At 54.2% G+C, this 110,919-nt stretch overlaps 1 protein-coding gene across 1 annotated transcript; it reads right to left on the reverse strand.

Moving 5' to 3' along the window:
* Positions 1-3,735: 3,735 nt before the first annotated feature.
* On the reverse strand, positions 3,736-62,324 carry Abcg1 (ATP binding cassette subfamily G member 1). Its single transcript, XM_076868227.2, has 15 exons — positions 62,208-62,324; positions 56,137-56,380; positions 26,794-26,911; positions 24,624-24,756; positions 22,446-22,496; positions 17,826-17,971; positions 16,444-16,567; positions 16,098-16,212; positions 14,392-14,540; positions 14,141-14,242; positions 13,208-13,376; positions 12,380-12,480; positions 12,125-12,283; positions 8,586-8,704; positions 3,736-7,483 (listed from the first exon to the last, which is right to left on the reverse strand). The coding sequence occupies exons 1-15, from the start codon at positions 62,247-62,249 to the stop codon at positions 7,255-7,257; spliced, it is 2,001 nt and encodes a 666-aa protein (XP_076724342.2). The 5' UTR covers positions 62,250-62,324; the 3' UTR covers positions 3,736-7,254.
* Between the last annotated feature and the right edge of the window lie 48,595 nt (positions 62,325-110,919).

A 110,919-nucleotide genomic window follows, 5' to 3' on the forward strand; every position in this document is an offset into this window, starting at 1 on the left:
CCCTTAATTTCCTTCCCAGCAGATCCGACTCCGTCTTAACACCTAACAAGGGATCTGCTTCCTTAGGAACAAGGGCACATGTGGAGGAACCACCCTGCTGCTCTACCCGACCTGGGCTCACTCCCCCAGCAGGTCTGAGCTCCCGTGAGTGGAAGAGAAAAGAGGGAGAAGTAGAAATCTGAAAGTAACAATGTTTATTTGGTGTATGGCGCATTTCCATAACTGGCACCTAATTTCAGAAACCAAGAAGTTCAAGTCTGCAAAAAACACAAGCACAACTCTAACGAGAGACAGGCGGGCAGCCCTGGGTGCGTCAGAACACTCCCATCCCAGGTCTGTCCTGGCTCAGCGTACCCACAGAGTGTAACAGCTAAGGGAACAAGTGCCCCGGGGAGCCAATGTTATTTCTGAACATATAACATGTCCCTGTGTGTGTCACTCTTCTAACAGTGCACATCTCCTGGTGGGCAGCCGCTCTATATCCTAAGGTAGCATGGCTAAGTCCAGGTAGGGCTCTCCATGAATCATTATAAAAACAGATAAATAATTACCCATTAGGATCATCAATCACAGTTCACACGCTGTCTGCAAAGTCGCTTGCATTGACGTTTGCTTTGGGGCAGGAACAGGGGAAAGACTAGAGAGGGTGTCCAGGGATAAAAGGTAGCGATTCTCCTCCACTGGGCTACGTTCAGGCACCTACAGGACTACGGAGTGCAGAGAGGCCAGGGGAGGGGAGGCACACCTGGCAACTTCAGCCCCGGGGGAGCATGGCACTGCCAAACGGTCCACTGTATTGGGAATCTGCTGATGGATCTTCTGCCACTGTTTCTCACTTGGCCAGTGAGTCATGATGAGATATTTATGATTAAGTTGTGGACGTCCATATTCAAAAGGTCATGGAGAAGAGACCCCGGAGATCACAATGACAGAAGTGTAAAAAATGAAAAGTTCTAAGAAGCAAATTGCCACCATTGTCCATTAAAATATTTTCAGAAAAACCAAACTGTGGTATCATCCGATTCAGAGGCACCCTAGGACCTCCACAAGCCGTCATCTCCTAGCTTCCCGCCAACCCCGGGTGCGTCCACCACCTGGAGATGTAGGTCCGGCTCCCCTAAGATGCGAGCTGTTTTGGCAACTCCTGCCGTGGACGAGCCTGCAGTTCCCCCACTTGGCAGTTTTCGTGAGGCTGGAGGAGCCTGCTGGGCACACTGCCCCGCTAGGACAGGGCCCCAGGCGTGCCTGCATCTGGCAGGTGGAGCAGAAGTGAGGAGCCAGCCCGAGCACCAGCAGGAAGGGCCTGGTCGAGTGTCCTTCAGGGGAGACTCGGGGCACTGAGGAGGCCCCCAAGCAGGACGCGAGGGCGGGTCCTGCCTCACTGCTCCCCGCCGAGCCTTGTCAGCACCTCTGCCAGCTCACCACGTCAGGGTGAGGGGCTCCAGGTGTCCAGAGACCAGGTCTCATAATGTCACTAGACACAAACACCATCTCTGGCTGTGGGCATGTCGAGGTACAGACCCGCGGCACCTGAAGGGACGGGCAGACCCTCTCTTATGTTCATTCAGCGGAGACACTCGCAGGAGGACGGGCCACCCAGCAAGAGGAACCCTCCCCGGGTTCACCTTCTGTATAGTGTGGCCCGGACTCACACCTCCCCCAAGGTCTCAGGGGCAGAGAGGCTGTCCCCAAACCATGATCCCCAGTGACAGCAACACCCCTGCACCTGTGCCCACGTCCTGGCTGTGGACCTGAAAGGGGTGACCAGAAAGGCGAGAGGCTGGGCCAGGGAGGCCCTTCAAGGAGCAGGGCGAGGCCCAGCTGAGGCCCAGGGTGCTTTGTGCTTCCTTCCCGTCCTGCCTCTGCCGCAGACCGTGGCCACCAGGCAGGGGAGCCCGGCTCTGCCCCAGTGCCGGGACTGCCTCACCTGGGGGACGCAGGAGCCCGTGGGCGTGGGTGGGGTCTCCTTTTGATGCCAGGGGACTATTTTTGAGGACAGGAGGCATCCCAACCCTGGCCCCTGTCCACACCATCAGCCTCACACTCCTCAGGCCGGGCGTGCTTCCCTGCTGGCCGCGGGCACGCTGGGCGGGCACCGAAACCTGCTGGAGGGACGCCCCGAGGGGCACGTTGAGAGGCCACAGGAGGAGGAGCTGCGGCTGAGGAAGACAGAAGGGGAAAGGGGAAAGAGAGGACGGCCGGAGGCAGACTCGGAGGACGGACTGGGCCTCAGCCTCCTCCTGCCGGGGTTCTTTTTTTTTTTTTTTCTTTATTCTCCTATGTTTGTTTGCTTGTTTGTTTTTGTGGTCCTGAGGATCCAACCCAGGGCCCCACACATGCTAGGCAAGTGCTCTGCCACTGAGCCCCAGCCCAGCCCCGCCCCATGGAAGCCTGGATCTTGGTCCGTGGTCCCCCCTCACCAGGCTTCAGTCCACACTGCCACTTACCCACGGCCAGACTCAGTGCAGAGATGCTGAAGACATTTTGAGGGAGAGAACATGTTCACAAGGCGTTTGGGATGGTGCACTGATACGATTGTCCTGTTGTTGGTTGTTAATCTCTCACTGTGCCTAATTTATAGATAACTCAACCCTGGGGGTTCATGGTCCTGTATACAGGGTTCTTCTCACGTGCAATGTCAGCCACCCTCTGGGGGTCTCAGAATGTACCCCCTGGGACAGGGGGTGCCACGGTACAGGCTGAATCGAGCTTGCAAAGGTGAAATCCGAATGCGGTAGGGGTGTGGGGCCTCGTTCTTCCCTGCTCCCAGGGAGTTTCCCAAGGAGGGGCAGACCCAAATGCAGGCACCAGAGGCCTTCCGGGTGGCGGAGGGGGGCTATCTGTGATGCAAAGGGCTGAAGGGACCATGACTGCAGTGTCAGGGCAGAGGGGGAGGGGGCAGCAAGCTGAGAGCCACGTGCACACAACTTGTGTGCATCCACCTGGGGCGCTGCCCTTCATGCCCACGTTCCCTCCCTCCCTGCCCTTAGAGGGCTGCACGGACCCCTGTGTGTGGCTGCCATGACCTTGCCCAGCCTGCTCTCTGTCCTAGAGGTGGGAATGAGTCCAGTTTGAAAGCCCCGGCGTAAGCCACTGCTGCCCTTGGAAAGTGAACATTTCAGGCACATCATCTGGACAACATGCCAGGAGCCGGGAGCTAAGGCAGCACCTCCCCACTCCTGGTCCCGCTCACCCTGACTTGGGGCCAAACCTCCCAAGGGCTGCCTCCCCCCAGCAGCTTCTTAGCAGAGTCTGGGCCTGAGCAATGGATTTCCTGCAGCACTAGAGCAGCCACCAGGGATGTCCTCTGCTGGAATGTCCCTGGGTCCCGGGGGTGGAGACCCTGCAGTGGTGCAGAGGACTGAGGGCAGGACCAAGGGGCAGGACAGCTGGGCAAGCCCAAATGGGCTGCTGCGTGTAGGACCAGCAGCGGCCCTCATGTTACCATCGCTCCAAGCCTGGAGCTGGTCTGGCCCATTTTGAGGTTGGAGTCACGTGGACACAGCAGGAGATGTGGGCGAGGATTCTGGGAGGACAGTAGGAAATCTCACACCCACCCGGGGCAGTCCACGTAAAACCTGTCCTGAGGGGGAAAGGGAACCACAGCAGAGGTGTCGTCAGGAAATGAACAGAGCTCTCACCAGGGAGCAAGGAGATTCCAAACACAACCTCAGCCTCAATTCACTTGGCAAAACCCAACCAATCACCTGAAACATTTGACACTGAATGCAAGTAAAAAGTTTTATACAAAATATTTTATTAGCAGTCTTTATTCCTTAAAACTATCTGACTTTCTCTTCATACACTCTACACCTCCCTCTGCCCACTGGGTTTTGTTTGACGTCCTGTCCCCTGACTTAGCTGGCGTCAGACAGAAGCCTCGGCAGGTCAGGACCACTCTCCCCACCTGCAGCAGGCTCAAGATGAGAGAAAGCTCCCTTTCCTTTTGGGGTGGAAGGCAGTGAGGGCTCAGAGACCACCTTGCTGCTGAGATGAAGAATGCCACAGAACAACACTACCAGACACACACCTGGAGCAGGTCTGCACACCAGCATGTTCCCGTGCACACATGTGCACAGATGTCTGTAGACACACACAGCCACATCAGCCCCGTCGAGCCCCAGTCCCTGCAGGGGTGCTGTGCAGGGACAGGCAAGGGCAGGATGGTCCCTCTCCACTGAGACAAGCTGACAGCAGCCCCAGGCCAGCCAGCAACGCCCAAATGGGCACTGGATATAAGGCCCTCAAAGGAGAGAGATGCAGACCTGCCTCCCCTCAGCCATCTGCTTGGCAAGATGGATAACTGAATGAGTATCTGCTGATGTACTATTGCACTTATACTTGCTGAAGGGTCTTCCGTACATTTGCACGTGACGAACAGGAGGCAGCAGAGCAAAGTAAAAGGCGGGGACATGGGGTTGGCCCGGAGTTCCAGCTCCCTCTGCTCTTCCTAGCTCCAGGGCTGCAGCACAGCCTGGCCTCTCCAGCCTCAGCTTTCCTCACCTGCAGGAGGGTGGAGCCTTAAGGCACAGCCCGGGGTGGCCTGGAGCTCCCTCGGCCAGACCCAGGACAGCACCAGGCCGTGGCTGGATCAGGGGAGATTTGATGAAGGAGCAAGGGAACAGAGGGACCCGCAGGGCAGCTGGCTCAGCACACAGCACCCTGTGCTCTGCCCTCTGACACCCACGAAGGTGGCTGCTACCTCGTGGACACCGACCACGCCTGACCTCCAATGGGGAAAACCACCCTCTGTGGGCTCCTCACATGAGTTTTCACCTAAAACCCTCATGGTGCCTGTCCTGGTCCTGAAGGTGCCCCCAGGTGGCGGGGTCGTATTCCAGCCCCAGCTCTGTCAGGTGCTCCAGGGCTGCTCCCCTCCCTGGGGACAGGCCCGCCCACTCAAAGGAACTTGAGAGGGGCTTAATTGTCTGCTAGTGTTCAGCAGAGTACAAGTGGAGAAGTGGGGGCTGTGGACTCTCAGAGGAGGTGGGGAGCATGGGAGGGATGTTACAGCCAGAAGTCACCAAAGGCATCAGACGCGGGGCGCTGTCTGGGTCACATCCCGGCACAGGAACGAGCGCTGTCACGCAGCTTGACGGCCATGATTTAGAAACGCAGCTGGCTGCTTGGTTACTGTCCTACCTAGCTCACTGGGACCGGTATTCACAAAGCACCCGGGAACACAAGGCTGAGGGAGCCACCTGCAAACCACGCCAGCAGGGTGACAGGGAGACCCACAGTACCAGACACGCACCTAGAGCAGGTCTGCACACCAGCACGTTCCCGTGCACGTATGTCTGTAGACACACAGCCACCCTGGGAGAGGGCACCGGGAGGGGGTGGAAGGCCTCTGGCCTGCCTGGCTGCCCTCTCAGGACTGCAGGGGAGGGGCCAGCAACACTGTGCTGAGGGGTGGGTGCCTTTAAAATAACCCTGTCACAGTTGGCATGTGCCTTCCCTTCCAGCTGCGGACAGCCCGAGATCTGTCCCAGAGATCTGTCCCTTGGAAGGACCCCAATCAGATCCTTATTTATTAAGGGAAAAAAAAATCTGTCACAGTGGAAATTGGAAATGGGGAAGCAGAAACTTCTAGGGGGAGAATCCCTTTAGAGAGCTTTGGTGCTCTTGGGAAACAGATTCTAAATCTAGAGGAACCTCAGGGTCCCTTCTGAACTTGCCGAGGTGTGGCACTGCAGTCTCACGCTCTGCAAGAAGGGAGCTGTCTTTGGAGCACATGTCCTGTGGGCCTATGGCGCTGCCCCTTGCAGGAAGGCCCATGAGCGCCGGGGGTGGGGGTGGGGGTGGGGACTTCTGGGCTGGCCCCGCCTGGGGGTCTCTGAGGCTCTACACAGGGCTTTCGCTTTTCCAACTCCATTCCCAGGCCTCTCCTGTGAGCAACGTCTCACACTTGAAATCAAATGAAGACTTTTATAAAGGCAAAGTTTGACCCTGGTTACAAACTGAATCTAGAAGGCCATATCTGTATAGAAGAAGCAAACTTAAAACTACACTTTACTTGCATTTCCATTGGATTTACTAAAAAAGATCAAGGAGTGAAAAAAATAAAAAGACTCTCTAAGCATTTTCCAACCAGATGCACGTGGAAGTAAAATCCAGACACGCTCCATTCTCTACCAGCAGGGAGTGAAAGCTTTGGGGCCACGAGCGAGGGACCTCAGAACCTTCCGGATCTGGAAGGGACCTTGCGCATGGTCTAGTGCAATTATTTACAGGCGAGGACACTGGCTCAGAGAGGTTAGCGACCTGCCCACGCAAAACACAGCCTTCACAGGAGAGGGCTCTAGCACAGGTGTTCTGGAAAAAGCAGGGTCTCATGGCACCGCCCCTCTGGTCCAGCTGCTCCCCTCACCAGCTGCTCCAGCTGACTCATCTCCCCAGCCCACAGCTGCAACTCCCCTAAGCTCAGCTTCCCAGGTTCTGCGGAGGTAGATGGTGTGGGAGAGGAGCCAGGAGGAGACCTCTTTAGAAATCAACAGGGGTTATCTTCTTTCTTAGGAAAAATGAAGGTGGTCAGAAAGTTAGGAAGAAAAAATAAGAAGCACATGGGAATGAAAAGGGCTTGCAAGAGGTGGCCACTTGGTCCTACAGCTGTGGTCAGCTGGGCAGTGCTGCCTGGGGAGTGGGGTGGTGTGGAGCCACTCCTCCTGCAGTGCTGCAGCACCTGCACCTTTCACGGGCTCCCCCTGCAGCGGACCCACTCTGGCATCAGGCTGAACCCCTGTACCTCTACACAGAGTGTGGAATTTACCCTGGATAAGTCCTCAGCAAGTGCTAAAAAGATACAGTTTCTTAAAATGAATGCAACTTATCAACTTTTGGCTGGAAAAGTGATTCTGATGGAGAAGAGACAAACCTCAGGAAGATGACCTTAGAAACCGCAGTCCTAATGTGGGGTCCTGCCCTTCGCACTTCCTGCCCCAGGACACCCAGCTCCCAGGCAACCTTCAGGGAGGACTAGCGTCACTGGGCCTCAGGAAGAGCCTTACCGCGGAAGCCCCTTGTCACCAGCTGTGGCGGTTTTAAATCCTGTGTGTAAAAAACAAACCTTTCTACATCTTCCTAGTTACAGCTAGAAAAGGTGATGGAGAGAAGAACCGGCCCAGCCGGGCGGAGGAGCAAACTCAGAGCCCTCCAGCCCGCATGGTCTCCAGTCTCGTCTCGGGCGCAGGCCGCGCGGCGACTCAAGGCCCTTGGCCACACGTCTTATTCGCTCCTTGCAGCCACGCGGGGCTTTTACCTCTCTGCCTGGATCTTGTACCGCAGGACAAAATACGCGATGAGGCGCAGGGAGATGAAGAAAACCCCAAGGACGATGAAGTCCAGGTAGAGCTTGGCGTTCTCCACGTCCAGTTCGCGCAAAATGGCCTCCGACTTCTGGAAGTGGCAGGTCTCGTCGATGTCGCAGTGCAGGTCCTCTCGGTCCAGCCCGTAGATGGAGAGGATGACACCCTCGAAGCCGTACCTGGGGAGGAAAGCGCCCGCATGGGGCCGCCCGCCTGCTCAGCCGCTCCCAGGCCAGTCTGCTGCCCGACGCCCCGCAGGCCTCCAGACCCCCACAGCTTTCTTTCCGGAAGCTTCTGAGCTTCTCAACAGTGCCTTGAGCTGAGCCCAAGAGACAGCCCCACTAGGCTTCCTCCCAATTTTGTTTCTTTCAGCAAAACGCAACGGGATGAGCAGATGCACCCCACTTAGTGGCGAATGAGCTGACGGACACTGGATTCCTTCCAACACTGCGCACCTTTTAATGGTTAGATGTGACCGGGGACTGGACACCCTGGCCTGGACATACAAGCACTGGGAGAAAACGCCGTGTGCCCTCTGTGCTCTGTGCCCGCCTCGCCCAGCCAGAACAAAAAACACTCATTTTCAGGATACAGACCAGGCCTCTGGTTTGCTCGGCTGCACACACGTGTTTGGGGAAAGCCTTCTGCGGGGCTTTGTGTCGGCTTCCTTCTCCTGAACCACGCACCTGGGTCTGGGCTGAGCGTTCAGAAGAGCCGCACTTGTGCCCAGCTCGGACTGTGTGTGTCACCCGGACTGGCTGCAGTGGGGGCGGGTGAAGCTCTAAAGTTGGGCACTGTCCACAGAAGGGCCACATGCCAAGAGCCACTCAGAAACCATGGTCCCTGGGCCTGAGGCTCTTGTGCAGTGACGCTGGGATGTTTGCAAGATGACCTGTTCCCCAGTGGATTTCCTCTTAACATTTACCAGCCACCAGGACCTTGTTGTGACTCTTTCCAAGTAGAATACAGAAGCCGCCCAAGGTGGCTCCCAGACACACCCGAATATGAGGGTGCCCAGGGGCTTCTCCAGGGTCTGATGTCCCTGCTCTGTGTGTGTACATGTGTGGGTGTGTGTGTGTGCGTGTGCATGCACGTGTGTGTGCACGTGTTGGTGAGGGTGGGGCACACCCTCACCAAACTAGAAAATGAATTAAAGGCACAGACGCCCCTGCTCTGGGATGCGCTTGGCTGGCGGGCACAAAGTGGCCTCTGTGAACACAAGCTCATTAGCAGTGATGTGACCCTATCACTTCACATCCTCCCTGCCGCTGCCCACGCTACCTGACATAGGAGATGTAGGACATCCACTGCAGGTACGCCGGGATGGTGTCGAAGCTGACGAAGAACCCTGAGAACAGGAGGACCGGGATGGCCGTCACAGGACCCACGAACGTCGCCACCTGGGGACAGGGCAGGGACACAGGACTTACTGGGGGAAACTGGGGAGTCCTCCTGAGTTCCTGCACAGTGGCCCTGAGGACAGTCACCCTCGGCTAGAAGATGAGCCCCAAAGGGCCAGAGTTCTCATGAGCTGACTGGGAGCAGGCCCGCAGCAAAGAGCATGGCCTCAGGGCCGGGGCTGGTCTCCTGCAGGGCCGGGGCTGGTCTCCTGCAGGTCCAGGGGCTGGTCTCCTGCAGGGCCGGAGCTGGTCTCCTGCAGGTCCAGGGGCTGGTCTCCTGCAGAGTGGCTTGCCCAGTCCAGCTGAGGAGGGGAGTGGGAGGGAAGCATCCTCCAGCAAGGTGGCCAGTGTCTTCTGGGAAGGCAACCAGCGTGCCTGAGGGGGGCAGGCCTGCACCATCCCTGGAGCTGACCCCTGGGTGGTACCTCTGTGTCTGGGGATCCTCTTTGGGACACCTCAGTCCCTAAGCCAGGCTGATGCCAGGTCCCCTGCAGGTCCCACTAGAAGACACCCTCCTCAGGGGCAGCTGAGGAGAGCGCCTGCTCACCAGGTCCTGAGGGCAGGGCTCCAGCCTCTCCCAGGCATGGCACACCTAGGGCTGTCACCACCTGGGTGACAGCAGCACAGCACAGTGGCTTGACTTATAGTCCACTCACAATCCACCAGAGGCAGGTATGTGTGTAAGTGTGGTGTGGCAAGTGTGTGTGGGTATGTGTGGTGTGTGCAAGGTGGGTGTGTGTGGGGGTGTGTAGTATATGGTGTTTACGTGCATGTGTGTTGTGCTGTGTGTGGTGCAAGGTGTATTTGGTTGTGAGGTATGAGGTACGTATATTTATAGTGTGGTACGTGTGCTGTGTGTCATGTGTAGTGTGTGTATGTGCAGCATGTGGTATGAGTGGTAATGTGCACCTGTGGCATGTGTGTGTGTTGTGTGTATATATGTGTATATCTGTGGTATGTGTAGAGCATGTGGTGTGTGTAGTATACGTATCTGTGGTGTGGTGTGTATACATGGTGTGTATAGTGTATGTGTATCTGTGGTGTGTGTGTGTGTGTGTGTGTGGTGTGTGTGTGCATTTGTGGTATGTGTGTGGTGTGTGTAGTGTATGTGGATACGTGGTGTGTGTAGTATACGTATCTGTAGTGTGGTGTGTATACATGATGTGTATAGTGTATGTGTATCTGTGGTTGTGTGTGTGTATGTGGTGTGTGTGTGCATTTGTGGTATGTGTGTGGTGTGTGTAGTGTATGTGGATACATGGTGTGTGTAGTATATGTATCTGTGGTGTGGTGTGTGTGGTGTGTATACATGGTGTATATAGTGTATGTATACTGTGGTGTGTGTAGTATATGTATTTGTGGTGTGTGGTGTGTATCTGTGATGTGTGTAGTGTATGTGCATATGTATTGTGTATAGTGTATGTGAGTGTATCTGCGGTATGTGTAGAGTATGTGTATTTCTGGTGTGTGTGGTGTGTATCTGTGGTGTGTGTGTATGTGTGCATTTGTGGTATGTGTGGCATGTGTATGGTCTTTATCTGTGGGGTGTGTTATATGTGTATCTGTGGTGTGCATGGTGTATGTGTGACTTGTGTGTATCTGTGGGGTGTGTGTGTATCTGGTGTGTTTACTGTATGTGTTTATCTATGGTGTGTATCTGTGGTATGTATGGTGTGTATCTAAGGTGTGTGTGTGTGTGTGCAACATGTGTGTATCTGTGGTGTGTGTGTATATTGTGTGTGTACTGTATGTGTGAATCTATGGTGTGTATCTGTGGTGTGTGTGTGGTGTGTGTGTGGTGTGTATCTAGTGTGTGTACTGTATGTGTGTATCTATGGTGTATGTGATGTATGCGTGCATTTGTGGTGTGTGTATGTGGTGTGACATGTGTGTGTATCTGTGGTATGTGTGTGATGTGTGTATGTATCTATGGTGTGTGTGACATGTGTGTGTATCTGTGGTGGGTGTACTGTATGTGTGTTATCTATGGCGTGTATCTGTGGTGTGTGTGTGTGTGAGACGTGTGTTATCTATGCTGTGTATGTGTGACATGTGTGTGTATCTGTGGTGGGTGTGCTCTATGTGTGTTATCTATGGCGTGTATCTGTGGTGTGTGTGTGTGACGTGTGTTATCTATGCTGTGTATGTGTGACATGTGTGTGTATCTGTGGTGGGTGTGCTCTATGTGTGTTATCTATGGCGTGTATCTATGCTGTGTGTGTGTGACGTGTGTGTATACCTGCATGTGTGGTGGGTGTGAGGGGAACAGGGGTGTCAGGGGGCATCCTGGCCCAGGTGGCCTGGCGGGTGCATGCAGGGCTGTGGGTGGAGCTGCCCTGGGTGCGGCCAGCCCTGGAGCAGGACACTGAGGCCAGTCCTGGAGCAGGACACTGTGGTCCGCAGGGCTGGCAGCAGGGCTGCGTGGGGTCCTGAGGCAGGCTGCCTGGAGGGCGAGAGGCAGCAGGAGGCCTGGGCAGCTTGCTGGGCAGCAGGTGAACTGGACAGAAAGTGCTCCCGAGGTGCGGGAGGCGCCCAGCTGGTGTGAGTGGGAGCCGTGGGGAGGTGCAGTGTCCCCAGAGGGCAGGAGGGAAGCCAGACCTCCGGGGGCTGGGCCAGCGTGGCAGGCTCAGTGTGCCCTCAGCGCTCAGGGCCATTTAGAGGAGGGGGTACGGGTGTCCCTGAGGCCTGGCTGGGGCGGGCGCCTAGCACCTTCTCTGGAGTGTCATCTTTCACCCTTGTCACAATGCCACGAGGCGGACACCACCGCCGTCCCACCCACAGGAGACGAAGGCCCCAGAGGCTAAGCCGCTGCTGGCGGTGGACAATCCAGGAACTGTCCAGGACCTCAGGACCTCGCAGCACATAGTGAACCTGCAGGTCTCATTCCCAAGGATAGGACTGGCCCGAGACCCTGAGCCGGAGGTGTGGTTTGGCAGGTCCGGGGGGGTGGAACCAGGCTTCCTGAGACAACAGGGATGGGGTGGGGTGGGGAGCAAGTGCATGTAAAGGGGGGTGTCCCAGGGATGGCTGAGTAGCGCAGACCCAACCATGCTGCAGGGACTGGGGGCAGTGGCCTGAAGCCAGCTGTGTGGCCCCAACAAGTCCTTTGCCTTTCTGGGCCTCAATCTCCCCACCAGTAAAATGGTGTGTTTGGGACTAAGTGAGCTAAGGTTTAGCAACAGTGGAGAGGCATGGCAGCATGCAGCAGGTGCTCTATAAGTGCACGTGCTGTAGCCACTGTCTGCTGTCAGTGCACCGCTCCTGGCCACCCAGGACAATGCCTTCCTCCCCTTGGGACCAACCTGGTCAGGGAAGAATTCAGAGGAAGGTCTCAGGGAGGGTGGGAGCCCCCCGGCCCGGGCAGCGGGGCCAGGCAGGCCAAGGGGAGGGAGCCCACCCGCAGCGCTGCCCTGCAGGTACCTGCAGGGATGTGGAGGCTGCTCCGATCAGCAGGCCTAGAGACTGAGCCACGAGGGAGGTCATGGTGCCCAGCGCAGCAAAGAGGACAAAGCGCACAGCGTCCGACGGCTGCGAGGTCATCCAGTACACGATGCTGCAGTAGGCCACGGGGAACATGACCTGGGGACAACAGAGCCCGTCAGTCCTGGACAGCCCCACCTGCTTCCAGACCTCCCACCCTCAGCCCAGCCTCCAAAGGGCAGCCTGCGGACACACCTGGAAGGGGACGTCAGCCATGGTCTTGGCCAGGTAGTAGGCCTTCAGGCTGTACCAGTAGTTCAGGTGTTCCCGAAGGAAGACGCCCATCTCCAGGGGAACTAGGGGACGACGCAGAAGAGAGGGTCACACGGCAGTCCCGACAGCACCTCGGGCTGAGCCACGGGCGCCCAGCACAGTGCCTGCCTGCACCGGGCCTCTCCAGGCTCAGCACAAGATGAAGGGCTTGGCAGCCTGGGGAATCGCCAGCCCTCCCTGAGCTAGAGTTGTGGTGAACAGGGCGGTGATGAAGACCCCACCTGGCTCTCGCTCCCGCTACCGCCTGGCGCCCACTCAGGCTGCCCATCCCGTGGACTGAGGGCACACTGCTCTTGGAGACTCAGGGCAGCTCAGGCAGGACGCCTGTGTATGTGGGTCCTGTGGGGCAGCAGCTGTCCACCATGCAGTGCAAGATGGTCAAGAGCAGGCTAGAATTGCCTGGAATTCCATCCCAAAGCACGCGTCCCAGGCCATGCCCATACTGAACTGCATGTGCTTACGCAGCTGAATATTGAGGGCTCCAGATTAGTAAACCCTAGGGAAATGTCCCTCCACCTCCATCTACTGTGTCTGACCGTCTTCCATTAGAGATTCGGTCCTTTGGCATAAACACCGTATTTTGGTGTCTAACAGCAAATACAATATAACCTGCATCTGTCCACATATAAATGGACTTTGAAGAAACAGGACGCTGTGTTCAGAGAACCCATCTACTGGTCAGGCTGGCCCTGGCCCCCACTGCTGGGTAGGAATCCCGGGACCGGAGGGCGGGGTGAGGGCATCACTCACAGGTCAGAACGGTGGGCATGAGGGCGGCAAACATGAGGAAGAGCATGGAGAAGAAGAGGAAGCCAGAGTTGCTCAACACCTTCTTGGCTTCATTCCCGATGCCCAGGTAGAGCAGGCCAATGAGGAGGCCGATCCCAATGTGGGAGGTGATCCGCAGGTGCGTCAGGACCTGGGCAGACACAGACCTCACCCTGTGCAGGAGCCTGGCTTCTGGGCTAGGGGTCTTATGTGCCATTTCCTCGGCCCCAGGGAAACGAGCCCTCGCCCTTGCCCAAGCCACAGGTGTGTCCCGCGTGGCCAGCTCGGTGGCGTTAGGGAGTGCTGACCACCATATTCACTTCTCCTCAAGGCCAGCTAACAGGAAGGGGCCAGGGCAGCGGGGAGAGCAGGCTGGGGATCGGCAGGCCTGCACTGCAGACCACGGGCTGCGCACCTGTCTCTCCCAGCCAGGTGGCCAGCCTGTCCACTTACCCAGCTGGCGTGACGAGGGCTCCCACTCACCCGCTCCCTCCCTATCAGGGGTCGCTGACCCGCCCACTGCTCACACCTTGGGCTGCTCTTCTGAAGGGGTGCACCACCCCTCCACCCTGATGGGGGCTCGGCCACCTGGCCTGTTTGGACCATGAGCACCAGTGACCACTGCTGCCCCCTTGCTTTCCTCTTGCACTGCCCTCTCTGTGAGGCTCCAGGAGGACAGTCCAGATGGGAGCTGTTCCTCCATCCCCAGCCCCAGGACAAGACAGACAAGACAGGGCTGAGCTGCCACCCCCCCCCAGCACCAGCTAGACATGCGCTGGCTCGTGTGGACAGACGTCTTGGGATCGTCTGTCACCACAGTGACAGAGGACTAATGCAAGTGGCAGAAAAGCCACCTGGAAGCTGGGTCGGGTGAGTCCAGAGAAGGGCCCGCAGGAGCCCAGAGGACGCTCTTACCGAGTCCCTCATGATGCTGAGGAAGGTCCTTCTGAAGAGAATGCAGAATTGGGTGAGGCAGCTGGCGGAGAAGCTGTGGCAGCCCTCCATGGAGGCAGAATCCTGGGGACACGGCGGGAAGGGCACCGGTGAGCCCCCAGACCGCCACGTCTCCACGCAAAGCAGGGATACCCGCGTGCAGGGGGGGGCACCCTGGGCTCTGGGGCCTGCGTCACCTGTCCCCATCCCGTCAGTCCATTTGCCTGCTTTACCTCTTCGGGGGGCCGATGCCAGAGGAAGGGGTTCACCTCGGCGTCCCCCGCGAGGTCTCTCTTGTAGTCGGAGTCGCAGAGGCCCTCCCGCACTGCTCTCACCAGGCGGCCGTTCTGATCGCCGTACTCGCCCGATGCCACCTCCATGACTGCCGGGACACAGGAGGTGGGTTAGACCAGGCCCGCGACAGGTGCGCCACCGCAGGACGGGGACCACAGGCTCCCTGGGGCCTGTGGAAGGGCCTAGGCAGCCACCCATTAGTCCCGGAGACGCCTGGTGACGGCAGTGTCGGAGGCCACATCATTCACCAGTCGGCACCCGGCCCTCAAAGCCCCAGCATGGCTGTAGGACGTCGGCAGGTGGACAGCAGGGACAGGGGGCCTGGAAAGCCCGGCTAGGGCCTTACTCTCCCAGCTCACTGAACGCCTGCCCGGCCACACCCTGCAGGCAGCAGGCTCCTCTGCAAAGAGCTCACCTGGGCCGTGTACCAAGCCCACGGAGTCCCAGGAGAACACGAAGGGGGAACGCCCACCACCGAATGGTGTGTTGGGTGCCCAAGGCCATGGGACAGCCGCCCGTACCCTCAGGTCCTGGTGCAGCGCCACCCTGGCCTCCCTCCCCCAGTGTCCAGACTCGCTTGGTCGAGCCCCCTTCTGCCCTGGCCTCCTCTGCTCACCCCACTCCTGGGCAGAGGCCTCTGCACTCTCCAACCCTCTGCTCCCCAACTTCCTCCCTGTGCCCTGCCCTGGTTCCCACTGGACACCATCCCGTCTGATGCCCAAAGCTCCCTGTCCCCGGCGGTCTGCTCTCTTCCTAGGCTGGAAGCTGGGTGCCAAGCACTCCCACATAAAACCCTGAGCCAGGCCATGCTGGGTTGCCAGGCGAGGTCTCCAAACTCCGGCTGCCCCTCACCTACCCAGGGCCATAGCCCTGGGCTCCCCTCTCAGCAGAGCATGCTTGAGGGAGCACCTTGTCTCCCAGGGCCTCTGCACCCTCCTGGGCACCCATTTCTTCTCCTTCTGTCGCCCTTCCTCTGCAAGCTCACCTCCATGCAGGCTTTGGGTCCCACCTCCCCTCCCCTGCCCACCTGTCCCTTCTCTCTGGTGGAACCCTAGTTTGTAAACTATGGACTATAAACTAGTTCCACCACGGCTTCTAAAAATGCTCAAGCCTTCCCTTTGATCAGAGCTGCCCCTCACCTCTCGCTTCCTTCCAGCGTCCCTGTCTCCCTGTCTCTCCCCTCCCGCGTCATCGCAGCCTGCCTCTTGTGAGTGAGAAGCATTCCCAGGAGCAGTGCTTGCCAAGCCTAACTTGGAAATAATGCCACGGCAGTCATGGGATTCCGGGGCGTAAGGCCAGAGTTCTAAAGAAATATGACTGAGAGACAGAGGCTGAGGTGGGAAGACCAGGGGGGATGTCCACCTGGAGCCTCAGTGTGACCTGGGGAAGGGTCTTCGTAGGGGGTCAGTCATGGATTTGAGAGGAGTTTATCCTGGATGTAAGGTGGGCCCTAACTCCAGGGACCAATGACATCATGAGGTGAGGACACAGAGCTGGCCATCAGATATGTCCACCGGGAGACAAGGAAACTCCTTCGTTCTCTACAAACTCCACCCAGATGGCCCGGAGCCACTTGAGGGATAGTCGAGCAATTCTTCAGATCAATGTGAAGCCCCTCCTCCCAGCTGGTCTGGGCGCCACTCACCAAAATCTGCTGGGTTGTGGTAGGTGGGGCAGTTCAGGCCCAAACCCCTCAAGTACGGCACCAGGTTGGAGACCTTCCCCCGGTACACACATTGTCCTTGACTTAGGACGTAAAGCTGTGGACAGTGAGGAAAGAGAAGGCATCCGTTGGCCTTGATGACCACAGGGGCAGAGGCTTCCCGGCAGCCAGTCATCAGACACCTAGGACTCATGGGAGGGAGTGTCCGACCAGCCTCAACCTGGCTGGGAGGCCAGGGTGGGGGTCTGGGGCAGGGGTCCAGGGTGGGGGCTAGGAGGGGCCCAGGCAGCAGCTGGGAGGGGCCCAGGAGGGTGCTGGGAACTCATACCTGGTCGAAGAGCTCAAAGAGCTTGGCGCTGGGCTGGTGGATGGTGCAGACGATGGACCGGCCACCCTGGGCCAGCCCCTTCATCAGGGACACCACTTGGAAGCAGGAGGCACTGTCCAGGCCGCTGCAAGTCAAGGGTACCATGAGACACTGGGCAGCAGGGACAAGCCTGCTGCCCCAGGTCCTGGAGGGGCTGGGAAGCTGCTGCCACGGAGGCAGGTCCTCAGGGTCAGGCTCTGCTCCGCCTCAGAGCTGCTGAGTGGGCTGAGTGTCCTGCGTGCTACTGGGGGACCAGCAAGTCTTGCTGAGGAACCTGGGTGGGGGACAGGGGGTCCCCACCTGTCTTGGGAGGGGGACTGCCGAAGTGTAGTTCCGAGAAGCATTCCGGGTAGCAGTTGCCATCCCCTGCCCCTGGGCCCACTGGGGGCAGCACTGGGGTTGGGTGTCGGCCACAGAGGGGTGGCTTTGGGGCACCTGGGCCGGGCTACACTCTGGCAGGTGCTTCACTGAACACAGGGGGTCTTCCATGGGCTCGCCATGGGCTCTTCTCCTTCCCCTTCTCAGTGCCCCAGCCCTGTCCACTCCTGCTCCTGTCCCTCCACTCCTCAGGACAGGGCAAGGGCAAGGAGTGTGTGCCCGGCAGCCCCTGGAAGCTCGCTCTCCCAGGACAGGCAGCCTGCTGGAGGAGAGCTGAAGGCTTCTTTGCTTCGCTTTTTCTCAAACACCTTTAGGGAGCTGCCTTAGGTACCACCCGCTGAGGGTGGGCACGGGGCTGGGCTGAGCGGACATGGTAGATGTGCCCCTCCCTGCAGACAGCCCAGGCTGCTGTCAGGACCTGCTGGCCTTTGGAGAGGGGAGCGAGCAGGCAGAAAGGAGGCGACATAAAATCTGGTTCAAGAGCAGCCCACCTGAACCCTGAGGCTCATTCTTCTGGGGACACTTGAATATGCTGTGACTAGGAAGAGGTGGCCCAACTCATTGCCCGAGGCTCCAGAGCCAGCATCTCCCCACAGCCTCAAACCTAAGGGGGCATCCCCAGGACTGGTGTCAGGGCTCACTGGCATGGAGTCGGCAAGCCACTCACGGTGGGCTTTCTTCCTGTGGGCTCCTCTGAGCCGCTGAAGAGCTAATGCAGTGGCTACCAGGACACACGGAGGGCCTGGCCAGGGTGGCTGTGCACAGGGAACTCCGTGTCACGGGAGAGACGGGCATGTTTCCCTCAGACCAGCTTCCACCATCAATGCACGGCACAGGGCCGAGCACGTGTGTGTCTGAGCAGTGGACAGTGAAGCAGCCGCTATGTCAAGTGCTCAGAGTCCCCGCTGCGCCCAGGCAGGAGGGACGGGCAGGGCCCCTGTAAGAGCAGGCTGGCTCTGGCTTACCTGGTGGGCTCATCGAAGAACATGACTGGAGGGTTGTTGACCAGCTCCAGTGCGATGGCCAGACGCTTCCGCTGGCCACCCGATAGGCTCCCCGTCCGGATGTTGGCGCAGTTCAGCAAGCCAAGTGCCGTCAGGATCTCCTTGACCTGGGGAAGATAGAACCAAGGCCCCTTTAGGAGCTGCCCTCCTGGTCTCTCTGTCCACTGGGGCCCACGTGCAAAGCCTGCCTGCTGCCCACTCTGCTGGACATATCACCAGTCCACCCAGGAACCTGCAAACTGGAGCCACCCAAGTGAGCAGCACCTCCAAGTTCATGGACAGTGCTAACCTTGGCCAGGGAGGCCGTGCTGCCCAGAGGCTGAGACGTGGTGAGGGCCTGAGTCCTCATTTCACTCAGCCTTCAGCAGGTGACCCCAACACCTCCAATTCCAGGCCCAGCCCGGAGCCTGACACAGAGAAGTCATCTGATAAATATTTGGTCAACTGAGGGATTGACAGACATAAAAGTGGATGGATGATCAGGCTGATGACCAGCACAAAGAGTCACTTGACCAGTAAATCAAACTACTGCAAAATCCACGGTGCAGCACTTGGCACACGAGGCCTGCTGCCCACGGCCAGCCACCAAGTTGGTGCCGTGCTTATCGCCCACACAAAGCTTTCGAGCACAGCCCTGCGGTCACAAACTGCGGGGCTCCTCAGAAAACCTGTTCTGCATACGTCAGTGGAAAACAGCCTCTAATGGCACTGGATGATGACCAGAGTTCCTGTCCATAGGTCCTGGCCCCAGGGACGTGGCTGAGCACTAAGACAGAAACTGTGCACAGAGCCCTCCGTCAGCCCAGGATGGGCCACCTCAAGGTGACTCAGGAGGTCAGCCGTCTCTAGTGGGCATGGGCTGGTTCCTGCTGTCATGACCAGGTGTACCCTGGTGGCTGCTGAGGCCTAATGGGGGGCTGCCTTAGAGCTCTCTCCAGAATTTGCCCATCCTTGTCCTCACCCTGGAAGGACAGCCCTGTACTGGACCCCTGCAGCCACAGGGAGGGGACCCCAGGCCAGCGGCTTCTTGGGGAGATGAGGTCACCCGAAAGGAGGACTGTACTTTTGAATTATTTATGCACAGTCAGTGCAAAGTGGAGCTTTGGTGACAAAGAACCAGGGCATTGCTGCTGGGCAGGTTCCAATCCTGCTCTGCCTCTCCTGCTGGGGGCCTGTCCTTCTGCCACCCACCTCACCTCCACCCTGAGGCCAGCCTTTGTCTGCAATGTGGGGCTACGCAGGCTGGTGTCAAAGACGGGCCAGAGGCACGGTGGGCTCACTTGTTTATGCGTATTTGCCTAAACAAGCAAATAAAAATCCCTCAGTGCTTATAACTCAGTTCCCCTGGGGGCCTTGGTGACTGGAGGCTTGGCAGTTGCAGAACTGCCCTCGGAGACCTCTCTTGCAGAAGCAGCCTGGCCAGAGGGATGGCCAGGGCCGAGGCACCCTTTCTGGGAAAGGAAGGCTGTGAATAGCAATTCCGCTACCTGCTAGAACATTCCATCCCACTGTGTTTTTACAAGACGAAAACAACAGCCACTCAAGTGCAGAGGGGGTTGGTGGGAAGTGAGTCAGGGTGTGGAGCCAGCTGTGGCTCTGCCCTTGAAGCAGAGCTGCCAGATGGTTTTGCGGGCAGGAGGCTGCACTTGGCCAAGAGGACAGGGTCAGCACAAACTGGGCCTCAGGTGAGGAAGATCTGCAGGACACAGAACTGCCTGGGGTCCTGCAGGGATGGCAGGTGGGCGCCCTCTCCACAGTCGCCCCAGCACACAAGGTGGAGGGGTGCCAGGGTCCTCAGGGACAGTTAGTCAGAGGGCCGGGGGCCTTCCCTGAGTCACCTGTGCTCTACAAGCCAGCTGAGACGCACGGGCATCCTTCCCATCTGCGTCCTAGGCCCGGCCCACAGAGGACACGCATATGGCAGTCCCGTCTTCTGGAGGCCCCGACACAGCTCCTCCCAGGAGGTACCTCCATTCTCACCAAGGTGCCATCTGTCCCCGGTCCCTTCCACTCTGGCAGGCAGAGTGGGTTCTGTGGCCCTCCTGGAGACGCTGACCAGGCCGCCCAGATGAGGGACAGGAACCTGGACTCATGGTGCAAAGTTTTGTGCCATCAAAGACAGAGCTGGTGCGGAAGGCAGAGGGGCCCAAGGGGCAGGGCTCGCCATGGATCCTCCTGTTGGCTGAGATGTGCGCTGCCTACCAACTCCCTGGGGAAGGCCCGCAGAGCCACAACGGGGAAGGCTGCTGGCCTGGGGTCCCCTCAGGGAAGAGGCGAACTCAGCTGCCACCATGCCCGTGGCAGTAGTTTGACCTTGCATCCCAAGTCAAGGAGGGAAGCTCCGGGTGCTGGGGGAGGAGGCCAGGGTTTTCCAGGGCGAAGGAGCTCCCATATGCTCAGCTCAGCATCACTGCTTGGCCCTGCCGGCAGCCACCCCCAGGGCCTGGCTGCTCCCCCTCACACCACGACCCTGCACCAGGCCTGTCCTAGGGAGCCCCTCTCCCAGAGGCTCACCCTCGCCTTGTGCCTCCCCCATGCCCAGGGTCAGTGGCCATTCCTGCAGCTTCTCTGTGCAGCCTCTGAAGCCTGTCACTGTGCTGGAGACAACTGTCCAAAGCGGCCCATGGGACCCCAGTGAGGCCACTGCATCCAGCAGGTTGACTGCATTTCTGGCCTCTGTGGAAGTAGGGAGGCTGAAGGACGAGGGTGACCAGGTATGAGAGGTGGTCCTTAGGCCAGTCCCCTGGCCGCTGGATGAGAGGCACTTCTTGACTCTGCAAAAGGAAAGGCTCTGCCTCATGGCGCCTCTGGCTCTTGACAGTCCTACTCTGGGCCTGCAGCTGATGGCTTTCCTCCTAGAGAGTGGAGAGGGCCAGGAGGCTAGAGCTGGCCTCGGGACAGGCTGTCCTGACACTGGGTTCTCCTCTGTTCTCTCCCTGGAGCCAAGACTTTCCTTCTCCATCTCAGCAGTCATGCGAGTCAGTCCAGTCTGCGTAACAAAGAGCCCCAAACTGGGGCTTAAACAAGGGAAGGAAGGAATCCTCTCAGGTTCTGGAGGCTGGAAGTCCAAATCAAGGAGCTGGCCGGGCTGTCCCTCCTGGGGCCTCTCTCCATGGCTTGCAGATGGGGTCCCCTTGTCCTCCCAGGGCCAGCCTCTGTGTGCGTCTGTATCCTGTCTCTTCTGAGGACACCAGTCAGTTGGACCAGGGCCACTGATGACCTCACCTTAGTCACCTCTGTAAAGACCCTGTCTCCAAATACACTCACATTCAGAGGGACAGGTGTCGGGGCTCCAGTGCCTCTGGGGGACTCAGCCCATAACCTCCTCTTCACTCAGACACATCTGCGGGGAGCATGAGGAGTCTGCTGCCTAAGTCACGCACTCAGAAAAGACCGGAGACCACAGAAGGCTGACCGCTCTCAACCTTCCTGATCGGGTCCCAGTCTGGGCCTCCTGCCTCTGTGGCCCCTCGTTCCCCACGTCTCTGTTCTGGGCTGGACTGGTCCACTTTCTTCCCTTCAATCTCAGAACCGGGCTCCGCATGGGACATTTTCCAGAGCAACGAGGCATTGGTTTGCTTCTCAGAAGTGGGTTCTTGATCCTGTCCCCACTACCCGTGACTGGGCTGGCTCCAAGAGTCTGAAGGGCTCCTGGGGAACAGGGAGGAAGGTGCCCCAGGCGTGCCCAGTACGTTCTTTCCACACCAAGGGGGTTTAACTTGGCTTAGCGTTAACTGTTCTGCCCAACACAAGTGGCAACGGCCCTCGTGGAGTTGTGACCAACACGTCCTCAGCGTGTCTGACTGTCCCCATGACTGTCCCGGCTTACACCGAAACAGGAGCAGCCCCTCGTGCCCCTGGTGTGGACCCTGCCAATCCTGCTTTCTCGGCTGCTGGCCTGTGGCCCTGAAAGGTGGCAGAAGCCAGAGGCAGCTTATAAAAGTGGGATTTATCTTACACTGAAAATCCAGTGGTCCCACAGCCAGAGAAGGAGGGGCTTCCCTGACCACGAGAACTGGCCGGTGCCTCCTGGGAGGCCTTCTGGGGCCGCGGCTGGCCCTGTGCACCTGCGCCCTCCCTTGTCCTGGGGTGAAAGGAAGAAAAGCAAGTGACGGAAGGGAGAGAAAGTCTCGGGCAGGTGGGAACCTGGTTCTCCCTTCCTAACGGCCGGCCAGCAACACGCAGCACCAAGCTGCTTCTTGCAGTTGTATGGGCGGGGGAGGGGGGGATGGTTATTTTTAAACCAGTGACTAACATCTTCATTGTTCCTGTTTTATGAAAAACAGTTCCGTGCAAAGTGTATGAAGGGCACACTGCTGGGTCCAACGTGAAGCTGGCCGCTTCGGGCCCTCAGTGCTCAGCTTCTCACTCCTGGACGGAGTCCACGCTGCTGTGATGCCCCCCGCCGCCTGGCTTGGTCTCTGGTTGCTGCAGCCCATGCCCCGTGCTGGGACACCCCCTCCCACTTGGGAGCAGGAGCAGCAGGGCAAGTCCAACGAGGGCCACACCCAAAGCCCCCCGCACGCTGCCAACCGGCCGCCCAGGCCTCCCGGCCACACACGGTCCCAAAGCCACACTCACCATCTCCCTCCTGCCTTCATCCTTCTCCTGTAGTTTCAGATGTGCTGACACCTGTGGGGACAAGGACAGTGCTGTGGGTGGCCAGCACTAGGGCGAGCCACACAGGGTCATGTCTCTGGGCCACCTGATGGCCACAAGAAATGCCGGAGGCCCTGGCTTCCACATCCCTTAGCTTTGGCAGGGGAGCAGAGGGAGTCTGAGGGCTCTGGGGTCCCAGGTGGATTCCCTGCTGTACCCACGAGAGAGCTGGGTGTGGGCAACAGAGAAGGGAACCCAGGCAGCAGGCCTGAAGACGGGCTGCAGGGACCCGTGGTGTGTCACATCAGCCAAGGCTTGGAACGTTCCATGGGGGGAGTCACACCCCAGGAGTTGGCACGAGCCACTCAACCGATGCCCCTCTGGCTGTCGTGCACTTAGATCCTGTTACCAGCCCAGCACGGGGCCCTCTGCCACCTGATGAAGCCCTGTGCGGGAACTGCCATGCCCAGTGTCAGCCACCCGCCCGTCTGGGGCAAACCCCAGGCTGCGTGTCCTGGTCTCTCTGCAAACTCCTAGGTCCTCTGTGCCCAGGAACGAGCATGCTGGCCAGCTGGACATGCAGGGCTCCCCAGCCCAGGCCATGCCCCCGTGCCCACAGACACTCAGTGCCGGCAAGATGAATGAGAACAGCCCTGCCGCATCCCCCGCTTTCCTCACAAAGCAGCCGGGGAGCAGGTGGTGAATCTGAAATTTTAGCCTGTCCCTCTCTGCTGAGTTAGGAACCCTTTGAAATCACAGGTGACACCGTGGGGCTGCCACTCACTGACGCCCCTGGAGGAGGCGCCGCCCAGGGTCCACCAGAAACCCCTCCAGGGGGACACCAAAGCAAGCACTGCATCTGCTGGTCAAGAGCCAGGCAGACCCGGCTGAGAACGTCCACTGCGGTGCTTGGAGCGGCTCCACCCTGCTGGGGACCCTAGGCAGGGACAGGAGAAGGCGAGCGTGATGGGCAGCCACAGCTGTAGGCTGCTTTCCAACCTCCTTTCCGTGGGTGGTACTCAGGTGGCATCTGCTGCCCACAGATTAGTGTAGCCGCACTCACTGTGCCTGGGCCTTTGTAAAAAATGTGCTGAAGATGGGTGCAGTGGCCCATGTCTGTAATCCCAGAGGCTCGGGAGGCTGGGGCTGGAGGATCGTAAGTTCAAAGCCAGCCTCAGCAACTTAGGGAGGCCCTAAGCAACTCAGCGAGCCCTGTCTCAAAATGAAAAATAAAAAGGGCTGGGGATGTGGCTCTGTGGTTAAGCACCCCTGGGTTCAACTCCCAGTACCAATAAAAAGAAAAAAAAATCCAAAAAACAGAAACCAACGGTCCTAGGAGCCCAGAGTCCTGGCATGTGGTGAGGTCATGGATGTCCAGAGTACATCCAGGCTCTTGTGGGAAAAAACTGCACAGGCGCCACTGCACAGGTGCCACTGCATGGCCCCCATACTGGGCTTGTGGGGGGACTAAGTGAGGACTTAGCAGGCGTGGGAAAAAACTGACTGGGTGCAACGGCCACGAGCAGTGGGGTGTCTGGGGCCACGCCGGCGTTCCCACACCCCACTCCCCATTCCAGCTGGCCCTGCTAGGTCTGCAGAAACCGAGCCATGCACGGCAGGAGGTCGAGCCCAACCGTGAGAGGAGAGCTTCTGGGGTCAGGTTTGCCTGCAAGAGCCGTGTGCCTCCCCAGCTGGGTGGCCCTGGGTGGCCCTGCTCCACAGGTGGCTTCCTGCAGTCGCACACCTGGTGACGGCTAGGGCCACGTGCATGCTCAATAGGCACTCAACGATCACAGGCAGGTGAGACGGAGGGGACCAGGGAGCTGCAACTTGGGCCAAAGACACAGAGTGGCTGATGGAAGCCAACACCTCAGCCCAGGGGGAGGAGTCTTGTGGTTACCATGGAGATGATCACCCATAGCAGTGACCAATAATCTTAGCAACCTGACCGTGGATTTGCTGAATGTGGGCCATTAAGACTCATGGTGGTGGGGATTTGTTTTCCATCCAACTGTCCACACAGCCAGCCTGGGGCTGGGCTCCACTAGAGAGAGGGTGTGACGGCAGGGGCCTGGAAGAGTGTCCACCCACGTGCAGCTGTGCTCCTAATGCAGAGGGGCGGGGGCGGGGGCCTGAAGCACTGGCAGGTGGGCAGCTCACCATCATGGCCTCCTGCACGGTGAGGTGCGGCAGCAGCATGTCATCCTGCATGATGTAACAGGACACCTTCCGGAAGCAGCGCAGGTCGCGGGGCATGCCGTTGATGAGGACTGCCCCCTTCATGCCGGTCTCCCTGCAAAGCCAAGGAGAGGGGGCCTTCAGGCTGGAGAGGGGTGAACCAAAGAGGAGGGCCTCCCTGCCAGCCTCTTTCCAGCTGGACACAGAGGCTTGGGGGGCAGAGAGGGACCATGCTAACTGGGACGGACAATACAGGGAGAGGCGCCCTGTGGGAAGAGCCGCACGTGAGAGGTCCTGGGACCCCGCTGTCTGGGACCCCGCATTGTGGCCAGCAGAAGCCGCTGTGTTAGTTTCCCCTGCTCCTGATGCAGAGGGGCGGGGGCTGGGGCCCGCAGACCGAATGCAGCCACTAGATGGATGTACTCCTGGGCTTGCAGGGTTAGTGAGACCGGCTTCTGCCATCTGTGTGCAGCACAGGCCGCAGCAGCTGCCCTCAGCTAGAGACTGCCGTCAGGGTGGGAAAGACACCGAAGGCGCCTTGGGCTCAGAGGTTCAGAGACAGCCAGGGGGACGGTCCTTCTGCAGGGGGAGCATTCTCTGCCCACAGGTGAGCTTCCGGAGCCTCCATGTGCTCATGTCAGGGGAGAGGGGCCTGGTCCGGGCAGCACCCTGTCGCTCATCACCAGCCTCCTCCTGGGGACGCAGCTGTGCAGCCCTGCCTCCCAGAGACCCCAGAAGGGGACAGCACGGGGACTGGTGGCACCTCTGCAGTGGCCTGAGGGGGGCCTCCCTCCCTCCAGGCCTTCCCGGTAGCCCGGCCTGAAAGGACAGCCTCTCCATGCCCAAACCCCCGGGGTCTTCCAGGAGCTGTGCGGCCTGACCGACGGACAACAGCCGCCCTCGCGACACACTCCACTCTCCACGCCCCTCTCAAGACTCGTGTGGAGGGTCTGGTTCCCAATTTTAGATGTGATTGTAACAGGCAGAGTTCGTCATAAGTTAGATTTTTTAAGAATCCTAGTTTCTAGTACGAAGGAGTGATTCAGAAGCTCTAAGGAGGAGGTGACATTTGCCGTTTGTTTCAGTAAATGAAATAATCATTTCAGGAGTCCCCTGGTCCACAGGTCTGCCTGACCCGCAGGTAGTAATGAACTCTGAATATACCATGTTTACTCCTGTACTGCACGCAGTGCTCATGACAGAGTTTAATTGGTAAATTAACCAGGGAAAGAGATAAGCAATAGCTAATAAGAAAACAGAACAACTACAACAATATACTACAGTAAAATTGCCAGCGTGGCCACTCTTGTACCTGGGGGCCATTGTCAAGTGAGATAAGGGTCACTTGACTGCAGCTGATCTGTTAACACAGATGGCTACAAAGTGACTCATGTATACTAATGTATACACTGGACCAAGGGATGAGTTTCACCCTGGGTGGGACAAAGTGGGATGGCAGAGACTTCATCAGAAGGGTGTACAATTAAGTTTTTATGAATTATTTCTTTCTGAAATTTTCCACTTAATAATTTTGGATCCTGGTTGTGTGTAAGGGAAGCTGCAGAATGCCACACCCTGGGAGGAGGATTCCCACTGCTACTACATGCTGCAGTTACAAACGGAACCTGCAAGAACGAGGACTGGCTTAACAGTGCATTTTAACACTGTAAAGAAAGATTCGGTCTCCTAGTCATTCACCAATGAATGACATGGGACACAGCACCAGGGACTCTGATCACCAAAGCTGCAAACAACCAACAATATCACAGCCCAGCCCAACAGGGCCCCGTTCTCTGAAAACACCTGTCTTCCTCCCAGCGTGCACCCCTGTGTGCTCTCTCGTCTTCCTGCTTCCCCCTCCCCAACCTTAGCCTTCTACTTCCTCCTGTCCCAGAAGGGCCGGCCAAGGGGGGCTCCCTGAGGAGTCACCTCATTCACCTGCCCAGCCTCCTGGTCCTCCACTCACCTTCGGCCGTCTGCAGCCCTCAGGGGCCACTGTCTCCCTGCACTGTCCCCTCACAGTTCCTGAAGCTCCCCGGGGCATGTGTGACCAGAGCATCGAGGAGCCACCTCTGGACAACGGGACGCTCCAGTGATGGGATGCGGAGCAACAAGTACTGGGGACCTGGCTCTGCTGGTGGGACTCGCTTACCTGTATCCGGCCAGAATGTTCATGAGCGTGGATTTCCCAGCCCCAGAGGGCCCCATGATGGCCACCAACTCTCCACTGTTGAACTTCCCAGAGATGCCTTTCAGAAGGGTCTTGTATCCTGCAAAAAGCAGACTGTGTTCCCTTCTGTCACGGGGCGCCTGGCACGGTGCTCACAGAGGCTGGAGCAGCTAGCCTGACAGCTGAGGCTGGAGGTGAGTTTCTCACACAGGTGTGAAACGCTGTGCCCTGGGCTGCAAAACGGACCTCAGCCGTCTGGAGGCCTGGCCTGCCTCCCTGACTGCGTTCCACAGGTTATAATCGTGGTAACAGCCACCAGCACCACCGAATGCTTCAGGGTTTACAGAGCACTTCCCCCTCCATCGCCCAGCGGCCGAGGTCCACCACGCCCCCTCAGAGCCAGGAGTCGCAGGCCCCCCCAGCGAGGCACCAGGCCCGCTGGCTCCTGCCCCACAGAGGTCCCACATGCCGGTGTTCATTAAACAATCCACTCAGCATTTCATTTACAAACCATTCATATTTTATAAAAGTATGAATCATTTAGATACAACTTACTTATAAGTAGTTGCTTTATAATCAATACATTATTAATCCCTGAATTAATAATTAAAAGAGCATCCCATTGTGCAACCACTTCCAGTGCTTTGGCATCTCTGCCAAATCTCCCACCCAGGAGCTTCCTAAGGGATAAAGCTACGTGTCCCAAGAAGAGCCACACAAGCTATTCCTCGGGGGGGGGGGGTGCTGAATGTGCTTCGGAGGGTCAAACAGAGCTGGGATTCACGGGTAGACGCCCCACCAGGACACATTCTCGCTGCAGCACTGGTTGGGATGCACCTTGCATGGCCAGGGCTCCTGGCCACGAGGTTCCAGCTCCCACAGGCACCGTGAAGGGGCTCGTGAGGCGGATGGGCTGGGGACTTGCTGTCCATCAGCGAATCCCGATGCACTGCCAGAGCCCCACCAGCATTGCTCCCTGCTGCCCTCCTGCCTTGCACAGCTGGACACTGAACATTCCAGCTGTCACCAGGTGCCACCTTAATTTGGACAGGGAGTCCCTGAGGCCTTGTTTAGTGAGGCACAGAGAAGCGGAAGTGAGAGTCGGTTGTAGCACTGCCACTCTGGCTCATTAAGGAGAGGAGGGCAGCCATGGCCCCAGGAGACCAGGGAGCCTCCCAGCAGGAAGGGCCCAGGAGCAAAGGGAGGGGCAGAGGGGAACCGGAGCTGTACAGGGACCACCCTCTACGAGGACAGGCCAGCTACACCAGCACTTGGGAGTGAGGGAGATGAATGGGGGCAGCTCAGCAGCCCCTGCCCTCAGTGGAGGGTCACGGAGGCATGGTGATGGCAGAGACCCTCCCTGCACAAGGCCATGCTCTCAGCACAGCAGCTCGGCAGACGGAGCGCTGGGAGAGTTGTGCTCCCAGGGGACCCGCGTGACATCATCAAGGGAGCACTAAATACCACGCAATGCCACCTCCTGCCTCTCAGTCTGGGGTTGAGGTTACTCCCGGGCAACCCTTTCTGAGGCTATCTCCTCTTGAAGCTGGGCAGTCCCCAGCTGGGCCCTGCAGGCCAGCAGCACCTGAGTATGGAGAAGGTCACTTCCGCTACTTGGAGCCCTGAGCATGCAGCAGGGTCACTGAGAAGACCTCCAGCCCACAGAGCCCAAGGGCAATCTGCACGTGGCCATGCACCCCTGTGGGCAGCCTTGTGCCTCAGGGCTCTGAGAAGGCCTGTCCCCCAGCCAGCAGGAGGGTCCATCTGTCCACTTGGGCACAGTTTCAGGGCCCTCTGCTTTAGCAGTGCCTGGGGCTGGCCTTCAGCCTGGGCTCCATGCTGGGGCACCAGATGACATTACTGGTTGGAGGAAGCAATCACAGGCTGTAATGTCCACAGCCAGAGCCCAGGGGCAGGAGGGGCAGGATGGGGCAGGGAGGTGGGGAGCATCCAGCCTGATCACGGGAAAGGCAGCCAGGGGCACAGACAGGGGCCTCGCCATTGAGAGCCACCCAACTGGAGTTCCAGGCCTGACCGCAGTGAACCGAGGACCTCAACACAATCTGCTGGCAGCTCTCCCTCGGGGTGGGGGTGGGGGGATGTGGTTCCAGGGTAAAGGGCTGTGGGTCACTGCAGGGCACAGGTGCTCTCTATGGAACTGCATGGGGTCCAACCTGGGAGAGGAGCCCCCGGGGCCTGCAGGCATCTGAAGGTAGAACGCTGCTCTCTTTTTCTCTATCCCTCTCCTCTCCCTTTTCTTTCTCTTTCCTTCCCTCCCTTTGTTCCTCTCTCTCCATTTCTTCTTTCTCTCCCTCCCTCCCTCTCTCTCGTCCTCTTCCCTCTCTCTTCTCTCTTCCTCTGTTCTCTGAGAAGCATCTTTGGAGACACACATTGCTAAGCGGTGGCAGTGGGCTGCACATGTGCCCCATGCTGTAACACTGGGCACTGAGACAGGGTTTCCTTAGTGGCGCCTTGGGTATGAGCTACGTTTATATCATCAGCAATCGGGAGAGCTGTCCAGACCCGGGTCTCAATGACCCTGAGAAACAGAAGAGCACGATGCGGAAGGTGGAGGGGGCTGCTTCTCCTAGAGCCTGGCCGGCCTCAGGGAGGCCCGGTCGGAGCCCAGGCACCCGACCACGGCTCCAACACACTGGATCTGCCTCCCAGCTCTGTCACTGTCCCTGGGTGCTGAGAATGCCAGACCCGTGCGGATGTGACCAGACTGATTCTTCATCACAGGTCCTGAGCTGGAGTCGTGCCTGGCACATATGGCTGTTAAATAGGTGTCTGTGGAGCTCCAAGGCAGAAGGTGGGCCCTTGGCACAGTGAGCCCAGAGTGACAGCCACCGATGGAAGCCTGGCCCCTTTCCTCCTAGCCAGACAGTCCCTCCAGGAGGTGAGGCAGCAAGACAGGCCTGGGGTTCTGCAGGTCCAGCTGCCTGCCCAGGACAGTCATGAAGGAGGGTCCTCCTAGAAGCCCTGCAGCCTTTGCTCCAGGGTGGAGCAGATGCCGGGAGCCTCAGGCAGAGCCCAGGGCTGTGGGTTTCCATGCAGAGGAAGGCACTTATTTTCCCCCAAAAAGAACTGTTTCCTCCCTTGGAAATGGAGCCCACACTCCTTGGCCCACACAAACAAACAAACAAGGATCACAGAGCGCTTCCTTTTCAGATGGACAACTGCCCCCTGCCCCACCCCCAGCCTCAGCAACAGGATGAGTTGGTTCCAGGCTGGGGGGGATTTCAGGAAGCCTGGGGAAGCGGAAGGCACCCCTGCTTCCATTTCCTACGTTAGCTACAGCACTTTACAGGGACAAAGGAAACCTGTCGACACCTACAAAGATTCGGGGCACACAGCCTTGTAACTCAGGGTAGGGTCCCCCATTTTGTAGAAATGTGGCCTGCAAGGTGTTACTGAGCTCCCTCACTCAGGGCTGGGCGGTAGCAGCTCATCATTCTGTTTATGCCTCACAAAGCAGAGAACTATGCTGTCCATATACTGCAAACAAGATTCAAGGGCTCAGAGAGGGTTAATGAATGTCCTGGGCCACACAGCAGGTCAGCAGAGCAGCCAAGATTCCAGCCACTTCAGCCAACCCCTGGGGGTCTTCACATCAGGGCCATGAGGGCCTTGGCCAGCCTCTGCAGGGCAGTTTCCGTCCCAGCAGCCACCTCCCTGCTCCTGGGAGAAGGCTTGTTTCCACTGGGTAACCACGCAGGACTGTGCGCCTAGCCTGCCGTTGCCACGTGATTAACAGAGGACAGGAAGAAGTGCCTTTCTCCAGAAGGAAGAACCGCTGGGTGTGGGCAGGGCGCTTGCAGAGCTGAGGAGGGCACATTGTGAAATTCAGAGGCCAGAACCCCCAGGCCCCGGGGCTCTCTGCTTGCACCAGGGACCTCATGCTCCGACCCTTCTCCCTCCACAACACCCTTGGGTAAAACCAGAACTCCTGCCAGGTGTGGGGGGGTCTCGCACCCCTTGGGGGACTGGGCCCTGTTGATGTGAAAGGCCAACGCTTGCAGGAGCTACTCATGATAAAGCTGATCCTGGGCCACAGGCCACCGGCAACAAGGGCAGCAGGTGGATACGCTGTGACAGCTCACCAGCAGCCTGGGTGGAAAACTGGGGCGCTGTCGAGCCCCCTGGGAGCCATTAGGCCCCAATCCTGGCTACCTGCAGAAATAATAAGCAAGTGAGTCCCCCACTTAGGTTGACTCTAACAAGCTGCAGTTTCTAGAGCACTCCCGGAGATCAGCTCGGACTCTGTTTCCCAGTCGCCAACAGAAGTGGCGTCTCCCGTGCCTGGAGCTGGGGCCAGGTGAAGTGGGTGCCCTCAGAGAAGCAGGCCATTGTTCTGTGATTGTGCAAACGTCAAATGCCACACTGGAGCGCAGGGTCCTGACCTCTCCAGTAATTAAGTGTGCCATAAACAAACTAGATAAACAGTGGACAGTCACCCCTGTTCAGAGCTCTGCCAGCCCAGGGGCTTCACCACACATCTCCACATGCACCAGCAGCCGGCAGAGGTGGCCAGGACAGGTGGCCAGGACAGGTGAAATTCCTCCTCCAGCCTCATGGCAAGGGGTACATCCCTGCACAAATAAGGGACCCCGCACATGCAGAGAAGCTCAGGCTTTTGGTAGAGGGAGGGGGAGGGGGAGGGAGAGGAGGAGGGGAGAGGGAGAGGGAGAGAGAAAGAGAGAGAGTGTATGCGTGAAAAGAGCGAGAGCACTGCAGAGCTGCCCTCGCGGTCTAAGGCACCTGCCGCCCCGTGCACTTGTTGGCCAGTGCATCTGAGACGGACTCTTAAGTCCTGGCCTGTCATTTCTCAACAAGGGACATTCCCTCCCATGGGTGACGATCAGGCAGCCTGGGGCCCTGCTCCCATCGCTCCACATCCCTGAAGTCATTTTCCAACTTCAAAATCAAACCCCGCCAGCCCACCTCAGCACACAGGTGTATCTGGAATCCCCTCCCAGATGTCCTCCTGCCAGGAAACAGGGCCGCTGGGACCCCACCACGCACCCCAGGTGGCTCGTCAAGATTCAGAAGGGAAGAGAGCGGCCGCCCCTGAGCCGGTGAGGGCTGACTCTCCGGCGCTCTGTGTGTGGCTGGTCTACTTTTTCCTTCCTGCTCCTTGGCTGCTTGCAGAAGCCGGGGCTGGGCTGTGTGCTTCCCCATGTCACCCAGCACCACCGGTTGGCGAGCAGAGAGGCCGGAGGAGGGGTTGGTAGGTTCAGAGTGTCCAGGCCACCCGGCTCCTTGGCTGCCTAAGGACACTGCCACACAGAGACCCGCTCTGCTCCTGCAAAAGCACAGTCCAGATGTTCTGGTGAGCTCTGGAACCCTTTAGAGCCATGACCACAGCCAGCAGGGGGCCTGGAATATACCCTCTCCTCCTCCTCAGGCCCCCATCCCTCGCCAGAGCCACTCCAGCCAGGATTCACCAGGCATGAGTCATATACGGCTGGAATTTCTTTGGAAGCTGAGGGTAATTCCAGGTTTCCTATGCAGACCTCCCAAGGGTCCCGGCAGATGGCTAGGGATGGGTGATCCCATGAGTATATTCGACGCTTGTACAAACTGTGATTTTTTTGAGGCTAGGCCCAGCTTCACCACCACACAGAGCATGGACCAAATTTCCCCAACTGGAAGCAGGTCTTCATTTCACATAGATGTTTTTCAGTTATAAAGAGGTGATAAACACAGATCACTATTTTTAAATGAATGTGCGTCTGTAACTTTTTTAAAATGGCAAATCTTGCACAGCATGTTCACAGAATTCTGGGACCAGGCATTTCCCAGCTCTGCCAGGCAGGGCCCTCCACACCCCATCACACACACCAAGGACCCTGGCTGAGGCACAAGGAACTGTTTTCCCCTGACACTTCATTTCTTTGCAGCGAGGTAGAAATCATAGCCAGAGAGTCCCATGCTCCAGATGAAAATCAATGCCGACGTTATGTGATGAGGGAATCACAGCAATCAGGGACTGCTGGTCTGGTTAGCACCAAGATACTTTCGGCCACTTCCAAGGTTTTCATGCTGGCAGCGGCCAGTCAGTTGCACCATGAGAAAAAGAGGGCAGGTGGGGCTGGGGAGAGGCCATCTGCACTCTGCAGGGGCTGTTGGTGGCTCAGGAGAAGGTTATCACCACCATGTGCACTGTCGCCCGTGCATGCCAGTGGTGCCCCTTTAGAGTCACAGTGAAGAGCCCAGGCTGGCCCGCAGGCATGTGCTTCGTCCGTCTTGGTAACATTTTCCTCACTTGCTTTGAGGGACCCGGTCTGAACTTGGGGCTGGTGCTTGGCCGTCACCATGGAGGGGGTCTCTGGATTGCATTTCAGTGGCCGACAGTCCTCTGCCTCTAATTAAACATGTCTTGACCTCTGCAGTCCTCCCACTGAGGGAGGCAGCGAGCACAAGAGGGATGTGGCCAGGCCGGACCCTCCCTGCACTGTCTTTTCCCAGGGTGGCTCTGGGCCTGTCACAGCAGCCTTGGCAGCAAGCTCCAGGAGAGGGTGCAGGGCACCCAGCACACCAGTCCCACCCGGCATCAGCTGCAGGCACAGGTCTACTGATGCTGTGTTTGTGGTCACCGGTCCCGTGTCTCTTTAGTAAGAGTCAGTTGGCAAAGAGGAGGCCTCAGACAAGAGGCGGAGTAAGAAACCCCCTAGATCCCCTGGAGTCTCCCTGGAATTGGGAAATGGTCAGCCATGGCCTGGGCCCAGCTGATTCTGTGGCCCCCAAAGTCTCCAGTGTCGGTCTCTGATGTCCTGCCTCTGATCAGCTGTGTGACCGTGAGCACTTTGGTTTTCAGAACTGTTTCCTCATCTGATAACGAGTGGGAAGCCCGCACTGACCTGAGGGCATCTGTCAAACAGGCCTGAAGGGCTTCATGGAGCCGGGCCACACGGGTGCTCGGTAAGTGGTGGTAGCACGGTGGCTACCAAGCGTGACACCAGAGGCTCACTGGAAAATGCAAGTGACGGATAATGAGGGCAAAAGGTCCCTCCTTATCCAGGGGACAACAGCTGATGGGCATGCCCCCAGGAACAGAGGATGCAGCTGTGCCCTTCAGATCAAGCTGCTTCCCAGGTGCTGCTCCGCCTACAGGGCTGTCGATCTCTGGGGAGAATCCTGACCCCACGCCCAGAGCTGACCTGCACCTGCTGTATCCAAGAGAACCAATCTCTCTGTGGGCCAGTGTCCTGCAGGAACGCCAACCGTGAGGCTTCCCAGCTCAAGGCCACCTGAACTGGCACTCCTGGCCAGCGTGCTCACCACTGCCCTGATGCTGAGCGGGAACTGCAGCACAGCTGGAAGCCATCTGCACCTGTCTGCACCTTCCAAAATCAGAACTGGTCTTCTTCCAGGCTTCTGAACCTGGCTACAACAACTGAGAAGAGATCCTTCCGATTGTCCAAATATACCAACGGCACCGATACGGTTGCCAAATGATCTCCCGTACCACACGCACCTTACTCTGAGACCCTCCCGGCAGTGCCAGGTTCCCCACCGGAGGCAGGATGGGATGCCCCTGTCGGCAGAGTGAGCGAGCTGCAGCTCCCTCCGCTCCCCGGGGACAGCGCAGACTGTGGTTCTCCAGACCTTTTTCCTCCCTCCCCAAAGTGACCTCAGGGCCCACAGGTCAAAGTCCACTTTCCCGGACACCCAGTGGCATTTCCTGCTTACCACCCCAGCTTCTCCCCAGGGCCCCCGGGGCTTTGCCTCATTTTGTCTCATTATGGGGCTGAACTCCACCCGCTGATCAAAACACGCCTTGTTCTGCACTCTCTGAGTTCACAGGGGCTTTGGAGCTGACAACGACAGCAGAAACAAGGCTTGGGACATTGGGTTTAATGACATCAAAATGGACCTAGGGTACCAGAAAGGCTTCTCGGTCAGAGGGAGCAAGAACTGAATGAAGACACTGGCACTTGTGACCAAATGTGCAAATGACACATGGCCCACCTGCCACCCTCAGCGAGTCTTGGGGCAGGAGGTCCACTCTGACACAGGAGAAGGGCTGACTTGGTGTATCAGCCTGACAATCCACTGGGCGCAGCCGCTGCCCGCTCAGGAGGCCGCTGGATGACAGAGCAGCAGGCTGTTCTGCGCCTCGGGCACCACTTCAGTGCACTAGGGTGACCAGCTGGCCGCGGCTCCAGGCTGCTTCTTCATCTTCCTCCTTAGAGCCTGCTGGGATTCAGCCTCCTGGCTCTGTGGTCTCGCCATGATCAGCATCCCCTACACCCCACTCATCTGTCCATCCTTCCATCTGTCCGTCTCCTGTCCTCTCCCTGCCCTTGTTCCTCTCCCTCCTTGGCTTCTGGTCTCCTTGGTTCACTTCTGAGCACAAGCCCCTTCCCTCTTCCCGCCTGCTTGGATCCAGGTATTTTGAATGGTGCTGGGCACAGACCGGCATCCAGACCCAGGCAGGGAATGGCCACATCCGTGAGCACCTGGGAATGGCGTCCAGTCCCGTAGGCCAGTCCCGGTCGTGTGGCCTCCTCACCTCTGTTCCTGACAGCAGCAGCTGGCCTGTCCACTTCACACCCCTCACCTGCCCTGCTGACCAGGGGCACAGTGATCTCACCAGTGAGAAACTTTCCTCTGTGCCCCCAGGAACCAGGAGTCCATGTGCTACTTGAGCTTCTAAGCTCCTGTGTCCTCACCTGGGGGACGTGGGCATCTTGACATCCGCGCCTTCCACAGTGGCCTGGGCCTCTGGCTGTTCTCCTTCCCACCCTTTGGCCCAGTGCTCGGCAGCCTCTGGAGTCTCCCAGATTCAGGCAGGCCGTGGACCTGCTGGGGAACTGACTTAGTCTCACCAGACGCTACAAGGCTGGTGTCTGGACTCTAGATGCTTCTCCTGCTGCACCTCTGGTTGCCTCCATCTCCCTGGGCTGACGTGGCCCAGGCCTGCTGGCACTTGGACAGCGTGCTGGGACTTGAGGTGCTCTGCTGACTGTCTTTCCGTGGGCCCTCCCAGTGGTTCCTGGACCTTACTCACCCCAGCCCACTTGGCTTGGATGAGACTGGGGAGAAGGGCTTCCCTCTGAGGCCTCCTTAAACCTGTCACCAAAGCAGGGTTAAAACCCTAGTGGCAAACCTTAAAACCCAGAAGGGCCCCAGAAGGGCCCGTGAGGAGGAGGTGGGTGCCAGGAAAGTGGGGAGGGACTATCAGGCAAGGGAAGGGTGACCCCAGCCTGTAGCTGCCAGGCCAGGAGGGTGTCCTTGTCCTTCCAAGCACCCGGTCTATGAACAGGGGCTTGCCCTGGGACACATTACCAAGCTGAAGGACACAGACCCACGGTCTGGGAGAACAACGTAGTACACCACCAGCCAGAAGCCACAGACCCCTATGGAGGGCCACAGGTGAGATGCTCCGCAGGCCACAGGAGTGCAGCTGAGCTGCCACCTGCCAGGCTGGGGACAACAGAACACCCAGCAGATGGCCAAGCTGGGGCTGCTCTGCACGCAGGTTCCAGTCCCACATGGTTGCTTCTCCCAGTCTATCCACATGCAGACTGAGAGGGACCCAATGCTAGTTAAAGAGAGACATGCTCTAAGCTGGTCAATGAGGGTATTTCCAGTCCCAAATCCAAACTCTGGAAGAGAAAGCAAAGCAAGCAGAAATTTAGCACATGCGGCCGCAGGCACAGCGGCTCCTCTGAGCTCTGGAGGCAGGACATGGCTGAGGACAGCGGGCTCTAGCGCCCCTGTCATTATTTATGTTGATGTGATTCTCCAAACAGAAGGTGGCAGCCAGCAGCTGCCCTGGCCCAGGCACTCCCAGAGCTGGAGGTGCCCTGAGAAGCCCTCGCTCACACGTGGCACCTCTGAGAAGCATTCTGGGGACGGGACCACTCAATTTCCACTCTCAATGCCGGGGAGGGTACTTCCCAGGGGAGGGTGCCCTGCCATCCCCCTTTGTGGCCTTTCTTGCTCTGGATCAGGTGGGCATGCCATGACACTGCATCCCAGAGGTGGATACAGCGACCACCCCACGCTGAAGCACCATGCAGGAGACTTGCTCACCCCAAGAGGAGGCCTGGCCTGGCCACCTGGCACCCCCAGGGCTACATGGTGGATTCGGAGCCTCTCCTGGCTCTCTGCCTGGGGCTCCACTGACTGCCTCCTGGACTGACTCTGCAAGCCACAGCCCGGGGCTGGAGGCCTTCCTTCCCCAGCCGGCCCTCCCAGACCTCTCTCACCACTGGCCTCAATGTTCCCTGCCTCTCCCATCTGGTCAGGGTGCCCCCAACACGCCTTGGCCAGTGCAGCTCACCCCATCCTGCCTGTTCTTGGAGAGGCTGTGTGTCCCCAGGAAGTTAATGAACTTGACCGGCCACGGTTCAAATCCTGTATCTAGTCCTTACACATCATGGGGCTGGGGTCCTCCATGTGCCTGAGCTGGTCCCTCCTCTATAAAATGGCAGGCCAGGAAGACAGTGAGAGAAGGATCCCAGAGCACCTTGCGCCTGGCTGGGCCAACATGCGCACAGCTCCTGCCCTGTCCCCACACGCCGTGGCCATGCCTCCCTCCTCCAAGCTGCCGGGCTGCGGACGCCTCCTTGTACAGTTTGCCCACTCGCAGTCAGAACAGTGGGCCCTGGAGGCAATGAATTCCACTTCCCTCCTGGCGGGTGACAGAGTCCCTGTGCCCAGGGGCTGCGGTCAAGACGAGACAAGCCCTTGGTGGCCCAGACCCTGTGCCCTGCAGGGAGTGAGGGCAGGTGTAGGGTGCACGGTGACACCCCATGTCATGACCCTGCTCCTGTCTGCTACAATTCCCTTGAGGTCTGGGGGCCTGGTGCCTCTGGGCTGCAGGGAGAGTCCCCCATACACTGCAGGTGTGGCCCTGGCCCATCCCTAAGCCAGCCTTGGAGCAAGCAGGGAGAAGCACCGTGGCCTGTGTCACCTTCAGGTCAGTGGCCTGTGTCACCTTCAGGTCAGTGGGAATGACTGAGACAGTCCTGGTGACAACACCGCATGAGTGAGCTGGCACAGCGATGGTCCCTCCTATGCCCGCTAACCGTGTGTGTGTGAGGATCAGCAGTGGCCACAGGGCAAGCCAGGACTGGCCTGTGGAGGAGGTGGACATTCCTGGGAGGCCCCATGCGCCGTCAGGGGTCCGGGCGGTAGTGTGCTCCCGGGTGCAGAAGCAGCACTGAGCACTGGCCCCCTGGCAGCCTGGGCCTCCTCTGTGGGCACCGCAGGAGGACAGATCACGGATGCAGGCAGGGCACACAGGCCTCAGCCTGCTTTGACCCAGTTATGAGGCCTCCAAATGTGACGGGGGCCAAGGTCCCCAAGGTCCCCGCTTTGCCCCAGCCCAGGCTCCTGCTGCCACGAAACGTGGTGTCTGGAGGCGGCACCTAGCTCAGGAGCCTGCAAGGAGCCAGCTGATAGGGCAATGCTCCTGCTCTTCAGTCCTGCCTCCTGTGGCCCTTGGTGGCCCAGATCCTGTGCCCAGGTGTCCCTAGCACTTGTGTCACCTCACACACACACATACATGCGTCCTGTCCTCCCTCACCAAGGGCTCTCTGTCCAGTCTCCGGCTTCTTCCTCCCAGGTCCACCTCTTATTCTGCTTCACGGTCACAAAGGGAGATGGGGACAGGAAGGATGGTGAACGGCCGCCATGTCCCGTGGCCTGTGATGTGCCCCCACCACTCCACAGGCCACGCACATCCCTCAGTTAACCCTCCTCACGTGACTCATTCTCCCCACTGGCCACAGGACACACTTTAAAACGCCCGTTTCACAGACCGGGAGGCCGGGAACCCTGAAGGCTCCCCAGGGCCCTATAAGCAGGTGGGGAGCAGGACTGAGCCAGCCGTCCCACGTTCTCTACAGCAGGTCGCGTTGGTGAGTGTGAGGACGAGAAGGGAGGCAGCCTGGGCCGCCACCTGGCCTGGAGACACAGTCTCAGCCCCTCTGCAGCCCGGCCCTGGGGCCTTGGGCACTCCTGGACACCCCACGTGCCACTGCCGTCCAGAACCCTTCTACTCTCCTGCTTTTCTCCCTTCTGAACCACATTCCCTTAAAGGAAGCACGTGTGATGCTGGGGACAGACCCCAGGGCCTGGCACATGGGAGGCAAGCGCTCTGCCCGGCCCCACCCCGCCCTCGGCCTAAGGGGACTGGCGGATTTGGCGAACTCTGGGACCTGAGGCCCCGTGGACCCCACAGTGCACCGTGGGCTCCAGAATTTGCTGGTTTCCACCCAACAGGACTTCCCCTTGAGACCCGTTCTCGTTGACGCTGTGACTGTGCTTGAACTCTTCTCCTGGTCCCAGAACAGTCCGGTGGGCCTGACCAGGGCTCCTCGTTCCCTCTCCGTGGACAGCATTTGGGTTCCATCAGGTCTGCTGTGGGAACCTGGCGCTCAGTGGGGAGGCAGTGCTGGCTCAGCCGCATCCACCTTCACCTTGGCTTAGCGGAGCCACAGGTGTCTGAGGTGACCCAGGCCTCAGGGCAGCAGGGCAGCAGGGCAGCACCCGGCTCCACACCCCCACACTGCGCCAGCTGCCTCTCTTTCCAAATGTCCCTCCCCCATGCCGATCCCTTCTTTTCTTGCATTGATTTCCTCGGCTACCACAACAAAATGCCATACAACTTGTTGATTCAAACAACATAAATGTGCCCTCCAACAGGCCTGAGCATCAGAAGCCCTAAACCGAGGTGACAGGGCTGCAGGTGCTCTGGGCCCCTCAGCCCTGAAAGGCTGCAGGTGCTTCGGGACTTGTGGCTGACCCTCTAGGCTCTGCCTCCATTTTCTTGTGTGGGGTCTACTCCCTGTGTCTCCATATCAGTTTCCCCTTCTCTTCTTATGTAAATCCTACCTTGGTTTTTAGTCTACCAGAACCCAGCATGATCTTGGGACTTTTAAGTTAATCACATCTATCTGCACATCTCTGTATCTTCTCAACAGCATCAATTTGCAGCTCCTGGGGGCTGGGACATACCCATGTGGGAGGTCACCATTCAATCCCCATTATTGCTATTCTGGTCCAACATCTCACTTAAACTGTTACAAAATATGACTGAGTCTATAGTCTCCTTGTGGTGCCCTGAGGACTCTGGCAAGGGTGGCTTCCCTGGAAGTTCATTGCCATCTCTGCCCACCATGCCACTCTGCTCCCTGCATGCTGAATGCCACAACTGGCCTGTCCACTGCCGCTCTGACACCCTCCCTCCTTGGCTGCCAGGCACTGTGTCAGAGACCCCCAGGTCAGTGTCAGGACCTGGGGCCACGCAAGTTCTGAGCCAGCGAGGCCAGACTTTGCAAAAATACTTTGTTTATAATAATAAAAAAATTGTTAATAAAGAAAAAAGGCTTTATCCTCATAATGAAAAGAGGAGAAATCTCAAATATTTTTACCCTGGAAATTACTCAGACGGCAAAAGGAGCAAGCTCACCAAGAAGTGAAAACAAAGTCAACAGAAGTTCTCGGAAGTTTACAGTAGTTTCCCTTTTGCACCAGAGCCCGCCTGTCCAGTGTGAAGTAGATCAAGGCTCTGGTGGCACAGGTGTAAGCTCCTATCAAATGAAGAGTCCTGTGGCTCCAAAGCAGGACTTGTCTGGTTTTTTTGTACTGGGGATTAAATCTGGGGTGCTTTATCACTGTGCCACATCCAAACGGCTCTTTGTATATTTTATTTTCAGACAGGGTCCTGCTAAGTTGCTGAGAGTCTCACGAAGTTGCTGAGTCTGGCCTCGAACTTATGGCCTTCTGCTTCAGCCTCCGGAGTCACTGGGATTACAGGAGTGTGCCACCACGCCTGGCATCTTTTGAACTTTTAAAAAAATTTTGTTAACTTATTCTAATCCAGCTATAGAAAATTTTTCTATTGATGGTAGGAGATAAATCACCTCACTCAGAATAAAATAAATATACACATATAAGATACAAACTTACATGTAAAAATACTGAATGTGAAAAAAATGGTTTACTTTAAATTAACAATCTCTCGGTGCTGTGGTGGGAGTGTGGCTTGGGCACAGCACTTGGCTGGCATGCATAGCACGCTGGGGTCCATCCCCAGCCCTGAAGTTTTTCTTTTTTAACCTGGACCTTGCTCTCCAGGCCATAACATGGGCAACCAGGACAACCTGAGTCTTGCAGGTTTCTCCTAACTTTACAAAATGCTCTCACCAGCAACACGACCGTACACATGTGCGCTCAGACCCACCATCAGGGACACACACCCAGTCACTGCATCTCATGGTTACTCTCTCGCTCTCTGCAGGGCAACTGAAGAAGGAACTAGAACTCCCGGAGTTAGATCTTATCCCTTTACCCCAGCCCGGAGAAGCTGTGACGGCAACTCTCTCAGTCCCTGGAGCAAGCAGGCCTGTTTTTTTACTTGTGCACGTGGTTGAAATTATTTGTGGAATATTTATTATCGGACAAAGTATCAGAACCGTTTTGCTGCCCAACAGGGATCTCAGGGAGGTGAAACGTGTCTGGATGGCTATCCGTTCCCACTGCGGGTTCTATTTCCTCTAAAGAAGCTACTTCTCCCTCAGCCAGTGTCCACGGGTGCCTCTGGCCCTGTTCCCACCCTGTGTGTGCATGCTTAATCAGGAGTGACCGCGCTCCCTTCCTCCTTGCCCCAGCCATCTCCAGGGGCCAAGCCACACTTCCTATAGGCAGTGTCCCTAGCCTGCCCACCTCTCCAAACCCCCTGCAGGGACGGTTCTGCATCTGCTCCAGGCACTGATGGAGAAGCAGGCCAAGGGCACTGGGCAGCACTTCCTTTCCTGCTGCCCCCGCCCCACATATCATGTCCAGCAAGGGTGGGCCCCAGGAATACCCCAGGAAATACGCTCCACTGCTCACCGTCCCCAGGGTCTGGCCGTGACATCGGTACCTGCCTGCACATTCCCGGTCTTGTCTCGGCCTTGAGCTGATCTCTGCCTGGCTCTCCGGGGGCTTCTATTTGCGTGTCTAGACTCAGGGGCCTCCCTTCACCTCCCTCCCACAAACAGGAACCCTGCTTCAGTCCTGTTTCTGCTTTGCTACCTGTCCTCCCCGGGCTCTTCCTGTCCCATGGTGGCCGGGGAAGCCACCTTGCCTGCTCTGGATTGCCGGGTGTGCAGCAAGGCCATCTACAAACAGAAGGACCCGCTTGCCAAGAAGGCTGCTTCCTGAGGCCCCCCCGAAGCTCGTCCGGATCAGGACAGTCTCTCCCCCACTTCCTGAGCCTCCTATCTGGACGGAATGCTGGACGTCCACGGGGAAGAATGAACTCTGGCTGCTCAGTCATTTGTATCACTGCAACTCCCCGACCCAGTGCCGCTTTATAAACCAGACTCGTCTCCAAGTCCATGGAAAGGCTCGACCTTCTAAGCAAACGCTCCTCTCCAAAACCCCGGGACCCAGAGGCCTACTTCATCCTGCCTGTGCCCTGGCAGGTGCAGAGGTGTCTGGAATCCGTGGGAGGCCCCCAAGGCACCCCTAGGGAGCACAGGGCACAGCAAACGCCACCCTCCCTCCAGGGGCCCCACTCCTAAGCTGGGCCTGAGTCCCACAGGGTGCCTGTGGGCAGAGTTGGCTGAGCGACTAGGGCAAGCTGGACACTGCAGTCACAGGGCGTCTTGCTTGGAGGTCACTCGAGCAAGGTGGTAGTGGTCACGGTGGAGCCTGCCTGCCCCTACTGGGTCTGCCTCCAGCCAAGCCACACGCCCGGCACCTCGACTCCTCCTGCAAGCTTGTCTTCTTCCCACAGTCGGCCTGGGTGCAGACGTCCTTCCCCGTGGGGAAGGTCACTCTCGGCCCCTGCTGGTGTCTTCCAGGCTCTCTGTGGTGGGGAACGGGTGTCTTGGAAACAGTGCTGCCCTTTAGCAGCAGCAGCAAGAAGACCCCACAGCACCCAGCACATGCTCAGTCAGCGTGGCCGCATCCACAACCAAAGGACAATTTTTAAAACTAGTGAATTATGATCCTGGCCAGTAGGAATCTGCATCCCTTAGTGAGGAAAAGCTCAAGCTCTTTACCAGGAACAGAGAGGATTGCAAAGCTAGACAATAACGTAAACAATATCACGAGTTAGACTGTGGGAAGGGTGGTGCAAGAGGGGTCAAACGAGTGTCTGGCCAGCAAGTGCTGGCTGTGTGGACGGTGGGGGTTGCTTGTCTGTGGCTCTGGGGATGGAACTCAGGCCCATGTGGGCACATGTCAGGTAAGTGCTCCACCATTGGGCCACACCCAGCCCCTGTCCGGGCCTCCCATCTGATCCCAGCGCCAGCTCTGTGCTCTCATGATGGGGTGTGCAGAGCATCGAGAGGCTGGCCCCTTAGGTGCCTGCTAGAATCTGGGACAACAGAGGCCCGGGGCTAGCCACTGCATGCTGAGTACCTGTGAGCCCCCGTGGCTACTCCAAGGGGCTCTCTTCACCCTAGGACGACCTCAGGCCCTACAAGTGATTTTGTCACCTACAGTGATATCTTAGCTGAAGAGAGCAATTTTTCTTCTGTCAAAGACAAGGAAGGTTTACGGAAAGGAAATAATACTGCCAGGTTAGAGGTGTACTCCAAGCCTCCTCCCCACACCTGTCTGCACGGTGACTGACAGCCCTGTGACAGACGTCCCTCCATTCACACGACATTCCCCCGTGGCAGCCTCAGTACCAGTTCTCAGTGCCAGCTCCCAGTACTAGCTCTCTGTCCACATTCCACAAAGCAACTGGCCAGTGGATAAGTTGGTCAGTGACAGAGACTGCAATGACCTTATTTGTGGGTGGGGACAGGCGATACAGATCAGCCATGAGGAAGCTTATCATCTTCACCCCACCTCCAGGTGATGCTGCAAACCAGCACTCACAGACACACAGAGGGTGAACTGTGGCTCTGGGTCGCATGGACTCTCTTAAACAAGTATACTGCCGATTGCCTTTCTGTCCCTGTTACCAGCATCTGAAGCCTGCTGTCCCCAGATCAGCACACTGGGATCAGGTCCCTGGGAAGGAAGGGGCCCAGGAGCTCCCCAAATTCACAGGGGGCTCCTGAGACCATGCCCTTCAGCACAGAGCAGTGGTCTGCATCTCTGTTGGTGAAAGGAAGCTCACTTTGAGGCCTTGGGGACACCTGAGCCTTTCTGAGCAGCCCCCCTCAATCCTTCCGGCCATCAGGGAAGGGTAGGCAAGGCCACTTCCTGCTCCTTCATTTAAGGGTCAGATGTGGCTCGCAAGTGGCCATCCCTTCCTTGAAAGTTCTTAAAGTGGAGTCCTAGACCTGGAACACCAAGGTGTCCTGGGCACATTAATGTGCAAACTTGACTGATCCACACTCTCTAGCTCAGAACCGCTGGGTGGGCCCAGATGCCTGTTCTCAAAGCCCTCGAGCCACACTGGAATTCCCTGGGGCCTGGACATGACTCCAACAGCCTTTGACTTCTGGAGGCCCGAAAAACAACAGGACACATGGACAGCCCCAAGGGACTACGGTGTGGAGTGTGCAGAAAGCAGAGCCAGAGGAGAGCGAATAAGTCCTGAGGCCAGTGGTCTCCACCAGCCACCTAGGTGCCGTGTCCTACTGCCCCACTGAGGTGTTTCCTTAAGAGCCGGTATGCCCTAATGGGAACTCAGAAAGCACATGCTTGGCTAACTTTGCTCTATATAAATTGCACCAGAGTCTCCCTTAACACGGCCTGCTTGTCCTGGAGCTGGGTCTCTTTCCTCCGCACCCTCCACGGCAGGTATTCTTATAAACAAGCAGCCGACACCTCGGGGCATCCTAAAGACAGTGTGGGAGTGATTTCTTAGGTAACTGTGTGTATAAATGCCTGAGTCCCACACCCCCACAGAAACGCCCTGCGGCACTCTCCTGTCCCCCCCCCCCCCACTGCCGTGAGCTCACTGCAGTCACTGCTCATACAGTCCCACCTGCACTGTGGTCAGGACGAGTGGACACTGAGATCTGGAGGGCCAGTCTGGGTCTCAGCCAGCGACCTAGAGGCAGGCCACATGGTGTGGCCAGTGCTCTCACCTCTCATCCGCCCAAGTCAACACAATCCCCAGAGAGGGACCCGTTCCATCACTGCAACTGAGCCCCAGCCCAGTGGCTGTGCCATGCTGTGCGGGGGGATTCCTGCTGAGCCCACCCCACCCTGCATGCCCTCCTCCTGCCCAATGCGCCTGGTGGCCACGGGTGGTGCAGGGGGCAGGCCTGCCGTGTGAGAGCGAGTGTGGCATGCTCTGGTCCTGACTATTGACTCTCCCAGAGGACAGAGGAGGGGTGAGACTGGGGTCAGCTGAGACGGGAGGAACAGCGTGTAGTGAGCAAGCACGGTAAAGTCTCGAGTTCACTGAGGATGGCCGTGGCCCAAGGAAGCCACCGGCTGTTTCACATGACCCTGAAAGACACACAGGAGGAAGGTGGGGTCTGGCAGCTGGGGTTGGTCCTGGGGTCCACCTGTCACAGGCAGGGACTCTGAAACCAAGTCACGATTTCTTTCTCAGTTAACGAGAGAATGGGCCTCATGTGACAGCTGAGGATGGGGCCTGGCAGGGGGACGGGGCCTGGTCAATGTTGTGCCACACCATGTCTGTCATCTGCTTCCTTTCCTACATCCTCAGGATTCTTTGCAGCCCAAGATGAGCACACACAGGGTCCCCAGAGCCCTGCAGAGGGCACCACAGGCTTCCAGGGCCCTGGTGTGAAAATGACATGGCATCCCTTCTGGGGCTTCGATTCAGAAATGAGATGCCAGAAGCCTGGAGCCACCAAAAGGACCACAGAGGAGCCTCCCAGAGCACTGCCCTTGTCCTGCCTCGGCTGCCAGTCAGAGCAGCGGGCACGGCAGCTTCCATGTTCGGGCATGAAAATCTAGCCACAGACTAAAATACACAGCCGATAAAATCTCACATCCTCCTAAAATGACCTACATTAACCTCCCTCATGAGGCAGGTTCTGAAGTGTAACGCCGCTGCGGAGCTTTGTTTCAATGGTGGAAATTTCCACTCTGCCACTCACAAACGTCCATGCTCAAATACAAATAGTCTCAAAGACCCAAAGCTCATCACCCAGTGACTTGGACGTTCTCAAAAGCCCTCCAGCAGGGACGAGGCTGCAGCTGCCTGTCTGCCACCTGTCAGTGCGCGACTCTTACACAAGAAGCTGTGGTCAGCATCCCTGAAGTGAGTGTTGACTTAGTCCCAGTATCAGTCATGAGTGGAAACCAGGGTACATCTTAGGGAAGGAAGAGGAAGTCTCAGAGAACTGCCTCGGGAAGCTGGGAAACTCTACCGTCAGGGACAACAGAGAGCTCAGAGCATGGGGACCAGAAAGCCGGGTGCAGTGGGAGACACTCTGGGCTGCCTGGCAAGGGACCTCGGGGCTCCAGCCACATCACCTTCATCCCTCGCAGGACGTGGCAAGACAACCTTCCTGCAGGGCTGCTGGGAAGGTGGAATAAGTCACTGCTCCAGAGCCAGGCGGTACCAAGCTGGTATTATCACGATCAATAGGAGTAAAAATGCATAACAAAGCCAACAATGTAAAAACCAACGCTCTGGCCAATTTGAGGTAAAACTCCCAAACGCATTGGCCTCTCATGAAGCAACGCCTCAGTTTTACCCACTGTAACTCTGGGACTGGCACGCCCACCAGCCCCATCTGCCTCATGGAAACTGGGGCCCAGGGTCACATGGTTAATAGGGGAGGAGCCAGGACTCAAAGGCAGGTGCAGGTGCCTGATGAAGAACCCACAATCCTATCACCTAATACCCTACCTGCCAACCTCAATGCAGGGACTCAGTGGTTGGGGTGACCTAGGAAGTCACGCAAGATCACGTTCCATGTGCCCAAGCCTCTTTCTTTTCCTCCCTACTCCTGAGCCTTCTGTGGGTTACAGGGACAGACTTGTTCTCTGATTTCATTCATTAGTGTGTGCTGACTGTGAGCCAGGCCTGGGCCAGGCAGCAGGGACACAGGACACAGGGACACAGAACAGTGCATCTGCAGCTCAGAAAAGGAAAGCCCAAACACACAAAGAATGCCTGGCTCCTGGGGCAGAGGGCTGTGAAGGTGCCTAGAAGGGCCTTCCTGACCAAGGCACTCGGCAAATGAGGCAGGCTTCCCCCAGCCTGGGAAGGCTAGGTGGTTCCCTGCAGAGGGCATCAAGTGGGCAAAGGAAACACAAATGCCTGAACAGGGACAGGAAGTCTCTACGGGGAAAGGAGAAGAGAAGCTCTGGCTTCCTGGCTCACCATCAGCACAGGGAGCACTTAAGAACTCAAGGTGTGCAGGCTTAGAGCAACGCCAACTCTACATCACCACCAGGCAAGCAAGCATCGGAAAATCATTAGTCCAAATGGTCTCCTTGGGTCTATTCAGGAACCCAGAAGGTTGGGCAAAGCATACATGGTGTTCAACATTTCACAAGGCACCTAGATTAATCCCCAAGAACTGGCCAGGCCAGTGTCTAGAGAAGGACAGGAGTCCCAGGTCTTCCAGATATTCAAATGGAGCACAGCTGGTAGAAATCACATGTGTCTTACATTAATGGGTTCACCAAAATCAGTAGATAAATAAATATCATAGATGCTGCGGCAAACACGCCCAAAGCTCAGCTGTTATTTGTCCTAGCATCCTCTGCCATGCCCAGGATGGGAGTGACTCAGCAGAAGGTGGAGGAGCTGTCACCTTGCACATGACCCTCTGAATTCCAGGTGGCTTAGTAGAGCCACACCCCAGTTTCAACGGGGAATTCACGGTTCCAAAGGCAGCCCTGGTCCTGGTCCAATGCCACCCACCAGGCTGCCCTGCCTCGTGGCTTCCCTACACTGAACTTAAACAAGGACTTTATAAAAGTCCCACATGGATCCTTCACAAGATCCCCGGCCACAGAACAACTGTGGACCAAAGGGCGCTGGGGAACCGGAGTCTCCCGCCTGCGGTGTCGCGCAGGCTGCGGGTCATTACGCTGTCCCTCAGTGAGGCCGCCGACTCCGCTCCAGCAGAAAGCCAGCCCGGGCGTCAGCGCAACCATCGTGATGGCTCCCCCACCAGCAGGGCTGGCTCCCACTTCCCTGTGGTCCTTGGGCGCTGGGTACAGGGGGAGGCGGTCCTCGGGTGCTGGGTACAGGGGGAGCCTACGGAGCGGGGACGGGCCCCAGTCCGCGAGGCTGAACCGACCAGAGGCCGAGCACCCGGACCAGGGCGGCCGCAGCATCCCCTCCCGCCCTAGCAACAGCGCCCGGCGCCCGGCCAATCGCGCTGCTCCCCGCCGCTACCGAGGTTACTAGCGAGCGTTGACCGCTAGTAACCCCGCGCAGGCGGCAGTGGATGACGGCCAGGCACTGCGCACGCGCGGCAGCTCCTCGCCCCCGCCCGCACCTCCTGCATTAGGGGGCCGCGCCTTGCGGTCTTCCAGAATCCAGACTTCACCTACAGTTAGCCCCCAGCAGGCCTGCAGCCACACCTGCATCTGAGCAAAAGGAAGCTAGTGGGAGCAGGTGTGTCCAGCCGTCTGCAGTGGCCCCAGGCCCGGCCAGCCTGAGAAAGGAGGGTTTCTACTCAATAAAGCCCACATATGGCTGCACTTGGTGGCAGAGGACAATTGGCCAAAATGAACTGTCCTTTGGGATAAACGTCTGTAACCCCTTCCCGGAGGTCCAGCGCAGCCCCCAGCGGGTGGTGGTGGGGTTGTGGACACTGAACAGAGCCCAAAGCTGCCCTCTGCCAAAGCACATGAACATCCAGGGCCATCTCAAGGGCAAGGAAGGCTTAACACGGCCCACTTTAGGTACATCTGAGAAGCTGCAAACGGAGGAGGTTTCCTTGGAGCACTGAGAGGCAGGAAGTCAAGGCCTGAGGTTCAGGTCTGAACCCTTGCCTGGCTCTTACTTTCCAGGGGTCCTGGGCAGGCGCTTCCTCCTAGAGAAGATAGCTATATGAGGCACCTCCCTGGGGCTCCCAAAGGATTTAATGAGACAATGTGCTAAAGCAAACAGCTTTTGCTCAGTAAACATGGGTTATTTTTAATCAAAAAATAAACACTTCTCCCAAAAAAAGTGGGAGGGGATAAGTAACAACTGAGAAATCCCATAAAACTCCTGCCAAAGGTTCACTTTCAAGACGGGTGCTGGGGTGTCAGGAGAGGGACTTTTGGTTGGAGTACACCAAGTTGCCTTATGACAGCACAAGAAACAGAAAACATGAGTCACATTCCCCTCTTGTCAAGCTCCACCCTCACCAGAACCTGCCCCCTGTGGAACCGCTCTGGTGCCCACCTCTCAAGCAGTGCTCTGCCCTCCTTTCCTCCGAGGGTCACACGCTCCTTATTTCCTCCCCTCAGGGTAGCTCTGGATTTAATACCCTTTTGCTTTGTTCTTGGTTAGCCCCACCACCACCACCTCAATTTGTGAGCTCTAGACCCAGAAAACTTGTTCTGCAGAGTTCCCAAAAGCAGAAATTGGATCAACTAATGAACATTTCTCGAATCAACAGACAGAAGCATTTTCTAAGAATGAGGGTTGTGCAAACACGGCCCTAAGGCCTGGGAGGCGTTGGTTCCTGGTTGTGAAGTACTCAGGCTGGCCATCTGCAGTCGGGATGGTGCAAGAGGCTTGCTCCCCAGTGTGGGAGGTCAGCCTGGGCAGCTCCAGGCCCCACTGGCTCAGAGATGGGACTCTAAATATAGGTCTCAGTTGGACCTAACCACAACCTTGAGTTCACTCTTGCATGTCTTACTTTTGACAGGGAATGGCTTTTACCCCACAAAGCACCAAGGTAACTAACAACACACAGCTGGCAAAGTGGGAAGTGAAACTCTTGACTGCTGATCAGGCTAGGTGGACCCTGCAGCCGCATCTGCTGCCATCCTTGGCCCTGGAAACTGTGACTGACACCTCTTCCCACATGAGCAAAATGCCTGGCATCAGATCTGATGGTAAGCTTTCTTGGGCACAGCATGAACTTCACCACCATGTAACAGATAGAGCATTCGCCTCATGGCAAACCCTAGTTTGCAGGGTGTGGTCTTCCTAAATAGTTCTAATCTGATGTGCATGGTTACCTTTGTGCCTTAAATAATCGAATCTGTTGATCCTAGAATTGAACTCAAAAGGAGCAGGTGTGTGGTTACTAAACATTTTTTTCCTGCCAATTTATAAACAAAAGAAATGGTTTCATGTTCAACCAAATGTCCCCTGAGGTTATTTCTTGCCCTGGCAATTAGGTTCTGGTTTAAGGGGAGGGCTTCAGTTTGGGGATGTGAAGTTTTCAAGATGCAAGCCTACAGGTGCTAAATGCAATCAGACACCCCCCCACACACCCCATTCAGGGAGAATGAGTTGTCATGGATGTCCTCAGAAAGCAAGGCAGTGGCAGCAATGCCCTGTGCAGGCAACAGGCCTACCTAGTTGTTTGAAGAAGCCAGATGGCTCAAGAATAGGAGCCCTCCCCAGGAGAGTGACAGAGAATTAGCATGTCTAAATAAGGATCATGCCAATCAGAAGGTGAAACAGAAGAGCAGATGCGGAGGCCCACGTCTCAGGGCCATCTAAGCCAGGTCTAGAGGCTGCCGCGCCCTAAGCTGCAATGCTTTGTAACCAAGACCTCCAATTCCAGGTCACCTGATGATGGTCTGCTTCCCATGAGGCACGGGAAGGGAGAGGACACGTGCAGACTGGAGGAGGGGGCTGCCAGGCCCTGGCTGTGAAGACTCTCCTTGTAAACCAGCACACACAGACACTATGCGCTCGTGTGCCATGAGTCTGCTGAACTGGCCCATTCTTGACATTGTCTCTAAGCTTATTTGGGGGCCTTGAAGACAGAAGTTGAAAACAGTTCCAGAAAGCCTTATCACTGAAGGTGCTGTCCCTCAGGGCCCTGAGTGGGTGGCCTGCCTATCTGTCCCCTGGGAGCCACCAAACCCTGAGAACCCAAGAACTGGGCCCAGTGGGGAGGAAAAGAGCTCTCCAGTCCTTTGAGTTCACTGAGGCAAACTCGGGCTGTTGGGCTCCTCTTTGTAAGCACCCCAGCCTCTAGCAAGGAATCTTTGCAAGGAGACTGCGGCTGTCACACTTCAGGAAAAAATTAGCTACAGCATTAAAAGCAATTTCTCTTTACACCCAAAGAAAGCTACCTTAGCACAAAAGTTCCAAAGAAACACAAAAGCAATTCTCCCTAGGGGACTACCAATCTCCCCTCAAGTCTAAGCAGCCCTTGACAGCCCACCGCCACCCTGAGGACCCCTGCAGCCTTCCCTTCCCCGGGCTGCCCTTCCATGCCTGTGCCAGTGAGTTGGGTCATGCCACCTAGCACATGGTTCCAATCCAGCCTTCCTCATGGAATTCCGGAAAGGATTTGCTAGTGGTTCACCCCTCATTTTTGCCAGCCTGTAATGACAAGTCTTGGAAAATAGCTATGGAAATTAAGAGAAAGAAAACTTCACCTTAACAAGGGTGTTCAAAAGCATTTTTGCAGCTTAGAAGCAAACCAATACGGATAATCTAACATGGAGCTGCCCAGAATGTTTAACTCCTGCCTGGGTTTTGGAAAGCATGTGGCTGGGTTAGTCTTAAAGCTGCAGTGGTACTCCATGGAGTGTGGCCGGGGGAGGTAATGCCCACCTGAGAACAGTGAAGAAAACACTCTAAAACTCCAAGTGTGACTGCTGTTGTCCCCAACCTGAACTTCCTCACAGGGCCATTCCAGGGGTCCTCTCCCCATGCTCACAGGCTCCCCTCACTGATGAGGGGACAGAACAGGGTGTCTGCACAGGGGGAAGAATTCCTCCCCACATCCAGGGGCAGCCGCATCCCAGCAGGCTGATGAAAAGGAAGACAGGGCAGACCCCAACCGCGCCATCTGCATGTGGGGCACGGTGCATCCCCCTCAGAGCCAAGTGTTCCCAAGGTTCCCTGTGGACAACTGACCTTGCCCTGAAATCCCAGGTCAGGTTTCAAGTCCCGCGTTCCCTACTGCGGTGACCTTGGTACATCTCCAGATGTCATGTCACAGTCTTTCACAAGTAGAATGGACAGAATTCCTCCTGAATCCACGGTGAGCCAAGTGGCCTGAGACCATGCCCTAAGACAGTCAACTGTGCATGAAAGGGTCCAGAGATACTGGGGGGAGGGCAAGTCTACAGAGCACCCAAGCCTGCCTTCTGCCCACGGGGGCCATTATGTCTAATGTGAATGGACCCCTACGTGAAAAATCTCCTCACTCTCATCTCCACCTCTGAATCTGGACTCTCTTCTTCACAAGGATCCCAAGTGCTACCAAAAGGTGTCTATCTTATAGGAAGCTCAGGCTCACACTAGGGGTGATCTGAAGGCCAGCTCTCTGGTCCATCCCCTGATACAGCAGCCTGTGTGACGGCACTAAGTTCGTCAGTGTTCCAAACCACCCGTCCCATCCACTCAAGCTACGTGAGCGAATTCCTTGAGGGAAAGTAATTACTGTATCCGAAGCCGGTGAAATTATCCTTGGGGTGTGCTTCTTCCTCCTGAGAATAGCTCCTCTCACAATTACGCTCTCTACCAGGAATCTATTATAGGAGCTACTTTGCCCTCCAAAGACATCATTAATCATATTGTGAAAATGTAACTACAATTGAAAATACAAGATGTTTTGTGAATCGCCAAGTTCAGTGCTTGGCAATCACCCTGCTCAGTGGTTCAAGAACACAGGCCTGACATTTCCTTAAAAATACTGCTATAGGCCCACTCGATGCCTCTCTTCTAAGGATGCTGAAGTTCTCTCTTCCCTGCTTGCTTTACCGTAACCACTGGAGTTCACAATGCCACCGAGGTCACAGGCCCAGCTTGCTGGTACAGCATTCTGTGTTGAGCTGTGTGGGAGCACTGTGTCCCAGGGGAAACTGAGGGAATGGCTTTCCCGGAATCCTCCAGAGTCTCGGAAGTGGAAAGGAACGACTTCCCCCGGCTTGGGCTCTGACCGTGGGCAGAACACATGGCTTCCTGTTCCTTCCCCAAGCTCGGAGGCAGTCGGACCCTGAGCTCTCAAAACTTCTTTGCCTCTCATGTGGTCCCTTAAGTGACGCCAGGGTGTCCAGCCCCAGAGTGATCGTTAGAGTTAGCTCAACTCTTGGAGTCGAATTTTAAAAACTGAAAACAATCAACCTAATACCATCAGCTAATCAGGTGACAGTGTAAGAGAAGTCACTCCTATGCTGGAGGTCATCCTTGGAGTCACACAGAGATGACAGCCACCACGAGGAAAAAGAAATGCAGAGAGTGGCTAGGACTGGGCCTCTCAGCCTGACCCAGTCACTGAGATGCTCACTAGAAATTAGAGGACAAAGCAGGAAAAGGAGGTGCCCACCTGCACAGGTGGGGCAGCCTCTGCTTACTGAGGAGCAGAGGAGAGGGCGGTGCCATGTGGGAGTGGTACGAGAGGAATCCGCACACACCAGTGCCCAGAAGGACACCTGCAGGGCAGCCCTGGGCCTGGCCAGATTAACGCAGGCTGTATTGCTCATGCTGGGTGTGGCCTCGTTGGGGAAATGGGGTACCAGGATATGGCACTCAAGAGCAGACTGTGAGGGGGGCAGGGAGCATGGAAAGGACATCTGCAGCTGTCTCCCTTCAGCGGGGACACCCCAGGCTTTCCTGGTTGTGGCCTCCAGCCCAATGGACCACCGGGGTTCCATGACACTCCTAGGGCACCTGAGCCTCCAGGACAGCACTGCTGCCTGCTGGCTGCATGAACCCAGCATTCTGGAAGCCCCTGAACTGGGCAAGCCATGGCCAGCATGCCACCACAGAATGAGAAATTGCTGCTCAGTCCCAGGCCTGTCCCTGCCTAGCTCAGGAGCATAGACAAACCCTGAACCACTGCCAGCCACTGTGCCCCTTCCACAGAGTGACAAGAAGATGGGTGATTCTTTCCCACCCTAAACTCATGCTGGAGTGGTAAACCATCTAGACTCTGATTTGCAGATTCCAGGAACAAAGGAAGGACTGGGTCCAAGGGGCTGGGAGTTCAGGGACAGACCCAGCACACCCAGCAGCTGCCACTGAGGAAGAAGCAAGCCGGGGAGGAAGTCTGCCAGCACATCACACCTCACTGGTTTCTCAACCAGCAACTGGGACACACCAGGCCAATCACATCTGTCACCCGCTCTGGCTTTGCCTCTCTGACTCATGGGCAAGTCCCGCAGACCCATTTCCACCTCCTCCCTGCAGGAGCCCACGGAGGTTACTATAGGGCAAGCAGTGGCTCCTGGCTGAGCCTCCTGAGGGCCACTGAGAATGGACAGTTGTGTCCCTTCAATGCCAAGAAGCCACCACCTGCAGGCTGACTCAGATGGTGGATATAAACAGTTTGAACTCTTAGAGAACACAGGGTGGACAAGCCACACAGCTGGCGAGGTGGACAATACTCGCAAACCACAGCTGGGCACCTCTGTGGCCAGACTTTATGTGCCAGGTTTTACACCAAGATGCTGTCAGGGTATTCACACATCTGCACGTCTGCATCACAAGCCATCTTCCTCTTACGGACACCCACCCCATCTCCACCCTCAGATGGCCTCTCCAAGGCCACACATAGCAGAGGGATGGAAACCCCTCTGTGCCCCTCCCAGGTTGGCCACAATCACACAAACAAACAAGGCCGAACATAACAACCCTGCCCCAGTGGTTTCTTGGTACATGTTTCTATAAAATCTACCTTCAAGTTAGAAAGAAAAAGCTACACCTCTATGTTGAAATTCCAACAAGCTCAAAAGAATGGGCCCAAACCTGAGCCTGGCACAGAATTTTTTCTAAACAAAACAGGCTGGCATGCTCTAAAAATGTAAGTATCAGCTAACCATGGTATGCAGTCGGCCCCTGAGAGGGCACAGGATCTGCTCCTGGTTGTACCAACACAGGCATAATCACCCAACAACCACTGGCCTCCTGGGTCCCAGGAAGCAGGCTTGCTTAGGTTCCAACTTACGTTTACAACCAAGTCCAGGTGGCCCACACTAGCGATCTTAAAGGCTCAGTTTCAAGAGGGTAGAGAAACAAAACAAAGACATGAGGGAAAAGAAGAAATAAAAAGAAAAACAGAAAATCCGCATGGGTCCTTTCAAAAAGAAAGAAAGGATGAGTCCAGATTTACTGAGAGTCCTAAAAATTATAGTATTCCGGTGGTGACTGCATCACTTTTTCTGATCCAAATTCCTCTCAGATTTCCAAGTTGCTTCTAGTGCTTCAGTAGAAATAAGAGACCAGCACCCTCCTCCCCAGCCTCTCCCACCCAAGGAGGGGTCCCCCGATGGACAATGTGTGGACATAAAGCCCACAAGAGGCAGATCAGGTGGACAAAGAAGTACCAACCCAGGAGGTGTCAATGCTCTGCATGCTGGAAGTTGGGCTGGGAAAGGTGGCTGAGAAACTCAAACGCTCGTCATAACCCCCTGAGCACCCAGGAAACTGGGGGCAACCTCCTGCACAGAGTGGCTTGACGGGACCCCTGGGTTCCCTCCTCCCCACTCCCTCTGTTTTTATCTACACAGCCCACTTTCCAACAGCTGGCTTTTCTGTAGCCCAACAGCACCTCCCATCTCAGAGCCCTTCCAGATGATGGGTTCTCAGAGAGGTCATGGCAAGCGCCGGCTTCCTGACACTTCAGACCTGAGAGGTGGCTCCTGCCTTCTGGTTTACTCTGCATAGCTGGAAAATTGCTCCAACCTAAAGGGCAGACATAGACTGACACACACAATATCCACCAAAGATAGCCTGGAGCACCTGCCAGAAATGAGCACACACGGATACTGGCCAACCTCTACTGAGCATCCCCAGTCTGAAAATCTGAAACCAAAATGCTCCCAAGTCTCAACCTTTTGAGCAATGGCATGACATCACAAGTAGAAAATTCCACAACTGACCTCACGTGACATGTTGCAGTTAAAATGTAGGTGCACTAATAATATCGCATAGGGTGTATATGAAACGGACAAAGGTCAGGTTTATGTATCTCATTATACATAATGAGATATCCATCCCTGAGATACCTCATTATGTATAAGCAAATATTCCAAAATCTCAAAAACAAATCTAAAATCTGAAATACTTCGGGTCCCAGGCATTTCCAATAAGAGATACTCAACCTGTAATAATACCACACAACTTTACAGTCACCGTGAACTTTCAGATCACTTAGTCCAAACTTTTCATTTCACAGCTGAGAAGTTGGCATAAAGCAATTAAATAAATCAGCCTGAACAGCGAAGGCATTGGAAAGGAATCTCAGCCCCCTGACTCCCAGACCTAGGTTTTCCCCAAATGACCAGTGGCTTCCATCCACAGTCTCTTTCCAGTTCAGTGTCCAAATCGGCCTCTCTCCCTACCTTTCTTCCTCCACCAGGGTCCTTCGGGAACGGAGTAGGAAAGGTCTTTGAATTCGATGTTCACAGCTGCTCTCCGGGGCAGGGAGGAAAAGCGCTGGGCCTCGGTGAGATTGTTGTCCACCTTCTTCAGATGCCCGTTCAGAAGGTCGGTCTCTGCATCGTCCACATTGCTGGAGACCACCTCGTCCACAGAGACGCACACAGACTTGGGCTCCATCATCGCTGCGGAGTAACTGCTGGCATTCTAGAAAGATGAAGAGGAAGCACAGACGTGTTATCTGGCACCCAGAGAGCAGGAAAGTCAGGAGACGGGCACGAGACTCAGGGCATCCATTATTAACAGCCCGCTTCTCTCGCAGGAGCAGACACCAACCACAGGCACTGTCACTGCCAGCCATCACTCTTTCTTCTATTAAAGATGCTTAGATAAAACGTCAAACTGAACTTCCTTCGGAACCATAAAACGTAATCACAAAACCATAGTATAAGTGAATCACTCTTCAGTGAAGATAACACCAGCCACCATAAAAAATTATTTGTTTATGGTCAACTCATTAAAAACATCAAAGACACATGAGGCTGCTAAGAAACGCATAACTGGTAAAGATTTATTGAAAAGCTGTTTGAGTGCCTTCCTTTTGAAATCCCGTAATGAATGCACAAGTAGAGCTGTGGGGTTTGTGGGGACGGTCTTTGTATTTTACTTTTAAATTTCCCAGATCACTTGTGACTCTCTCACTGCGATTTCACAAGACCACCGAGGAGCAGGAAGGCTTCACCTTTTTTCTCTATCATACAGAAAAGGAAGCTGAGGCACAGTTTAAGGAGCTGCTCAAAGTGAAGAGCAGGAGTGACGTTTGAATTTGAGTCATCACAAAAGTCTAGGTGTTCGTCCGGCTGCATGGCCACAGTGCCTCAGGCCTGCATTGGCTTTTTCCTTCCACTGTTGGGGTGGAACTGTGCCTGGCACACGCTAGGCAAGGGCCTGACCTCTGGTTGCACCTCCACTCCTGCCCTGGCCTTTAAGCTCCTGTCGGGAGTCAAATGAACTGTGGCCGGCAGGCCAGTGGAGACCAGAAGCAGTTATGCACAGGAGGGGTGGGCTTTTCTCATGACTTGGGGACCCTGGCCCAGTCAATAAGCCCCAGAACCTCCAAACACAGAAGACCCTAGGGTTCTTTTCTAGATGTCTCCTGAATCAAATGCAGGGGCCTTTCACAACACTCCACCATGCTGCTGACAGTGTGCCTCTGTGAGAGCGCCTGCCCCCGCAAGCCTGCCCACAGGTCACTTCAACTGCACTACCCAGGGACAATGCCCCTGTCATTTGTTCTAAAGTGGGAACACATCATGTTGTTCCTCTTCCATAGGTTTGCTAAGTATTTCTTATCAAAAATCCAAAATAAAACCAGAGAACGGATTGTCTATAATAGGCCCCCCCACACAAGAAAACTCAAATGGTCACCTCCCCCTACTAGCATGTCCCCTCGAGGGCAGGTGCCTGAATCACAGAGAAGTTAGAGTTAGTTCCACTAGGTATTTAGGGTTCCAGAATCTAGCTCTAAGCTTGGGGGTTCTAAACACTTGAAACACAACTGGGGGTTGGGAATGGAGAGTTGGGCACAGGAATTCTGGATCTTTGGTGATAGAAAATATAGCTTCTCATTACAAAGATATCCACACACCACATGCCTCGCAGGCATTTCCCATCTCCCAAAAGCTTCACCAAATGAAAACTCAGCTCATTGACTCCTGTGTGAATGGAAATGAAGGTGCAGAGTAAGGAGGTTCAGCCCTGAGCATGTACGCTGTTTCAAATGCCAACCTAAGTAGGCAGAGTGAGGGAAGGCTGGGTCTACCCTGTGCACCCTGCGAGAGCTCCTCAGGCTACACCCACCTGGCTGGGTCCTTGAAGGGGTTCTAGAAGACTCTGCTAGATCAGTGGTCATGGGCCTTGGTGATGTGGCAGGAACGTACCCCTGTGGCCCAGAGCCTACCAAGCGTGCACCAGAGGACTTCCCTCTGCCCATTCCACCTGCCCCTTAGGTCCTCTTCTGCTGCCCCTAGTGTCACTCATGTGGACTCCAAAGAGTCTGGGAAGCACCAGGTCGTGGCTTTGGGGGCAGGGATGTTGAGGAGCAGTGGGCAACAGGTAGCTCTGGCCTGGTTCCAGAGGCCACCCCAATCCCTGCTTGCAATACAAATAGAAGCCAAGAGTGCTGGTCCCACGCCCATACCCGCTGCAGGCTGGGCTCCCTCCCAGGACCTCCAGGGCGGGTGCTAGGGTGGGTGGAGTGTTCTGGTGCCCTCTCCACTTGAGAGCCCTCTTGACCTCTACCCCTTGGATGCCAGTTGCAGTGAATCATGGATCCCTCTCCACAGGCACCCACCACAGGGGGATCCAAAGCTCGGGTGGATGGCTTCTTGTTGAGGAAACTCCTAGGAACCCAGGGGGAAGCCACCACTGTCCCTTCCATCCCTCAGTCATAGCGGCTGTGGGTTGTGAAGAGAGTCTAGATTTTCCATTAGACCCCAAGCCCATCCGGTCACTCACTCACTTGTTCATTCATTTAACAAACTGCACACCAGATGAAGCCAGTTCTGCAGACATGGCCTCTGGCCTCAATGAGCCCAAGTCCAAGACTTGGTCCCAGATAAGAAAATAGACAATCACAATAGGGTGGGACAAAAGCCACCAGAGACTCAGAGGGGGCACAGGAGGCTCTGGGGTGGGGGCAGGGCTCAGGGTAAAGTCTTCCTGCAGAAATACAGTCTCAGGGCTGGGGTTGTGGCTCAGTGGTAGAGCACTCGCCTAGCATGTGCGAGGCACCGGGTTCAATCCTCAGCTCTGAATAAAAATAAAGAAACAAAATAAAGATATTTAATAAAAAAAAAGAAATACAGTCTCAGCTGAGGTCAGCAGGTAAGGGGCAGGTGCTGGAGCACCATGCTCCTGCAGGCCAGCAGCATATAAAGTGGAGCACTCAGAGACCTGCAGGAAACGCAGGGACTGGAGATGGGCTCTCATGGTGGGGAGAGCAGCAGGTGGGGGCTTCAGTGTAAGATGAGACCAGAGGGGCAAACAGGGTCCCCATGCTGAAGGGCTTGCGAACACATGAACTTTGTCTGGAGGTTGGTGGGGAGCCAGAGAGGGATCCCAAGCTGGGCAGTAACAGGATGGGAGCCGCAGGATACCGCACAGTCCCCTCCAGTGCTGTGGAACTGAGATGGGGTGGGCTGCCCTTAACCAGAGGGTGGTGACCGGGCTGGAGACAAGTGGACAGGCCAGCAGAGCAAAGCGGTGGGACTAGTCTGATGTGGGAGTGGGAGAGAGAAGCCAGTACCAGGTGCTTACAATGTGAAGTGTTGAAGAGTGACACTTCACACACACTAGGTAAGCCACTGTCAACAAGGTGGCTGTTGATTCCACAGTTACAACATGCCTGTTAAACTTCAGCCATGATCACACCTCTTATCATCTCCGCAGCTCTAACAGTGGGGGAGGGGTAACTGCTCCAGTGTGGGAAGCACCAGCAGGGCCTGGTCACAACTCTTCAGTTAGGAAGTGGCCCTGCGGGGGTCCAGCTCCAAAGGCTCCCACCCAGCCACCTTGACAAGGCTTAAGCCCTGCTTAGCTCTCCACAGCCACAACTTGTGGGTGCTGCAGGGTCACCTGCTACAGGAGAATCCACTGCAGGCTGAGGAAGTCCCACAGTCCCACCCCATCACATCCCAGCCATGCACCCACTCCCACCCTTCCTCCACGGATGTCCGGCAGACTCACCCAATCTATAAAATCATGGACAACTGTGTAATGGGAGGCAGTGGCCTGTCACTCCAAAATAGACCAGCTCTCTGGAAACATCCTCAGATGAGAGCTGCCAGCAATGTAGGTTACAGCTAGCTTTTCCTCAGCCTCCTGAGCTCATTAAAAATAAAACAAACACCTATTCCCTCCCATGTCCCTCTTCCTGTTCTGTGGCTCTGTCCTGCTAGGCCTCCCCTCTCACCCACCAGTGCTGGGTAACACATGGTAAAGAGTCTGAGTTCATTCCTGCAGGTCGAGGGGCTGGGGAGACCCTGTTTGGGTGGCTCCTGGCTGCCCCTGGTGAGAATGTTTTCCTGGGTGCTAAGGAGAGTGGCTGGGGAGGTCCAGCTGAGTACTGAGCCCATGGAGAGGCCTGAGTACTGGCCCATGAGGGTCTCCAGGCAGCTGTGGCAAGATCGGTGCATTTGGAGATATGGCTGCTGACAGACAGAATTTTTGTTTAAAGTACCAGTTTTCAGAGAGGAAAATGATTTTCAAACAAAACAAGGTTATCTGAAAAAATAAGCCCAGCCATTAGCATCTACCTATGAGAACACATCATATGAACTCTGGGGCTGAATCAAACCGTAACACAGCATTCAACAAATTACTATAGAAAATCTATATATTAAAGTGTTCCGATTCATTTTTCCCACGAACAAGCCACCTCTGCAGCTCTAAAAGAACTTGAAGAATTATGCATCACTTAAAAGATCAGAAACTTCCTTCACCTGTAATGGGCATCAACAGCTTTAATTTTCCATTACGCTGGGAAAATTAGTAATTTAGGGATTCCAAGTAAACAAACAATCACAAAAGGAAGAATTTTCAGGTATTACTCCAAAATTCAACTAGATAAAAGTAAATGTCTTGAGGAGGGGACTGGATTGGCCCCTTCGCCCAGCTTTTTTCCACTGCCTTTTATGTACAGCAAGTCAAAGGCAGAGCACTCGCGGGTGGGGCGGGGGGGCTAGCCTGAGGGTCTCCGGACATCCACCTCCACCCCATCACCAACTTCCTTAATATGACGACTTCCCCCATTCTATCCGTTTACACAAAATCATTATATAATGAGCTGGCGCGCGGCATGTTCTACAGTAACCTGTTTGGAATCACAGGATGCAGTTGTCAGAGCAGAGCATGCGCACAAAGCCTGCTACCTTTTTTTTCTCTTGAGCTCAAGGCAAGAGGTAACTGTCGGTCAAATCCTGCTGAGCTCTGCTGACTTCAAATACAGGATGCTAAAAATGAAATAAAAGAGAGGGGAGGGGGGACCCGCGCACGCTGGGCACCGTGCGCTTACACCCTTGAGAAGGAGCCGGCAGGATAGTAATACACAGATAGATGATGGCAAACGGGATAATCCCAGTTGGAATACGGAGGACTTGCTATTTGTACTCTAGATGGCCTGAAATCTAGCCATTGGTACCTAATCGCAATGTCGGTGTGCTAGGCACAGAAGTAAGTGAAAGGTCGTAGAACCAGGCGAGGTGGGTGGGTGGGCTGTGGTTAGCTTGTTTGTTTTCTCGTGAGCAAACACGCAAGGGAAGATGCTTGACCACCCATGGGAACAGCACTTGCTGTAACTGTCTAGCCAGCACTCCGTCATCCCCTTGGAGCCGGTTCCCTCGGGAGAAGAGAGATGCGCGCCTCTGCCCCACCCGGGTCGCCCCAGCGCGCAGGAAGGCAGTCGGCAAGGATCCAGGCTCGCCCCCCACCCGTCTCCCCGGGGACTCCGCCGCCCCCTCTGCAAGTAGCTGTCCCCAAGGAGAGCAGAGGCAGCGCAGGCCCCTGCTCTCTGGAAGCCTATCCTCTTTTTGTTCCTCCAGACTGTGCCGGAGTTCCGGAGGGTGGCTCGCGAAGCCCCTGCTCTCCAAGTCCAGTGCCGTGAGCGCCAGCAGAGATCCGACACTCCCTTCCCTCAGGCCCACGCTACAGCCCCTCTCCTCGCGCCCCTCACCTGGAGGCAGACGAGGCCAAAGCCCTCCGTGCACTTGTGGGGCTGCTCGCTGCCGAGTGCCCCAGTCCTGCCCCCTCCGCCTTCGCGGCATCCTCGGCGGGTGCAAGTAGCATCCCGAGACGCCAGGTGGCCAGGGCGGGGGCCTCTCGGAGTCAGGCACCGGAGAAAGAGGGCTCTGGGTCAGCGTCCAGAGCGGGCGCGCTCCCAGGGACGGGGTGTAAGGGGAGCGTGAGGGTCTTTGTGTGTTTTCTGCGCTCCTTGAAAATAACACCAAGCCCGGCCGCAAAAGATGCGCTCACTCACCATGGCTGTGCCGACCGAGAAAGCGGCCATCAGACAGGCCATGCCCCGGGGGCGGCGGCGGCGGGGACCAGGAAGCGGGCAGCAGGGACAAGGCTGCGGAGACAAGGCTGCGCTGGCTCCGGGCTCTGCCGCTGCGCCCCGCGCGGCCTCGGGCTGAGCTATAGCCTGGGTCCGGCCCGGCGCCCCGGCCCCGCCCCGCCCTGTGATTGGCCGGCGCCGAGGGGGCGGGCGGCCGGCAGGTGCGCGTGCTCTTGTTTTGCTCCTGCGGGGGGCGGCCGGCCTGCAGCGGGTTCCCGAGCCGCGGGCCCGACTGTGCACCTGTGGATCGGCGGACGCTGTAGACCTGCGCCTGTCCGGCTCTCTGAGGTCCAGAGCGCGCGGGGGTTGGGCCAGCACGGCCCGGACGAGCCCGTGGGGGACGCCCAACTGCGAGGCCTGGAGCTCAGAAAACCGCTGCCTTCAAACCTGGGGGCGGTTGTGTGGACGCCGCAGGAGGGGGTGTTAGGGGAGCGAGGGTGAAGAGCGGATGGCTTCTTTTTTTTATTCTGTCGTTGTTGGGCACCTCGCTGCCAGGTAGAGAAGCCTAAGGAAGAAGAGACGACTGCTCCGACGCCCCTCCCTCAGCCACAGCTCCAAAGTGGGGCGACCCCCACACGAGGCAGCACATGCTCTCTTACTGCAAGGCTGCTGTGCGCAAGCGCAGTGCTAACGCTAACTGCTGGTTGCCAGGTGAAGGTGCACAGGCCTCTGTCTGCGCCCCACTCCCGGAATAAAGGGAAGGCGCACTTTGCAGACCGTGGTGTTTTTCTTAAGTTCCACAGCTGTGTCCGTGGTCCTGTATAAGGAATGACACTAGATCGCCCCCCCATCTGGTCCCCTACGGGAGTATTAGATAGTCTGGCATCTGCTCAAGCCCTTATTATATGGAAGCGTGGCCGTTTCCTGATAACCAAGGCGACAAAGAATTCTTTAGCCCCGATCTCAGACAGCTGTGCTTTTGTTCAGTTGTTTGCATGTTGGGACAAAAACCAGGAATGTTTCCTCTCACCTCCAGCACACCTGAGCCACCGGCCACATCACACCTCTGGGAGCAGGCCTTTCTCCTCACCTAGGGAGGAGGCAGGCAGGCAGGTGGGTGACGCACCCACAGGTCCCCCACCTGTCCAGATTCTTCCCTTAGAATGGAAGGAAGGAAGAGCAAAGAGGAGAGGACCTGCTTTTGCCAGGCTGGTTCCCCTCACTGTGTCTGGACACTACCTCTGTTTTGCATTGGCTAAAGGAGGAAACCTGCGTTTCCACATGCCACTATCTGCTGTCAGTCCCAGGGTGCCCTAAATATGCTGAACGGGAGACCGACAAATCAGAGTGTTCTGAAAAGGGGGGATTTGCACACACAGAGAAAGAGAAAGTTCCTCCTCATTGCAGACTGGGCCAAGAAGAACATAAGAGAAGACCCCAATAGCAGAGGAGGAGGGGATTTGCATGTGACCAGGGTGAGGGTGTGGTGTCAGGGTGCCTGGTGTAAGGACATCCGTTTCCTATCCATAGCCAGTCCTCACACTTTCAGGGATGTCCAGATTTCCTTCTGGAAAGTTCTCTGCCCCCTAGTTCTCTGCCCTGTGATTTGCATGGGACTGACCAATCTTCAGTTCAAGTACAGGCCCAGTGTTTTCAGCCCCCAGGTTCCCCCCCCCCCCACAAGCCTGGCCACAATGGTTGGTCAGGAACTGGAGATGTTCACAGTGAGCGGGGATGGGAGGAGGACAGAGAGGGCAGGCAGCAATCAGCGGGATTGTGGGCCATGGAAAGCATCTTCATGTGCCATCTGTACCCTGGGGTCACAGTCGTCTCACTGGATGGGAAATCCCATGTGGTACATGGGGACATCCAACTCGGGTCCTTACACAACCTCCTGGTGTCCACTCTAGGAATGAGTCAGAGGTAGAGCTGAACAGATCTGTGGCTTTGACTCTTAGTTGTAAGTGACAGAAAGTCAACTCTGACAGGCCATACTGGGGGAATGCCTGTCTTTGGTGAAGCAAGGGTTCATGTGTGCTGGAGCGGTGCCTGGCAGGCCAAGGACTTGTGCTGCTACCTCAGCTGCTGGACTCTTGCTCTCCCCCTCTGACTCGGTCCTCATGCTGGCTTCTGCTCATGTGGGCTGTCCCCATACAGCCCTCCAAGCATCTCCAGGCCCAATCCTGTCAGCTGGCGACCAGTCACTGTGCAAGGGATGCCTAACCTTGAGGGGCCTGTTCTGGGCCACACGGAAATGGGCAGGTTAGCCCCATTGGAATCACACAGGAGGATGGGAGCCTAGATGCTTCCCCAGGCCATTTCGAGGCCTTCTCAACAGAAGCATGGGCCTGGCAGAAGCAAGAGGAGCTCGCCCCAGAAGCATTATGTCCAGATCCAACCCCAACAGGACTTTCTGCCAAGACATGACCAACAGGTGGGCCAAGCTGGGCTGGAAGACTTCCTGTCTCAACAGGAAAATTGGTCCATTATTGGGTGAAGTTGTTCCTCAGTACGCATGGGGGATTTGTTCCCAGACCCCTCTCTGATACCAAAATCTGTGGATATCCCTATGTAAAATGGTGTTGTATTTGCATACAATCTGCTTGCATCCTCCCGAAGACCATTTCATCTTATAATACCTACCACAATGTAAACAGTAGTTAAACTATTTTGTTTAGGGAAAATGACAAGAAAAACATCTGAATGTATTCAGTATAGACACAGTTTTAAAAATATCTTTGATCCCTGCTTGTTTGAATCCACAGATGCAGAACCCGTGGATACAGGGGGCTGACTAGCTGTTACCGTTAGCAAACTGTCCCTGAGTCATCACACTCCACGTCACATGTGTTAAAGGCAACGAAGGCACCGGTGATCTCTCCAGGCCTTTGCTTCTGCCCAGACATCCCCAGTCCTCCAGCACAGCTTCATAGGAGCTCCCCTTCTCTGGATGAGGACCTATTTCTCAGTGTCCCCTGTGACAGTCAGGGTCTACCACAGAACACCTATTGGATGTATGTCTGATCAAGACAGAGCACACCAGGAAAACCCACTCCTTGGCTTTGGACTCTGTTAGCAGAGCCCAGGTTGATACTGACGGGCAGCAGTAGACCCAGGCAACTTGAAGAGAAGAGCCACACAGGTCATTGGACTCAGCTGATTGCCTTCAGGTCCTTTTCATCACACTTCATGGCTCAAATCCTATTGCAGCAACTGTCCAGTTTCTCTCTGCTTCTATCAGCTACTGAGCTGAGAATGAGGAGAGAAGGCAGCCCCCAAGCGCTTGGTTTTAGGGTGAGGATCCTGCACTTGGTGCCTGGTGACGGTGGGGGCAGGCAAGCCAGATGTCCACAAGAACCTTTGGGGACATGCATGTCTTCCCCCTTCCCCACCTGCTAAGAAGAATTCTGAGGAATGTGCCTTGTGACTACAGACTTGTGGCTCTTCACTTGAAGTTGCCTGGGTCTACTGCTGGCCCCATGTGCCACATGAGATTGCTCACAGTCTGGTGGTTTGACGTTCAGCACCGAGGTGTGGAGTCTACCCTGCTGGAGGGCCCATGGCTCTGGGGCAGCCTAGTGGGCAGCACTGGGAAGACCATCCCCCACTCAGCTGCAGATCTGCACCTGAGCTCCTTCTAAGACCTGAGCCTCCAGCCTGCAGCTGGGCCCAGGCTGGTCTGCAGGTGCCAGGAGCTCTTCTGCATGCTGGGAGCTCACACAGGGTGGACTCAGAGGGTCCCCACCCCAAGTGAAGCAGACAGAGCCAGGTGAGGATTTGAAGTCTAAAGCTCCTGCCTAGACTGGCAGGTTGGAGGTTGCTCCAAGGGCCTCACACATGATAGACATCAGTCTTGGATTTGGCTGGGGGACTCGTGTGGATGGGGAAAGCCTGCCAGAGGCCAGCTGGGGACGTGGGGTTCATCTCTTCAGTACTGCTGGCCCTTCAAGGTCTCCCTTTGTGTGCCCACCTGAGAACTCGATCTCTATAGTTGTGACTCCAGCCACCTGGTTGCCATGCTGTGCCTCTTGTGACCTGTGAGCCCGAGGGGGTCTGTTGATGTGGGACTGCTGACCATTCTCCCTGGACATCAGGTCCAGGAAGGCAGAGGTGTTTATCCACAGCTAGGCCCAGCCCTGGAGACAACTGGAGAAGGATTTTTTCTGGACATCTCAGCTGTTAAGTCTGTTCCACTCCAGGTCCTCTGGCTCCCCAGGTTGGTAACTGCTGATGCTCTGCAGCCTGCTAGAGTGCACACTGGTTGCCTGCCAACAGGTACCCACACTTGCAGTGTGGCCCTGTGTCTATCCTGCCCAGTGGGTGCTTCGTGGAGTAGCCGTGAACATCTTCTTGACACCTCTCCATTTCAGGAAGGAAACAAAAACTGAAGAAGCCTGTCTGCTCTGCCCCCTGCCCAGCTCCTCCCTCCCATGTGAGACCACTACCCATGACATATGAGGAACCACAGTTTAAAGGATTTCTTTACCCAAAGCCTCAAAGCTGGATGGAGTAGTAGATGACCATTTGTGTCTTTTAAATTTATGTATTTATTCTAACTAATTTATTTATTATACGTGACAGCAGAATGTGATTCAATTCGTAATACACATATAGAACACAAGTTTTCATGTCTCTGGTTTACACAAAGTAGAGAAACACCATTTGTGTCTTCACACGTGTACTTGGGACTTGGGGTAATGATGTCCATCTCATTCCACCATCTTTCCTACCCCACGCCCCCTTCCTTCCCCTCTCTCTCCGTTTCCCTATCTAAAGCCCCTCCACTCCTTCCATGCTCCCCACCCCATCCCCATTATGGATCAGCATCTTCATATCAGAGAAAACATTTGGCCTTTGGTTTTTTGGGATTGGCTAACTTCACTTGGCATAATATTCTCCAACTCCATCCATTTACCTGCAAATATCATGATTTTATTCTCTTTTAATGCTGAGTAATATTCCATTGTATATATTATACCACAGTTCCTTTATCCATTCATCTACTGAAGGTCATCTAGGTAGGTTCCACAATTTAGCTATTGTGAATTGTGCTGCTATAAACATTAATGTGGCTGTGTCCCTGTACTATGCTTTTTTAAAGTCCTTAGGTATAAACCAAGGAGTGGGATAGATGTGTCAAATGGTGATTCCATTCCCAGTTTTCTAAGTATTCGCCATACTGCTTTCCTTATTGTCTGCACCAATTTGCAGTTCCACCAGCAGTGTGTGAGTGTGCCTTTTCCCCTACATCCTTGCCAAACTTATTGTTGTTTGTTTTCTTAATAGCTGCCATTATGACTGGAGTGAGATGAAATCTTTTTTTTTTCTTTAAAGAAAGAGTGAGAGAGAGGGAGAGAGAGAGAGAATTTTTTAACATTTATTTATTTATTTATTTTAGTACTTGGCAGACACAACATCTTTGTTTGTACGTGGTGCTGAGGATCGAACCCGGGCCGCACGCATGCCAGGCGAGCGCGCTACCACTTGAGCCACATCCCCAGCCCGAGATGAAATCTTAGAGTGGTTTTGATTTGCATTTCTCCAATAGCTAGAGATGTTGAATATTTTTTCATATATTTGTTGATTGATTGTATATCACCTTCTGAGAACTGTCTGTTCAGTTCCTTGGCCCATTTATTGATTAGGTTATTTGTTATTTTGGTGTTTAGCTTCGTGAGTTCTTTATATACCCTAGAGATTAATGCTCAATCTGATGTGCAAGTGGTAAAAATTTGCTCCCAAGCTGTAGGCTCTCTACTAACCTCACTGATTGTTTCTTTTGCTGAGAAGCAGCTTTTTAGTTTGAATCCATCCCGTTTATTGATTCTTGATTTTATTTCTTGTGCTATGAGAGTCTTGCTATGGAAGTTGGGGCCTAATCCAATATAGTAGAGACGTGGGCCTACTTTTTCTTCTATTAGGCTCAGGGTGTCTGACTTAATTCCTATGTCCTTGATCCACTTTGAATTGAGTTTTGTGCATGGTGAGATAGAGGCTTAATTTCATTTTGTTGCATATATTTCCAGTTTTCCCAGCACCATTTGTTGAAGAGGCTATCCTTTCTCTAATATATATTTTTGGCACCTTTGTCTATTATGAGATAACTTAATTTATGTGGTTTAGTCTCTATGTCCTCTATTCTGAACATTGGTGTGCAAAACTATTTTGGTGCCAATACCATGGTGTTTTTGTTACTATTTTCCTGTAGTATAGTTTCTGGTATAGTGATACCACCTGCTTCACTCTTCTTGTAAGAATTGCTTTAGCAAAGCTCTTATTTTTTCCAGATGAATTTCATGACTGCTTTTTCTATTTCTATGAGAAATGTTACTAGGATTTGATTGGAATTTCATTAAATCTGTATAATGCTTTGGTAGAATGGTCATTTTGACAATATTAATTCTGCCTATTCAAGAACAAGGGAGATCTTTCTCTTCTATGGTGTACTTTAATTTCTTTCTTTAGCATACTGCAATTTTCATTGTAGAGGTTTTTCACCTCTTTTCATTAAGTTGATTCCCAAGTTGTTGTTGTTTTTTTTTTTTTTTTTTTGAGGCTATTGTAAATGGGCTAGTTTTTCTAGTTTCTCTTTCAGAGGATTTGTCACTGATGTACAGAAATGCCTTTGATTTGTGGATGCTGATTTTATATCCCGCTACTTTGCTGAATTCATTTATTAGTTCTAGAAGTTTTCTGATGGAAATTTTTGAATCTTCTAGGTATAGAATCATAACGTTGGTAAATAGTGATAATTTAAGTTCTTCTTTTCCTATCTTTATCCCTTTAATTTCTGTTGTCTGTCTAATTGCTCTGGCTAGAATTTCAAGAACTATGTTAAACAGTAGTGGTGAAAGAGGGCAACCCTATCTTGTTCCAGTTTTTTAAAGGAATGCTTTCAATTTTTCCCCATTTAGAATGATGTTGGCCTGGGGCTTAATATAGATAGCTTTTACAACGTTGAGATATGTTCCTGTTATCACTAATTTTTCTAGCATTTTGAACATGAAAGGGTGCTGTATTTTGTCGAATGCTTTTTCAGCATCTATTGAAATGATCATATGATCTTCTTTTGAAGTCTATTGATGTGATGAATTATATTTATTGATTTCTGTATGTCGAGCCAACCTCGCATCCCTGGGATGAACCCCACTTGATCATGGTGCACTATCTTTTTGATATGTTTTTGCATTCAATTTGCAAGAATTTTATTGAGAATTTTTGCATCTATGTTCATTAAAGATATTGGTCTGAAATTTTCTTGTTGCTGTGTCTTTGCTTGATTTTGGAATCGGATGATATTGGCCTCATACAATGAGTTTGGAAGTGTTTCCTCTTTGTCTAGTTCATGTAATTTGAGGAGTTTTGATATTAGTTCTTCTGTGAAGGTCTTGCAGAATTCAGCTGTGTATCCGTCTGGTCCTGGGCTTTCCTTGGTTGGTAGGCTTCTGAAAGCATCTTCTTTTTCGTTGCTTGAAATTGATCTGTTTAATTTGTGTATAACATCCTGATTTCATTTGGACAGATCATATGATTCTAGAAATTTGTCAATGCCTTTGATATTTTCTATATTATTGGAGTACAAATTTTCAAAATAATTTCTAATTATCCTTTGTATTTCTGTAGTGTTCATTGTGATATTTCCTTTTCCATCCACAGATGTTAGTAATTTGTGTTTTCTCCCTCCTTCTCTTCATTAGCAAGGCCAAGGGTTTATCAATTTTATTTATTTTTTCAAAAAACCAACTTTTTGTTTTGTTTCAATTTCATTGATTTCAGCTCTGATTTTAATTATTTCCAGTCTTCTACTGCTTTTGGTGTTGATTTGTTCTTCTTTTTCTAGGACTTTGAGATGTAATGTTAGGTCATTTACTTGCTGACTTTTTCTTCTTTTAAGAAGTGAACTCCATGCAATGAACTTTCCTCTTAGTACTGCCTTCATAGTGACCCAGAGATTTCGATACGTTGTTTCTGTGTTCTCATTCACCTCTAAGAATTTTTTAATCTCCTCCTTGATGTCTTTAGCAACCCATTGTTCATTCAGTAGCATATTATTTAGTCTCCAGGTGTTGGAGTAGCTTTTATTTTTTACTTTATCATTGATTTCTAATTTCATTCCATTATGATCTGATAGAATGCAGGGTAGTATCTCTAATTTTATATTTGCTAAGAATTGCTTTGGGGCATAATATATGGTCTATTTTAGAGAAGGATCCATGTGCTGCTGAGAAGAAAGTGTATTCATTAATTGAAAGATGAAATAGTCTATAGATGTCGGTGAAGTATAAGTTATTGATTGTATTATTGAGTTCTATAGTTTCTTTGTTCAGCTTTTGTTTGTATAATCTATCCAGTGGTGAAAGAGGTGTGTAAAAGTCACCCAGAATTATTGTGTGTGGTCTATTGACCCTTGAACTTGAGAGGAGTTTGTGTGATGAATGTAGATGCCCCATTTGGGGGGGGGCATACATATTTATAATTGTTATGTTTTGTTGATGAATCGTTTCCTTAAGTGGTATGAAATGTCCTTTTGATTAACTTTGGCTTGAAGTCTACTTTATTTGATATGAGGATGAAACCCCTGCTTGCTTCCACAGTCCACGTGAGTGGTTTGATTTTTCCAAACCTTTCACCTTCACTCTGTGGATGTTTTTTTCTATGAGTCTCTTGAAAGCAGCATATTGTTGGGTCTTTTTTTAAATCCAATCTGCCAGTCTATGTCATGTGATTGGTGAGTTTAGGCCATTAATATTCAGGGTTGTTATTGAGACATGATGTGTATTCCCAGGAATTTTTGTTTATTTTTGGTATTTAACTTGACTTGGTTTCTCCTTTGATTGGTTTTCCCTTAATGTAATACCTCCCTCTGCTGATTTTCATTCTTGTTTTTCATTTTGTCTTCATGGAATATTTTGCCAAGGATGTTCTATAATGCCATTTTTCTAGCTGTAAATTCTTTTACTTTTTTTTTATCATGGAAAGTTTTTATTTCATCATGAAATCTAAAGCTTGACTTTGCTGGATATTAGATTTTTGGTTGGCATCCATTTTTGTTCAGAGCTTGACATATGTTGTTCCAGGATCTTCTAGCTTTCAGGGTCTGGGTTGAAAAATCTGCACATAACCTAATTAGTTTCCTCCTATATATAATATAATTTCTTTCTCTTGTGGCTTTTAAAATTCTCTCCTTATTCTATATGCTAGGCATTTTCATTATAACATGCCCTGGTGTGAATCTGTTGTGATTTTGAACATTTGGAGTCCTCTTGTATTTGATTTTCCAATTAGTTCTTCATTAGTTCTTTCTTTTGGAAAACTTTCTGATATTATTTCATTGAAGAGCTTGTTTCTTCCTTTGGTTTGGAATTCTATGCTTTCCTCTATCCCAATAATTCTTAAATTTGGTCCTTTTATGCAATCCCATAATTCTTGATTGTTCTGCTCATGGTTTCTTACCATCTTCACTGTGTGGTCAACATTCTTTTCAAGATTATATATTTTGTCTTCATTGTCTGAGGTCCTATTCTCCAAGTGATCTACTCTTTTGGTGATGCTTTCTATTGAGCTTTTATTTTGGTTTATTGTTTCTTTCATTTCAAGGATTTCTGTTTTTATTTAGAACCTCTATATCCCTTTTGCTTCCTGTATTTGTTCATGTAGCTCTTTGTCAAAATGATCTTTTATGCCTGTATGTGCTCTCTAATGTCATCCTTTCATTTACTGAACATTTTAATCATGTACATCCTGAACTCCTTCTCTGTCATTTCTTCTGCTGTGCTGGCCATGGATTCTAATAATGTAGTGTATTGGTTTGTTGGAGGCACTTTGCTGCCTTGTTTTTTCATGTTGCTCATGTTTTTCCTTCTTGCACTGTGAATCCAAGACATTAGAGTTTTTATCTATAGGTTTGTAGTGTCCCTGCAGATTTCCAATACCTCTCCTCTATGGTGGAGAACAATGTGAACAGATCGCAGTACAAACGATATTCAATGTTAAATAGCTGCTATTCAGACATTTACAGTTTTGTCACGATATGCAGAAATGGTGAGTTCAGTTATTATCTACAATATAAACAGTGGGTTCTCAAAAGGGTCTACAGTTTCTGATGGTGGGCAAAGAACTGGGGTGAGGTGTAGATGAGATGTTAAGGGTGTAGGAGGTGAGGATATAGAGTTACTAGATCTTAGAAAGCGTGAAAGAGGAATCTAAAGAAGATGGTTAGTAGCAGGAGAAGAGAGAGAAAGTGATTTGGGGGAGATAAGTAAGTGAAAAGACAGTAGATACAGAAAACAAACATAAAAATTAAGAAACATGAAAAATGTAAAAATAGGAGATAAAAGAATATACAACACCACTGTAATATACTCTTCAGACATCCCAGTCCTCAGTAGCCTAATTCATGAAAAATACATGGTTTCACTAATGCTGGGGATGTGAGGGCAGCGGGGGGGTGGGGGGAGAGAGAGAGAGAGAGAGAGAGAGAGAGAGAAACTCCAAAGGAAGATTCAAGGATCGTTTCTGTTGGAGATCAGTGTCTTTCCAGCTTCCCTTCTCATCCCATAGGTGGGGTGGTCTGTTGTTTGCTGGCATCTCCACCCTCAGGATGGTGATGGTTTAGGGGTGGGAGGGTTGGTCTTGGGGGTGGAGCTCCTGGAGGTGGGTATAGCACTTGCTGTTCCCCCATGGGAGACCGCACCCCAAGGATCTCCTTTGGGGCCCACTAGTGGGATGTGGGTGCCTGGTCTTATCTCCTTATATCATCTGTAGACTTCACAATTCCTGGTCTCTAAACTGTATCTCCCGCCTCCCCCCTTTCTACTTCCCCATCAGAAACCTTCTGTGCAGAGGTCTGGGGGCTGCGCTCTGGGGGCTGTGCACCTGTCGCAGAGACCTGTTTTATATTGGGCTGTTCAGGACTTGGTTTCGCAACCTGGTTTTTCAAGGAACAGATCAGCCACGTAGCTGCAGGCACTGTGCTGGGTTAGTGACTGCAAGGAGAGGGGGAGTTGGGGACTTTGGTGCCTTGATATTGTTTCTAAGCCCCAGCTGGTGTTCCAAGCTGGGAGTTGCCCAGCTAATGATGGTGGTGAAGGTGTCCCAAGATAGAAGCGGCTGCTTTCAGCAGTGGGGTGTCAGGTTAGGTAGGGCAGACAGTGGCGTTGAGATGTGTGTTCCTAGAGGAAGCTCTGTGACATAGTGTTGTGGCTGGCAGCTGTCACCAGACCCAGTGCAGTGTCCCCAGGTGCAGGCTACTGCATGTAGGGGACTGTGACAGTGGTTACAGTGCCCCAAGATGAAGGTGACTGGAGAAGCCCAATGTTGGTAGATGGGGGTCAAAGTTCCTGTGCCGGTGCTTATGCTGGTGGTCCTACTTGGCCCCCGGAGGAACTACATGGACGAGGGGCCAACGGTAAAACTGGACGCCCACTTGTTTCTACAGCCAAAGCTCAGTTAAGAGCAGAATCTGATGTGCCCTCTCCATCCTCGCCAGAGAGGAGTCCCTCCATCCCAGCACGGGGACAGCTGCCCGGAGGTCAAGCAAAGGAGCTGCTGAGACAGGAGAAACCAAAGAGTGGTGCAGAGAGGGAGGTGGAGGGGAAGTGCCCGGAAGGCAGAGATGGAAATCACAAGGGACGTTTTCAGGGAAAGAGAAACATAAGTAAATATTTCACAAACCATTAGGCAGAGGCAAGCTCTTACTGCAAACAGATCGCTTCTGCTTTCCCCCACCAGCGTGGAACCAGAATGGCTGGGAAGTTCTGGGATACAGTTCCTTCACATGAGGAAGGGGAAGTGCCCTCTGCAGTGGGACCTTAGGATGTGAACATTAGGACAAGTGTCTTGGAGACGGACACCAGAAAATACCCAGGGCTCCTTCCCTCCAACCGATAAAAAGTCCCATTCAGAGGTAACGGCTAGCTCATGGCACAGAGTCCCTCCTAACTCCATGGCATCCACCTAAGCCACTCGGCACCCCATCCCAACCATTGCCATGTTCTGCAGGACACTCACAAGCCCAAGGGGCTCCTCTGAGTTCCCGGGACTCACCTGGACCCTCAAAGGGAGATTTCTCTCCCTATGTCAACTATGGGTTGACAAGGCACATAAAGTGGCCTCTTTCTTGCCCAAATCAGTGTTGAGCTGACAATGAAGTGACAGTAGTTCCCTCTTCTCCAGCACTCTCTCTATTGCTGCGTTTTCCCCTAAACATGCACAGAGGTGATAAAGATTAATTTATAAGTTAGGTACAAGGGAAAGACTAGTGACAATAACTGATGGTAAAGGGAACAAGCATAACCATATGACGTTATCAAGCTTACATGCATGGGATCTCTCTCTCCTGAAAGAGTCGAGACCAATGCCCATGTTTCTAGACCCTGCTGACCATGGGTGGCGGAAGCTGTGTGAATCAGAACAGATGAGGGCGACCCCCATACTCAGGAGAAGAGGCCAAGCCCTCTGTCACCTCAGCTCCACGACCGGGTTTCTGCCACTTTCCCGAGTTCAAGGCTCCCCTTGGCCCTTCCTCGGAAGCTGTGAGTCCAGTGGTGAGCGCTGAGCTGAGCTCCGGAGTGGCTGCTGTCTCCCTCAGCCAGCACGCGCCTCTGGGCTGTAAAGTGAGCTGGTGGTGGCCTCCTCCTCCGAGGGTGGCTTCCAGGACTCATCCGTCAGTGTGTGAAGACTGTGAGTGGCACACCGAGGAGTGCATCTTGGAGATGTTAGCCACCATCACACCTGTCTTTCCCTGCTACGGATCCATGGCTCCCTTTGACCTTGCCCCAGGAGCTAGGTTCAGTCACTTGCAGCCTGAAGACAGAGAGCAGGGGCAGACATTCTGACGAGGAGTTTAAAACAGGGCCCACAGTTCATTTATGAGAAAGCCCTTGCAAATCATCTCCAGGTCAGCCCCCCGCCCTTCACCCCTTTGCACCATGCCTCACCCAGCTCTGGTTCCCCCAGAGAACAGGAGGCCCACTTCTCTCTGGAACTCCCTAGCCTCCACGTCCTTCCCAGCACGGCACTCAATACAACACGGGCTACCTGGGAACCATCTAATGCTTTCGCAGGTGCCGAAAGCTGCATTATTGCATCTTACCTCCAGCGTGCCCCTGAGGGGTAGGAGGGCCACACACGATCCGCTGCTGAGCACTGGGAGCAGGCTGATTTCTGTCCATCGAGTCATCCCCCCATCCCTTAACAGCAGCTTTCTGCGGTGCCCAGGGCAGGCACAGAGCAAGTCTGCAGGGTTCTGAAGCTTTTGTGCACCCAGTACCCTGATGGCCGGAGCACTTCTTGCCTCCCCAAGACACTTGAGCTCCCGGTGTGAACGGCAAAGCCCACGCCTCCCCTCCACAGGCTTTGGGAGGCTATTCCTGAACTCCTTCTTCCAGCAGGAAGGCCTGGGAGGTTACCTCATTAAACATCGGCTTCTGAAAGCAAGAGTCTGGGTAGGGAGATTATGTCTGGAAACTTCTGCCTAGGACAGCGCCACTCAGAAATCCCCAAGGCAAGAGCAAAACAAAAAGAGAACTTTGGCCATTTATTAAAGGGAGGGGAAAATAGCTAGAACAGAAGAAATTAATATCAATATCATAAATTATATCAGTGAATTATCCTGCTTCATGAAAAAAGAAAATAAAGGTTCCCTGAGTTTTTAACTCACCTGTGGCCACACTGCCAGAAGAGCTCCCAGATCACTGGCTCCTGCTCTTTTTCGGCTGTCGGGCATCTGTTGAATGAATAGGCCAGATCGACTGCAGTCAGGGTCAAGGTCTAGGAGAACCCAAGTTCAGTCTACTTCTCTTGTGACTTCAGGACAGCCTGTGGGCAGACGAGGAGATGCGCTGCTCCCTGCTCCTCCCTCTGAGCACAGCTAAGAACCCGGCTTACAGAAAGCAGCACAGAGACGGGATGATGGGAAGAGAGAGCACCAGTCAGGGTTCCGGGACCCAAAGAGCCATGTGCTGGTGAGGCCTCGGGGTTTCTTTTCACATCATAAATCTTGGAGTGGAAGAGGCTGAGAACCTGGAAGTGCCAATAAGCAGAGACCAAAAAGAACAAAGAAAAATGTCCCCAAAATGTTCCTGTTCTTTTGGGTCCAGAGTTTGTTCTCTGGACCCAAAAGAACAGGAAAGGGACAACATAGCGGGAGAGAAACGTTTTAGGCAAGACACTCTCTGTTCCAGCCAAACACCACAGAATAAGCTAGAGTCCAGTCCCTGCCCACACCAGCAAAGAGCAAGTGGGAACCTAGAGACCCACCTTCCTCAGGTGGGGACCTGGCTCCCCCAGCCACATGTGTCAGAGGGGGGCCAAGTAGGGACTTGGAACCTCTACAGGGGCTCCAGTGAGCAGCCCCAGTGCAGTCGAACCTCAGTCAACACACGCCTGGTGGTCACAAGGACACTCGCCCGTGGTGTCAAGGAGACCCCCTGGGCAGCAGCAATGCAGCGTCTTACGTCTCCCACCTAGAAAGCCATCAGTGACAGGCGGTGGAGGCCCCTCCTGGGTGTCCGCAGAGGCTGAGTGCGGAACCTGGACTTCCCCTTGGCCTGGTAGCCAGGAGACAGCACTCTCTACACTTCCCTGCCAGAGAGATGTCAGAGGAAGCCACTAAGCAGAAGGTCTAACTAAGTTCTGTAGTCTCACCACATAGAGCCCTGGATGTCTTCCACTGAAAATTACTGACTGAATTGATAAAGAGTCTCTACAGGAAATCTACAGCTAACAGAGAAAAGTGAACAACCACTGCTGCCTTCTTAGATCACAAACAATGCAAGATAAGGGGGCTGGGGTGGAGCTCAGTCAGTGGTGGAGCTCCTGCTTAGCAGGTAAAAGACCCTGGCTTCTTTTCCCAGCACAAGGACCAAAAAAAAAAAAAAGAATGATGCAGTATGTCTGCTTTGGCCATTTTTTATTTACCATAGTGCTGGAAATTCTAGCCAGTGTAGTAAATCAAGAAAAAGAAATAAAATAACATAGATTGAAAAAAGAAAAAGCTAAAACATCCCTAATTTCAAATGTCATGATTGTTTACATAAGAAATCTATAAAAACAACTCCTGAAACAGTACATAAGTTCAGCAAGGTTACAGGAAGTAAGTACACAAAAATAAATTTTATTTCTATGTTCTAGTAAAGAACACATGAGCACTGATATTAAAAACACTATAATGTTTGGGGGTTTTATTTATATATAAAAGCAGAATGCATTACAACTCTTATTACATATATAGAGCTCAATTTTTCATATCTCTGGTTGTATACTCACATAGTATACTCACACCAATTCGTGTCCTCATACATGTATTTTGGATAATGATGTCCATCATGTTCAACCATTATTAATTACTCCCTGTCCCCTCCCTTCCCCTCCCACCCCTCTGCCCTATCTAGAGTTCATCTATTCCTCCCATGCTCCCACTTCCTATCCCACTACAAATCAGCCTCCTTATATCAAAGAAAACATTTGGCATTTGTTTTTTGGGGGATTGGCTAACTTCACTTAGTATTATTTTTTCTATCTCCATCCATTTACCTGCAAAAGCCATTATTTTATTCTCTTTTATTGCTGAGTAATACTCCATTGTGTATATATGCCACATTTTTTTATCCATTTATTTTTTGAGGGGCCTCTAGGTAGGTTCCACAATTTAGCTATTGTGAATTGTGCTGCTATAAACATTGATGTGGCTGTGACCCTGTAGTCTGATGTTTTTAAGTCCTTTGGGTATAGACTGGGGAGAGGGATTGCTGGATCAAATGATGGTTCCATTCTCAGTTTTCTAAGAAATCTCCATACTGCTTCATATTGGCTGCACCAATTTGCAGTCCCACCAGCAGTGCATAAGTGTACCTTTTCCCCCACATCCTCGCCAACACTTACTGTTGTTTGTATTCTTAATAGCTGCCATTCTGACTGGGGTGAGATGGAATCTTAGAGTGGTTTTGATTTTCATTTCTCTAATTGCTGGAGATGATTAGCATTTTTTAAATATATTTGTTGATTAATGTACGTCATCTTCTGAGAAGTGTCTCTTCAGGTCCTTGGCCCATTTATTGATTGGATTATTTGATTTTTTGGTGCTTAGCTTTGTGAGGTCTTTATATACCCTGGAGATTAGTGCTCTATCTGATGTGTGAGGGCCAAAGACTTGCTCCCAGGATGTAGGCTCTCTATTCACCTCACAGATTGTTTCTTTTGCTGAGAAGAAACTTTTTAGTTTGAGTCCATCCCATTTATTGATTCTTGATTTTAATTCTTGTGCCAAAGGAGTCTTATTAAGGAAGTTGGGGCCTAACCCCACATGATGGAGATTTGGGCCTACTTTTTCTTCTATTATATGCAGGGTCTCAGTTGTATTCCTAAGTCCTTGATCCATTTTGAGTTGAGTTTTTTGCATGGTGAGAGACAGGGGTTTACTATCATTTTGTTGCTTATGGATTTCCAGTTTTCCCAGCACCATTTGTTGAAGAGGTTATATTTCCTCCAATGCATGTTCTTGGCACCTTTGTCTAATATAAGATAATTGTAGTTTTGTGGGTAGTCTTTGTGTCCTCTATTCTGTACCATTGATCTACAGACTGTTTTGGTGCCAATACCATGCTGTTTTTGTTACTATTGCTCTATAGTATAGTTTAAGTTCTGGTATAGAAAAACACTGTAATGTTTATAGTCATTCAAACAAAAAAAAATGCTCATGGATAAACCTAAAAAATAGGTTTAGGACTAGTGTAATAAAACCTTGAAAACTCTGATTTAAAAAAAAAAAGAAAAAAAAACTACAAGAGGAAAGAAAGAAAAATGGAGAGAGTGTTCATCGATTGGAAAACAACATAATTAAGATAGAGATTATCCCCAAATTAATATGCAGGTTTAATATGATTTCTATTAAAATCCCAGAAAGATGGTTTTTAGACATAAACAAGATCAGCCTACATTTTAAGAAAAGGCAAAGAATTAAATAGTTAAAATAGACTTGAAAAAGAAAAACAAAAAGGAGGAGAAATCAGTCTACCTGATTTAAATATTTATTATAGAGCTACAATGATCAGGACTATTTGTGTTGCCCCCCCACCAAAGGAAAAAAAACATAAAATTGATGGGATGGAATAGAAACTCAGAATCAATCATATTTATACAAACATGCCCCATCGATTTTTGACAAAGTTATAAAAGAAGATCGTTGGAGAAGAATATATGTCTTTCAATAAATGGTGTTGAAACAATTAGACATCCATAGGCAAAAGAAGAAAAAACAATAACAAAAAAAGAAACATAGACTTAAGTCTCCTGTCTTAAATATTAACTTAAAATAGACCATGCTTAAAAGTAAAACAATAAAACTCTTAGGAAAAAATCTGCAGGATCTAGTGTCAAACAAAGAGTTCTTAACAAGAAAAACATGATCCATAACATGAAAAATAAGCAAATTGAACTACATCAGAATGAAAAATGTTAACTATGAGAAAGACCCCATTAAAAACACGAAAAGACGGATTCCAGGCCAGGAGAAAACACTCACAAACTCGCCTCCAACGAAGACCTAGGATCTTGATATTCAACAGCGAAAACCAGTCGACCCAACCAGACAACAGTCAGAACCCACGGACAGACACTTCGCTGAGAAGACGTGCAGACAGCAGTCACCCGTGGAACTTTCCGCATCATTGGTGATTGGAGGAAGGCACATCACAGCCCCAGTGAGGCACCGGGGCGACCATCAGAATGCCGAACAGGGGCAGGCCAAGGGTCACGCAGCAGGCGCAGGGGTGTGGGGGGCTGGGCTGCTCATGGCTGCCAAGGCCAGGGCTGGGCCGCTTCACAGCACGGAAGGTGGAGTTGGCACAACACAGCAGTGCACCTCAGAGATTTTATTTCAGAGAAACAAAAACTCAACATCCACAAGAAAACCTGAACATAAGTGTTCAAATCACTTTTGTTTGTCTTAACCCCAAACTGGGAGCAATCCAGACGTCCTTCAACACTGGATAGTTAAACTGTGTCCAACCATCCCAGAAATACTACTCAGCAGTGAAAAAGAGAGGATTGTGGACACACACTGCCTCGATGGCTCTCCAGAGTTCTGGGAAAAGCCATTCCCAGAGGTTACATGCTGTCACTTTCTGGAAATGACAAAATAGCACAAATGCAGAAGAGAGATCCTGGGGCCTGGAGACGGTGGCAGACAGGGAAGGGTGTGGCCGTAAAGGGCAGTCTGAGGATTCTCATGGGGCCCAAGGCCCTGCATCTCGCCTGTTGCCAGGGTTGACGCCTGGTTGTGACACTGTGCTTCATGGCGCAAGATCCCACCACCAGAGGAAACTGGGCAAAGGCCACAGGGGACGTCCTGATGCTCTTTCCCAAAACTGCTTATGATTCTAGAGTTATCTCAGGATTCAAAGTGTAATGTCTAAACAGGCACAGGAGAGTCGTCAGCCAGGCTCAGACGGAGCCTGGCCAGTGAGTGGACTTCACAGGAAGCCCTGGGATCCGGAGGCAGTGGAGGAGCTGTGGGGAGGACTGGGGAGAGGACAGGCCCAGGCCATCCGGGGCCAGAAGCAACAGGCTCTGAGCAGGGGGGCCTTGCAGGGGGCTTTGCACTGTCCCTGTCAATCCTCAGCAGGATCAAGGGAGGGCAGGGCCCCGGGCCAACCATCAGAGCCAGCAGCCTGGGTGAGGAGGGGACAGTGGCCCAATGCCCACACAGAGGGACTTTGCTCCTCACTACAAGTGTGTGTGTGCGTCACAGGGGTCTCAGTCTCTGGCTGTCCGTGTTGTCCCAGGCCCGTCCCCAGGCCCCAGAGCCTCAGTCTTGATCCGTGAAATGGCAACGACAGCAGTGCAGCTGTGACTGTTGACAAGCGGGTGGCTCAGGTGCTGGAGAGGAGGGAGGAGCCCGCCACCCCCCCGTCAGCCCCCTCCTCCCTGCATGCTCCCCTCGTGGTTGGCTCCTCTTTGCTTCCTGAGCTGAACTGTGGGGCAGGAAGTTCACCAAGCGGGAGAAATGGTGGATAGTGCACAGCGGAAGCTCTAGGCATCCAACTCAACATGAAAAATGCAGTCATCTGACTTTTCACGGATGCCCAGTCCATCTGGGTTACGTATTCACCATCAGTTTCCCTTGCATGTCTCTGGAAACAGCCTGAGTGGGGGACCAGGGGACCTGGGGCGGAACCCTGGTCCACGGAATCAATACCTCAGACACACAGACAGACTCTTTCCCCAGGTGCTGTCCTGGGCTGGGATCCAGCTGCAGAAATGCCAAATGTCCAGGGAGGGTGACCAGCGGTCCCACATCAACAGAGCCCCATGGGCTCATAGGTCACAAGAGGCACAGCATGGCAACCAGGTGGCTGGAGTCACAACTGTAGAGACCGAGTTCTCAGGTGGGCACACAAAGGGAGACCTTGAAGGGCCAGCAGTACTGAAGAGATGAACCCCACGTCCCCAGCTGGCCTCTGGAGGGCTCTTCCCATCCACACGAGTCCCCCAGCCAAATCCAAGACTGATGTCTATCACGTGTGAGGCCCTTGGAGCAACCTCCAACCTGCCAGTCTGGGCAGGAGCTTCAGCCTTCAAATCCTCACCTGGCTCTGTCTGCTTCACTTGGGGTGGGGACCCTCTGAGTCCACCCTGTGTGAGCTCCCAGCATGCAGAAGAGCTCCTGGCACCTGCAGACCAGCCTGGGCCCAGCTGCAGGCTGGAGCTCAGGTCTTAGAAGGAGCTCAGGTGCAGATCTGCAGCTGAGTGGGGGATGGTCTGCCCAGTGCTGCCCACTCAGGCTGCCCCAGAGCCGTGGCCCTCCAGCAGGGCAGGCTCCAGAGCCCAGTGCTGAACATCAAACCACCAGACTGTGAGCAAATTTGTAGTCGCAAGGCACATTCCTCAGAATTCTTCTTAGCAGGTGGGGAGGCCAGGAAGCCACACATGTCCCCAGAGGCTCTTGTGGCAGGATGCTGGGACCTGCTGGTGGGACCCTCCAGGACAGGGACAGCCCAATATGCCAAGCCAGCCTCACCTCCTTGGTGCTTCATAGTCCCCTGGACATGTGGCTCGCCCGCTCCACCCTCACCAGGCACCAGGTGCAGGATCTCCGACCTGAGGCCACACCTGGGCCCCTCCTCACCCCCCTGGTTTTCTGGGCTGCACTTGTTCTCATTGGGTGCCAAAGTTTTCCTCAAACGCTTATGTGGTTCACACTACCCCATAAGCTTACATTTAACTTGTTATTATTAATTTTAACTCAAAGTCGTTTTGTCCATGATTCACTCCAGACTGAGGCTGAAACCCTTGCCAGGGAGCCCAGCAGGGCCCTCCGCCTGCATTGGTCCTTCTGCATTTGATTCAGAAAAGGGCCTGCCTCAGGTGGACACAAGTGCAGTCCTCGCCACTGGGACAAGAACCCCAAACTACAAACAATGACGCCTCAGTCTCTGCCTTACACTACAAGAAGAACTGTTTAAAATAAGTGCGTGCAATCATGGGGGACCGTGCTGCCCAATGTCCCTGTCACTGCAGAAGCAGGAGTGAGTTTAGGGTTCTGTCCCCACCCAGGGTCCCGGGCATAAAATAACACTCCGCCAGAGCCACCCTAGTGTGAAAACCTACCAATTTCCCACTTCTGCCCAGATGATGGGGTTTGCGTTTGTGGTCATGTGGGAGATCGTTTGTTTATAGCATTCGTTGAAAAACAAAAACCCAATTACACCAAAAACTGAAGTCCATCAGGGTCTGCGGACCCAGGCCCATCCCATAGGAAGACGGAAGATCAAACACCACTAACAGAGTGCATGCTTTGGGGACTTCCTTGGGACCACTCCTCCTTCCTTCTCCTCCGTCCCTTCTCCCCTCCCTCCCCCTGCCCCTCTGCCTTCCTCGAGGACCAGTCACACCTGCGTTGGTGACATTGGTGACGCTGTCCCACACACTTCACACTTCGTTGTCGTTACTGTTCTTTTCTCTCCCTGATTCATCTTGGGTCTTTTCTGCTGCTCTGTCTGATGCCCAGGAGTCTTGGGTGGGCTGTGCCCTCTGCCGGGGAAGCTGCCTGGACCACCCTCCTTTTTCTGAGCCTCCAGGATGTGTGCATGACAGCTCTCCAGGACTGCCTTCTCCATCAACGTGCTCCCTTTGCCATTTTACCCACCTCTTACTCTGCTGGTGGCATCTATCAGAGTTGTTTTGGAGCCTCCTGCTGCTCACTGTTTTCTGCAACATTGTCTGAAGTCTGACCTCTGCGCACACAGATTGTGTCCACTGAGGCCATGCAGTGAGCCCTGCCCTGCAGCCCGTCACCTCTCCCCCACTGTGCGGCGTCTGGGTGTTCCCCTTCTTGGGTGTTGTGGCCCTTCTCCCAGTGACGAGCCAGGGCCCAGCTGTTGTGCCCATCTTCAACAAGAGTGCCAAGACAATCACCCTCTTGCCCTGAGGTCACCAGCCTGTGACCACAAGCCAGGGTGTCTTTCTTTCCCACACAGGATGCAGGAGCCGTCTTGGGCAACACCAGGTCTCGCCATGCAAATCATTTTCATCATTTGCCATGAACTGGCCCAATGTGTCAATGGCCAACCCACAGGTGGAGAAAAATGTTTGTTTTAAAAATGACCTAAATTTGACCTTAGTGGCAATTAAAAGTGGCCATGCTCTGGGAGTGACAGACTCTTCCTTCCCAAGGTTAACGTGTGTATAACACCCACATTGACAGGATGAAGACACATTGACAGCCGTGTCAGCTGTGACGGTGAGGCCCGGGACGACTTCTCTGAGATTCCACCCCTGCTGCCGAGCAAGGCCTCCAGGTTCTCCTTAAGGGTCTGTGGTTATCAGGGACACGTCCTGCGCGTGCAGCAGAGATTCATGGGACCAACACCGGGAGCCCCTCAGTGTGGGTGGGCACCACTCACGGCTTGAGGTCATAGAAGTCATGTCAAGTTGTCAACCTGAAGCGTAGGAAGGACCAGCGCAGCTGCAGGGCTGCCTGTGGCTGAGCCCAGGGAGGGGACAAACAGGAAAACCAAAGTCACCCGAGGACCTAGTCCTGGAACTAGGGCTGCGAGGATGTCCTGGGGTGTCTGGTGACGCTCGCTGTCCTTGAGTCTTCCTGGACCCATGCTGCTGGCCAACCCTGTCCCGGGTGCTGTGATTCAAGTGAATTGTCCACAAGTCATATGTTGGGAACTGGGTCTGCAGTGTGACAGGTGGGACCTTGAAGAGGTGTCAGGTCACCAGGGCTCTGCCCTTCTGAGGGGGTTCCCTCTCTCTCTCACTGGTGATGCCCTTTGTCGGCCCTCGGCAGTCGCCAGGGCCTTGACCTTGGGCTCCCGTCTTCTGGGACTGTGAGAATATGTGACCCAGGCTCAGGTGTTCTGCTACGACACCCCAAACAGACTGAGACACTCACCGTCCCACCCCTGCCCCTGCCGTGGGTTGGCACCCTCAAGTCTCCACACTGCCAGCTGTGAGACTCTGACTTGAGTGTGCTCCTGACTCCCTTGTCCACCGGCACAGGTCACACTCTGGCCACCACGCTCCAGATGCACTTGGATTCCTGCAACTCCTGTAAGAAGCTGCCAGCCCAGCTCTCCTGAGGGCCAGAGCCACCCAGAAGCTGGCAGGCCACACCTTTCCGCAGCCTAGGCCAGAGGGGCTCCCTTGGCTTAGCCTGGGCATCCTTGTCAATTCATCCTCTGGTGTCCCCCGCACCCTTGCAGATCCTGACCTTGTTCTGATCATGGCCCTTCTCCCTGGGCTGGGCACTGCAGCACCTTGGCTGGGAGACAATGGAGCGTGGACCTGCCCAGGCTGTGGCCAGCACCAGTTAGCTGCCTGGACTCATTCTTGTGTCCATGATCCACTACTGAGAGAGGCCAAGAGGCCACTCTCCACCCCTCACCCTGGGACGGTGAGCGCTCCAGGTGCCTCAGAGTCCAGACACAGGGAGCACAGAGGCCGTGCCTTCCTTCCCCCTCGCATCATCATTGTCCTGGGAACCGTGAGGATGGCCGTGTGCCACGTCCTGTCCAAATCCTGCTTCCGGTCTCCACTGCAACAAGCCCACACAGGATGGTCTCCAGCTCCCGGAACCTCCCGCCTGTCCTTTCCTGGTGACCCAGCTCCCCTTGGCCCTGGGATCCCTCAGAGCTTCTGCCCAGTGAGGTCTGAGCATCCAAGTTTGGGGGTTCCTCATCAATGCAACACCCTCCAGCAGGAACAATGCCCCGTGCCCACCCGCAGAGTGGAGCCCAGGAGCTGGCAGACACCCTGCCCCACTCAGGCCCAGCCAGAGCCTCAGAGCCAGGGGTCTGCACACTTTATGCTCATTTTGAATACGGTGCTGTCACTGGTGCCCCACACAGTCACCTGGGATGCTCACACAGCACCCCAGAACATATATCAGGAGCTGGCCGGGGTCCAAGGGCAGGGCTTGCAGTGGGCAGCTGAGCAGAACCACCTGAGTGGCCCAGGTGGAGGACCGAACTGCCTGCCCCTGATTCACAGCCCTTTGTCAACCCCCACCCCCCTGCACCCTCTGCACCCTGCCGGAAACAACTGTCCTTTCTAACTTGGTCCTTTGTCTACATCGTGGGGCTGCCCAGGCCTCGGTGCCTGTCCCAAGTCACTGAGCACCAGGACATGTTTGCTCGGGCCCACAAGGACATGAGGCTGTGGTCTTGGCTCTGTTTTCTTTTGGAGAGACACAGAATAAGAAGTGAGAAGGAAAGCCTGAGCCCACGTCTACTTCCTTTTCACTCTTGTTTAGGAAGCCCCAGGATATTTTCTTGATATCCAGCAGGTACATGGGCTTGAGAAGAACTGGCCCAAGCCAGTCAGGCGAAGCTGGCAGCGGGCTCTGGTCCAGCTGCGTGATGGGCCAGCAGAGCCTTCCCACTCCCAAGAGCTCCCTGCCACCCTGGGAAGGTGGGGGCCGAGTCCTGGGACCTCCCCCACCTGCCTTCTGGGCCTGTCTGTCCACCCCCTCTCCCTGCCTTCTCTGGTGTCCTAGAGCTGGCCCTTCTCTCCTACCTTTCAGAACGGCTCTGGGCATCTGAGGTGGGCTGTTTGGCCTCACACCTGGAAGGGGCGCTTGTCGGGGAGCTCCACCCCAGCAGAAGCAGCTGAGGGAGGCTGACCAACGAGGGAGGTCACTTTGCTAACCCAGATCAAACACAATCCTCCCTGTGTCCAGAGCTCAATGAAAGAAGTGTCCTCCGATGCCACCTGTCAACCCTCTGGGCTCTGTTTTTAAAGTTCTCCTGAGTCTTCTGGGCTGGGGCAGAGGGGGCCCTGCAGAGAGCAGGATACTGGCAATGTCTCTGGGGGACAGGGGGGCTGAGAGCGGGCAAAGGGAGGGCTTGGGATCTGGAGGGTTTTTTCATAATGAATAAGGAGAGACAGGAAGGAGGCCCTGCTGGGAGCTCAGGAAACGGCCTGCTTTGACCTCCCTGCATGTACCTTTCTTCATGGGGACTGGGGACTGAATGCAGGGGCACTCGGCCACATCCCCAGCCCTATTTAGTATTTTATTTAGAGGCAGGGTCTTTTGCTGAGGCTGGCTTTAATGTAGCTTTTAATTCACAAAGAGAAAGAGCCACAGACTGCCCCCTCCAGAGAGTGAGACTAGGAAGGTGTCGTGAAAGGGGAGCGTGGTGAATCATGGGAAGACAGAGGGAGGCAGGGATCAGCCTGCTGGGGCCCAGGACCAGGAAGGCCAGGCCCACCCTGTGGCCTCCTTACAGCAGGTGCAGGGAGCAGGCCGAGTGGCAAGGGAAAGTGGAAAGAGCTGAGTCCTGGGCCAGGCAGCCTTTGCAGCTGAAGGATTTTGGTTATTACAGCTACTTCTGAAGGTGAAGCCTTGAGTGCGGTGCTGGTTCCAACTCCTCCACAGCAGGGGCTGGTGAAGTGGACCCAGGTGGACCTCCTGGTCAGCATAAAGGACTCGCCCGGGGAAGCAGGAAGCTCAGCTCACACCCCAGTCAGGTCCAGCAGCAGGGCTGCCACTTGGGCCAAGTCCAGACTCAGCAAGCCTCGAGGCCCTGGCCCATCAGTGAAGTCTGCCACGGGATGGGGCAGGGGCTGTGGGCGTGGTGTTTGCCAAACCTGCCTCACTTTCACTGGAAAGATCAGGACCTGCCATGTTTTTAGAACACCCCAGGGAAAATGTGCTCTCAGATGCAGCAGATCCTGGTGTTACCACTGTTGTCCGGTGACGAGTCCTTGCTTCCCCGATGTTGAAGAATAACACCAGAGAAGCACGCCGAGGCAAGGTCAGAGTGGAAAGTAGAAGTTTATTAAAGGACAGCAGAAAAGACTTTTCCTGGAGGAAGAAGGGGACCCAAGAGGTGAAATCCGCGTTAGTGCGGTTGTCTCCCCTTTTTATAGTTTTGGTGATGGAATGTAGGTGGGAAGGCCCGAGGGGTGGGACACAGGTGGGCCAAACAAGTGATCTGGGCAGGAAGGACTTCATTATCACTTCTTGGGATGGGCTATCTCCAAATCTGTTGGGGGCTGTTCCCTGGGTTCCATTAACATTTCTTTGGGGTGGACTTTGGCCCAGGGCCTTTCCAGGACTTCATTAACATTCCATGAGTTGTCCTGCCTTTCCGGAATCATTGTCAGCATGGCCTCCATTTTAGATTTCACTTGGTATTAGACCCGATTTACCTAACTCCACTGACTACCTAACTTTAAATCTGGCTTCACTGGGGTCATTTTCAAAACTCCATCATAGAAACATTCATGTGAAAGATTCTACAACCAGGCTCACAAATTTTAAAATATTCTAAACTAAACCATGACTATACAGTATCACAGGGAAAGACATAGTCATAATCTGAAGAAAAGGTTTTGCTTTTCTGTGCATGAAATTGGGGTGTCCTGGAAGGCTGAAGTCACCGGTGTTGGACAGTTGGATGTGCCTTACTTCTAAGACCAGAGAAACTCAGCCACCCAGGACACACGCTGCCATGAAGCCCTGGCTACAACTTCACCCCGCTGAGCTTTATGCCCTTTCAAAGTTGAATAGACTTTAATATATTTTGGGAACTTGATATAATATTTTATTGATTGACTTACAACATAATTCAGGAGATGTGTTGTCTCAAAATGTCATTAGACAATGTTTTTCATCTGCAACCGCACCCTGGGCTTACACTCAGGTGTGAGTCTGGGAACTTCCCCATAGGTGATTTTGGGGGGGCCAGCAGATGCATCAAGTTCTTGAAGGCAGTGTACTGTGAATCTTGGTGACTTCAACATGCGGGACACACCCTTGCAAGACTGCTGTATGGTATGTTCTGCTCAGCACTGGTGACTAAAAGTGCTCACAGCCTGCGGCCAGCTGACCTAAAGAGGTGCCCGTGCAGGGCCTGGAGCCGCGGTGGGCAGGCTGGCTCCAGACCTGGAGATGTCAGCTCTCCTCTGAGTTCCACCCCAGTGCTTCATGCCTTTTATATAAGAAGGGCATCTTTATAGTCACTTCCAAGATAGCTCAACTTGTGTGAAGCAAACACATTCAGGACACCTTTTTGAATGAAGGAGGGAAGGAGTGACATGTGGCTGTGCAGAGTTAGACTTTAAGATAAGGAAACGCCTGGACAGGGCCCTTCCTACTGGACTCCTCTGTCCTCCTCTTCTGAGTTTCAGTTCCAGCCTTGGCGGAGGCTCCTGCTGGTGCAGGCTTGCTCAGCAGTGGAGAGCCAACTTCCGACCCTGGCAGCCTGGGGGTCAGTGCCCAGGATGTCCAACCACATCACAGGGGACTCTGGCCTCACTACAAGGAACTCTCTGCAGCCTTCCTCTAACCTGCAGAGGACAGGAGCACTGAGGCCCTGCAGCCTAGACCCTGAGGTGGCAGGGCACCCTCCTGGAGCTGCGTGGCTGCATTCTGTTGGTGTAAGAGGCTTGGAGGTGCCTGCAGGGACGGAGGGCGCCCTGGCAGAGCCCAGCCACCCTGCAGCCACTCACTGGCTTATGCTTTCTAAGCTAGACGTTCATACCTCACACTTTCTCCCAAGCAGAAGGTGTCTGCCAACTGTTTCTGTCATTCTGGAAACCCATGAAAATGGTCACTACCGGTCAGTAAGTGCTTGTCCTGTGCTTGGAACTTTGCTCCCATCTAAGAGCACGCCCTGGAAAATCACAAGGTGGGCAGGGTGGCCACCCTGATATCCCCTTTATAGCTGAGGCCACTGAGGCACAGAGGAGGCCACAGCTTGTCCAGGGCAAGTGGCGAGGGGACGGGGCCTGGGCTTCTGACCACTGCACACAGGTTCCTCCTGCACAGCCTTCTTAGTGACTACACTACAGCTTTCCTCACGTTCATCCTGAAGACTCAAGGGACAGGCATGAGCTGCCCCGCAGCCCTCCTGCAGGGCACCCCGCTGCTCCCTAGGACAGCCCAGCCCCTGTCAGTTACATCCTCTCTGTGACCCCTATGTCCATTCCAGGAGGAAGACCCTCACCTGCTCAGGCCTCAGCACCTTCCTGTGAACCCAGCTCGCCCCACCTGCCCTGGGGCAGCCACCCACCCTGCTCAGCCCACCTGACTTTGGGGCTGATTGTTCAGAAAACAAAGGGAAGAGGAAGATCTCTAGAAATACAAGATAACTCACATATGCTAACTATAACGAAGAAAGACAACACAAAGGCTGATGGCCTTCTGTTTTCTGTTGCTTCTTTTTTTAATCCTGTTTTTGGCTCAATAATTGTAAACATTTGTGGGGTGCAACATGCCATTCTGAAAGGTGTACACCTGTGTGAAGCTCGACTCAGGCTGCTGCGTGTGGCTCGGTGGTGGTGTGCTTGGTCAGCATGCGCAAGGCCCTGGGTCCCCTTCCAAACGGCAAAACAGAAAAGGAAAAGTCAAGAAAAGAGACCAAATCAGGTAGTTAGTGTAATGATGACATTCAAAAACCAGTCCTCACCAGGTATGGTGGCCCACACCTGATCCGAGTGACTCGGGAGGCTGAGGCATAAGGATCATCAGTTGGAGGCCAGCCTCATAATTTAGCGAGACCCTACCTCAAAATAAAAAAAAAATAAGAGGACTGAGGCTGTAGCTCAGTGGTAGAGCACCCCGGGTTCAGTCTCCAGTGCACCCCGTCCCAGTTCTCTAGCTGTTTTAAGATATGCACCGTGCCTTGGTTGACTGTAGTCACCTTGCTACAGGACAGACATCAGACCGGTCCCCATCTCTGCTTCACTCCCAGCACACACCGGAGAAGCCACTGTTCAGTCAGGTGCGTATCTGCAACCCGAGCCACATGTGGAAGCCCGAGTCCCAGCGTGACCGCGTTTGGAGGGTCTTTGAACAGACACTGGGCATGGACCCCTCCTGCCGGGGTGGTGCCCTTAGGAGAAGAGGGAGTGACAGGAGCTTGTTGTCTCCTCCTGGTAGGACCCTGCAAGGAGCCAGCCATGGCCAAGCTGGGAAGAGGCCTCGCCAGACGCAGCCCTGCTGCACCTGACCTCAGCCTTCAGCCTCCAGAGGAGTGAGTGACATTAAATGCCCGTTGTCCACACTCCACCGGGTCAGCAGCAGCCCGAGCTGACTGAGACAGACACTGCCTCGGGGCCACGTCACTGCTGCAGCAGATGCCTGACAACACGGAGCAGCTCTGAACTGGGTCCTGAGCGGAGGTCTGAGGAGCGCTGAGGTCAACACTAGTGAAAGGTGAGGTGGCCACCAGGGGCCTGCTGAAGGCCCTTCTGGAGGGGCTGGGCAGACAGCCGCCTCTCCTTAGAGAATGTGCCACGTTCACAAGCCACACATGAGGATGGCGGGGGCCACCGAGGCAAGGCGTCAGGAGAGGAGGCGCTCCTGGGACAGGGAGCAAGGGACGGGTGCACCCGTTCCGTGTTGCATGGAGGGCGGGCCTTGCGAGCAGCAGCTGTTGAGCTGAGATCTCTAAGGTCTGTGCTGAAGGGTGGCTTGACCCCTCCGACTGCTGGTGGTGATGTGAGGAGAGAGGGGTGAGCTGAAGAAGCCAGCGCTAAGCAAAAGGGACCCAAAGATCTGGAACATTCTCTGCTTGTCCATGTTGCAAAACAAAAGAAAGCATGCACGGGGGACAACCAGGGACTGGGCCCAGGACGTGAGACTGAGCCGTCCCTACGTCACCCAGCTGCGAGCCTGTCACGGCAGCCCGAGCAGAGGAGACGACGGTGTCCCCCTAAACTTCCTCTTCAGTCACCAAGTGTAGGTCACGTGTGTCTGAGTGTGTCCTGGAGTGAGGCAGTTGAATCAGTGTGGAATTGCCACACCAGCGTCCCAGGCACACGCGCTCCTACCCACTTCACCAGCCACCAAGCTGCCATCAATTTGGAAGCCCCGTCACTTATTCCCTGTGTTGAATGTGGCCTCGGCTGCAGGCGTAGTTTCTGGTGCAGGCAACCCGAGCTTTCCTTCCTTCTTTGATTCAGGAAATGGTCGATGGCGTCACGTTCCTTCTTTTTGTTGACCTTGGTTTTCCTAGTTGGTTTCTAAGATATGGACAATCTTCCTTCTACACCAGTTTTTCCTCTTACATTAGAAACAGGTCGGGTCTGTTCTTGCAGACAGTTTGAGTGTCCATTCAGCCCTGCATCAAGACCCTGCGGTGCTCACTAACGGAGAGCTCCCGCTTGGCCAGCCACCCCCTGCGCCTGCACAGCCACAGAGGAGCCACGTCTCAGCCAGAAGGTCCACAGACAGGCCATCAGCTCAAGCTGTGGCCTGCTGGGTAAGTGCCCTGGCCTGCAGGCCCACCCATTTCCACGGTGTCCACACTGGCCACACAGTTGTAGTGTTCAGTTTCAAGCTGGCACTGGGCACAGCGTTGGGAGGGCAGTGGGCAGCAACCCTCCTCAAGCACGATCCCACACAGGCATGGCTGGCGGCGACAGCCCCAGAACTCAGCGCTGGTGAGATGTGATAATATGACAAGTGACGGTCGAGCGTTGGTCACTTGGTTTTAGCTTGGAGTGAGGAGTGGGTCTAACCCCACGAGCACTAGAGGCCGGCCCTGCTCGCTGCACCCAGGCCCTGCGGCTTCATCAGGGACCTGGGCTCTTGCTCCTCCCAGGGGGAGGCCTCCTGAGCAGGAGCCGGTCCACCCAGGCCCCGCCCCTCTGGCATGACTCTGCCTGTGGCTTGAAAGTCACTTGCCCAGCTCCTGGCCTGGAAGGTTTTAAAAATGACAAGGCCAGTTCCCCAGAGGACCCCAGCCTTGCTAACTCAGGGAGCTCCTCCTCATTTTGTAGGGACATACACACACACACACACACACACACTCACACTCCTCATACACACAACACACTCACCACACACCAGGGGACAGAGGGAGAATGAGAAGCAGGGAGGGAACAAATTAAGACTAATAAGAACGAGAAGGGGACTCATCACAGTGAAAACTGAAACACACTGAAGAAATGTCTGAACATGTTTAACCAATGAGTCTGGAAACAGCAGTGGAATGGATGCTCTTGAGAAAAGTGAAAATCACCAAAGTTGAGTTAAGAAAAATCCAAAACCTGAATAAACCTGGAAATAACAAAATGCATTGGTAATCAAAATTCCCCCATCTCCCTAGGGATCCCAGATAGATTTCCAAAGGAGTCTTATCAAATCTTGAGACGTAGATAATCTTCATCACACACCAATTGTTTAAAAGAACAGCAGCATTTTCAGATGCTGGCGTAAGGTCTCGATGGGGGTGAGTCAGACAGGAGTCAGACTGTGTTAGTGCTCATGCACGCACACCTTGATGACAAGGCTTCGTGTCTGGGACGTATAAAGCAACCCTACAAAGCAACACAAAAGCCAGCAGATACTTAAGATCATACACAGAAAATTCACAGAAGAAACTCAAACATCCACCAGATGCATGAAAAGATGTTCAACTTTGTCAGTAAAAGTGGAGCCAGGAGTTAAAGCAAAGGCACGCCATCTCGCACTCATTCACACTGCGTTTGCCAGCTTTCTGCTATTGTTACAAATTACCTGAGATAATCAACTTTAAAAGGGGGAAGGTTTATTTTGGCTCATGGCTTCAGAGTTTCAATTCATGGTTGATTGGCCCCACTGCTTTGGACCAGCACATCATGGCAGGAGGATGACAGCCTCACGGGCTAGGGTGCAGGAAAGGGATTGGATTCCCATTCCCTTCAAGGGCATATTTCTAAACACCTAAGACCTCCCACTTGGCCCCACCTCTTAAAAGTTTCACACCCTCCCCATCAGGTCCATCTGGGGACCAAGCCCATCTTCAGCACATGGGCCTCCAGGGGACATTCCAGACCCAGGCCATGGCACACCTGATGGTGAATTTCAAGTCTCCAATAACAAGTGTCCACAAGCACACAGGCAAAGAAGACTTCTGCCACCACCTTAGCGGGCACTTGAGATGGAGCAGCCACCCTGGAGGGCACTTTGGCAGCATCTGGTAAATCTAAAGAGGTGACTCCTCTGTAACCCAATTCTCTGAAAGGGAAAGAGGCACATGGTCAGCCCTATCTGGTCAGCACCCAGTGGTCAGGGTAACTTAGGTAGCACGTGGCAGTGCCCACCTGCACCTTGGGGCCTGCTCATCCACTAGGCAACCCTGCATCCCAAAATAAGGGATTAATTAATCATAGGATGTGATTACTGTGTGCTGGCTTTAGAAAATTTTAACAAGTCCAAACTTTTTTTCACTCTAATGATTTTCTTGTAACTGAAAAACAAAACAAACAACTTCCAACATGTTAAATCCAAATAGAAAATCTAACCATCAAGCGCCAGCCCCTTAAACGTTTCAGTGTATGGGATATCAGAACTGAAGAAGAGAACAAGCTGGGGGTGTATTTTCAGCTTTCATGTTCGCTTGAAGCATTCAGTGCAGTCCTGTGAGAATGCTTCCAAGAAGGTTCCAACCACCTAGAAATAGCCCATTTTCTAAAAGAATCCAAGCAGATCTGCCGGAGAAAACCCATGTTTCTAAGAAGTTGAACCAGATTTTCCCATGAGGGACGGCTTTTGCAATTCCTCATCAGTTCTGCACACATGTACCGGGCTCCAGAGAGTTGGGGTGTGGGCTGGAAGGAGCGTGAGGTCATGGCGTCCAGTCTCCTTGTACTGTAGATGAAGAAAACCTCCGGGTATGTGTTTGGTTTCATTGTGAGAGTTTAGCGAGACCTTGAAGACACTGTCTCCTGGGCTCCCTTGGGATCCTTCTCCACTTTAGCACATCTTCATCCCTCGGAGGGAAGCTTCATAACTGAGCCCTTCCAGAAGATGGGTAGATGTCTCAGGTCTGGTTTTGTGTATTTATATCTTGATCTTCAAAGAGCTTCTGGACATAGAATGGGCAGACGTTACAGGACTCTGCGCTTATGATCTGTGCAGATGAAATGAAAGTCAAAAACTGGAAAACATGTTGTAAATGTTGAAACAGGTCTTGAGTCCATTTAAGAGCGCTCACTGAGCATCTACTCAGAAGCAAGCCCTTGTGCCAGGCAGGCACTGCAAGAAGTCCACCCTTGATCTCCAACCTCGAGTTTCACAGGCTCCTGACAGAACTGTCTGCACTAGCCCACGCACACTGGAACGTGCACATTCATGCATCCAGAACAATAAATATTAAAGCAGCATTTGGTCAAGTTGATGTTTTGTAGAAGTCCAGAGAAGGAGCTTTCTGGGAGTTGAAGCAGCAGGACAGTGTCCAGAAGGAACCAGGCAGTGTCAGGCAGTGTTGGAGTTAAACTCACATAACTGCCTGTCTCATGCAGGGAAGTAGCCACAGGTAGTATGGCCAATTGACAAGGACAGCATCCCTAGATGTAAAGACCTAAAACAGTTTGGCACTGCTTCAAAAAGCCAACCTCAAAACTACCAGTTGAGTCATTTCTTATTTTAAAAATCATATGATTAAACTGTCCAAGTGACAGTGGAGAGAAGTCATGAGGACCCGAGAAGCTGAGAAGCTGTGACCTGGGTAGATGGGGAGGCTTCTGCAGCAGGCAGAGGTCTTGGGTGAAGGCGTCCACACCTTTCTGAGAGCTACTGGGAGCATAGATGGACATTTTTAAGACAATTGCCAGGAAAAGCCAGAATAGCCACAGAGCTTCCCCTGCAGAAGGCGTTCCTGGCAGGTTGAAGGTCAGTCTGCTCAAGAATTAAAATAGCCAAGGGCAGTAGATGGAAAAGTACAAATCGCAAAGACATTCCAGCATTATAAGCTCATAGTGGCATAGAGAGATGACTTTGCCAAATCGCTCAGAATTCTTGAAATAAAATTGTAAGTGTATTCTAGAACAAACGGGCTCTCTATGAAGAAATGAAGCAGGCTGAACACCGAGGCAGCCGGCAGCGCAGTTTAAAATAGTACACAACGTATAGCTCCGCACTTAGGGACTGAGACTCAGCCTGCCCCAGACAGGAGCAGGGGGGCCTACTACGTGCTATTCGTGGACCTGTCAGCAGCGAGGTAATTCAAGAGCTGAACCGAGGCCAGGGCCCACAGGATCCCGCAGCTGGGTCTGCCTCTGGCACCCGGCCTTCCTGCAGGAGCCAGCCTGCCCCTTTCCTGCAGGCATCCCTCCCACGGGGCTGACCGCCCGCCAAGCGCAGGGTCCAAACCTGACCAATCAGCGCTCCCCACCTACCTTTGCTATTGGCTTGGGCGTGGTCATGTGACCTAGGCTGGGCCAATCACAGCTCCCCCGGGCTTCTGGCCCTGGAGCTCGTATGAACAGCGCTGTCCCTGCTTTGCTGTGGGTAACCCCGAGTGGAGGCCCCATCCCAGGGTCCGCCAGCCCCCTCTCCTGTCGTCCCCATGCCAGCAGCACTCGAAGAGAAGGGCGGGAGCCTGCCAGGCCCCTGGAGCCCCGGGGTCGCATCCCCCTGAGCCCCAGGACCCCTGTCCCCAGAGCTGGGGGACGAGGTTGCAGCCCGAGGCGCAGCCCAGACACGTGCTGTGGGCAGTAGGTGGGCTCCGAGGAGGCTGCAGCTCGCAGCCCCAGGGAGAACTGGCGCCGCGGGTGCAGGCAGGCCTGAGCAGGAGGGCTGCATAGCGGGGTGATTCTCTCCCCGCTCCCGCCCCTGCCACGCAAACCTCGGGAGGGGCCCTTATCAGGTGAAATCAGATTTCCCAGGCTCTGAGATGTCATTAACTACGCCTCAGGAGCAGTTTACTAAATGGTACCTGATCATTTTGGAAGAGTTGACCAAGTCCCTGGAATAACACCTGGCTGGGTTTCTTGGAGCCGGTTTTGAGTTGGTTACGGCAAGCTGAACATTTCCAGAAAACTCTAAGCTCCAGGGAGATGGGCCTTTTCTAATGCAAGCCTCCTTGCCTTCTGAGGTGGAGTCCTTGGGGGTCTCTCTAGTGATTTGGAATGTTCTGGAACAACTGCTGCTGCTCCTCCCCCAGGAGGCCCAGTGGGTATTTCCTGAGGAGAAATCCCTGCCGGTCCTCCTGAGGATCTCCCCGAGTCCCTGGCAACCTCCAGATCACAGATTGCCTTGCCCCTGCCACGACACCCAGCAACCGTGCACACTGGAGTTGCTAGGTAGGAGCTCAGGGAAGATGGTAAAGTCGGGGTGTAAGAAGGATGACGTTGGGGGCAAGACAGGGAGACAAGTCATTGTCCCTGTTTAGGATAAGTCCCGTTACCAAGACAACTCCTGCTACTGAGGACTTACCACATGACATCTCCTGCCACAGGGTCGGTATTTTAAAGTGACCAGTGAGGGTAAAGTGGGCAGTATTCTATTAGGTTTTCTAAAGTCACCAAGAGGGAAAATTGGACAATATTCTAATAAGGTATCATAAAATAACCAATGGGGGCAAATGGAGTGAGGTCTTCAGTCAGGTCCGTATGGGAAGAGAAGGCCCCACAGCTCAGCATAGAAGACCCCAATTTCCAGACCCTGGGCCTTGAGCCTCTCTGTCTTGCTGGGCCCACTCTGCTCTACCTTATGGAGCACTACTTCCACCTTCACCTGCAGTAAGCCTGTGCTTTGCCTGTTCCTTCTGTGTATCTTGCTTAATTCTTTGTTCATGATAGCAAAGTCCTGGACCTCAGCTGGACAGTGCAACTATATCAGAATGGCCTATAGACACAGAATGGGCTTTTCTGTTGGATTCTGGCCTTCACATTCTGGTTCAGGTCCCTGAATGCTGGGGACCCTGGCTGCTGACTGAAGTGATCACAGATCTCCTTGCCAGGTTGTCACCCATGCCTTAAATATGGGGAATGTGTGACCGGAGAGGTCCGTCCATAAGAGGTCTTCTGACTGTGATGCCTGCCTTGTTTCCTGTACTTGTGAGTTCTCAGAGCAACATACCATGTTTAAATGAAGAATTCAGGGAGTTCATTGGTTTTCAGATGTTCAGCGAGGACCAGGAGAGGCGGTGGGGCTGGTAGTGGGTGGTAAAGCAGCACCCCATCCCAGGCACATCTCCTCCAGGAGCGCCCTGGGACATGTGCTCCTTGAAAGAAAGGTTGGAAAGCACTGCAGCACATGACCCACAGGCCTTGCTGTTCTACGACACAGTGGATGGCTCATCCCCATGTGCACGGGAAAGACAAAAGGAAATCTGGGTGACCCGGCAATCCCTTGGGAACTGTCCTTGCCCTCTTTGGGCGTGGAACCACATGAGCCTTCTCCCATAGCCATGGGTAATATGACCCACCTCACCCAAAAGACTTGGCAAGTACATGCAAATAATAAAATATGGAGCAGGGAGATAGTTGGACTTAATTTTATTTTTCCATGTGAAAGAAAATCTTTTAGGTTTTTAAAGAGCTTTGTGTATTCTTCAGAGGTTTCTCTTTGAAACAAGTTCTCTTCTATTCTAGGTTAAAACTAACTGGAAGGGGGACATCACTTTGGGCTCTTTATTGACTTATGTGCTTTCACTAGAGCACATTGTGAGTGTTTTCCTTCCATCCCAACATTTTGAGGCTTAGAAAGTGAGAGAAAGGTCAGCAAAGCATGTAAAACAAGCCATAATGCTGTAATTGTTCTGAATTCAAAATGCTAGAAGAGAAATATTTCCACATCCTCAATTTCAGAAGAATAGGGACACTGTTGCCCATTGTGAGTGGCTTTCACCAGCCCTGGACTGCTCCACCACTTAGAAGGCAGTAGGCACAGAACCTTGGCTTTAGGCAGGACACTTCCATGTCCAGATAACTAATACCAAGCACATCACTGGGCATGTTCAACTCTAGCTCAGATGCAGTCATTTCTTTGCTTTGGATAAAGTTGTTAAAATGCTTTAGTTTCTTCAGTGAGATTGGGAGCAAGCCCAGGGCTCTGGGTCACTTTCCAGGGTTGCTAGAACATGGATCCAGGTATGACCCAGTCTCCATTGCCATTCCCCACCCAAATCCAAGGCCTCCAGAGTCACAAGGATGAATGAGGTACCTTCTGGACGTTGGCCAAAGTCTGTCCACCTGGGCTTTCAGAAATCAGGTCTCTCTGAAGCATGCTGTGGTGGCCTGTGCTTTTCACTTCCTCCTTGAAGGGGAGGTCGCTGGTGAGAGGCCGGCAGAGGGGACAAGGTGCCCCTGAGTGACCCTCCCTGGTTCTGTCTGTTGGGACACCCCAAACCTGTGTCTAGGTTCTGCGGTTCCCCAGTCCTATCACCCCTATGGGTCAGTCAGCTGGACAGGCAGGGAGTGAGTGACGGTCTCACATTTGTGAACTCGCCCAGCGCCAGGCATTGTGCTAAGGTTACTAGATGAATAGATATTGTTCCCACTCTCAAGGACCTTATTGTCTAACGCAGGAGAAAGACAAATAAATAACAACAGTATTAAAAAATGCTGCCATTAAAATACAAACAGTGCATTCTGGAAGCAGGAGGAAGAGGCCATGCGTTGCCTGGGTATGTCCCTGTGCCATTTGATGTTATCAGAGGTGTAATTAAAAGCAGTTCCCACTACATTGTGATTTTCAAAAGAGCTGCTTAAAAAAGTGAAGTCCCTGCTGTAGGAAAAACCATAGTTATATAGGATCAGACAGTATCTGTAGTTGCAGGCATCCATTGGAAATCTTGGAATGTATTCCCTATGGATAGGGGAACTCATATCTTCAACCACAGAATATTTACCAGGAAGAACTACTGGACTGTAGTGCACTTAAATTACACACCACTTGTTAATCTCTCTCTTTTTTTTTTTTTCATGGTGCAATGCAAAAATAGCTCCATAATTATTTGTTAAATCAATCAACCAAACTAAATATTGATTTAACATGAAAATTTAAAAAAAGAATGATGCCCCTACTGTGGATTCCTAAAGTTGGCAGAGGATGAGGCAAAGGAAGGGCCTGGGCAGCAAAAGGTTCTTACAGAGAGGTGGAGAGGTGGAGTGTGGTTGACAGGCTGGCTGGGACCTGCTCAGGAGGACAGAGAGCATGACTCCAGAAGACTTGGAGCAACCACAGCTAACAAGGTCCGGGAGAACGGAACAAGAACTCCACTGAGGGGCTCAGGCTCAGCCTCACGGTCAGGCCTCTTGATGCACAACGAAAATAAATAATCACTGAGCAAAGCAAGGGAGGGAAGAGGAACAAATAGATGATAGGAAAAATGAAACAAGAGGCAAGATGGTTGATTTAAACCCCATCACGCCCCCAAAGGACCTCAACTATAAATGGGCTGAGCTCTCCAGTTAAAAAGCAGAGCGTCTGGAACCTGTAGAGGATCCCAATTTACACGGTGTGCAAGAAATGCAGTTCAGATTCCCTACACGGACAGAGGAATATCTCAGAGTGATAAAGGAATAAATCTATCACGAGGGTGTAACCATCCCAAGTGTCTATGTGCCCGATTAGGGAGCTTCAGTATCAGCTAAAGGAGAAGCCGGCAGATCTATAAGGCGAAACAGTAAGAGGAGCTGTCAGAGCTGGAGCTCCCAACGCTCGAGGACAGATGTGTCCACCTGACTTCATCATTACATTGTGTGTGTGCATTGAAACTTCCTCATCAGCAAAGAAATCAATCGACCTAAGTTGGAGTTTGAATGTTCCTCAGTAATTGCTAGAACGAATAGACAAAAAAAAGTTAGTAAGACTCTCTCCCTTGCTCAGGGACAAAGTGTCAGCCTCTGTCAACCAGCTTGCCTGGTGTACAGATGCCAGCGCTGTGCCCCCCCCCCCCAGCACTCTAGGTTCTGCCTCCTGCATCCGTCACTCACCAACTCCCACTGCGGCAGGAAGCCACCCGGCGAGCATCTGAACAGGTACAGGAGCCCGCATTCCAAAATGACTTCACTATGGATGCTGAAATATGAATTCCAGATAATTGTCACATGCCACAAAATATCTTCCTTCTTTCTTTTATTTTTCAACTATTTAAAAGCATTAACAACCTTGGCTGCGCTCTGTGCAGAAATGGACAGGGGCGAGGTTGGGACTGCAGGCTGCGGTTCCCCAGCCCTGGTCTAGGCAAGGGTGGGCACTGCTCACTGCACAGTTCTTTCAACTTTTCTGGGTCCTTAAAAATCTTTTCATGATAAAAGATAGAAAGACAAAAGGCATTTAACAAGTAAACCACATTAAGTATGTCCTTATAAGTCCATATCGTGTCCTGATCCTGCGCAGACCTCACTCTGTCTCCCACACCTCGAAGCCAGCATTGGGTAGGTACATGGACTCTGTCTTCCGTGGCACAAGACCCTGCCTTGGCACCTAGGAGCTGCAGTGGGGGCACTTCTGCTTGGAGCCCTGCCCTCTGCCCATCCTCAGGGTCAGCCTTCTCAGTTCTGGGGTTTCTGGACAGGTGCAGGATTGTTTTCGACCCACGGTTTCCTGTGCACAGCAGGTGGCCTGCCGTGTCCAGTCTTGGCTCTCCTCACTGGTGTCCTGCTCTGTCTTCCTGTAACACAGCTCACAGCACTGGCTCCTGGTACTGTGGCTTGCCAGGTAATACACACAGCTCCCCATCCTCACTTCTCAGAGAAGTGGGGACTCATTCTCAAGTGTCCCCCAAAGGCTCCTATGTAAAAGGTTCGATCCCCCAGCTTTGTCCAGTGGGGAGGCAGAGCCTCAAGGAGGTGGGACGTGGTCCTTAGGTGGTGCCTTTGAGGGAGACTCTGGACCCCAGTCCCTTCCCACAGCTCTCTTGTTTCCTGGCCATGCGGTGGGCAGCTTGCTCTGCCACTGCTCCCCCACTGGAGGCCCAAAAGCACTGAGTCCCCGACCACAGACTGGACCTCTGGAATCATGAGCCGGAATCAGCCTTTCTCCTTGCTGGTTGCTGCCTCAGCACTTTGGCAGTGATAGTGGCCGCTGGCCAGGGGGCTCCCTCTGTCTGCGCGTGGACTCCGTCTTCCCTGGCACGAGACCCTGCCTTAGCGCTCTGTCCCTCCGAGGCCTCTCCTGATGTGCAGCTGTGGGTCTGTCCCTGTTCCTTCCCTGGCCCTTGCCCAGGAGCCACTGTCCCTGCTGCTGCCCTTCTGACTTGAGGTCTCAGGGAGCTCACTTTAGGAGAGATGGAGGTCATGTTGCTGTTCTCGTCCCTCTTGTTGCTTGTGGGTCCTGCCACCATTTTTAAACCAAAAGTCTCCCACTGCGTTTCACGTCAGCCCTGACCATCATACAGATTTACTGCATGTTCTTCTGTTAAGGAAAACAGATGTGTCTGTTGTTGAAGGAAAATCTAAAGCCCTCCTCCCGTGTTGCTGTTCAGGTTGTTAGAGCAAGACGGTTCGCAGGCTAAAGGGAAGAAGGTGGCAGGCAGGTCCAGGTTCCTGTGATGATCAGAAAAGGAGTTTCTCAGCATAAGTGAGCAGAACAAGCTCCATCTCCAGGTGAGGAGCCATGTAAAGGGAGCCATCTTGGGGTAAGGAGGCTCTCACGGGGAGACTCCTGGTGAACAAGTGACACAGCTCTAGATGGCCAGCTACACACTCAAGCAGATTTAATTTTAAACATGGTCCCAGATAGCAAGGGCCCTGTGTTCTCTGTGACTGACTTCGACTCTCCACTTAACCACAATGGCAGCAGACAGCTGCACACCAGAGTCTAGCACACTCAAAGACCCTGTGGCCAACCCAAAGTTTCCATGTGAGTGTCCTGCAACCTCTGGGCCCTGCTTCCAGCTGTGGTTTTTGTGATCAACTAAGATCTTGGGGCCCGTGCCCCTCTCTCCTTCCTCTGGTCAATAGCTGCCTGACTGCAGGACTGGCTCGATCATGGCATGAGTTTTTCAGGACTGTCAATCAAGGAATCTGCCCCCTCGGCTTGGACACAGGCCAGGCCAAGGGTGCCTCAGCAGGGAGACGTAGGTTTGGGTGAAACCCTGCTGCCTGGGTCCCCAGGGTGCCTGGAAATGGCCCCTGCTGGATGTGGCTCTTCAGTTGTGCCCCGCTGAATTCCCCATTTCCTGCCCTCTTGGATTCTCAGCCAGACCCACATCCTGTTGCTTGCAACCAAAGGCCCCTGATGAACTTGGCTGATCACCAACTCCGCCCTGGTGCCAGGAAGGGGCAGGCGGAGGATTCACCCTGGCAGTCTGTAGGTCGGTGGCCAGGTGTTCCAATTAGGGCAAAATGGCTTAGAGGTTAGGGGCAAGAAGCTGGGCGGCATGGCCACCAGGCAGGAAGGCAGGGGAGGGCTGGGAGAGCCCAGCCGAGAGCGGTCACCGGGGCGTGGGTCCTGCCTGCTTACAGCTACCAGTGGCTCTACAGTCACCTCAGAATGAGAAGTGTTTCATGGCCGAAGGCCACTGGGCTCCGGATCACTAACTCCCACCACAGTCTCAGGCCCCCGGCCTCTCCTGCTGTCCTGAGTAGGTGACCTGTCTCTTGCTCTGCGACCGTGCCCACCCTCCCATGGAACCCGAGCACTGCCCACCTCTGCTCATCTCCGTCCTCCACCCGCTGCGGCTGTCACAGAGCTGTCAGTGCCCACGTGGGCCCCACCTGCCCTCTCCTCCCTGTCCAGACTGCAGGCCAGAAACCTGCTCATCTTGCTCAAGGCTAGAGCAGGATCGGTCCATTAAACCAGGCGCCTCTGCAGCAGCCAGCGTCACTTGACCTTTTGCCACCAAGTTCCCTGGAGGCAATTCGCCCTGGCTTCTGCCCTTCATACCCGCCAGCCCCCTGCGCCCGCCTAGCAGGAGCCTCGCTAGTGCGCTGCAGACCCGGGCTGCTCCTCCTGCTCACCCTCACCCCTGCTGACGGCTCTGCTGCCGTCCGCTCGCCCTCCCACCTCCTCTGCACTGGGGAGCCCTGAGTCTCTTCCCCTCCACCCTTTCCTCTGGGCTGCAGGACTCCTGCTCCCTCCTGCTCTGTGTCTTCCTCCCTCTCCCCAGGGAGTCTGCTGGGCACTGTTTCCTCCTCTGAAGAATAAACCAGGGTGATGGAGCCTTCCCCAGAGACAGCTGGAGTGGGCCAACCAAGGGGCAGCTTCAGCAGTGACTGTGCCAATGGGAGCAGTGCTGAAGGAGGGCAGTGGCCTCTGCTGCCCAGGTGCTGGCCCTGGGGTGGTGTGTCTGTGGCTGCTTCTGTCTGCGTGTCTCTGCGGTCATGCGTGTGTCTGCGTGGATATTAAACACGGAACTGTGAGTCACCGCCTCCTGCCCATCCCTTCTCTCTGGAAGTCCTTTTAATGAAGTTACTGATTCTCAGGCCGGTCTGGGAAGCTCCCCCCAGCCACACCAGGACAGCCCTGCCTGGAGTTTATCGTCCTGGATTCTCCAGACTTAGGAGATGGGAGTCCTCATGGCCCCGCTGACCCAGAGAGATGTGAGGGAGGGTCCTGGTGAATTCTCCAGCCTCTGGAGAGCACTGAGCGGGGCTAGCTGCCGGGAGGGGGGTTCCTCTACCTTTCCCCCCTTCCTGCCCTGGGCCACTGGGTTTTCCTGGGGCACATGCAGTGACTTGAAGTTGCTGAGAAAGTCACGATCTGGGAGTCACTGAGAGTCACCCTGCACTCAGCCCTGGCCCCAGTCTGGCCCTGGAACCAGGGCAGAGGCAGGCGGGTCACAGGCCGGCAGCCTGTTCAGAGTGTCTGGGGGGAAGCTAGCAGATGCTCTCGTGGCCCTCCTGCCCTTTCCCCACTGTGCCCACTGTGAGTGTACACAAGGGACCAGCTGCACTCTGTCCCAGGCCTGTCTCCACTTCTTTAAAACCACAAGGGGCAGGAGAACAGGCCAGGATGGGTGCCACTACCTGGTACAGGCAGGGACAAGAGAGGGCCCTCCGGGGCTCTGGAGGGGGCGAGCAGCAGCACAGGGGAGTTATAGGCAGCCTGGGCCCGGGAACTGCAGATGGGGAACTTACAAGTGGCCCAGGAGAGTAGGCCATGGTCAGGAAGTGTTTTGTGGGAGTTCCAGGGCCTGGGTCTGAGCTGTCCTGACCCTGACATTGGCTGCGTGTCCAGACCTCAGACCTCAGTCAGACCTTAGCCTGCATCATCCTAAGGGTGCCTTCAAGTGACCACAGGAGGCTATGCACAGGGAGGCCTTCCCAGCACTGTTGTAGGAGGGTGCGGCCGGCCCTGCCCTGCACTGACTGGCATCTCTGGATCCCATCTGACCTCTTCTTCAGCCCTCCCTCCCATAATCTCATGATGTGAAGGCCAAGCCTTGGCTGTGGGTGGGCAGCCCACCCGGCCTCCACACTGGGGCTGCCTGTGCGAGGCCTCCCCAGGAGGCTGCCTCCCAGTTCACTGCCTGTTCTGCTGATCCTCCAGCAGAACTGGCAGCAGGATCCCAGCTCCCGGGGTCTACATGGGGACACTGACCTCCCAGTCCTGTCGCCACACCGTGGACCTGCAGAGAGAAACTTGTCCTGGTGCCAGGCAGCTGCTGCCCTGAAGCAGGAGTCCAAGGGGCCCTCCTGAAGACACAGGGAGCTGACAGTGGCATCCCAGCTGCCCCTGCCGTGTGCTCAGAAGACTTGCTTGTCAGGACCTCACAGAATTCAGTGTTTTCTCAGCCCCTTTTATTTTTGTGTCCTGGGAAACTCAAAGACTGTATTCTGCTGCTTACAGGAATATTCTGCCATCCCATGGAGTATGGAGATTGTGCACCTACTCTGTGCCTTGAGCTAGATTGGGGGCCTCAAAGGACAAGTCTCAGCCTGGAGGCAGCTGGCCCAGAGATAAGGACAGAGGTGAATGTGATCCCTGCAGCATGTGACCAGCCAAGAGCACAGATGGGCACTGACCCACCCTGGGGCCAGGACAGCCTCCTGGGAAGATCTGGCCAGGCCTGAAGGACAAGAGGCATCGGCCAGGTGTGGGGGAAGGTGGGCAGGGTGGGCAGGAGCAGGTGTGCGTGCAGAGGGGGTGCCGGAGCATGGCAGTGGTTGAGCAAGGCAAGGGCACGGAGGCTGAAGCACCGGAGTGAGGGGTGGGGTGCTGGTCAGCATTCAACAGCCTGCTCTGCAGAAAAGATGTGCAGGCCACAGACGTTCATCAGGCTGCTCTGATTTTTATTGATATAAAGGAAGCATGCAATTTACAAATGATACAATATTCGATGGCATTTCTCACACATTCATAGAACCAACGGATTCACACAGAATGCTCCCATTGATTTTTGCTGAACTCTGTGTTTGTGGCCAAGCTGCAGTTGCCATTCCACTGTGCTCACGAGTGTGCCGGGCTGCTCACCACAGAACCCGAGCAGGCGTGGGTGGGCGCTCTTAGGCGGAAGGGCACCGACCAGATGTCTTCACCCTCACTTCCTGAGTCCTGACCACCCTAAGCCAACAGGCAAGCCTCCATGGGCAGCTCGTCCTGATTTCTGTGGTGTAAATATTCCTAGGTCATCCGACCTTGAGCTGTCGATATGATGTAGCTGAAGGCAAGGGGAAGGGGGCGAGATGCCCGTGACAAACCCTTAGGACTCCAGCTAGCACAGAGCAGGGTGACCCTGAGATCACAGAGGCAATTGGAAATCATTCCCTTTGCTTTAATATAATTTACAAACTTTTGTCTAATCTTTAGCAAGAGCTGTTACTAAACAAGCCCATGTGAGCTGGTTCCAGCAAACCCTGCCACCAGACTTGGGCCTGGGGGTCATTACAGAGTGAAAGGCCACCGAGGGCACTGACCTGAGTACATCACCCCCTGCCAAAGCCCTTTCCGTGTCCTGATCTTGGAGTTCGAGGGCTGGGCGTCCTACCTCGCCTGGGAAATTCAGGCGCAGAAGGAACATGAACTGTCCATCAGCTGACACTGGCATAGGGAGCTGTCCTAGGTCATCCTGGTGGCCAAAAGTAGTCACCAGCACCCCTAAATGTGGACAGGGAGGCAGAAGGGAGGCCACTCCCTCTGACTTTGAAGGTGAGGACAGGGCCAGGAACCAAGTGAGGGTGGCCTGGAGAAGCGGGGAAAGCCAGGAGCCCAATTCCTGTGCCTGCAGGAGGCTCAGCCCAGGGACACCTTACGGTGGCCAGGGAGGCCGAGTGGGATGCTGACCCCAGAGGTTGAAGGCCATGTGTGAGCGCTGCGTCCAGTCCCTAGGGTGCAGTCTTCAGTGGCAGCCAGGGAAGCTGGTCCCCAGCCCGCCACTGCTCACGTCCTGAACTCTCCCTGCTTGGAGCAGGCTCTGAAGGTGCCGCTAGACCTGGGCCACCCCACCCCACGCCCCACTGTTCCTGCCTCTTGAAAACAGCTCAGCAGAATCACTCCATCAGATCACCCTGAGGACCAAATGAGATCGAAAAGGGCTCACAGGGGCGTGACAGCGAGCCGTGAGGCACAGGCAGAGGCCTGGGTAAGCCAGCGGCTCTGGGAAGACCAGGGGCTCTTTCCCAGAAACAGCAGGGACTGAAGCCAGCCACATGGCCGGCATGGACCTCTGTGCCTTGTGTCCCACAGATGCGGCCTGCAGAGCCGCTGATTCCCGCCTGCACTGTGGCCCCGCGCCAGCAGGGCCCTGGTGTTTGTGTGTTTGCCTTTGTCCTCTAGTGACTTGGGGAAGGAAGGCCATGTTGGGGTGTGGTCCCTGCCAACAAGGCTCTTTCCCGGCCACAGCAGGACTGCAGGCAGCGGGAGTGCATCGCGGTTGCCAGGTGGAGGCACGCACAGGTTCTAGGAGGAGACTCCAGGGCCTGCCTCTGCCTCACCTGTGTCCTGGTCTGGGCCAGGTGGGGGAGGCAGGTGGTACCACTGCCCCAGGGCCCAAGCTGGGCAAGGACAAGGAAACTGGTCATCAAGTCGGGGATAAAGAGCAGAGACCGAGGACCACCCCTGCCACATACCTTCACCTCCAGTCCTCATCCAATAGTCCCCCTCGGGGCCTGGGAGTCCAGAGAAACCCACAGACCAGGCTTGCTGCCAGCAGGGCAGACTGAGGGTAGAGCTGGCCAGGGGATGTCCCCACAGGTGTCTCAGGCTCCCTTCTTCCTGTGCCCTCTGGGCTCCCTCTCCCTCCTGAGCTGACCTCCCTGATCTGCTGCCCTCCAGTCTAAGGGGCATCCCCACAGATTCCAGTGGGTGGAGATGAGCCCAGGTCCTGAGAGTGAGGAGCTGGAGGCCGCTCTGCCGGCCAGCAGGTCAGGTGGGTGGCTTCCCGGGGAGAGGAGGGTCCTGCTGCAGAGGGAAGTTGTGTGGAGAGCCCAGGACTGGTGGTGAGCGCCTGGGTCCCACTGCAGGATCACGCTGGCCAGGGCTTGGGTGTGCTCATGAATGTCACCCAGAATGGCAGGAGCCAGGGACCTGTCACAGACGCTCACTGAGAAAAGAGGAGCAAAACTCCCTCAACCGTAGCCCCAGTGTCTTGTGGGGCCTGAAGGACAAGGTGCCGGGGAGTCGCCATTCCTCAGAGTGTCCTGGATGCCTGTGGGGGTGGCGGGGACCAGGTCCGGGCACAGGGGGAAGATCCGACAGAGCAGAGGGGCTGCTGTCAGGTTGTCCCTGCTGCTGGCACTGGGCACCTGGGGCAGGCCGGGGCCCGATGCCCCTTGGTACTCCTCCTGGGCAGCTTTCCCCGGGCGAGTGCAGGCTTCCTGCCTCTCCTCCTCCTGGTCCAGGAGCCTCGGCCACAGGGCTGTCTTGTTCCCGTTTTCTCCCTCGAATGCAGTCTTTGCTTTGGACACAGCAGATGTTCAACAAATACTTACTTTGTCCATCTTAATAAAAAGAGAGAGAGAGAAAGAGAGAGAGAGAGAGAGATTCCCCACAGAATATTTATTGGGGACTGGCAGGGACTGGCGTGGGAACAGGTGGGCTATATGAACTAGAGTGCTCTCAAGAGGTCCAGGCAGGGGGACGTTTTCCAAGACAAAAACGAGGAGCCGGCAGCAGATGTCTTGAACCGTGCTCCTGGGCCACAGTGACCGATACCCAGCGTGGAGTCCATCTACTGCTGAGCAGGCAGAGGCTGGGCAGACATCCTTGGGAGGCTGCGGTGGCCTCCACGCAGGCTGGTGGCTCTGGCAGTCACTGTCAGGAAGTCAGAAGTGAGAATGTGTCGGCCTCTATCTGCTTTTCCCTTGGGCGGACAGCAGCTCCACCTTGGTTTGACATCCTGGCCCCGGCCCACTGCCTGACCCTCGCCCTTGGCCGCATGATCAGGCCATCTAAGTCACCGGGGCACGAGGCTCCACCTCCAAGGTCGAAATCTGCAGAGGACTGTGGCTTTGCAGGCAGCACTCCCCAAGCCTCTGGAAGGACAAGGGCCACCTCTGGTTCAGAACCCCAGCAACTGGTCCCAGCATGGGCCTGACAAGCCCTCCCACCCCACCCCACTCCCTTCCATGATGCTGATGCTTGTGAAGGTTGGTGATGGAGTGGACAGTGAGCCCACAGTCCTCCAGAGGTCCCCTATGTCATGACTGGACTGTTCTCACTCCCCAGACCAAGGAGCCTGCACGGGCCACAGTGTGGCCTGGCGTCCTGCCCCAACCCTGAGAAACCAGGAAGGGAGCCTCCCTCAGCTGCCACAGGTAAGGCAGGGCGCCCAGTGCCGTCTCCATGGCGACTGTCGAATGCCTCCAGGACAGCGGAGGGTAGACCCTCCCTGGACTTCACCAGGTAGTATTCTCCAGGCCTCCCTGGTGCCCGCCTTGTTCCCAGTCCCCAGCCACCAACCAGGGCTCTAATGGGAGGCCTGGACAGCCCACACCGGGGGCAGCTGGCAGGCTGCCTGTTTCCGCTCAGCCTCCAGGAGTCCTGTCTCCCAATGCCCAGCTTCTTCCCTCCTCCTCCATCTAGTCACTGGGACCATAGAACTTTCTGGATTCCATTTGGTGAGGATCAAACCCTACAGGAAACAGGATGAGAGCTCGCTGCTTGGTTTTCCAGGAATCTTAAACGATTTCCACAAAACATCGCTTTTAGTGCTGCAGGTTGAATATCCCTTATCTGAAATGCTGGGGACCAGCATTGCTTTTGGATTTGGGATTTTTTCTTATTTTGGGATATTTGCACATACACCGTGAGCCATCTAGGGGTTGGGTCTGTGGAATTTCAGGTCTGGTGGCTTCTTGGCCCACTAGTTCCCCCGCCCCCTCCCCCAGTCTCCTGACACAGGGCTGAGGTTTCAGACAGCCTCTCGCCTTGATGGGGACGTGAGTGTCCACTCCTGCTCTGTGACCAGTACTACCCTGCACAGGCCTGGGCAGCACCAACCAGTGACTGTACAGAGTGCGGCCAAGGTAGGTCCCAAACATGTGAGGAGGTGTGTCCTCAGGTTAGGGTGATTTTCCCCTGAGAGTCTGCACAGTAATCGCGTTTCTCTCCTTTTGGGTGTTCTGAGAGTTTGTGCTATTGTGCTGTCTCCTGCGCTCTCCCTCCCCCTCTCCCTCTCCCTCTCTCCCTCTCTCTCCCTTTCCCACTCTCCTCCTCTCCCCATCCCCTCTCCCCCCTCCCTCCCTCCCCTCTTCCTCTCCCTCTTCCCCTCTCCTCTCCCCCTCTCCTTCTCCCTCTCTTCCCTTCTCCTCCTCTCCTTCTCTCCCCTTTTCCACTCTCCCCATTTCCCACTCTCCCCCTTCCCCTCTCCTCTCTCCCTCTCTTCTTTCCTCCTCTTGCCTTCTCCTTTCTCCCCCTCTCCCTCTTCCCCTCCCCCTCCCTCTCCTCTCCCCTCCCCCCTTGCCTTCTCCTTTCTCCCCCTTCCACTCTCCTCTCTCCCTCTGTCTCCTGTCCCCTTTCCCCCCCCTCCCCATCTTCCCCTCTCCCCCCTCCCCCTCTCCCTCTCCCCCTCCCCTCTTGCCTTCTCCTTTCTCCCCCTTCCACTCTTCTCTCTCCCTCTGTCTCCTGTCCCCCTTTCCCCTCCCCCCTCTCCATCTTCCCCCTCTCTACCCCTCCCTCTCCCCCTCTCCCCTCTCCCCCTCTCCCCTCTCCCCCTCGCCCTCTCCCCCTCCCTCTCTCCCCATCTTCCCCCTCTCCCCCCTCCTTCTCCCTCCTCTCCCCCTCTCTCCCCCTTTTCTTCCCACCCCACCACCTCTCATTGTGAACTCCATGGGTTGTCTGGAGACCTACAGTGCTGGGGCCCTGTAGCACCAAGTTTGTGACACAGAAACCCAAGGAGGTGTGGCTGGCCTTGGGAAAGGAAGCCCTGGCTCACCTGCCCAGACTCCACGGGGTCCTGAAGGCCCCGCCTTAGGAGACCAGCCCCGGGCACTAGTAACTGCAGTTTTCAGTGGTTTGGGGGCTCAAGAGGCTGTGAAATGGGGACAGACCTGTCCCCAGAGGGCCCAGGAATTCCAGCCTGCAGAGCCTGAGGTGTCCTCTGATGGAGTCCCCCACTGCTCAAGTTCTGGAGGGCGGATG

The sequence above is a fragment of the Callospermophilus lateralis genome, chromosome 10 (genome assembly GCF_048772815.1).
Source record: "Callospermophilus lateralis isolate mCalLat2 chromosome 10, mCalLat2.hap1, whole genome shotgun sequence".
Classification (NCBI taxonomy): Eukaryota; Metazoa; Chordata; class Mammalia; order Rodentia; family Sciuridae; genus Callospermophilus; species Callospermophilus lateralis.

Coding starts and splice junctions, on each gene's coding strand:
- Abcg1 (XM_076868227.2), bottom strand. CDS start 62,249: ATGGCCTGTCTGATGGCCGCTTTCTCGGTCGGCACAGCCATG. Junction 26,912..56,136: donor ACCCTGGTGGAGGAAGAAAG/GTAGGGAGAGAG, acceptor TGCTTTTTGCAG/GATACAAGACCCTTCTGAAA. Junction 12,481..13,207: donor CATGCCCACCGTTCTGACCT/GTGAGTGATGCC, acceptor GTCGTCCCCTAG/TTCCCCTGGAGATGGGCGTC.